This window comes from Lagenorhynchus albirostris, chromosome 10 (genome assembly GCF_949774975.1).
Source record: "Lagenorhynchus albirostris chromosome 10, mLagAlb1.1, whole genome shotgun sequence".
NCBI lineage: Eukaryota > Metazoa > Chordata > Mammalia > Artiodactyla > Delphinidae > Lagenorhynchus > Lagenorhynchus albirostris.
The window spans coordinates 75315250-75459428 of NC_083104.1; the positions used below are offsets into that span (position 1 = coordinate 75315250).

Below are 144179 nucleotides of genomic sequence, written 5' to 3' on the forward strand. Positions count from 1 at the left end.
ATACATGTCAGATTTGAGTGATTTTGCTAATGGCCACCCATTCAACTGTGCCTGGATAATTAGGAGATGCCAGAATGACTTATTTCTTCTCCCATCACACACACACACACACACACACACACACACACACTCAACACATTACACACACACACACACACACACGGCAAAACTATCCAAAGGAAGCTGCCAATAATTTCTAGTTGGGGAACAAAGCACCCAGGACCAGGGGAAAGGAAGAAGAGGGAAGTAAAATATGGTCGTGAAGGGCTGGATGAGGCACTACAACATCTCAAGGTGCTGACAAGGCAGGCTTAGAACAAGAGATGAAGAACTGACATCGTAGAAAGCCAGACAATACCTTAGCCTGAGAGTAGGACATACCTTTGGCTTGGGACACTGGAAAGAAAAACCAAATGAGTTAAGACATTTCTCCAAAGGAAGGCTGGGATCATCCTGCATTTTTATGTTTCCAAATGATATATAATGGATTCCTTTATAGAGTCCTTACTGTCTGTAGCAAAGTGGTTGCTGCTACACTCAAGCTATGTGGTCTGAATGTATTTCAGTGTTTCCAGTAGTAACAGCTAACAATTACTGAACGTTTTCTATGGAGCAGACACTCTGCTAAGCCCTTAATGTGCGTTCAGAGGACGGAAGGTAGATAGTGACTACAGAACAGATACCCTTGTCTTCTTACCATTTCACAGATAAGCATGATTTGAGAGTGGGTGGTTTGCTAAGGCACACGTGGTTAGGCTAGTGATGGGAACACAACACGGTCTGGTCCTCTGATTCCAAAGCTAAGGCTCTTAGGATCTGTGCTCATACCTGCTGATGTGACAGTCCCTTTACTAATCCACAAGCATTTACCAAGCAACTTCTTTGAGGAAGAAACACTGGGGGATGCAAGTGTGACAAGCTTGCTATCGTCACAACTTGTACCTTTCAGTGAAGGATCCAGAAGAGTGCACAGCTATCTGTTAAAAAGTTAAAACACACACACGCACATGCACACACACAATACAGGGTGCTCAGTTAAATTTTAATTTCAGATAACCGACAGAAAAATTTTAGCGTAAGTATTCCCCCTATTATATCTAGGCCATAATTATACTAAACCAATGTACTCATTGTTCATCTGAAATTCAAACTTCACTGAGTGTCTTGTATATTATCTGGCAACGCTGCTGTGTGATAGGTTGCATGGCAGAGATTCAAAGTAGAAATTCAGAAGAGAGAGAGCTCTGGGAACAATTAAAGCCAAGATATAAAAAATGGTGAAGAGATAGAACACTGATATAACTCCAAAGAAAGATCACACCTAGTTGTGCAGTTAAGGAAGAATTGGGAATTCCCTGGCGGTCCAGCGGTTAGGACTCCATATTCTCGCTGCCGTGGGCCCGGGTTCAATCCCTGGTCAGGGAACTAAGATCCCACAAGCCGAGTGGAATGGCCAAAAAAAAAAAAAAAAGGAAGGGCTCACAGGAGGTATTTGCACTTGACCTTAGAGGTGAATAGAGTTTGCCTTTATGTGAAGGAGCAGAGATGGCATTTCAGGCCAAGGTAATGGTGTGAGCAAGGGCACGGAAGTGGGGAAAGTTATAGCTCCATCTAGTTAAGAACAGTGAATCGAGCTGGATTAGGAACCAAGTTTTTCTGTTTCCAGAGCCCATGCCTATAACATTCTACCACTGAGAGGAGACCCAGGTCACACAAGGTAGAAGCCAGGGAAAACGGTTGGCTGGGAACAGACTGCCCAGGGACTAGAACACCAGGCTGAATCCTGTGGGCTTAATTAAGAATAACTCAGTATGAGGAAAGATGCAACCATCCAAGACCACTAACGTGCCCAAGCCATAGCTAACAGAGGGATTCCAGGACCTTTGGAACTGAGGGTCAGGAGAGAGGCAGGGTCACAAAGCTGTCTGTCCCCACCACCCCAAGCTCATACACTGCATGGACATCCTCAGGACCTGTAACTTGGTGTGACTGGAGACCAAGCAGTCCCATGGCATTTTATTGGCCAAAGATGCATTTGGCTTCAACTAAATATCGGTATTCCAGGCACCGCCTCCATTTTGCACTTATTTTTACCAGAAAAGCTACCACAGTGGGCTCTCCGTTGTAAGTCAGAGAAAAAGAAAAAAGCAGGTTAACAAGCTCGTCCGTGATTGTGCTGACTCTGAAAATGCTTTTCTGATGAGTAGCTGGGTCATGACAACAGTCATTCTAACCTCATCTTGGCTACAAAACATGCATCTTTTCACCCAATTGTTCTAGGGATTCAGATGCAGACATTATCCTGCTTCCCATACCCCTTTTAGAGATGAGGAAGTCAACTCTGAAAGATAATAGTTCTGTTCAAGTTCATGAAGCTGTCTTTGGGAGGAAAAACGTGAGCCAAGGCCAGGGCTCTGTCCGCTGTGCTGCCTCTCGTTATAAATGTTTGTCCAACAGCTGGCCCAGGAGAGGGCACACTCGGGAACTTAGGTACAGCACGTCTAAGGACAGAGCTCTGGGGACTGAATTTAGGGTTATTTAGAGCCCTCCCAGGCCCAATCTTCTGCAAACCAAACATTCTTAATTCTCCTTCCCAGCATCCCTGGGAGACTCGAGAGGTTGAGGTACCGTGACCTAAAGTCCCTGAGAGCTGGATTTTCTAAGTGTGGGTTGAGATATTACAGAGGACTTGTCAAGACACATGGAGACGTTTCTTCCACCCACTCTTTAGCCATTCATCAGTCTGATTAACCCCTTTCCTTCCTGGGATTTAGCCTCCAGCCTCATGACTCATCCGTCAACCCCAACTCTCTCCTATATGGAAACCACCACCTCCCTTAGTTATGAAATAGTGAGTAAATAAGGAAAACAACTAAGATATCAGAACACCATAGGGACATCTGTAGCACTCAAACTGATTAGAAGGTGATGGCCTGGGAAATCTAAATTGAAAGAAAGCGCGGAGCCCTTGTCCGTTCCTAGCGCTCTATGGCAAAAGAAGGCAGATGCAGAATTAGGAAGCCTGTGTCCTCATTCACACTCCTCTTCCAATTCATTGTGTGACCTTGGGTGAGTCACTTCCTGTGAGCATTCGTCTCCTCCTCTGGACCAATGTACGAGGCAGCTCACTCTGTGTAGTTCTATGACATCATGTGAGAGTGCCGGATGTGCCACTACACAGCCTGAATGCATAACGCTGGTTCCACCAATTGTTAGAGAGATGAATCTGGGCAAAATACTTAGCTTCTCTGGGTCTCATTTTTCTTATAAATAAAATAAGGATGCTAATAATGCCACCATCCTTAGACTTACTGTAAGGATTAAATGACATAATATGAATTATGCCCTTAGCACAGTGCCTGTCACATAATTAGCACTTAAGAAATGTTCGTTATTGTTGTTACAGGTTAGTGATCCTCAAAGTGTGGTCCCGGGACCAGCAACGTCAGCCTCAGCTGGGAACTTGTTAGAAATGCCAATGCTCAAACCCATCCTAGACATTGTGTACCAGAAACTCTAGGGGCTGGAACACAGCAGTCTGTGTTTTCACAAACCTTCCAGAGGATTCTGATACCACACGTTAACATGGTTTGAAGAACCATGGGCATAGATGGTTCTAAGATCCCTTCCAGTTCTAGAATTCTATTATTTCCTTCAAGTGTATACATCTATCCAAGGCCCAAGGAAATCATTATTATTCACCCATGTTGTTCCACAAACATTTATTAAATCTCTCTTTATACTGGGACCTGGGGATAAAAAGAAAAACAAGACATAGCCTGAGGCCCGAAGTAGTTTCCTGTTCATCTCGTGACAATTTATACGTTGAAAATCGTTATTCGTACAGTTTTCTGTATTTGTTCATGGACCCTTGAGGTTCACTATAAGAAAACAATATCTTTTAAAAAGTATTTTCTTGTAGTTACAATTTGAGGAAGATGTTAGCTAAGTGACCTTGAATCTCAGTTTCTTCAATTCTAGAATAGGATTAATAATATCTCACTAATTTGTTGTGAAGATTAATATGATAAAATGTGATGACATGTATGAAATGACATAGTTGGTTACAGATGCCCAGTAACAATCAGTAGATCTCAATGTGAATGTAGTTTATAACTAAGTATAGTTGATGAGCATTGATTTGCCTTTATGGTGTATATTACTGATATACAAAGTAGAGGAAAAATAGATCAATTCATGATATGTTGAAATCTAGCTCCTGAAAGTTCTAAAAAGTGTCATCATTTTCACTTTCTTTTTTATAGAATTCAGGCAATTAAGACCCTCAGAAGAAACTCTGTACTTCAGAGATGTCAGAGAACTAGCTGGTGTTTATCCAAAAGGACTTCTGATTAACCAGACAGATGAGTTTCACCCCTTTTGTTTAAAATCCAGAACCTACCCAGAGCTTGAACTGGAAATGAGGTTCCTTGCAGTTTCCAAAATTCAATTCGACAGATATCAGAGACCGTGATGGACTGCCTTTGAAGTCCGCAGCTTCTTCAATGGAGAGGGCTCACTGAGAGCCTGAAAGCTTTCTACACGTGGGGAGAAAGAGAGCAACAATCAATCTGTTGATATGAAGCATTGTGTCTGCTTTTTGTTTATCCACCAGAGCTACTAAAGAGTGTTTCTCTGGAAACTCTTCAGGTAGAGATTTGAAATGTGAACCAAGATTTCACTGTGTCAATAAGTACCAGGCAGGGAGGAAATGTCTGCTAAAGGTTATCTACAGATGGGGACATTCCTGCTATTTACTGAATCATCACTTCTCTGGGCACTAGAACTTCTGCCCTGTTCCTCACCCTTCCCCAGCCCAAATCTAAGTGGCTTCTCACTTGTCTCTGAATCAGGTAAGCCTTGGAGTTCTAACAAGGCAGTATAGTCCCAGGTCCTATGAAGTGAGATAGCAAATCAAAATAAGAATGTCATGAGCACTTCGATGTTGAAAACTTCAGCTAAAGAAAAACGCACAACCTGAAAGTTGTGAGTTAAGTTTAATTCGGTGACCTTACTGAGCACTCAGTCCAGACTTCAACCTCTCAGTGACTGGCATAGAGTAAGTGCTCAGTAATTTTCCTGGAATGAAAAAGAGTGAGAGTAGTATGTGACAAGTGACAAGTAGGTTGTACAGAAAACAAGATAAGAAGAGTGACTGAAGAGTTTGAGAGAAGGAGGAGATCATAGTGGGCCGGAGCATCCAACAACATCCTCATTTTACGTAAGAGAAAACTGAGGCACAGGGAGGTTAAGTATGTTGCCCAAGGTCACACAGCTAGTAAGTAGTAGAGGTAAGATTTGAATCAAGTTGTCAGACCCCAGGCTCTACCTGTATAAACCTTTTGATTTTAACTGTTATGTATTTAATTTACAGAATACAAAAATACAAATATGAACCAGTGATTTCATGGATATTCTTGTTTAAAATGAGGATAAGAAAGCAATGAGTCCATTTAAAGAAAATAACAGAAGGAGAGTGGTTGTCTGAAAGGACTAAAATCAGGAAGGTGGAATGCTAATGACTAATTAATGATTATTTTTATAAAACACATAATTAACTATGATAAAATGTAACAGACCTGTAGTTTACATACCTGCACAGATAGCTGATGAGGTGTGTGCTGTATCTTCAGGTTGACTTGACTCAGTGAAAATGTATGGACTGGTTAAATTTTGTTACTGTAACCTTAGGACCTCTCATTCCACTGTCAGTAAATTTCTTTACACTTTGGACCTTGGCCTTAAACACTTTAGCCTTTTCCTCCCCTTTCATTTCTCTGCACTACTGAACACCTACCTTTCTCTTTAACCTAGCTTTCCACCCTCTCAAGTAAAGCTTGCTTCCTAATTTCTCCTATATCTCAGCCAAGAAAGGGCACATTCTCATTACCCTCCACTCCACTGTTGCTTCTGGATCATCTCTGCATAACTTTCTACCTTTTAAACTCAACAGTCTCTCCTCTCTTGAAACGCATGTCAGACTATAACTTTCTCTCCATCTTTGCCCTGCTGTCCACCAACTTTCAAGTTACTTTTCCACACTCTGAAGACTCTGACCCCAGCAATATTTGAGTGTGACTACCCTTCTTGAAAAACGTCTTCATCTTTTCTTTGCTGACTTTGTGTTTCTCCACTGAAAAGGAGAGATTTCTTCAAGGTCCCCCTCTTTGTCCTTTCTCCTCTCTCCCTGGTGACCTTCATGTCTTCAACCATTACTTCTTGTCAAATGTCTCTCAAATCCACATCTCTTGCTCAAACCTCCTCTGAGCTACAGGCTGGAATTTCCAAATGTCTCTTTGCAGTATCTCCAAAATATCCTGTCAGCTCAAACTGTATATGAAAAAAAAAAAAAAAAAGAATGCGCTCACTCTCTTCCTTCTGATCCTGGCTTTCCCTCTGTGCCCCTTGTCCCAGTGAATGGTAGTGGTATAGAAGAGAATAAATCCTCTCTCTCATCATCCCCCAACGTACCTTTGGTCACTATGCCTCTTCAGTGGATCATCGTCTTTCTGTTCTTACAGTCGCTCAACCAGACTAGCCTATGTGCCTTACTTCTCAGGTCATACTGCACCAGTTAACACAACAGACTACTAGACTAACGCTAGAACACGGCATACTCTCTCTCAGGTCTCTTCCAAGTGTCAATTTTGTCTATAGCACGCAGTTAAAATGTTTTGATTTGAAAGCCAACAATCTCTCCCAACCTATTTGTCCCCTCCTCTCTTTCTGTATACACCCTATTGTAACCAACCCAGAGTTCCTGATGTCACCTGAAGGAACCATTCATTCTTCAAGAAGTACAAGAAGTATTTATTAAGTGCTTGGTATTAGCCCACCGCTGTCCTAAGTGTTGGCAATATAATGGTGAACATGACCTCTGCGTTTAGATTTAGATGATACAAGCAATGAAAATACAGTGTTGTAAACACCAATCTAAGAAGATAGCTGGGTGCTATGGGCATTCATCTAGAGGCTCCTAACTACACCGGGGCAAGATCCGGGGAGTAGGAAGATACGGAAGACTTCCTGAGCTGAGACCTGAGAGGTAAATAAGAATTATTCAGATATAAAAAGGGAAGGGAGTGTCTACTACGGGAGAAGAAAATGTATGCATAAAGAATTGGGGCAAGCAGGGATGGCCAGAGAAAGGGAACTGAGAATAGAGATTAGAGAAGAAGAAGGAAACACAAGGTGTTGTAGAAACCAAAGGAGGAGCGAGAAGACAAGAGCAGACCACAGCGTCCATGTTGCCATGAGGTCAAATAAGATGAGGATTAAAGAGTGTCCGTTGGATCTGGAATGGAGAAATCATTGATGACCTGGCCAGAAGCCCTCTGAGCAAGTGATGTAGACAAAGGCTAGAACACAGTGGAGAGAGAAATGAATTAAAAGCGAGGCATTGGAATTACAGACAAATCTGAGGAAATTCAAAAACCACTACATCTTTATGCTGCATCCTCATTGACACCACTTTCCTCCTCTCCTGCTTCTTTCCCTATTTTACCTAGACTGTCATCCCCAATTCTCTTCCTGTTGAAAGCCTAGCCATTTTTTTAAAGATCAAATCAAATAAAATCTTCTTTGAAAATTTTTTCCTTCTATTGTATTATTTTATTTTATTTATTTATTTTTTAAATAACAGAACATACGTTTAAAAAAAATTTATTTATTTTTGGCTGCTTTGGGTTTTCGTTGCTGCACGCGAGCTTTCTCTAGTTGCAACGAGCAGGGGCTACTCTCTGCTGTGGTGCATGGGCTTCTCATTGCGGTGGCTTTTCTTGTTGTGGAGCACAGGCTCTAGGTGCGCGGGCTTCAGTAGTTGCAGCACGTGGGCTCAGTAGTTGTGGTGCACGGGCTTAGTTGCTCCGCAGCATGTGGGATCTTCCCAGACCAGGGCTCAAACCTGTGTCCCCTGCATTGGCAGGCAGATTCTTAACTGTGCCACCAGGGAAGTCCCCAGATACAATTTTTTTTAACATCTTTATTGGAGTATAATTGCTTTACAATGGTGTGTTAGTTTCTGCTTTATAACAAAGTGAATCGGTTATACATATACATATGTTCCCATATCTATTCCCTCTTGCGTCTCCCTCCCTCCCACCCTCCCTATCCCACCCCTCTAGGTGGTCACAGACCTACTAGAGAATGGACTTGAGGATATGGGAAGGGGGAAGGGTAAGCTGTGACAAAGTGAGAGTGGCATGGACATATATACACTACCAAACGTAAAATAGCTAGCTAGTGGGAAGCAGCGGCGTAGCACAGGGAGATCAGCTCGGTGCTTTGTGACCAAATACAATCTTATTTTGAGCTTCCCTGCACTCCTGCCAGTTAAAATGGATTACTCAGTACTGGCTACATAAATCTTTGCTGAATTAGCAAACTGTTCCCATCGCACTGATCATATGGAATTTCGTTTGTATGTCTGTTATAGCACTGACTTCTTATTACCTCGTAATCTATTTAGTCATACACACCTGTCTCCCTGACTATACAACTTGATGATGAACTAGCTATGTATTAGTCACCTTTAAACCTCTCATAGTTTCTAAGTGCGTTGGGCAGTAGCATCATCCAAATTGAACTCTACTGACTGTTCTCTAGCTTGCATTGATGTAAGCACATGTTACGTACGCCATGATGTTTATCCTCGGAGACAGTGGTTTTTCATGGTATCTATAATCCTAGGATTTGCTAGTCATCTTTAGCCTCTCAAAACCTTTCCACTATTATTCATATGCTTTACATATTCTAAATTCTATACGATGTTATCAGATTGGATCTCTGTATGAATGCTCTACGAGCCAGCTTTGTGATTCAAGGGAAACAACCCACTCAACTTTCAAGCTCAGAAGACTCAAATAGCAACTCATTAATGAAATTAAGTTAATATTCACACATCTCTCTTTTTCCAAAGAACAACTTAGGAAATGTTAAACCAAACCAAAATAGAAAAATGACATTGAGCTTTTGGGTTTCTAAGGACTAAAACCAAAAGAATAAGTCATATTCTTAAATTCTAAGTACCTGATGATTATGTGGATTTGATTGATTTGAAAAGGGCAAGGACCATACAGTGTTCGATGGATTTATTATGTTGTAAACTGAAAGACTTCCAAAACCTTTCAAAAATTTAGTAGTTGGGGAAATTAAGAGCAACTTAAAGGCTGTTAAATTCATACAATTGATAAACTCCAGTTGTAAAATATTTTAGAATTTCTATTAACATGTTACATAATTCTTCTGCAATGGAATCTGGAACTCTTGTCACCTCCTCCCTTTCAAAGCCCCACCTTTCACCGCATTTTAAAGAAAAAGCACAGAAATAGCCAACTCATCTCTGGGTCACTCAATAGAATTGGGATTAAAGTCCAAAGCTCCATTTCATTAGAAAACAAAATTAGGAAGCAACTGTGGTTAAATGTTAATATCTGACAAAACTGGGTAGTGGGGATCCAGGCAATTGTGATATTACTCTCTGTTCTTTTCTCTTGGTGTGAAATGTTTCATACCTTTAAAATGAGAGGGAAAATATCCATGTCATCCAAAATTACTGGAGAACTCAATAACAAAGAATTTCTTGTACTGATTCTTAGTTACCCAATTTCTGTACTTGCCCCATGAGCACTTAGGGCAGAGCTATTTCTTCAGTTTCCAGAGGAAGAGACAAAAGTAGTTAAGAGAAACCAAATGATTTTGGAGTAAGGGTAGGTGCAAGTTCAAGTCAGACTTAAAATTCCTGGAGTATCAAAGGACAAGAGGCTACCTCCAAATACTGAAAGCATAATAGACATTCAATTAGCACTGATTTGATTAATTGGTTGCTTGTTTAACAGGAACGAGAGCTCAGCTCCTTGAGAAAGATGGCAGATGTCACCTTTCATTCATCACTGACCACGGCAGTGCTGGACCAGACTCAGACAACCTTTGTGTAACTTCAGGAGTGGTGAGAGTTTAATGTGGAAGCAATCACACTCTCAAGGGGCCATGCATTTATAAGGTGACTTACCTGGGGTTATGGGTACTGTTAATAGCCTCCTTGTGGAGCAAAGTTAATAAATCCAATGGTAGGGGCTTCCCTGGTGGCGCAGTGGTTGAGAGTCCGCCTGCCGATGCAGGGGACACGGGTTCGTGCCCTGGTCTGGGAAGATTCCACATGCCGCGGAGCGGCTGGGCCCGTGAGCCATGGCCACTGAGCCTGTGCATCCGGAGCCTGTGCTCCACAACGGGAGAGGCCACAACAGTGAGAGGCCCGCGTACCACAAAAGAAATAAATAAATAAAAAATAAAAATAAATCCAACGATAGGAAGAACTACAGAACCTAAGGACAAGAAAGAGCAAAAATATCCCCAAGGAAATTAACATCCAGTCTCCCTCATTTTGCAGCATTTCTGTTGCCGAAGAGGTGACTAGATGGTGCTGATTTGGTTGGTGGAAGAGTCCACCAAACAAGAGAGAGAATGCATGGTGGTCCCAGTCCAGCTCTGCAAATCTTCTCTGTCCTTCAGTTTAATACAGCAGCATTTATTCAGCACGAGGTTTTACTGAGCACCAACAGTAAGATACACTGTCTTTTCTCCCTTACCTTCTCAATGTGTTATCTCTCTATCAGTCCTCAATCAATCCCAAGCTCTCTCTCTCTCTCTCTCTCTGTCACACACACACACACACACACACACACACACACACACATTCCCAATATTGCTAGCAATTTGTTCTGCCTACAGGTAACCCATGTTCAAAGTCTATGAGGCATCACTTTAAGCAGCTGTAGGGAGTTGAATGAGCCAAGGAAGGCCAACCTCAACTCTAAGGAAAGATATTGGCTGAAAAAACAAACTGAGCTCTAGTCAGTGCTCACTTCCTCGAGGCTGTCTTCTTAGGATTCCTTCGCCGTGCTAACTCATAACTAAGTCGCTACAATCAGCTGACCTTCCTCAGCGGCGACGCGCACAACCTGGGCCCACCTTTCTAGGCGCCAGCCGTTCAGCTCATCCCCAGCGTCCTTGATGGATGCCTCCTTCTTCTCTCCAACATCATCTCCCACTGCCCAGGAAACCCTGCCTCAAACAGGCAAGGCCAGGCTCATCTTGGACGTCTTCTTTCTCACATGCCTCTCGGTTCATGTTCTCCTGGGAAATCTCCCTGTATCCGCCCCACACAACAAATCCTCCCAGTCCTTACATCTCCACTGCGGGCACAACCTCTAGAAACTTCCCTGGACCTATCAGCTCCTCGGCTGAAAGGAGGACCCTTGTGGCATTGACAGCCTCTCCCCTCTCTGGGTAGTTACTTCATAAGCCTCTCTGCAGGACTGGTCACCTGTCTCCCTTAACCAGACTGAAATCTTCCTTCAAGCTGAAACCCTGGCTTGCCCCAGTCTGGAACAGCACGGTGGGCCATGCCAGAGTCGCCAGTACTCGACTTACCCATCCCCTGTTGGCTATTGCTGCTGTGGGATGAGAATAGCAGAGAAGAGGGTCTGACAATTCAAGGATATGGGGCAGATCTGAGGATCCAGAGATGCTATGACTTAGGGACCACATGAGTCCATGATACATATAGAATTTCCCTTAGCTTTGTCTTAACCAAGGGCCATTACACGTTGCAGGAGGATTCTAGTGACAAGGGCACAGGTTCACTGAAGCTTCTTGGGAGAAGTGTAGTTCAAATGCATCCTCTTAGAGAGAGAGCGGTCAGAGTCACGAGAAGCAAAGATGTGTGTGTGTCTATGTGCGTGAGCACGTGTGTGATTGCTGTTTGCGGGAGTGGTTCTTACGTGGAGGTGGCATTCATGTGCCTCTCTGGGCAGCCACAGCCCTGGTCGGAGCCAGGATTCCACCCCGGCCAGGGCTGAGGATGGGAAGGTCCTCAGGGAATCCTGAAGGCTGCAGCTGGAAAGGACTTAGCAAGAAACCCAGGCCCTGCCATTGCACAATGGAGAGGTAGGACCTGGAGATGATGGTGAGCTTGGACCAGACTCTGGGTGAGCGAGAATGTCAGCTCGGACTCTGTTCCTGACCTGAGTGGGGCGGCACACAAATGCTCGCCGGGAGCCTACTTTGTCACCTATAAAACACCGCCAATGCCCGAGAGGAGGAATCATGAGGCTCGTGCTCTCATTAAGTCACCCTCCCAGGCTGGGCCGTATACTGTGTCTTTCCAAACCTTGCCCCTGGGACTGGCAGTGGAATTTCTCCTCCACAGCTCCATGAGAAGGAGCCAGAGAAAGTTAGAGAAGGTTTCAAGAAGGGCAATGAATGAACAGGTGGGAGAAAGGGCTGCACAGAGGATAGGGGGTATAAGATGAGCCAAAGGGAAGCCAAGGTCAGCCCTGGACACATGACGGCAAAGACCAAGTTGAGCAATGCTTTTGTCCTCTCTGCAGGGGAAGAGAGCCAGACCAGGCAAGTTCTGGGAGTTGCCTCTGAACGCCCCGGCCTGCTGAGTCCTTTGGTTTCCGTGACCTGGAAATGGTGGGTGAGGGGATGGCATGGAGGCAAAGCTGGTGGTGGGATGGGTCCCAGACACACACAGTCAGGGCCCCTGAGTGAGTCCACCCTTCCTAAGCAGGCTGCCGTCACTGTGTCTGGGGGACCAACGCTGGGCCAGACCTCAGAATAGGATACCTCCTTCAGGACTTCTCGTCAACCTTTGGTCTGAACTTGCCTAAGACCAAGACGTCCTATGCCTCCGCCAGCCTAATCCTCCTAAAAAATGCTTTCATCTCACTGCTCCCGGGATCAGATCACTCTCCTGGCTCCAGAGTGCCTCCTGCTTCAAGTCTCAACTTCTCTGCCCCCTTCCAGGCGCCCCTAGTTCAGCCCTGCCTCCTTCCGCATCCTCAGATCCCTCCCCTCGCTGCACACTCACTCTGTCCGCTCATTCCTAACTCCCTTGCCTTTCTCTCACCTCTCTTATGCAGGAAATCCTGTCTTCTCCCTCTGCCTAAAAATAATCTGCTTATCCATTCAAGCGTGGCTTGGGCTGACTTCTCCCATGAATACTGCTTCTTTACGAATTCACATGGATCTCTCCCTTCTCAAAATGTCATTGTAACGATCCGGAGCACACCCGGGAATGTAGACTCTGAGCTCTGGGGAAAGACAGCTCCCAGGCAGCAAGAGGAAGAGTCAATGGTCTGACTCCCAGGTCTGCTGGGCAGGTTCACACAGGGCCTCTGATAGTCCGTATGACATCTTTGTGCCCATTAGAAAGAGGTGACCCCACCTGCACGGCAGCCCTGGTGCCAATCCCTCGCCTGCTGCCCTGAGGTAAGTCCTTAATTTCTATTAGCCTCAGTTCCTCATCTGTAAACTGGAGGTAATAGTGCCTACCCCACTGGGTTATTCTAAGAGTTAAGTAGGAAAGTTGATATAAAGTGCTCAGCCTTTGAACCCATGGAGCAGTCACTAAATGTTAGCTACTACTGTCGTGAGCCTTCACTACCTCTTTGATGAGCTGTCTCTAGAAAAAGGAAAGGCCTTCAGTAATTTTTTAAGACAGCAACTGATGCCTCTGCCTCTTTCTCTTCTTTTTTCTTTGCCATCATATCACCACATCCCATAATTGGCAATTTCAAAGACCCTGGAACCAAAAATAATATAGCTGTGGGGAAAAATTACATCTGAGGAGTAAGAGGAATCAGATTTAACCTAAGACAATCCAGGCATCAGGAATACAAGAGAGAGAAAAAAATTAACCTCTAAAATGGGAGAAAGGCAGTGAGCACATTGTCCCTAAAGCCAGTATTCGAGAGTGGGGAGGTATGAGCACAAATGAAATGGATGTGAAAGCCAAAGCATTATAAGGCTGACTTGGGCAGTTCTTAACGAGTAAATGAATTGACTTTGGAGTTTGACACCATAGGGTTCACATCTTCAATTTGCTCCTTACTAGCAGTGTGATATCGGACAAGTTGCTTAACCCCTCTGTGCCTTAAATTTCCTTTCTAGGGATAGTAGATGAGTAGAACCAATTAAGAGAGATAGCATGGTAAGTGTCCCCATATCTGATAGCTATTGAATATGTAAGAGGCCCTCTGTGACATCCACTGAGAGGAGAAATCTCTGCCCATTTTTCGGCCATGGGATCATTAATAACCCTTACCATCTCCTCCAGAATAAATCATCCCTGAACTGAGTCAGGGTTCAGGACAACCAGGATTCACGTTGAGGAGGAAGCAGGAAACACAGGGACAGTTGCATTTACCACAGTAAATATGCGATGTCTTGTCAAGTATCGGACACATTAACTTTTGTTGAAGGCGTGCATAAACAAGCAGTTAGTATATAATTCAGCCTGGAATATTACTTAACCAGAGCAGAATTCATAATCCTGATGAGGATTTCTTTTGTATTTTTTATTATGAATAATTTATACAAAAGTAGAAAAGTTTCATAAACCTCAGCGTATTCATCACCCAGATGCAACAACAGTCAACTCATGGCCAGGCTTGTTTCACAGACATCCCACTCTCTCCCTGCCCAAAGCCAAATTATTTTGAGGCACATCCAAAATACCATAGCATTTCATGATGAGGATATATTTTTTGTAAAGGAAAGGGAGAAGGGACACATACCTTTTACCTAAGTTTTGGGCTCAGAACCTGTGTCACCTGCATTGGCAGGCAGATTCTTAGCCACTGCGCCACCAGGGAAGTCCCAGACCTTATTATTTTTATCTATTTCTTTTACTTAGTGCAGCAAAACAAATGCTAATTAGGATGGAAAGGTGGTGATGTGGACAAATCATTTTTATGGTGGCTGTTTTTATTAGGTTGACTGTATCTGTAATGCACCTGTGGAAATATATTTGGAAATGTTCACTTCGTAGCCCTTGAGCTGTTTAATGGTGTAGCTGAGGCTTTGAGTTAGATTTGTGAAACTCAAAATGAAATCAATTGACCACTGAATTGGAGTGTGTAGATAATCATTGCCATGGAATTATCTATTCTTTCGTCACTTCCCCAATTTTCTTGGCAGTTGAAAATTCCACACTTTACACTTGAGTTGTTGCACTTGACTACTTTTAGAGCTCAGGGGCTGGAGGGTTGTTTTTAAGTTTCATGGGTCATGAATTTAAATTGCAGTGAAGTATGCAATAGAGCACTTTGGAGTGAGAAGTGTGATTAAATGACCTCTAAGGTTCCTTCTATTTACATGATATCTAGTTCCTGGACCATAGAGATCTGGAGCTACTAAATTTAACTATCTATAACTAGATCTACATCTATATCTATATATTAGTATTATCACTTTTAATGTTCTATAAAAAGGGAAAGGCTATTTGCTACCTAAGCCCTAGTGTGATCAAGAAGAGACCGTGTACCATGGGACAAGCTGCTTTCTGATGGAGCCCTCCCCTCCAGGGTTCGGGGGCAGAGCCAGAAGTGGGCTGGAGTTAGAATTAAACTAAATTTCAGGAAGATGACTCAACGACAAGTTTGGATGGTAGAGGTAAGAGTTTGACCACGTTGAGATCTAGTTTCATATTTTATGATATTTACATTCAGGGACCACAAAGAATCTTGTTCCAGGACAATCCCAGGTCCCCTGCATCCAGAAGTGACTTCATTTCCACTCACTTGCTCCCCCTTGGAATCAGGGGCTCACTCACCTGTCTTCCTCAATTCCCATGGTTTTTTATGCCCTGCTTGTCTTGTCTTGCTTGAGTGCCGTCCACTCACCCCTCATCCTCATCTATAAAGGCAATTGTGTCCCCAACTCCAGAGATAGATCTGATCTTAGGGGAGGAAGGGCTCTTTGGGGGAGAACTTGGAGCCTAAAATCCCTGTCTTTAAATCCTCCACTCTCAAACCATCATGAGTGGGTTTCCACCCCTATTTCCATCTTTGAGGGGCTGCTTGCCGAACCCATGCTGCTGGCCTTCTAAGTATTAACATCCTACTCTCTGGGCTTTGGCTCATCTCCCACCCTACTCCTGCTTCGGGCCACCACTGATTTTAAATTGGGAGGCCTTGAAAGTTGTCCTTGTGACCTACGAGTTCTAGATCCCTGGGACACACACCCTCTGGAACCCTCCTCCATCTGTCTCCCAGCTGGGCTCCCATGTGGACCTTCAGGTTCTGTCTTGACTCAAGCTAAGCTCATAATCCATAATTCCCTAGTCTGTCCCCACCCCTGCCAGGCCTATGACCCTGGACTTGGTTTCAGGCCAAGGAGAAAGTGAAGGTGAAATCTCTGGCTCTGCCAAAGCCTTGCCTCGGTTATCAGCTCCACATTCTCACTTTCTAATTGCTTTTCCCTGTATCAATTTTCTTTCTTATATGTCCTGGTCTCTGGTCTCTGGTCTCTGACCCAGAGCCTGACCTGACGATCAGGGTAACAGTGTCTGTCTTATGCTTCTTGCTTCCTTAGAACTCTCAGGGCCTCTTTAGCCACTGGGATATTCCCTTACTCTGATAGATGGCTCAGATGTGCTCAAACCTCCAGCAGCTGTGGGCTAAGGACTTCTGACCCCAAATCCGGTGTTCTTTCTAGGACGCCACAATGTTATGATTTATACCAGTGCCCTAACTTCCCACCTGAAAAACCACAGTCTCCCTGGATGATGTCCAATGTTCCCTACAAAGGTAAGGGCTACAATTCTGCTAAACAAAAGATCACATTGACTTTTCTCAAGTCAAAGGTCAAGATAGGACCTTGCTGCATCTACAGGACTGTACAATGAGATGGAAGCCCCAGTGGCCCAGGTGTTGTAAAAGTCTGAGATTCTATGATATAGTCAGTGCAGGTTTATGACTCATGATACCTTATTTCATTTCTTTGAAATTGGCGAACCTTCAATCAAATATACAGATAGAAACATAAATCAGGATAACATCACTTCCCAAGTGTTCTTGTTTAATCATATATTCCTAACATCACTTCCCAAATATTCTTGATTAATCATACCTTATATATTATGCTCAAAGCCATGAAGAACTGGTTAGTTGCAGGTGGGTTCTTCAGTGTAATTAAGCCATAAGATGTTGCCCCAACTGTGCTTGGTAGTGTATCAATTCCTAGCAGTTACATAGCATTTTTAAAATTTAATTAATTAATTAATTAATTAATTTGTCTGCACTGGGTCTTTGTTGCTGCACTGGGTTTTTCTCTAGTTGAGGCGAGCGGGGGCTACTTTTTGCTGCGGTGAACGGGCTTCTCATTGCGGTGGCTTCTCTTGTTGCGGAGCACGGGCTCTAGACGCGTGGGCTCCAGAGCGCAGGCTCAGTAGGTGTGGCGCACGGACTTAGTTGTTCCGCGGCATGTGGTATCTTCCCGGACCAGGGCTCGAACCCGTGTCCCCTGCGTTGGCAGGCGGATTCTGAACCACTGCACCACCAAGGAAGCCTGCTAACAGTTACATAACATTTTACAGCAGGGTTATGTGTCCTAAAGCAAGTCTGCAGGGTTGAGTGGGACTGGCTATAGCAAAATCACAGTTGCAGATCCCCAGGTCACCTCCCTGTAGGATTTATCCATCAGCTCTGGGGTGAGGCTCCAGGAGCACTCTCTTCACGAGCTCTTAAATCAGCAGTTGTGCGAGCTGTCTACACACCGGCATCTCCTGGGGAGCTTTAAAAAATGCTCATGTCGGGGTCCCATCCCTGAGAGGCTGGCATCATTGGTCTGGAGTTGAGCTTGGGCACTGGATTTCTCAAAGCTCCTCTGGCTGATTCCGGTAGATTCTGACCAGGATTGGATTGCCTGATGGTGGAAATCTCTTTAGATCATCCGAGATTTTTTTCTTCTCTCCTGTGGAATTGGTGCAAGCTTCTCCCATATCAGTGATACTCTTTGTAAGTCCCTTTGAAACCGAAGCTTCATCTCAGGCTCCTCAGTGTGATCTGGGGGCCAGCAGCATCCGTGCCACCCAGGCACCCCCTCTCCCCGGCCAATAACTGAAAAAGAATCTGTGCTGTAACAAGATCCCCAAGTGCTTCATGACTTATTAAAGTTTAAGAAGCACAGCAAAGTGGCCTCAAACTATGCATTTCTAAAAGCTCCCAGATGTCGTTCGGCTGGTCCCCAGTCCACAGTGGCAAGGATCTAAAGCACTTTTCTCAATGTGACCCAATGAGGGTTTCCAGAAGAATCGTGTGGGAAGCTCGATCTCCACGTCACCACAAATCTCCTGAATTAAACTTTCCGGGAATCTGTCTACTTAGCAGCCTGCTGATTCCCAGACGACGCTTACTTACGTGAAAGGTTCAGAAGCACGGAAGCAGGTCCAAGTTCTCCTCAGAGGAGGAATCATTCTCTCTGAAAACCAGCCTCACCTAGCTGTGTCAAAGCTCCTCTGCATTTAGCCTAAGTTGGCCTAGAGAAGACAGTATGACTCTCTAAAGAAAAAGAGTCTCTTGCTTAGCCTTTCAAATCACTGAAGGTAGCCTTTCCCCTGCCTCCATGGGTCTTCCTCATCAAGTGTAGATTTCCCAGCCATTGCTCCCAATTCTGTTTCTTACTCTTCCCCCCCAACCCCACAGTGGAGACCTTCCAGTTCAGCAGATCCCTCAAGGCAGGGCAGCTCCAATCGGAGAAAACCTCCAAAGTGATCAAGATAGTATACAAATGGGATTATCATCAGCTCCAATCAGAACATTCTATTTTTTTTTATTTATTTATTTTTTTTGAGGTACGTGGGCCTCTCACCGCTGTGGCCTCTCGCGCTGTGGAGCACAGGCTCCGGACGCGCAGGCTCAGCGGCCATGGCTCACGGGCCCAGCCGCTCCGTGGCATGTGGGATCTTCCTGGACTGGGGCACGAACCCGTGTCCCCTGCATTGGCAGGCGGACTCCCAACCACTGCGCCACCAGGGAAGCCCAGAACATTCTATTAATACTGCAGTTAAAGGTTGCCTTTTTTTTTTTTTTTAAGAAAAGCTATATATCATGTTAATTCAATATTCAGCTTCTGTTTAACCACAACTCCTATGTCCCTTTCCCCTGGATCATCAAGAGATGCCACCCCTTCCCTATATTTCCACAATTATTTATTGAACTTAGGTATAGGGCTTTCCTTATAACCCAGATAAATTTTATCACCATGATCTCTGTGTCCACTGTTTCAGCCTGACAAAAGAGTTCTGGATAAACAGTCCTGAATAAACAGTCTTGGGTTCAGATTCAAGTCTGATCTCTACAACTCTGCTGTTGGCCCTTAAGCAAGTTCCTTAGCCTTTAAAATAAGCCTATTTTTCATCTATAAAATGGGCACAAATTATAGTCCCTGTCTTATAGGATAGTTGTGAGGATTCAATAACATAATATGAAAAGTACCTTGTAAAGTATAAAGCTGGTAAAAGATTAATAAAAGCATCTCCAAGCTATGAATAATTTACAAATTACCGTTAACGCTGATTCATCATTTATGATGTTCTCAACCCCACATAAAATAAGTGGCAGTCCTGAAATCCTCTGAGAAACAAAAAAATCTGTCTCCTCCACACCATCCAGGACCCATTCCGGTTTGTTTTCCTTTTGTGAAGAGTTTCTATCTTCTGGTGACAAAGAGGAAAGGAAACTTGGCCCGAGAACCATGAAACCAAATCCCAGGATGGCACTCTAGAAACCAGTCACATGGAAGCGGACAAAACCAGAAAACCCCTTTCATGTCACTGACATGGGTGTCAAAGTGTTCAGACAGGGTATCTACTTCCCATTTCTCCCTGAAAGAGGAACTCAAAGTTGCTGAACCCTCAAAGGGTTCTGGCTGTGGGAATTCTGTGGAGCCAGGGTTCCCAAACTAAGGGAGATAAGCAATGAAATATAAAATAGAATAGATAAAATATGATGTAATATAGCCCACCAACATAAGATGCTACCCTGCCATACTGCCAAGAAAGCCCCCTGAAGTTAATCAGGGGCAATAAGGTTTCATATAGAAGCCTATGAACTTGTGTAGACAGGCCCATGAACTTATATAGACCCACCCATGAGTATTAATTTCCAAGATGGAACTGAGTTAAGAAGAATATAATCCAAAGCCTAGCCAGCATTTATCCCTCTCCACCTCCAAATCCTCATTTCTTAAAGCAGAGACAATCTCAAAAGCAGGAGCCTCGGATTTACCCCCAATGAACTAGGAAATGCTTGTTCATCCTCAATGCTTGCAAGCCCTTCTCTATGAATCTCTAGGTACTTTTCCAAACACAAACCTTCGCTACTGTGCATGGTTCACAGATTAGAAACGCTCAGGTTTTAGAATACACTTTTCCAAGAGACTAATCAAAGAATTATAACATGAGCACACGAACAAGGCAAGGATTAAATACACTCAACTACTCAAGTAACAAACACCTAATATTTATTAATAAATTAGTACACTTGAAGGCAGTTTTCTGATATCAGTCCCTCACCACTACCCACAAACCCCACCCACACAAAGGGAGTCCACACCACCTTTGCATTAGAATTCAGCAACTAAGCATCAAAGAGCACGTGTATAAATGGGAGCAGAGTTGCAAATAGATCAGACAAGAGTTCTTAAAGCTGCAGCCATTTTTAACTAAAGTGATTGAATGAAGGAAACCCCCCAAGACCGAGGCCCTGAGGGCAGACCAGACCTATCGACTATGTGTGTATAAAAAACAAGACATCTTGTAAAGCAAAGCTGGACAAATTCCCTTTGGAAAAGGTGTCATTTGTCACCAGCACTTCAATTGTGACTTTCCAAAGTGCAGCAATATGTTCCAGAACAGCTCAATCTCTAAAAGTTGAAGTTCAAGTTCCTTGGTGGCCCAGTTGTCAAGCCACTCAAATAGCAAGTCATGATGGCTTGTGAGGATCTCATGTCTCCAGCCCAGAGCAGAATAGCGTAAGGGGAGCACACGTAATCAAGCATTCAACACGGTGTCCAGGTGAAGACCATACAATCAGCAACAGTGTGGTCAAGTTTCAGCCATAAATATGAACTACCCAACGAGGCATGTTAAAAAGGTACTTCAAGATCTAATTGCGTTACAGTAACTCAATGGGGTCTTACGTTTCTTGAACCCTTAAGAAAATTCATAAATGGCAAATAATAAAATAGTAATAATAATAATAATAATAAAGCAGATGTGAATGTTGAGACATGAAGACGGCTTATAGCATTCACAAGATGCTATGACACTTTTAAGAAGTTAAGAGCCTCATAATCCAGTGTGTGGGAAAAGCCACACTGTATTTGTGATACATTAAGTGAATTTAAAGTGCACAGAACAATTTTGAGAATACATACGAAGGCAAGACAGAGAAAATATGGAACCTAAAAAAACTTCAGTGGTGGATATTCTGAAACAGTTGAAAAGGCTTATATGCTAACTTCCCAGGAGGGTTTTTAAAAAGAAAGAATGAACTCAAAACACTGGCCATATACTCTGTTAAACACACACACGCGCACGCGCACACACACACACGCACACCAAAAAACAAAAATTAAAAAAAAAAAGAATAAAAACGCCACCCTGCCACTAAATTGAGTAATTTCCAGAGTGCAGTATTCCTCGTGTTCTACAACAGGTCGGGAAGATGGCTATAAACAGAGTCCAGGAGGGTCTGGCTGGCTTCCTGGCTCTTGACTCCAATGATCTCAAACAGCCGGTCCAGCTTGTCCTCGGCCTGAGGAATCTCTTCAATCACCCGCAGCTCCTCGGGATTCAGGATGTGGAGCATGTCATCAAAAATAGGCTGCAAGTCGCAGGGGTCCAGGCGCACCTGTCGCAGCACTGTGTCCTTCTTTTCTGCAGGGAGGAGAGGAGAGGGGACAGCTGTAACGGGACTGTATTGGGGGACGGAGGAGAGCTACGGTGACAGCGACCCTCTCCCCAGGCTGTCCCCATCCCCCCCCTGCAAGGTGAGGCAGTGAAGCTCAGGCACATTTTTAAACACCACCGTGGTTTTTACCGACGTGGCACGTAAGATAACAAACAAGATGTGCGTAACAGAGATCAGACAAGGATCTGCTCATCTGCTGGAATGCGTTGTTGATGGAACATGGCATTTGCCTAGACTCAAAGGACATCTCCGAAACTCTCCTAAAACTCAGGAGAATGCTGAAATACTTAAAGAAACTTTAAAAAAAACAAAAACAAAAACAAAACATCACTACTTTCCCCATCTGTAACATGTTAGTAAGCAAAGATATGAGCCCAGCCTTTCCCCTCAAACATTCCAAGTCAATAATCGGCTTATCTGACTTCCTAATTACATTGTCATATTTTAAAATTAAACTGCTTAGAGCAAAAGCACATAAATAAGAAAATATTGCTTCTTGGGTCATATCTTACAATGGAGTGAGGAACTATAACTTCTACTACCATTTATAAGATGTATTCTCTAAAATATAATATGTAACATAAATTAGAAACTAAAATAGAAATCTTTATATAAGTAAAGAGATATATGAATATATAAAGTATAAAATATAAATATGTGAAATAGAATTATTTTATAAATATATAAAAAACAACATAAAATATACCCCTTTCGGTAAAATATAACCGGTGTTACCCAAACTAGGAAATTCCTAACAAAAACCTGTCATCAGTATAGTGTACATGCTAATTCCCTACCCTGCTATTCAAAACTGCAAGTGGCAAATTATTTACCGAAAGTACCAACCCATGATGTTTAAAACATTGTTATTTGCAACCAAGCTTAACAGAGCGAAATTTAATTTCAGTCACTAAAACCTCTACCCCAGACTCTCAAGATAAGTTATACTTTAAATCCCTGGATTCTGCAAGCCTAGTAAATAATTTGCACACACACAAAAAAAACCTGCCAGACTACACGTTATCGGACCTTCCCCGAAGCACACACTCGATAGCATCATGAGGATCAAGGGTGACCGACACTCCTGGACACAGGCTCCCGGCCAGACAGTCGGGGCTGTAAAGATTTTCTAGGCAGGTCCCGACTGGCTAATGACGTCGTTTCGCGCAGGCCAGCCTCACCTCGGAGTCCAGGGCAGGTCATTTAGATGACCCAGCCCCTACTGGAATGGGGAACTGATGGAGGGAGAGATGCCACGGGCTCTTTGAGGGGAGGCTGAAGAATGAATGTGGGTCTGAACCATCCGTACCTTTGGTTATAAAGGATCCGGTCCTGCTCAGCGCCGAGGAGCCGCTGGACGTGGAGTCGCAGCGAAGGAGGGGCTCGGACTCGTCCACGAAGAAGCCCTTGTTCTTATCCAGCGGGGAGGGCTCCACCGTCAGAAGCGTGGAATTCTCAAGTTTCGGGTTGGGGCTGGCGACCGGGCTCGTGCTAAGCGGGCTGGGGCTCCTCGGGAGAGCCAGCTTGTCAGTTTCCAGCTGTGGAAAGAAACCATTTTGAATTATATACTTCAAAGATTATAGAAACTGGGACTTCCCTGGTGGCGCAGTGGTTAAGAATCCGCCTGCCATTGCAGGGGACACGGGCTCGAGCCCTGGTCCGGGCAGATCCCACATGCCGCGGATCAACTAAGCCCGTGTGCCACAACTACTGAGCCTGCGCTCTAGAGCCCACGAGCCACAACTACTGAGCCCACGTGCCTAGAGCCCATGCTCCGCAACAAGAGAAGCCACCGCAATGAGAAGCCCGTGCACCGCAACAGAGAGTAGCCCCGGCTCATTGCAACTAGAGAAAGCCCGCGCGCAGCGACAAAGACCCAATGCAGCCAAAAAAAAAAATTATAGAAACCAAATGGAAAGCATCTGAAAAAGAATATACACATATGTGAATAACTGCATCACTCTGGTGTACATCAGAAACTAACACAAGATTCTAAATCAACTATACTTCAATTTTTAAAATAAAAAAGAAATAATTTTTAAATTAAAAAATTATAGAAAAAAATGAAATTAAAAGCCCTTCTTGGATGCTTTTTTTGGGTTCCATTTAGTATTTTGTGGATAACTTCTCCCATTTTGACAGTCCATCACTTACATTATTGCTAGATACACACACACACACACACACACACACACACACACACACACACACACACACCCTTCAAAATGCACGAGAGGTTATGTATGAACATTAAAAATTAGGAAGCGTACGCACCAAGCTGTTACCTCATAGGAGTGAAACTGGGCAAGAAAGTGAGGAGGAAGATGTCCAACAAAAAGATAATTTCGTACCTGCTGGAAACGGTCTTAGATACCATCCAGCATATTCCCCTCTGTTTCGGGATGAATTATGTGCACCCAAAATTCGTATGTTGAACTCATAACTCTTTGTACCTCAGAGCATGACCATATTTGGAGATAGGGCCTTTAAAGATGTAACTAAGGTACACCTGGGCCCTCATCCAATATGACTAATGTCCTTATAAGAATAGATTAGGACACAGACACACAGAGGGGAAGCCATGTTGAAGACACAGGGAGAAGATGGCCATCTTCGACACGCCCAGGAGAATCAACCCTGCTGACACCTTTACCTCAAACTTCTAGTCTCCAGAATTGTGAGAAAATACACTTCTGATGTTTAAGCTTCCCAGTCTGTGGTAGTTTATTATAGCAGCCCTTGCAAACAAATACACCCTCTCTTTACAAGTAAGGAGACGGGCCCAGAGAAGGTAAGTGACTGTCTTTAGGGCACCCAGCCAGGAAGTGGCAGAACTAAAACTAAACCCTCCGTTTCCTGATTCCCATTTCAAGCTAGCTCAGGAAGTAAATAAAACTGCTTGAAAAAAATGAGAACAGGAGAACACCAGAGCAAAAGCGGCTGGAAGGAGAGAGGGAGAACCACCCCGCTGGAGCCAATGGATAGGCTCTTCAGGATGTAGGGGAGACCGTGAAGCTTGCATTCCAGGGCAGGGATCAGAGAGAAGATAACAAGAAAGCAAGCAAACAAGATGGTTTCAGATGGAGACGGTGAGCATCATGACCGCTCTGGCTGGTGCATGGAGGCTGGATTTTAGGGAGGTAAGAATCAACACAGGAAGACTAGTTAGGATGCTGCTACAGTGAGCGGGCAGGTGACGTGTAATCATGGCTTGTACCAGGGTGCACAGTGGAGATGAGCGTAAGTGATGAGTGGTATCACCCCGTTTTGCAGGTGAAATGACTATGGCCCAGAGACGGCACACAAACCCGGGGAGAAAGTCAGTGCTCAACTCAGGCCAGCTGGACATCTCTAGTTGCCCCTGTCATTTGACACCATACCCTAGAAATCTGGCAGACACTGGTGGCATCTCCTAGTCGGTTGACTTATATTTTTATTGGTTCTTCTGGCATGGAGGGAAATCTGGGAGTCAGGTGGCCAGATGACACGGGGCAGGGTGCAGACAGTGATGTGCACTCTTCCCGGAGCTGTTAATCACCGCTCATTCGAAACCTCATGACTAGACTCCCACTTGTCAAGAGAAACATTTTCAAGCTCCTCAATCAGGAAGACATTGCCCCTTGTTTCAAAGGATGACGTTCACCAGTTGTAAAACGCACAAAGCAAAGCACAACTGCCTCTTTTACAAGCTTTACAGCCTGAGAAATTCTTGCAACTGTGCAGATTCTGAAGGCCTCTGACACGGCACATCTAATGTTCCAACAGCATTTTTCCCTTGTACAACCACCCACATCCTGCTTCTGTTTCCAGTGCAATCTTAAGGCTTGGATATCACGCATTCCTACCAGCCCCCTTCTGATCCATAGACAAGTTTTATGGATACGTTTTTAAGATTTGAATTCATTAGGCCCTGGCATGCATGTGCCCCTCCTCCCTGAAAATGCACATGGCCATTCATGCCAAAACATGTTTTTTATTCACTCGATTAGACAAAGAACACTTGTCTACGCTCTGGTTCTCAGGGACAGTACATTGGATGACCCGGCCAGTCAATATAGCGCACTGTTCTTGCTTAAAAAAAGAAATTCCTGTCCACAAATCACATGCCAACAGCCTAAGAAATCCACCCACCTATTTCCTGAACTCAGTTCAAAACTTTCAATATTTAATATTCCCCCCAATTTTGCCAAAGGATATTATCAGTGGAAATTAAGTACATGACTTCTAACATAATTTGGAAGGCAGAATGCTGAATTGATGCTGTCCGATCATTAACAGTGAGTCAAGTGAATGGGAAAATGCCGCTAGGAATGGTTTTAGAAGCTCCACAATGGAGCTCACAACCACAGCTAAAGCCAGAGACCATTTGACAAGCATCTTTCTAGAAAATCTATTCCTCTACCAAGTATAGATATCTGTCACTATGTACAGGATACACAGTAGCTGGTTGCATTGCAGATTTCTCTAAAGTTACTTGCATTTTTTTCCTAGCAGGAAAAAAAAATTTGCCCCTAGAAACTTACTTCTTTCCTCCCTTTACCTTACTATTGACAATATCCATCAAAATTGTTTTGCAGGGCTTCCCTGGTGGCGCAGTGGTTGAGAGTCCGCCTGCCGATGCAGGGGACACGGGTTCGTGCCCTGGTCCAGAAAGATCCCACATGCCGCGGAGCGGCTGGGCCCGTGAGCCATGGCCGCTGAGCCTGCATGTCCGGGGCCTGTGCTCCGCAACGGGAGAGGCCACAACAGTGAGAGCCCACGTACCACGAAAAAAAAAAAAAATTGTTTTGCAGCACTGCAACTCAAGCATTGTTACCTGTGACTTCTCTAATAAGAAATTGAAGCCTCAGGATGTGTGGAATAAATTAATTCTTTATTTCCTTAGTTCAGAAAGTTCATGGTTCAGTATTGAGTTTAGAGCAAATAAAGAGCACTTATAATAAGATTCAGATACTAAAAGAGAAGACAAACGCTCTAAACAAGAAAGCTAGATGTCCACAGAAGCAGGTTGTATCCTCTTGGAAAAGATTTGAACATAAACTTATCAAAATAGTCACAAAAGAGATCCTGAGTGGATGAATTTATTCCTTTTTCTCCTTTAAGCTTCCCCAATTCTCTACAGGGCCATATTAACTTTTATAATTAGAAAAACAATAAATGTTATTTTTAAAAGCAGTCACCACTGATAAGTATATTTTCCCTCTGTTAATTGGAAAATGTGGCCGCAACAGCTCTTATTTATATTGGTAGCCAAGGAACAGGACAGTTGGAAAATCATCTACTTGGCTGAGCTCCACTCTTTACTTTTTTTAAGCATTCACGGCACAAAAGGACAACACTCCTCCCAACTTACTGTGGTGAAGCAAATAGTAAGACTTAAACGAAAGGCCTCTGGGAAAACTTGGCCAGTGAAGGCAATGGATCCACCAGATATCTGAAGTCCCTTTGGAGAAACTTGAAAAGTAGAGTTCTTTTTGCTCTATAGCCATGTTGTAACCGTGCTAACTTAGAAGACTCATTTGAGAAATCAGGGTGAGACAGTAAGACAGACCAAAAAGGGGGAGAAGGCAGGGATCCTGAGGGGAGAGCTCCCTAAGTAACCCAAATCAGTACGAGTCTATTGTATGAACTTCAAGACCATGAAATTTTGAAATTTATTTTGGCCAAATGAGCCCCAAATGTCCTCCTGATTAGTTTCCATACAAATACACTCTGTCCTTCCAGGTACTGTATTTATTGGTCTAAACTGATAAGAAAAGAGAGATAAGTGGTTCACCTTACAGGACGGCTGAGTCATACCTAAAACTCCATTGCTGACCTGACTATTTTCCTTTCCAGATTCCCAGAACCACTGAGTATGAGGAACCATGCAAAGGGATTAGGTAAACAAGCTATTGATTAAAATTCGTGGGCTTGAATGCCTCTGGGCTACAGAGGTTTGAGCAGTATTGGTGAGAACAATGATATAACTTGTCCTGGGTTGCACTGGAAAGAGCCATTTCCAGCTGTGTCCTTGCAACTGTCCACTCCTCCCTCAACCAGCTCCCCACACTGACATGCCCGCTTTGGGTGCACAATCAAATCACAACCTGAAACTGAACCTCAAAAATAACTCTCCTCTTAACAAATATACACTACTATAGATAAAACAGATAATCAACAAGGACCTACCATATAGCACAGGAAACTCTACTCAATATTCTGTAATAACCTATATGGGAAAAGAATCTGAAAAACAATGGATGGATGTATATGTATAACTGAATGACTTTGCTGTATACCTGAAACTAACACAACATCATACATCAACTATACTCCAATATAAAATTAAAATAAAATAAAATAACTCTCCTCTTTTAACATCAAACAAAATGCACTTCCCTGTTGACTGGCCTTTCCGAGGATGACACACTGTGGAAGGCTGAAATGTTTCTCCAGCCCTGGGGATGGTGGAGCCGTGGAAGCTGAAGCAATTGCCATGTCGAGGGTGGCATATAAGTGAAACAAGAGTGTGAGACGACTTTGCTTCTCTCCTATGATGGAGCAGCATTTCTGAGGATACTCTGCAAACAGTCAGGGGTGGAAGACTCCAGCCCCAGAAGCCTTCTTTTCAGCGTGTTTCATGATCTTCATAGTCAACTCCTAAAACTCAAAGTCATGACAATCCTGGAACATCATGGCAAAGGAAGAAAGGAAATCTACCACTAACTAGCTGTGTGGTCTTAGAAAAACCACACCCCTTTTCAGATCTGTTTCCCCATTTCTAAAAGAAAAAGGTTACTCTAGGTCATCTCTTTTCAAATTGTCTTATTGTTTGTCTCACTATGGCTCTTTCATTCTCCCCACTCCCCACCTACAGACCCCAACTCCCTTTCTCCTTCCAAGTTACTTCCGCTGGTTCCTCAACTAAGGTTTACCACTGAGTTATTTTCAATTACTACCTAATTACAATCTCCCTGTGGTTGCACCATTTGTTTTCATAAAACTAACTAACAACTTTGATGCATCAGTGATCCCCTGAAATGAAGCCTTAATTACCCAGCCCTGATGCCCCTTGCCAATCTGCTAAAATGGTTCAACTTAACCCCTTGGTTCCTGGCATCACTCAATCAGATTCCGCAAGATCCTTTTTTTCTCTCCCCTCTGTAGCCAGATATGTCTGATAGACTCAAGAAGAAAGCAGCTTACAATTAAAAATCACCTTCCTACTGAACTTTCCCTCCAGACCTCATCCAACACTTAGAAAGAAGGAAGAATTCTTATGTTACATTTGTGAAAACTTCTGTCACTTTAATGATGGTTTTCGAAAACCCATTTGCTAAATTCAACGGAAACTAATTGCTATTCCATCTGAGTTGACCAGCTTGTTACTCAGATCCAGTAAACAAAAAGGGGCTTTAAAACATAAGCCATCATCAGTACTCTGCTAAACAACTCAGCATGAAATATATGGAATCCATTTGATGTTAAGGTAGCTCTTATTAGCTCCATTTTACAGATGAGAAAACTGTGGCTTTAAGAGGTTTAAGTAACCTGCCCAAGATCACAGAAGCCAGGACTCAAGATCAGACGTGGTCTAGTTTCCAAGTAATCCTCTTTGCTGAGTCATGTCACTTCCCTGTCTGGACCCACTGCAGTTACAGAAATTGACAAACCCTGTAAACTCAATACAAAGACATCACATGACCACAAGGGGCTGCCCTGGCCCATACAGTCTGCAAGGACCTGTAACTCAGTGGCAGATCTTGAACCTCAGCTGGATGACTGCCCTGAGATAAAGATGAGAGATTATGTAATGAAACTTAAAAGCTTTTGCACAGCAAAGGAAACCATAAACCAGACGAAAGGACAACCCTCAGAATGGGCGAAGTCATTTGCAAACGAAGCAACTGACAAAGGATTAGTCACCAAAATATACAAGCAGCTCATGCAACTCAATATCAAAAAAACAAACAACCCAATCCAAAAATGGGTGGAAGACCTAAACAGACATTTCTAAGACATACAGATTGCCAACAAACACATGAAAAGATGCTCAACATCACTAATCATTAGAGGAATGCAAATCAAAACCACAATGAGGTATCACCTCACACCGGTCAGAATGGCCATCATCAATTAATCTACAAACAATAGATGCTGGAAAGGGTGTGGAGAAGAGGGAACCCTCCTGCACTGTTGGTGGGAATGTAAATTGATACAGCCACTATGGAGAACAGTATGGAGGTTCCTTAAAAAACTGAAAATAGAGCTACCATATGACCCAGCAATCCCACTACTGGGCATATACCCTGAGAAAACCATAATTCAGAAAGACTCATGTACCACAGTGTTCACTGCAGCTCTATTTACAAGAGCCAGGACATGGAAGCAACCTAAATGTCCATCGACAGACGAACGGATAAAGAATATGGGGCACATATATACAATGGAATATTATTCAACCATAAAAAGCAACATAATTGAGATATTTGTAATGAGGTAGATGGACCTAGAGTCTGTCATACAGAGTGAAGTAAGTCAGAAGGAGAAAAACAAATACCGTATGCTAATGCACATGCATGGAATCTAAAAAACGGTACTGATGAACCTAGTGTCAGGGCAGGAATAAAGACGCAGATGTAGAGAATGGACTTGAGGACACAGGTGGGGGGAAAAGGAAGCTGGGACGAAGTGAGAAGGTAGCATTGGCATATATACACTGCCAAATATAAAATGGGTGGCTAGTGGGAAGCTGCTGCATAGCACAGGGAGATCAGCTCGATGCTTTGTGACCACCTAGGTGGTGGGATAGGGGGGTGGGAGGGAAGCTCCAGAGGGAGGGGATATGGGGTTATATGTACACGTAGAGATGATTCACTTTGTTGTACAGCAGAAACTAACACAACACTGTAAAGCAATTATACTCCAATAAAGATATTAAAAAAACAGATAAAGATGAGAGACTATGTAAATAACCAGACACTTCAACTGTGGCCAATAACTGTTTTCTATTAGAAAATATTTCCGATCCCAACAGACCAGTGACTATTTAAAAAAACACAAATTAAATTTCCACTAAAGGTTTATCTCAAAGGAATTACAGTCACAAATAAAGACATGACTACAGCTATTTAAGGATGATGATATTATCTGAAGCTTGTTTCCCCCATTCTCCCAGCTGCCCGTGTAATCAAGATCAAATTAGATTTCATGACCTCCCATAGGTCCATGTAGGTATGTAAGATTGGGCTCTGATAAAAACGAGCACTTTCCTCCTTGCTATACAAACATCTCTTGATATCTGGATCTATGTAGTTCCTACCTTGAGAGAACAGGATTTCGGATGATAAGAAACGCTTTGTCATCCAAAGCTATGTGGTTCCAGGACTTCAGATCTACATGAGGGTTCAGATAATGATGGTTACCAGCCCTATCACAAAACATGTACCTGAATCTATTCAATTCCTAAGTTCAGATACTAAAGAATACCTGTATACGAGGATTTCTCCCTAAAAAAAATAAAACAAATACACCGCCTCCAACAGAAAAGGGGGAAAATAGGTGGGTTTCTTTAAAGTTCCAGCTGATAGGGGACAGACTTTAATTATTCTTCTGAGTGTGAATTCTTGTTCAATCCAACCCGGAGAAAGGGGTCTTAAGAAGAACAACCCAAATTTACTCAGCAAAATTTTTTGCAAACGAAAAGAAAAAACTTAAGAGGAAATTGAGAAGACGCTGATTCCTAAACCTTTAAAAGAAGGGTTATCATTTATAAGAAATTTGGAGGGAAGTCTTAGAAAGAGGAATATGGACTGGAAATATATACACACATATATAGATAAAGCAAAGATGTCAAAATATAATCGTTGAATCTAGGTGGTAGGTTCTGGGTGTTTGTTGTACTGTGTTTTAACTTTTCTTTGTTTCCTAAGTCTTATTTTTGCAAGTTAGGACAATAAATAAATTAAAAAGAAGGCTAAGGGCCAAATAACCTGAAGACAGAAATTCCCCAAACTTTTCCTAGGCTTCTGATTATTTAGTCTTTTGTTGACCTTCCTTCTTTCTTCTCCGGCCCAGCCCAGAACACAGGAAAGGGAAGCACAGAGCGGCTTCCATTGCGTAAGTAGGGAACAGTGCTAACACTTAAACGTAAATCATCAACTGGCAAGCGGACACTGCAGCGTTATGCTGTCTAGATCTCCCTGGGTTCACTGGAGGTCACGGGATGGAAGCAGGAACAGGAGTACAATGCCAAGATGCCCTGTTCAGCTTCCCTGGGAACCCCTGAGCTAGACCACAGAGGCAACAGAGCTGAGTGAACACTGAGCTATATGCGCTGCCCAGGTTAAGCTGCAAGCCAACAGCAGCACCTGCAGAACCAAGTCACCCACCCTCAGGAAGCTCACAGGATTCACGTGACCAAAAACTGCCCAAACCACTGGGGAATTATTTTAAAAGACACCCTGCACACCCCCTACATCTGTCCAAGCACGGGATAATTCAAGAATTTTGCTTCAACTGCAACCTTACTTAAGATTCCATTTAAACATTAGCCCAGGCGAGCTGGCCATGGCTGGGTTCTCCTTTAAGTATCTCAAGCCCCAATCAAGGCAGTTGTCAGAGTCTTGTGTATATATGTCATCTGCTAATTCTGATCATGTCTAAGAGTTCATTTCAAATCCACCCACGTTTAAGCCAAGGTGTGGTTGGTGGCCAATCCTTGCCTAGCAAGAGAACTTAAGAGGACTAGGTGCACGGTGGGGCGAGGGGGCAGCCACAGGAAGCCACAAGCAGTGCTGTGCAAAGCTGCCAAAACTGGTAAGAACCAGCTGGCTCTGGAGGGAGGAGAGGAGGGCGTGGCCACCAGCTGCTAGCACATGTGTCTGCCAAGCAGTCCAGGCTGCTGACATCAACCGTAATGTTGCAGCCCTGAGCTGACTCACCGGCTAGCTTTCTCAAAAAAGGAAGTGAGGAGAGAGAAGTCAGGGGGCCCCACCATTATAGAAGATTGTGCTGTTGGAAATGCCTCGGGTTTTCGTAAACTTCACTCAATGAGACCTATTAGGAAGCCTTTCCCACAAAAAAGCCTTTGGACAATTCTAATCATGAAAAAAGGTTGCAAGAATCATAAGCTTGCCTTAAGACAAGATAGAAGCATGCAACTATATAAAAGGAGGTCTTGTGCATTTCAAGTTTGCAAGGCACCTGTGTACTTAAGCTATGTACAGACACTAACTGTACAGTAGCTTTGACCCTTTATTTGGGGTACATTAATCTTACAGTATTTATCCACCCAACCCCAGACTGAGATACTGGTCCAAGGGGCCTTCAGTAGCTGCCAGTAAGTTATTTTAATGGCTGTCTTGAAGTTAACAACTGTTATAATGAAATAGCCTACCTGGTGCTAAATAAAGCTTTTAGAATGTTTTTTTAAAAAGTATGGAGAATAGAAAATAATTTCATAGGAAATGCATGACCTTGAAATAAGAAGGCTCAAGCCGACCTTTGTGACTCAAGTTTTCTGAACGTCCCAAATTTGATTAAATTAGTGTTGTTTAGTAAATCATTAATTGGATTCATGACACTAGAATTAGACTATACATGGTACACAATGCCACAGGTACAAAAGGGGACCCTGAAACTACTTCCCCCTCACTAAACCCTGACTTTAGCTTCTCCGTACCTACCCCCCCCAGTGTTAACTGTTACCAATTCCCCGTGTATTCTTCCAGACATTGTCTAAACTTACACCAGTTGGTAGGTACACATATTCTCCACCCCACTCCAGACCTTCTCTTTCATGTTTTACAATTTTTTTTTACAATATGGGGTTAAGGTGTACATATACACTGTCCTGTACTTCGCCCGTTTTTGTTTAAAAACGCTCCTTGAGGTTAGCACATAAAGAGCTGACTCACTGTTTTTGATAAGTGTATACTGTTACACTGTATAGATGTTCCACAGCTTACATAACCAGTTTTCTATTGAAGGGCATTTGTGTTGCTTCCACTCTTTTGTTACTAATGAGGGATCACTCTGCACACATGTGGGATGTATATAAGGATATATGTAGGATGGGGTCAGGAAGGGAAGGATTGGGAGTTCGGGATTAGCAGATGCAAGCTATTATACAGAGAATGGATAAACAACAAGGCTCTACTGTATAGCACAGAGAACTGTATTCAGTATCCTGTGATAAACCATAATGGAAAAGAATATGAAAAATAATGTGTGTGTATATATATATGTATAATTGAATTACTTTGCTGTACAGTAGAAATTAACACAACATTGTAAACCAGCTATACTTCAATAAAATAATTTTTTTAAAAAAAGAATATATGTAGGGCTTCCCTGGTGGCGCAGTGGTTAAGAATCCGCCTGCCAATGCAGGGGACACGGGTTCGAGCCCTGGTCCGGGAAGATCCCACATGCCGTGCAGCAACTAAGCCCCTGCGCCACAACTACTGAGCCTGGGCTCTAGAGCCCGCAAGCCACAACTACTGAGCCCGCATGACTAGAGCCCGTGCTCCACAACAAGAGAAGCCACCGCAATGAGAAGCCCAAGCACCGCAACGAAGAATAGCCCCCGCTCGCTGCAACTAGAGAAAGCCTGCGTGCAGCAACGAAGACCCAATGCAGTCAAAAATAAAAATAAGTTAAATAAATTTAAAAAAAGAATATATGTAGGACGTACTCCTAAGAGTGGAATGTCCGTGGTCAATGGACACGTCCTCAGGTAGAAGATGCCAGATGGCCCTCTGAAGGGGCAGGGCTGATGTACACACCCATTGGTGTACACACCCTTATTCCCTTCACAGTACAAGAATGGTGTCATACCTTTCCCTCTTTGCCAGTCTAAAAGGTTAAAGTTGTATCTCAGTGTAGGTTTCAATTTGAATTTTTCTTATTTGAGCAAGGTAAAAAATAAATAAATAAATAAAAAATCTGTATACCTTTAAGAACCTTCAGTGTTTCTTTTCTGTGCACTGTCTTGTTGACAGACTGCCCATTTTGCTTTTGGATGGTTGGTTTCTTAATTAATTTGCAAAAGCTCTTCATTATTAAAGGAAATTAACCCTATATTGCAAACAACTTTCCCAGTTATTATTTTGTCTTTGATTTACATATGGTGTTTTCTGGCTTGTGTATATATTGTTAAGTAGTTGAATCTTTCTTGTATGCCTTCTGTGTTTTATATCATTCTCAGAAGAGCCTTACTTATTGTTGTGATTATAAAAATAAACTTTCCTCCATCTTTTTCCCTAGTACTTTTTTCCCTAAGCCAATTTAATGGTTGGTCATTCCAGCCTGCCCCCTGACTCAGCCCAACTGTGGATAAATCAAAGTTCCTTCTGTAAAAAAACAAAAAATTAATGAGGAATTCAGTAGTGACAGCTGTCTCTCCTAAGGAACTGGTGAGGAATAAGCGATTAAAATGTTGAAATTAACTAGTGTACAATAAAACCTACTGCCGACTGAGATACAATTCCTTATCAGTAAGTGTACGTACTTTTGGAACTTGGGTTATAACAGACGAACAGACAGTCTCACAAACACAGGGTGGAGAAGCTAGGCCAAAACTGAAAGGTATTAAGCTTCGTCTGAATATAAGTTTTGGCTTTAAAATAAAAAGAAAATATGATATCCAGCACTGGTAATTGATTGAGAAAATAAGCTTCTTTTCACAATATTGATTCTGATTTCCCTCCAATGCACATTTTGAGAAAGCCAATAAGGGTGTGGATTAAAGGGGTAGAAAATGTCATCAACTGATAGACGCAGACTTTTCTGAATGTTGAGACACTGTGTCTCAGGAAAAAAAGAAAAGCCCACTGCAAGTCCTCTATGAGGCAGTCTCACGAATGTATTCTAAAGTTTGACTCACATACACATCCCTCCTATAAAACGGCCAGCATCCTGAGGGATGATTCCTGTTGTGTTTTCCAGTGTGTGTGTGTGTGTGTGTTTTCTTTTCTTTTTTTTCTTTTTTATACTATTTTCAAAGGTTACTTTCCATTTACTGTTATTACAAAATATTGGATATATTCCCCATATTGTACAATGCAACCTTGAGCCTATCTTATACCCAATAGTTTGTACCTCCCATTTCCCACCCTTATATTGCCCCCACATTGGTAACGACTAGTTGTTGTTGTTGTTTTTGCGGCATGCGGGCCTCTCACTGTTGTGGCCTCTCCCGTTGTGGAGCACAGGTTCTGGACGCGCAGGCTCAGCGGCCATGGCTCACGGGCCCAGCCGCTCCGCGGCATGTGGGATCTTCCCGGACCGGGGCACGAACCCGTGTCCCCTGCATTGGCAGGCGGACTCTCAACCACTGCGCCACCAGGGAAGCCCTGTTGTTTTTTTTTTTAACATCTTTATTGGAGTATAATTGCTTTACAATACTGTGTTAGCTTCTACTGTATAACAAAGTGAATCAGCTATCATATACGTATATCACCATATCCCCTCCCTCTTGCGTCTCCCTCCCACCCTCCCTATCCCACCCCTCCAGGTGGTCACAAAGCACCGAGCTGACCTCCCTGTACTATGCGGCTGCTTCCCACTAGCTATCTATTTTACATTTGGTAGTATATATAAGTCCATACCACTCTCTCACTTTGTCCCAGCTTACCCTTCCCCCTCCCCATATCCTCAAGTCCATTCTCTACATCTGTGTCTTTATTCCTGTCCTGCCCCTAGGTTCTTCAGAACCGTTTGTTTTTTTTTTTAGATTTCATATATGTTAGCATACGATATTTGTTTTTCTCTTTCTGACTTACTTCACTCTGTATGACAGTCTCTAGGTCCATCCACCTCACTACAAATAACTCAATTTCATTTCTTTTTATGGCTGAGTAACATTCCATTGTATATATGTGCCACATCTTCTTTTCCATTCATCTGTTGATGGACACTTAGGTTTCTTCCATGTCTTGGCTATTGTAAATAGAGCTGCAATGAACATTGTGGTACATGACTATTTTTGAATTATGGTTTTCTCAGGGTACATGCCCAGTAGTGGGATTGCTGGGTCATATGGTTGTTATATTTTTGGTTTTTTAAGGAACCTCCATACTGTTTTCCCTGGTGGCTGTATCACTTTACATTCCCACCAGCAGTGCAAAAGGGTTCCCTTTTCTCCACACCCTTTCCAGTATTTACTGTTTGTAGATTTTTTGATGATGGCCATTCTGACTGGGGTGAGGTGATACCTCATTGTGGTTTTGATTTGCATTTCTCTAATGATTAGTGATGTTAAGCATCCTTTCATGTGGGTAACGACTAGTTTGTTCTCTATATCTGTGAGTCTGCTTCTTTTTTGTTATATTCACTAGTTTGTTGTATTTTTTAGATTCCACATATAAGTGATATCATACAGTATTTGTCTTTCTCTGTTTAACTTATTTCACTAAGCATAATACTCTCCAAGTCTATCCATGTTGCTGCAAATGGCAAAAATTTGTTCTTTTTTATGGCTGAGTAGTATTCCAATGTATATAGTGTGTGTTTTCATTTAGTATATCCGGTGCCTGGTACAGGGCTTGAAACAAAATGGGTGTTCCATTAACGAATGATAAATAAATTGCTTGTGTTAAACTGTCTCATCTTTAAAGGCTACTAAAAAACACAAAAAGCATGTGTAAGTCTGTTTGTGTTGGGGAGGGAGGGTATATCAATCCCAAGATCCCAAGAATCTGTTTCCCAGACTTTTTCCCCAATAACCTGTACTCTTCAAGCTCAACTACCATATTTCATTAATTCTACGGTGGATATTTCTTTTCACATTTTAACATCTCTGAAATAGGGATGTATCTAACAACTATAATTAGCAATGTTTTTATTGCTTTCTTAGTGGTACCTATAACAATGGTACATACATGGTTGCCATGGCATTCAACGAAATACAGAAATATATCTTAATTCTAATACTGACCTATATCTCACAGGGCCATGAAGCTTGCTAGATAAAAGCAGATGCAAAGCACCCAATGTGTTTGGGACACAATAGATACTCAGCAAACACTGGTCCCCTTTCTCCTTAATCTCCTTTCACAGAAAGTAGAGTGGTATTGCTCTTGAGTCAAAAGAGGAGAGTGTAGAGTTCAAATTCCAACATGGAAAACAGTAGCTAAGATTCACTGAGCCCCCCTAGTAGATGTCAAGGGCAGGACTGAACATCTACAATCATTACCTCTACTATGTACACTCTATCTCACCAGATGCTTACAAGACGGCTACGATTTCAAGAAGTAGGGAATTCCCTGGAGGTCCAGCGGTTAGGACTTGGTGCTTTCACTGCTGTGGGCCCAGGTTCGATCCCTGGTCAGGGAACTAAGATCTTGCATGCCGCATATTGTGTCCCAAAAAAAAAAAAGGGAATGTATATGTATCTGTTCTTATTTTCTAGGTATATTTGGGTGGGTCGCATACCCCTGCCTTCTGACGCTATCTTACAATTCCTCGCGCACACTTCTATTATACATTTGCTTATCCCACTGGATTGTCATTATTTGCACGTGTCTCCATCTCAGTGAGTGAGCTATTGAAAGGCACACACCTTTCTTCTTTACATAGTACCAGGAACACAGCTGGTGCTCGACAAAAGATTGTTGACTAACTGAATGAAACCTTGGAATATGATAACAAGCAGAATGGCCTGAAATGTCATTAAAAGTCTAAAGGCTTATTCATAGACATGGCTCCTTTGTACACAATAACCACCTAAAACACAAGCATCACTCAATGTACTCGGGCCTACTGTGTGTCAGCAACGCCTTTACAATGTCCCCTTCTCACCACCTCACAAGTTCCCCAGAGCCCACAGTCACACCCTGCAAATTAAGTAACTTGACCTGAAATGACCTTCCACACAGTGGTCACACAGAAGTCAGGGGCTCGACACACGTGAGTTTAGCTAACATCTTAAGGCCTTAGGACAATAATCCCTGTTTTCTAAGAGATGATCAACTGGCAAGTTAAAGACAGATTTGAAAAGCCAAAAAGTCAACAGCTAAAGGTACAGCGGGTATTTGCCTCCACTCACCCTCGCTATATTAAATTTCTGAAAAGAGCTGGTCTCAGTCACACTGTAGATAAAGACAGCTGCATCCTGCAGCTGGTAAGAAAAAAAAAAAAAAATCACGTAGTTCCCTTTGCAGCAAAAGCAGTGGTACCGTCCTCGCAAATAGAATGCCCACTGCTCGCCTCACTGGTAGATTCTCCCTGTTGATTATACAGAGCAAAACCACTCAATCTCCAACACAGAGTCCACTATAGTTGAGAGAGAGAGAGAGAAAACTCTGTCCCTGGGATGTAGGTTTCCTATGTGGTTTCTGGAAAGGATTAAGAATCTCTAACAAAGAATCATTCTACTACCATAGAAGTTAACCACAACAATACTGGCTTCAGAGCCACTGGTTGGTACATTACAGTGTAGTTTTAATCTAGCTAATCGAAGGAGGGCAGGGGGGAAGAGCTACCCAAACCCCCTGCCTGATCAACACCAACTCTTTTCATTTATGAATCTCTGGTCAAAGCAGGAAGCTAAAGTAACACTTTATATTATTTTAAATGACTGTGGTTGTTTTTAATATGATCATTTCTTTTTATGGAAGTGTAGTTGATTTACAATGTTGTGTTAGTCTCTAGTGTACAGCAAAGTGATTCAGTTATACGTAGATATATTCTTTCTCATATTCTTTTCCATTATGGCTTATTACAGGATATTGAATATAGTTCCCTGTGCTATACAGTAGGACCTTGTTGTTTATCATTTTTAAATGTACCTAAAATTCCTTTTGCCTCCCTTTCTCAAAATGAAACTATAAAGGAATGCTGGAAAATTCAAATCACCACGACTTCCGAACCTAGCCAGTAAGCATCACTTTCATTACCTCATTTTTTTTATATCCCACAGTTCAACAAGCCGTTATCTGATTTCATTCTGAAAAGCACTTGAATTCCCATTTTAAATAGAAAACTCTGAGTCAGAGAAATCATTTGCCCAAGGTTTCCTAGAGAGAAAAAAACAAGTCCAAGGTGAGGGGGAAAAGAAAAGAAAATGACAGCACTGGGTAAGCCTATTTGAATATACAAAGTCCGCCGCCCCAAAAAAAAGAAAAGAAAGTAAGGAAACCTAGAAATCCAGTTGCTCAATTTCATGTCCTTTTTCTGACAGCCCTTGAGAGCAGACCTGTCTACACACACACCATCACCTTTGTTTCTTCACTAGAGAAAACATCCCTGCCAGCCTAGGAACGCTCACTCAGCCAGTAAGGAATAAATATCTACAACTACTAGAATTTCCAGTTCTTGGGCACTGAACGCAGATGGCAACTCTCATGCTCAACCATCTACCTGTCAAGCAGTCTTGGACTTGGCTGTCCCTTCCCATCCGACACTGAGCAACCCTTGGTGTTCAGGATTTAAAGGATCCACCATGTGAGTTGGAGCTGGTCAGGAACATTCTTCCACCTCTCTTGCCTCTAGAGCCTGGGAATAACTGCAATGATTCATGGTAAACATTCACCAAGAGCTTTCTGTGGGTCACACTGACCTAATTTCACAACAACTCAAAGGACAGGCACTAAGGGTGCTTCCATTTTCTCAGGAAAAAACTGAGGCAGAGAGGTCAAGTAATTGACCATTGAGTCCCCAGTGTGATATGCTGCCTGGCCAGGAATTTAACCCGGCACACATCTCCACACTGACATCCCGATTTGCAGCCTTCATGTCGATAAACTGTACATCCACCAATTCCCTCCTCCCTCCCTCCTGGGTTTACTCCCTTTGATTAAACATTGATATGTATACGTTTCTTCCCTTCGATGGTAAGCTTCCCTGACAGCAATGACTCTGTCCTCCTTGTCTTTGCATTGCCCAAAGTCCTTGGTATAATATTGCACACGTAATTCGTTATGTAATATAGATTTAAAAATAAAATCACATTCCCCTCCTTTGCTATTTATTTAGCAGGGGAAACTTAAACCCACGCAAGAAAGTACTGAAAGAAAAATAACTATCAAGCTTAAGTTCTACCTTCCAGCTCACCTTCAAAAACAAAGGGCAGATAATGCAATTTATTTTAGTCAGCGGGCATTTTCCAGATGAAGAAAAACAGCTTACTGCCGGAAACCTACACTGCGTATTATTTAGGCCAAAGAAAAATGATCTCAGGCAGAGATGGGGAATGAAGAACAACAGAAAATATCAGTGAGCAGGTGGGTCATGTGGACCTTGACTGTGTAAAACCGTAATGATTGTGCCTTTGGGAGGTTTAAGAAATGTGTAGTGTTAAAACGTATGACAACAAAAACACAATACCAGAGAAGGAGAAATAGGATTAAAGTCTTTTAAGGCTGCTGTGTGGTCTGAAAAGTAGTCGAAAATACACACTTATAAAATGGCTCATAATTTAAGTAGGCGTGTTGTAACCTCTGGGGTATCCATTGAAAGTAAAGAAAAAATGTGCAACTAAGAAGTTAAGAGGAAAAGTAGAATAATAAAGAAATGCTTTATGAACAAGAAAGGAAAGGGGGAAGAGAACAGATAGGACAAATACAAAACAAATAATAAGATGGCCAAATACACGGGTAATGACGTTAACAATGTAACCACACTGAAATTCTCTAGTTAAATGACAAAAACTGTCAGAATAGATTTTTTAAAAGCTTGAATATATGCTCCTTACAAAAGACTTTCTTGAAATAAAGCCACAGAAAAGAATCAAAGTAAAAGGACGGAAAAAAAGAGAGAACATAAAATTGGGAAGGCTGTGTTAGGTTTTTGTTTTGTTTTGTTTTTTAAAGAGTTTCGGCAAAGTCCCAGTAACTTCTAAACTATTGTCCCACTGCTTTACTGCTTCTCCCAAAAGCTCATGACCAGGAAGGAAAGAATTCAGACGATTCTGGAAGGCTGGGTTCAGTTTTGATGTTGAACTTGAAAGAAGAGCAAACTGAAAAACCCAGCTCATACCTCAGAGAAGGAAAGAGTCGGGGAGGTCAATGAATACATAAAACTGATATATCCAGACAACTGAATATTATTTGGTGCTTAAAACAAATGAGCATTCAAGTCATAAACAGACACAGAGGAAGCTTAAATGCATATGACTGAGTGAAAAAAGCCAACCTGAAAAGGCTACACACTCTATGATTCCAACTATATGACATTCTGAAAAAGGCAAAACTGTAAGAGACAAGGAAAAGGTTAGTGGTTGATGTGGGAGAGAGGTGGGTAATGGGGAAGAGAGAAATAGGGAAAGCATAGAGGATTTTTTAAGCAGTAAAAGTATTCTGTATGATAGTATAGTGATGGACATATGTCATTATACATTTGTCCAAATCCATAGCACATGTATGACACCAAGAGTGAACCCTATGGTAAACTATGGACTTTGGGTAATTATGATGTGTCAATGCAGGTTCACTCTTGGTAAAACTGTACTATGCTGGTGAGTGAGATTGATAACGGGTGAGCCTGTGCATGTGTGAGGGGAGGGGTTGAGCCTGTGCATGTGTGAGGGGAGGGAGTATACAGGAAACTCTGTAACATCCCTCTCAATTTTGTTTTAAACCTAAACCTGCTCTAAAAACTTGTTTAAAAAAAAACGCAAAGAACAGTACACCAAAAAGTAAATTTTACTGTATAATTTGTTATGCATAAATTTTTTTTTAAAGTAAGACTCTGGATGTGTTTAACTCAAAAATGGCTAATAGGCCACCATGGTTAATAATGGACCAGCTGTCCCTGAGAGAGGTAACTAAAGGGAACACCAGGGCTAATCCTTCGAGTGGAACATAACATAGGTGTTCTCAGGCTCATGAATAGGAAAAAACATTAACCATTTTAAACACACACACGGAGTCATTTTTGCATATTATGAGCCCATTAACTCCTGAGGCAAAGTCTCAAATTGTCAGCAGTACCACCGTACACGCAGAATACAGGTCCACTAGAAAATGGAAACTAGGTCTCAATTATGCCCCCTGCGTTTTGATTCTCTTGTTTGACTCCACAAATCTCAGAGATAAACTATAAGCAAACTGTGCAATCAATAATAGCTGGCAGCCAGAAATCCATGCTCGTTGGCTGCTAAAATTAGGGCAAGAGCTGGGTCCACAACACTGCCAAACAATGATGGACATGATTAAAACATGGAACAAGAAGCTTAATACTGCCTTCTCAGCCTCCATCCTAACATGCAGGCTACACTAGAACCAAGAAGAAGGCTACAAGATATCTTGATGTCACTGTTTCTTACAAAATAAACAACAAAAAATAGATACTAGAAGCTTTTGTATATGGAGGAGATAAGAGGAAGGAAAAAACTAAAAGGAACAAGAGCTTGGCACTTGGGGACTAAGGGTTTTGGTCTCTTATTCATTGACGCAGTGATTTTTGCTATAATCACTCTCCCTGACGTGTAGTCTCCTCCATGGAGTCTGCACCTTTGGCCCACTTTTCCCAGCACCTAGGACAGTGCCTGGAATAAAGCAGGTGCTCCGTAAACATTGATGAAACTCAATGGTACTATAAGAGAAGCATACCAACGTCATTTGGTATAGGCAATATTCTACCACCATCATTACCACCATTAAGAAGTACCTTAAAGACTAGGCCCAAATTCTAAGTGATTGCTAAGTGTACACAGAGAGAGGAGACAGATCTGCAGAACCCGAAAGTAAAGTATGTTTTAGGCAAATATGACCCAACATAGCAAACCTCAGCCAGTCCTCAAGGAAGAATGGATGGCGCGTAAACCACTGTCTGCTTCTCCTCAATTAAAATGAGGATGGTTCCGTCTTTTAATTCAGCACAGTAAAAAAAAGCCCTACCTATCTTTCCTCGTGGGCCTTTTCAGCTGTCATTTAAAAAAATGTTTTAAACCACAAAAGTAACGTTTTCATTATAGAAAATAATTTTTAAAAAATCACTTCTAATTCAACCACCTAGATTTAATAATATTAACATGTATGCATTTTCCTATGTTTATATTTGTTTTTTCTAATGAGAAACCTTTGAACCTTTAACAATACATCACGAACCCTTAACAATACATCATGATCATCCTTCCACCTTATTAAATATTCCATTGAACCGACATCAATTACATTTTCTCTTTTTGGAGGAACATCGCATCAATTACATTTTCTCTTTTTTGGAGGCATTATCAAGGCGATCCAGTGGCTTATTCGCAAGCATCTAAATCCTTCTTCAAATCTACTGCTCGCCCTAGCAGTTCTTTCCTTAAAGCCAGCACTCCAAGGAAGCACGATAATGTTTTTGTTTGTTTGTTTTTCTTTTTTTTTTTTTGCGGTACGCGGGCCTCTCACTGCTGTGGCCTCTCCCGTTGCGGAGCACAGGCTCCGGACGCGCAGGCTCAGCGGCCAGGGCTCACGGGCCCAGCCGCTCCGCGGCATGTGGGATCTTCCCAGCCCGGGGCACGAACCCGTGTCCCCTGCATCGGCAGGCGGACTCTCAACCACTGCGCCACCAGGGAAGCCCCACAATAATGTTTTGCCTCTTGAGATCCTTTGTTTGAACTGCAGCCATTTTACTCAATTGGGGGCCAAGCATCTCTCCTTTCCCCAAATCCAGCTACTCAAAGCCTCGTTTTAGTTGTGAACCATACTTAATTGAGATCATTTCGCAGAAAGTCACAAGACACTGGTGTGTGCCTTTGAATAATTACCCCCGACTCTATTAGTAAATCTCTTTTCTGAAATTCCACATTTCAAAAAAGTTAAAAATACACCAGGGGCTTTAAAGACTACCTTTAAAGTCAATTAGCACCGATGAACTTTTATCTAGTCACTTAGATAAAAGATCCACCTGATGAATGTTTATTTCAATAATAAAGAAACACTACACTGTTAGTATAGAAAGATAAAGGCACTTGGACTTCTTAAATGTATAAAACTGAGTCCCTTGATATACAACTGTGGTACAGAATGATAGTAGATGAGAGTGGACAGGGGGAACATCTCTCCCTTGCACTTTTAGGTAATGAGTTTGGACCACTGGAAAAGAACACAGGCTGAATTGCCTTTTAAATTTTAAGTGGGTTTTATCAAGGCCCAAGGGCAGCGTTTTTCCTTTGGGAACACGTTACAAAACTTCAATCGAAGTCTAAGAAATATGATTCAATAGCCAAATTTGTATTTAATTCACGGCCTTTCAGGGAAGCACCTTATGATTAAGGAAAGGCTAAGTAAAATGAGTTACATCATGACCATAACTACGATTTACAGAACACCTTCAATGTGTCCGGCATTTTATATACTTTATTTCCAGTCTTAATTAACCCTATAAACCTGGCTTACAACGGAGAGAACAGAGGCAGAGAAAGTTGAAGTAATGTACCCTTGGTCACCCAGCTAGTAAGTGTCAGAGCCAGGATGCCTATGCAGTGCTGTCTGATTCCAAAGCCAGGGCTCATGGACCAACGATTATAAATAAATCACACTCCGGGGTCCCCTCAGTTTCATCTGAGGCACTGATTGGACAAGCCCAAGAAGAAATATCAATCCTATTACTAAATACTGCCAGTACCACCTGCATCCTTGGGGGTTCTCAGGAGTAAGACAGAGCGTTCTTAAACCACATCACAGAAAATATCGTCCGGAAGGGAAAGGGAATAGAAAAAAGTCTTCCTTCTTGCTTTTGTTCAAAATGCGTTATGCAAAATGAAACTGTAAATTGGGTAACAAGGAATAGATCTAGCCATACAGTCTGATGCCAGAATCCACTCCAAAGGCAAAGATTCTCAAGTTTGCACGTTACAATCACTTGGAGAGCTTTTAAAAATACTGATTCCTAAAAATACTGGTTCCTAGTCCTGTCCCTAGAGATTCTACAGTGACTGGTCTACAGTGGGGTCCAAATACCAAAATTTTTAAAAAGTTCTCTAGATGATTAATGGAAAACCATTGAGAAGTACTGCCCTAGAAGAGGGGTGTGTGTGTGTGAGTGAGACAGAGAGACAGAACCTAGACACCGACTCTCAGTTCTTTCTCCTTATTACATATACCTGGTAAAGCACAGGGGCCTAAAGGTTAGTGGGAAAGACAGACAATCCGGGCTGCATTACCTGGGCTGTATCTTCCATCAGGCCACGGATCTTCTCCACGACATCGTTGCGCCGGTGCTGGCGCAGGGCGCTAATTAACTGGGCCAGGCTGGCCTCGGGGCCCCGGATGGTCCAGTGCTGCAGTGCTGCGTAGGCCCGCTCGTGGTCCGCCGTGTACCCGTTGGAGAAAGCGGCCACCTCCCTCTCGCTGGCATTGCACAGAAGCTGATAGATATCCTTCCACTGGCTTCCCACTTGGGCTGCTACAAGCTTCAGGATGTCAATACCTATACCAGACACAAAATAAAATAAAACACAAATACAGATATGTGAGGTCTTTACAGAAGGCCAGTCTGTTTTAATGAACTTAAAGAAGCACGCTTTCCCATGGCTCTCGTCCGTCAAAGGGATGCAGGGCCTCCTACTGCACATGCAGGCCATCCTGGAGACTAGTTAGGTACCCTCCTGCAAATGTCACTTCCAGAACGTGGAACCAGAGGAGCAACCTGGAAGAAAAATAAATCGCCCCTAAACAATATTTTGAAAGTCAAACCCAAACAAAGTACTCAGAGTGATTCCTTTATCGCTGCTAAAAACTGGAACCAAATAAACTAGAGACTCTCAGATGAAAAAAGTGGCGACTTTATAAAATCTAGAAAAGGTAAGCCACAGGTTCAAACTGCAGTGGAGTTTATCCAGCAGGGTCTGGGTAATGGGTGGTGAGGGTCTGGCTATGGTGTCTTGTATATCAACTGATGAAATTCCCAACTGATCCAGCCCAATGGGGGCATTCCTTCAGAACTTCTAACTTCCCATGCTCTAAAATCCTATGCTCAAGAGGCAACTTTCTGATCTATTAGTCAGTCTCCTAAAGTTGACTTGCACAGTTATAATGAAGACAACAGCAAAATGACAATATACTAACACTAGCTATTATCTTCCAGGTATTATGTGAAGGCATTCGCTCATTAACATTCCAACTGCCCAGGTAAGAAAAAAAAAAACAAAACCAGAAAAGTCAGGCAACTTGCCCAATATCACAAAGGTAGGTGCGTTGGGTTTTGAACCCAACTCACTGGATAACGTTATAAATGGAGTCATTCTGGCTCATCAGTTACTTATAAACTCAATCAGCATGGGTCTGCAGTCCCCAGATCTGATGAACAGAGGGTGAAAATGCCAAAATCAAATCCTGGGATTTGACAACTCAGGATAAGCGCCTGGCACCGACACTCTGTGAGGTGGGGTTTTCCCTGAGTGGCACACTTTGGTGTCTTCCTCTTTAAGGTACCGTCTCTCTGCAATTACGTATTGGCTTTTCCCAAATTTATCCATGGAGTGTATATATAACCCCACAGTAAGGGCTCTAGTAGTATCACAACGGGTGAATGAGTCTTCTGAATCAATACCACCGTATCTTTGAATGAGGCCATACTCACAAACCCAGATACCAGAGTTATTATAGTTAACAATGTCTTGGCTAACTACAGCTAACAAAGAGGATACACAATGGAATACTATTCAGCCATAAAAAAGAATGAAATAGGGACTTCCCTGGTGGTGCAGTGGATAAGACTCCGAGCTCCCAGTGGAGGGGGTCTGGGTTTGATCCCTGGTTAAGGAACTAGATCCCCCATGCATGCCGCAACTAAGAGTTCACAAGCCACAATTAAAGAGCTGGTGGGCCGTGACTAAGGAGCCCGTCCGCCGCAACTAAGGAGCCCGTCCGCCGCAACTAAGACCCGGTGCAGCCGAATAAAAAAAAAAAAAAAGAATGAAATAGTGTTATTTGAGCAACATGGGTGGGCCTAGAGATTATCATACTAAGTGAAGTGAGACAGAGAAGACAAATACCATGTGATACCACTTATATGTGGAATCTAAAATATGACACAAATGAACTTATTTACAAAACAGAAACAGACTCACAGATGTGGAAAACAAACTTATGGTTACCAAAGGGGAAAGGGAGTGAGGGAGGAATAAATTAGGAGTTTTGGATTAGCAGACACAAACTACTATATATAAAATAGATAAACAACAACGTCCTACTGTATAGCACAGGGAACTATACTCAATATCTTATAATAAACTATAATGGAAAAGAATCTGAAAAAGGATATATATGTGTATAACTGAATCACTTTGCTATACACCAGAAACTAACACAACACCGTAAATCAACTACACTTCAATTTAAAAGGAAAGTTGAAAAAAAGTCTTTAAAACATTTACTACTCAAAAAAAAAAAAAAAAACAGGGGGGTATTCCCTGGCGGTCCAATGGTTAGGACTCTGTGCTTCCACTGCAAGGAGTACAGGTTCGATCCCTGGTCGGGGAACTAAGATCCCACAGGCCACGGGGCGAGGCCAAAAAAAAAAAAAAAAATGAAGTCAAGTTCCCAAGTGAAACTTGGGGAAGAAAGCAAAAGAAGAGAAGAGGAGCTTACTGTGATGGTTAATTGAATTTTTCAATTAACTAGAGGTTAGTTGGGCGGGAAAGAAAAAAACCTTTTCTGCTCCAATCAGTTGTTGGGGAAAATATTTATAAAATGAGCTATCAACTTTTGCCTGAGAAAAGCAATAACAATTCCCGAAGTTTCCTTGTAAATGGAGGAATTTGTGGTTCCTCCATGGAAACCCTTCCTCTGCCACGCAATCCCATTGAAGCAGATGACTTGGAAGACTTGCGTGGACATCCTGAACCAACCCCCTGAAAATGGTTTCGGAAAGTAAGTTCCTGGTAGCAGGCTGCTTTTTTGTCAACTGTAAAAGTAGAATGCCACAGACTGAGACCCGACTCTACTTCCCACACTATTTTCCCCGGCAGTGTGAAATACACTTGAACCCGCTGCTTTTCAGTTTTCATAGCAATGTTTAGCCAGATACAGAGTTTCTGATTTCAAGCAAACAGACACCTCAAAAAACAACGTATCTTATTTAAAACCCCACAGGTAACTTTCAGAAGCAAGCCAGCTCTTGGTGGTTGGTGTGGTCGATTCTTCCAAACACCAAAAGGCTTCTTAGCCCCCGAATCTTAATTTAGGTCAAGTTAACGAAGGCCCACAGTGTCTTACATGGAAACATGACTGTTTTCTTGTATGTGGGCCCTTTGCTCAAATCTTCGTAGTGCCAGTGACAGTGCGGCTTTGGGCAAACCACTAACTGTCATGCTCATTTCCTCATTTGTACAATGCAGATACTCAGTGTGGTCCCTGGGGATGAGCTGATTAACATTTTCTATAGAGTGGATTTATTTTTGGAAGTACCCCATCATTATAAATGTTCCATACACTGGGCACTACAACTTAAGACTAAATGCATTTCTGATGGAAACACACAGGCTTTATAGAGTAATTACAGAGTTTAAAAGGCTTACGCTTAACAATAGCTCCTTCTTCCAAAAGCCAGTATTTATACTTTTTTTCTGCCACAAAATTAAAAAAAAAAAAGGAAAACATGAAGAATGGGTGCGATGAGATTTTCCTTCAACTAAAATTGACTGGAGGCTAAATTTTAGGTCCACGAATCAGGTTTCACCTTATTCTTTTACTATGTAAACATGGAGCCAACTTTTGTGAACCAGCCTGGATCAACAAGGTTCCTCACCACGGGCCCCTCCCACTTCGGAGCTGATAAATACAGACAACCACTACCTCCGGAGACCCCAGCCTCTCGGCCTAGCACAGGATCACAAACAGCAGGAGGAGGGAAGACCAGTCCGAACTAGCCCACGACTTTGGTGTCCCCTGCCCCCGACCCCTCTATCGCCACCAAAGGGAAAAGAAACACCTGCGGAATATTTCCAGAGTGTTTGTTGGGCAGCCACTGTGTGTGTTAACTTTGTTTGCTGGACTGAAAGCCCTTGGGAGATTTTCAGACAAAGAGTTTAGCACCAAGAAAATGAAGTCACACTGATGAAGTACAAAATCTGATGGGATCTGAAAGTGCTCTTCGTTTAGAAAACAAGTTTCAGGCAACACTAAACAATACAACTGTAGGGCAAAGCAGTAGAATGATTAAACTAAATTGAGATAGCTACCGTTGGGGAGCGGGGGGGGCGGGGTACGGTAGCTGTCCCCTACTGGATAGGTGCACAGAGGGGACTTCAAAGGTATTCCTGAGGTTCAATTTCCTAAGCTGGATGGTGGGGAAATGGGTCTTCTTTTTATTTTATTATTGTATTTGATATTTATGTTATTATTCCTTTTAAAGCTACATACATATATATAACACACATATATAGATATATCTGCATATACTTCATACCTATGCATACTATGATGTGGGATACATAATTTTTTTAATGTTTAATTTTATTGGTGAGGAATCTCATGTAGAAAGGTTAGTGACTAGTTCAAGTTTGCCCAGCTAGTTAGTGGTACCTCTGTTGGGGTTAATAGGGAATATGGTATCGCAGAGGAACATTGCTATTCGCTGGAATGATGCTCCTAGGGCACAGTCCACATATGAATGCACTCGGCATAGACCATGGTGTGTGTACTTCTTCCTGGCCTGTTATTACTGACCAAGCAGATGCCTGGAAAGTTTTTCTTTAGGGCTAGCAAGTGTAGCTCTTTCCTTTAAAACTATGGTACCCTTTTTTTTTTTTTTTAAAAAAAAAAAGGAAGTTTCAGCAAGCTTTTCCTGTACAGGGCAAGAATAAGTGTTTTAGGCTTTAAGAACCATACAGTCTCTGTTGCAAGTTCTCAACTCTGTTGTTAGGTGACAGCGGCCATAAGCAGTACAAATGAGCCCACGTGCCAAAGTTCTCCAACCCCTGAAACTGTAGCAATTTAAAGAGACCACAGCTAGACTGTCAAACGGCAGAAAGATTTAGAAAAGCATTGTTAAAGAAACACAAACACACACAAAGCCCCCAAAATGAAAGTTCCTACCCCAATGATCAATCTCAATGTGAAATGCTAGTAAAATAGAGACCAAATCTCTGCGTGGCCCGGTGCCCTGGTCACCTGTCCATCAGCGTTCCGACAATTTTCATCTAGAATGGAGACAGTCACCATGTGTTGAATTAATCTAACTTGTTTAGCGTGATGCCAAAAATCTCTTTTTTCTTAGGTTGAAAAGAGGCTGACAACCGTCAACCCACAGAAGTGCTGATTGATAGGCAACGAGCTTAACTTCGCTTTTCTTGTGATGGCAGGTCCTGGAGCTCTGGAGAATGGCTGAAGTTTCCAAAGGAGTCATGACGCAGCCCAGCCCTATAAACCAGGGGCTGTACTTGCCAGGGGCTGTGTATGAGAAGGTGGTTCTGGCACCAGGGAAATGGCTTGTGACTTTTAAGGTGCAGGTAGTAGAAAGATCATAAACTTGCTAATCCCAAGATACAGTTTCAAACTCCATGACTTGTTAGTTGTGTGACACGGGGCAAATGACCTCTAAGATTTCCGTGTCCTCATCAGTAAAACGAAAATACCACCTCTTATCTCATAGGCTGGGTAAGGAGATGTACGGGGTCAAGTGTTAAACCTGTAAAGCACTTTGGTTCTCCTTCCTCTGTCCCCTCCATTTCTGGACAAGAGTCACTGGGGCAACGAAGCTGACAGGTGGAAGGAGTTCTGCATAGACATCGGTTTTAGCACCAGGACCACAGGCGCTGAACAATGAGGCCGGGCACCAGCATCCTCGCCTCTTGGGTTTTTCAGAACCTCACCAGTATGTGTCCGAAGGGGCACCTCTGCACAAGAGGGGCACCACCCACAGAAAGGCACATGTGAGAGGTCAACGCTGCCCCCCGCCACACACAGGGCATCATAACAGGACTCATTCTTCCGAATGAGCGGACTCTGCCCAGCTCTGCTGTGAGGGAGCTCAAGGAAAAGGCACGAGGTGAGCAGTTGGGTTATCGTGGAAGACATGGCATTTTCCCATGCGTTATAAAACCCTGAATCAGATATAATCTGGGTGACAACCCTCATCGGAGGCTCAATGTCAACGTCAGTATGCAAAGAAAGTTCCTCCTCTTTTAATACGAACCTGAATTGACCTTTTCAAGAGAAGGTATTAACGCTCCTTCCTTTTGGAGATAAATATCTGAAATGAGTGCCATCATTAAGAACCCATGGTGGGGCTTCCCTGGTGGTTGAAAGTCCACCTGCCGATGCAGGGGACACGGGTTCGTGCCCCGGTCCGGGAGGATCCCACATGCCGCGGAGCGGCTGGGCCCGCGAGCCATGGCCGCTGAGCCTGCACGTCCGGAGCCTGTGCTCCCCGCTCCCCAACGGGAGAGGCCACAACAGTGAGAGGCCCGCATACCGCAAAAAAAAAAAAAAAAAAGTCTGGCTTTAGCATGCCATGATGGCCTTCCCTGTACAATGGTCATGTCCTCAGAGATGCCTTTTCTGGCCACCTTCTGCCCGAGCCCCATGTCTGCTTCGATCACCATTATCCCCAGCTACACCTGGAGCCTAGCACATAACAAAAGTACAATGAATATCTCTGAATGAATGAATGAGAGCCTTTTTACATCCCTCCCCTCTTGCCTCAACCTCCTCCCCACCATTTGTTATCCCATTAGCCCCTGTAACTTAAGGCCCTGAAAGGGACCAAATGCGCATCCTTGCTGGGTAGCCCTGCCAGATCTACAGTCTCTATGATGACAAGAAGAAAGGCCCACGTGTGGCTGCCAATGGGGGAAACGTGGGCTTCCTGGCACAGGAACCCAGCCGTTGCGCAATAACCTCTCCCTCTGCTGGCGCCCTCTTCCCATTGAGGACGGTCCACTGAATCCATGTGAGGGCCCAGAGCTCACGAGGCAAAGAGGTCCCACCATGGCGGAAACCTCCTCCAGAGATAAGCTATCCAGGCCACGGTCTGGCTGGCCTGATAACACAGTAAATGCTCTTAAAAGCAACAACCCCACATGTGCATGGGTTTTTGCAGTAACCAGCATGTCATAGGATGGTTAAAACATGCTCTATCAGGACTTCCCTGGCGGTCCAGAGTTTAAGACTCTACGATTCCATTGTAGGGGGCATGGGTTCGATCCCTGGTCAAGGAACTAAGATCCTGCGTGGCCAAAAGCAAAAGACAAAAAACATACTATATCTAAAGCGATCACTCCCAAAGCATCACACAGGAAACTGCTTCAGCCAGGAACTTGGTTGGCCCCAAGTTAAAAATACTCCTTCCCTATTGAGGTAAAAAGTTGGAGGAACTGTTTAGATTTCATCTGAAACCCCAAAAGTGATTTCCAAAGCTGAATTCATCAGTATCTTGTTGAAGGTTCAATGGGCAATCATTACAAGCTCAGATGAATCTCGGGAGCCGCTTAAAAGCCACCGTGCAAAGGTCTCGCGGTTAATGGAAGAACTGTTTACCAAGGGCAAACTCTATCAAAGCAGTAGGAATGGAAGATATAAATTTCACTGAGGCTGTGAGGACAAAACTAATAACCTTTTCTTTCATTCCAGGAGGAAAACAAAACAACACAAAATGCCCTCTTCCTCCCTGTCTCAGCCTCTGTGTGAAGCTGTTCATTTATTCATATAATGAAAATGTACTGAGCCCTTACTGAGCACCAGACATGATTCTGGGCATTGCGGACGTGGCAGCGAATGAGGCAAAACAAGATCCTTTTTCCTGGTGAAGTCTGCATTCTGTTGGGGAACGCGAGAAGTAATAAAATATTCCATACGTTGCACAGCCAGGAGTGCTAAGGAGTAAAAGACAGCAGGGGAAGGGGACCGAGGGGGCAGGGCTGCAATTTTAAATATGGGGCCTTCTCCCTGATATCTCAAAGAAGGCTCCACTGAGCTAACGTTGGAATCAAGCCCTAATGGAGGTGAGGGAGCAAGTCCTGCGGAGGGAACCGCAGGTAGAAAGGGAGGATGGGTGCTGGCATGTACAAAGAGGGCAGGAAGACCAGTGTGGCTGCAACAGTGAGTGATGGGGAGTGTGGTGGGCGTCAGAGGCTAGATACGAATGGCCAGGAGGGGAGTACAGATTGCACTGGGCTTTCAGGCTGCCGCTCCCCGTGCAGTGAAAAGTCACTGGGGATTTTGACGTTTCAAGGACAGGACTGCCGCGATGTGACTTACATGGAACAGGATCACTCTGGCCGTTGTGAAAAGAATAAACTAAAAGGGGCACAGGCAGAAGTGGAGCAACCAGTTCAGAGGCCATGGCAATGATCCAGGAGGGAGGTGACAGTGCCTTGGGGCCAGGGTGGTGGCTGTGGAAATGAGGGCAAATGGTGGCTTTCTGCATCTATTTTGAAGGTAGTGCTGATTGGATTGGCTAATGGCTTGAATATGGGGTGAGAAAGCAGGAAAGGAGTTAAGGATGATGCTAAGGTTTTGCTCGGAGCAGCAGGAAGACCAGAGGGGCCATTTTCTGCGCTGGGCAATTGATGTGAACAGCACAGTTCGGGATTCAGGGTTTCACATCTTAAGTGGGAGGTGCCTCTTGGACATCTGGGTCCATCAGGCAGGTGGGAGGCTATCTGTATGTTGAGTTCGGGTACAAGATCCAGGCTGGGTAGATGCACTTGGGAATTAGCAGAAGATAGATGGCATTTAAAGCCATGGGTCACCCAGGGAAGGGGTGTGTGAGGGTAGAAAAGAGGGTTGAGTCCTGAGCCCCGGGGCTCTCCATTATTCAGAGGTGGGGTCCAAGAGGAGGAAATAGCCAAGGAGCTGGAGAAGGAACAGCCAGAGAGGTGGGAGGAGAGCAAGAGAGGGTGGAGTCCAGGAAGCCAAAGGAAGGAAGTGTTTCAGGAAGAAGGGAACCAAGGGACCCAGTAGGCCGTAGAGGAAAACTCAGAACCGAACAATGCAGTGAGAATCGTGCTGTCAGACTACGTGGAAAAGAGGCCAGATTGGGGCTAAAACATTGCTACCATAGTTTAGAGGTGCTAAAACATCTCAATGCACTTTTTAAAAACTGAAATATAGTTGATTTACAGTGTTCCAGGTATACAGCAAAGTGATTCAGATATAGATAGATTGATAGATAGATAGATATTCTTTTTCAGATTCTTTTCCCTTATAGGTTATTACAAGATATTGAATATAGTTCCCTGTGCTATACAGTAGTAGGTCCTTGTTGGTTATCTATTTTATATACAGTAGTATGTACCTGTTAATCCCAAATTCCCAGTTTATCCCTCCCCCACTCCTTCCCCCTTTGGTAACCACAAATTTGTTCTCCAAATCTGTGAGTCTAATTCTGTTTTGTAGATAAGTTCATTTGTATCAGCGTTTTAGATTCCACGTATAAGTGATATATATGTTTTTAACCAATGCCTTTCCGTAGCTTGGTTGCAGTGTGCTTTTTTCCTTAGTGGTGTATAAAATAATGGTGCGTCTTAGATTTGACGAAATATAGTGATAACTATTATTTTTTTAATTTATAAACTTGAACTCGCCTAATTTTTACAATCTGACATACCACCAACAACCTAATACATCAAATTCTGTTCATACGCTGCAAGGGTAACGACCAATTACTCGTGAAGAACAATCAACAGAATTAGAGAAATTCCTCCTTCTCTGCAAAATCTGCTTACATAATACCTGGCCAGGTTGATTCAAGGACACTCATTTGTAAGGATTTTCTTTTCTACTTGTATTTTAGCCCTACGTGGGGAAAATGCTTATGTGTTTTTCAGTATTCCAAACAACTTAAATTCAAAAGCTGTTCGATAAATTAGAGAAAAAAATATACATTTAAAACATAAACACCTATCCTCTAAAGCCTAGAGGAAGAAGCCATTGGTGGGTGGGCCTGGGGAGGACAACAGCCTTCCAAGGGCAAAGGCCACACCTTTCTTTTTTTTTTTTTTTTAGTGCTTTATTTTTATTTTTTTACATCTTCATTGGAGTGTAATTGCTTTACAATGGTGTGTTAGTTTCTGCTTTATAACAAAGTGAATCAGTTATACATATACATATGTTCCCATATCTCTTCCCTCTTGCATCTCCCTCCCACCATCCCTATCCCACCCCTCCAGGGGGTCACAAAGCACCGAGCTGATCTCCCTGTGCTATGCGGCTGCTTCCCACTAGCTATCTACCTTAAGTTTGGTAGTGTATATATGTCCATGCCTCTCTCTCACTTTCTCACAGCTTACCCTTCCCCCTCCCCATATCCTCAAGTCCATTCTCTAGTAGGTCTGTGTCTTTATTCCTGTCTTACCCCTAGGTTCTTCATGACTTTTTTTTCCCTTAAATTCCATATATATGTGTTAGCATACGGTATTTGTCTTTCTCTTTCTGACTTACTTCACTCTGTATGACAGACTCTAGACCCTGTGCACGAGATAATGCTTTTGAGGCTGTCGCAATAAGAGGCTTTTCTACTGCAGTGGTTGTGTGTGCTTTATAATTCTCAAACATCTTAGAGGTTCAACCGAAAGGTGCCGTCGGCTGAAGTAGCATTACCGGAAACAAAGGTGGCAAAGACCGGGGTTGGGGAGCGCGGGATGGAGAACAGCCCGCCTGTTCCTGCCTGCTCCCAGAAAATGACTGCGGCCCTGGGGGCAGAGCAAGGGCACAGCAACCTCTTAACTGGAATAATCTGCTCCCTTCAGCCCGGCTTCCCAGTGTTTACACTTCAAGTCTACTTCCCGTAGGAAATTTGGGCTGACAGACAGGATGACTGTCTAGAATTTGGAGTCCAGGAGCCTTTTGGCAAAGGGAGGAGGGTTTCTTCGGTTGCAGCGGCTGCTGTCTGGGGCTGAGAAAACTACCACCAAGTTCAACAGATGTGAGTTCCAATTAGCACGACTCCATCACCTCTGACTTATCTGAAACAGCCTTTATGTTTTCAAACAGCCCTCAGAGCCTTCAGCCATTGGGTATCTGGCTTTAGAATTTTTCCATTTCAAGCAATCCAAGAAAACAGTGAAAAGTAGGAAATCGGGGTGACTTCTATGGAGGAAAACTCATTATGGGTGACAATTTTTCAGTTGTTTTATTTCAGAACAAGCTGGATTTTGCTAAGGGAAATAAATTTTTCTTGATTGAGCACAATTTTAAAAAATCAACCATAGAAACTAGAAATTTCTAACATTGGAAAAATTAAAATCCAGATTCCAAGAACCAGAAAAATAAATCCAGATTCTAAGAATCAAGGGGCAGTGTCCAGAGTCAGATCAGTGCCTGGGTTTAAAGCCTAGCACTGCCTTTTTGTAGCTGTGCGACCTCGGGCAAGTGATTCTCTGTACCTGAGTTTTCCCACCTGTAAAATGGCAATGATAGTGGCCTACCTCATATGGTTAAGAAAATTAAGTTAATATTTATAAAAAATGCTTAGAACAGGATATGGCATTCAGTAAGCACAATACAAGTCTTTGTTAAAGAAAAGTAGACAATGAAAGCTTAATGGTAGCAGAAACCTTTCTTATAAGGTTAGAAAATTATATTAGTAAGTCACGGTTTATTCCATCTTTTGCACCCCAAAATCACCTCAAGATCTTGCCTAGGTGGGTGGTAGCAAACACTCCCTAATCTCACTTTAGAAAAATGTAAAGTGGAAAGTACTTATTATTGAATTCCTAATGCACTTCATTCGTTCTTCATTTCTCAACACTGCTTATAGTGGTTTTAATAATTCAGGCAAAATGTTATGTCATTCCTGAAACCTGACTGAAGAGTATATTGATGTTGTTCCAATGCATCCAAGGCACAGAGGTCAGTTACTCAGCATCTGTCCCTAACCAACCCCTGCAACTTCGGGGAAATATTTATGAGACACACGATCACAATTCCGCTCTTACAATTTGATGGCATCTTCCTGCTTCCCCTCGAAAGAGGATGAAGTCTGCAGAGCTGCAAAACTGAGGGATGGTTTTCCTTCATAAGCCCCAATAATAACCGCTTCTCCCACACGGGGCCAATCCTAAAGAAGGAAGCAGTTTTTCTCAGCCTATTGCTGGGGTTTGTAAGGAACCAGAATTCTGGGAGGAAAGGAAGCATTTATTCTCAGCCTATTGTTGGGATTTGTAGGGACCCAGAACTGAGAACATGGTCGTTACTGAGTAAAACCTAAAGACCACAGAGATGGGAGGGGATGTGTATCAGCTTGTTTGCTGGGTAAGGCAGGATGATGTCCTGTTTTGCTTTGCTTGAGCAGTGAGTTGTGGATGGGGGAAAGGATGGAAGAAATAAAAAATATATTACCAGAAACTCAAGATCTAAAATAGAGCTCAGTGCCAGGACAATATCTGAACCTTTTAAGTAAGTGCACTAAGCCAGTTCTGCCTGTTCCTTAAGCAGCATTGTTTTCCCTAAGAACAGTCTTTAGGTACAGATTGGGACGTCAAAGTTATGCAAAAACATGGATGGACCTAGAGGTGCTCATACTAAGTGAAGCAAGTCACACAGAGAAAGACAAATACCGTCTAATATCACTTATATGTGAAATCTAAAAAATTATACAAATGAACTAATGAACTTATTTATGAAACAGAAACAGACTCACAGACATAGAAAACAAAGTTATGGTTACCGAAGGGGAAAGGGTGAGGGAGGGATAAATTAGGAGTTTGGGTTTAACAGATACAGACTACTATAGGACCTAATGTATAGCACAGGGAACTATATTCAATACCTTATAATAACCTATAATGGAAAAGAATCTAAGAAAGAATATAGATAGGTAGGTAGATAGATAGATAGATAGATATAACCGAATCACTTTGCTGTACCAGAAACTAACCCAACATTGTAAATCAACTATACTCCAATTTAAAATTTTTTTTAATTTAAAAATTTTAAAAAAAGAAATAGCATCTTAGTATCTCGTTCTACAGAATGAGCCCTTTGCCTTTTTTGCTGCTGCTGCAGGTACAAAACAGTCTGCTTGAGAAAACATCCACCAGCTACCTTCACAATCCCTCTTGCAGTCCACTGAAAGGAGACGCTGTCTTTATATAACACGTGCTTTAAGAAACTACACAGGGAAGGATTACTGTCCCCGTCAAATGCTTCCGATCTCCCTAAGATCCAGGACTATGAATGTGCCCATCAGGAACTAAGTGCAGTTTAAACAAGGTAAGTCCAATTCCTTTGTCTCTCACCCTTCTTTCCCCTCATTTTTCTTCATGGCCTGAAGTCTGAAAGAAAAAGGGAATGTGACTGAAGAGAGACGTTGTCCGTTTTTTGCTCCCTTTCTCACTATCCAGAACCTCCTCCACAAGTATTTCAGGGCAATTTCCACGCCTCACCTGCTTTCCAAACTTCCCCTCAAAATCCCAAGGGCAACGGGGCTGCTGGGAACCCAACTTCATACTCATCACAAATAGTTACAGGTCACAAATAGGAAGAGAGAGAAGTGGGGAAGGCAGAAGGGAGGAGAGGAACAAAGGAAGGAAAGTCAATAGCAAGGACCCATATTAGAAACGGCACCGAGAGAACAGCACTGGCTCCCGTTCTCAAGCCATCTCTGTCCTTAACTGGGACAGGACCACACTGTTCTGTATGATCCATAATCCTAACGAAGTGAATGAGGTGACTGTTTTAAGATCACTTGAGACTTTCTCAGTGCAATGGACGGCCAGTGCGTACACAAGGAGTGTCACTCTCCTTACTTTGGTGCTTTTTGTTTCCAAAGCGATCAGACAAAAAAAATATTGTTTTTCGTGTAACTTCCCAGATAACATGAACCCACATTAATCTTTAAGTTGAACAATTTGGACCCCCACTTGCCCCATTATGCTTGGGTTATGTTATCAAAAGAACTAAAATTTTTTAAAAAAGGGACTTCCCTGGTGGCACAATGGTTAGGAGCCTTCCTGCCAATGCAGGGGACATGGGTTCGAGCCCTGGTCCGGGAAGATCTCACATGCCTCAGAGCAACTAAGCCTGTGTGTCACAACTACTGAGCCTGCGCTCTAGAGCCTGCAAGCCACAACTACAGAGCCCGTGGGTCACAACTACTGAAGCTCACACGCCTACAGCCCGTGCTTCCAACAAGAGAAGCCACCGCAATAAGAAGCCCGCGCACTGCAACAAAGAGTAGCCCCTGCTCGCCGCAACTAGAGAAAGCCCGCGCGCAGCAACAAAGACCCAACGTAGCCAAAAAGAAAAAGACAAAAACATGGCACATTAAGCATTAACAATAGACTTACATCTTGATGATACTTGGACCTAGTAATAAACTCTTAAATAAATTCTGAATGGACATTCAATTCCTGCTGCTGAAAAGGACATATTACAGGAAACCACAGTACAGTCCCAATTTACCAACAGAAAATTGCTATGACTCCAGAAAGGAAAGAAACATACAAAATGCCACAGCCCCTCAGTCTCCCATCCTCCTGGCCACGTAAGGTCTCGTCATGTGTTTCCAACACTAGGATTCCATGGAAGTAGGGAGGCAGTTTTGTGGAGTTCAACTTTAAAACCGTAAACCCACGGAAGGTAGAGAGGGATGAGTGGAACCAAACGAGGCTCTTGTTGGTGAGAAAGATGGGAACCACTGGGCTGGCTTCACAGTGCTGGGGGTCTACAAGGCATTCCGGAGCACGGCACCATCTGCTTAAGGTGGGTAAGGGTTAAGTGAGGTCCTACACGACCTCTCATACAGAATACACAGGACTAGGCAATTTTATCCCCACCCTCATCCTCTTGAACAATTCAGTGTGAAATGGACAAGGACCAGAAAACGATCTTATTATACAGGATTATCTGCTGCCCAGAACTCACTGCAATCAGATCAACACGGTATTGTTTCCAGAGGCCTCTCTGAGCACCTGGAATGGTTTTTCTGAAACAGAACCTCTCTTTGTTATGGGATTTTACCTGGGTGTACCTTTGAGAATAGCAATTTGGAAACAGACCTTCCTTAAAAAAACACCTTAAACATAAACTTCCCAATGCAAAATTCCGGGGAAAAAGGTTCAACTACTGGAAGAGATAATAACATCTGAGCGAGACGACTGTGATTTAGCTGGAAAAGTGTATTGCTGAAATACTGCTTTCTCGGAAGGTAGGCTCAGGTTTTGTTTAATTTAGCACTTCCATTCTTTCTACAAAATAGGATTGCTTCAAGGACACAGACATAGTAGTTTACAAGGTTACAGTGGCCATAAGAATGCCTAAGATCATGGTATTAAATTGCTTTCTGCTGCTGGACCAGATTTACTTCTACAACTCCCTGTGTTCTCAAGAATTCTGAAAACTGCACTGCAAGAGAGTTTAGAACTATAGCTGACCATAATCTAATCTATAAATCCAGCTACTAAAGCAATGGAGTCGTTTCTTTAATAAAGTGAGGGCTTCCCTGGTGGCGCAGTGGTTAAGAATCCGCCTGCCAATGCAGGGGACACGGGTTCGATCCCTGGTCCGGGAAGATCCCACATGCCCTGAGGCACCTAAGCCCGTGTGCGCGCCACAGCTACTGAGCCTGTGGTCTAGAGCCCTCAAGCCACAACTATTGAGCCCGCGTGCTGCAAATACTAAAGCCTGTGTGCCTAGAGCCCGTGCTCTGCAACAGGAGAAGACACCACAGTGAGAAGCCCGCACACCGCAACGAAGAGTAGCCCTGGCTCGCCACAACTAGAGAAAGCCCGCGTGCAGCAACGAAGACTCACGCAGCCAAAAATAAAATAAATAAATAAATAAATTTATTAAAAAATAAAATGAATAATGAGAGGAGAGTTCCAAATATTTACATAATTAAGCACAATGTGAACATTGTTTTCTGCTAATTAGATATATTAGAACAAGTGTTCTGCCTGGCCACCTTAAAGGACAATTTAATGAAATATAGGATCCTAGGCAGGATCCTATACCAGAGGAAAAAGTATGCTGTTTATCAAGGGCCTTACTGGGTCAACTGACAACTATGGAATATGGACTGCAAATTAAAATACTGCATCCATGTTACATTTACTGAAGTTGAAAACTGTGCTGGTTTTTTAAGAGAATATCTTTACTGTTAGGAAATACATACTGAAGAATCTAGGCATAAATGGTCATAAAATGGTTCAGAAAAATTATTTTATGTCTGTATATATGTGCATATACGTGCTATATATTGTGTACTATGGAACATTATATAACATTATATATAACATAGATTATTCTACATGGCACATTTTATAATATAAAATTTATATTTTTATAAAAAGAGAGCAAATGATAATGCAAAAGGGCAAAATGTTAACAATAGGTCAATCTGGGCACAGGTATATAGATATTCTTTGTACTATTTTGGTAATTTTTCCATACGTTTGAGATTATATCCAAATAAAAATTTTTTATTAAAAAGGAGGAAGAATTGGAGCCTCCCTTGCCCAGATGGTTGCCTGCAAAGGGTTGTTTTATTCAAGTCTGTATAGGCTCATCCCAAGTCGGCGGTTCACCCCAGTCTGACTTTCACTTGGTTTGATCGTTCATATAAATTAGCAAAAAGAAGCAAAATGAGTTGTTCTTTTAAACTTTCTCTACATTTCTGATTACAAAAGTAGCATGTACTTATCACAGAAAATTTGGGGAAAAGACAGAAAACTAATAAAGAAGGAAAAAAATCCACATAAATCTCACCAAATCCCACCAAACTGGAAGAAACATCGTCATTTTGGCATATTTCCTTCAGTCTTTATTCCCAAATTTTAAGAGAACTAGGATAATATTCTATAAAGTGTGTAGTGTGGAGCTTTTTTTTTTTCCCATTCTTTAACCTAGTATAAACATTTTCCTATGTCATGGGTAAAAAGTAAAAAACTTCATAATAAAATCTTCAGTGTCAACATAATATTCTACTATATAGATATGCCATAATTTACATAGCCATTTCCCTAAAACCAGCCCTTTGAGTATTTCCAGTTTTTATTTATTATAAATAATGCTGAATTAAAAGTTCAAGATCTTTGTGCTTAAATTTTTTTTTAATATTTCTGGTTTATATCTTTATGATAGATTCACAAAAATAGAATTGCTGGGCCAAAGAGTATAAACATTTTTAAGACTCAATACAAAAGGCCTTTAAACCACCTTTTAGGAAGTTAAGCTTACCCCTTTACCTTTTTTTTGGTTTGTTTTTTGTTTGTTTGTTTTGCGGTACGTGGGCTTCTCACTGCTGTGGCCTCTCCCGTTGCGGAGCACAAGCTCCGGACGCGCAGGCTCAGCGGCCATGGCTCACGGGCCCAGCCGCTCCGCGGCATGTGGGATCTTCCCCGACCGGGGCACGAACCCGCGTCCCCTGCATCGGCAGGCGGACTCTCAACCACTGTGCAACCAGGGAAGCCCACCCCTTTATCTTTAAGGAAAACGATCCCAAATGGGATTATCAAAACTTTGAGCTGAAATATCATTTAATATTAAAGAAATGGAAGTTACTGCCACAGTCTGAAAACTGTAGTCTTCATATCACACTTAGCTGCTAGGACAAGTTCTATAAGCTACTTTTTGCCCTCAAAAGAGGAAGAAATGAAATATTCCAGCCTATATCCGCACACACTGACAACTAGGAAAAAGATACAGGGCCCAGCCTCAGATGATAACCGATATACTAAGCTTTGAGTGTCTAAAACCCAAAAAACCTTTCGATCTTCCTGATAGAAATGCGATCCTAAAAATATAAGGGGGAAAAAGTACATGTGAGAAAAGTGATAGGAACCTAAAAGCAAGGCTCAAATTCAACAAGGCAAATTTAAGACAAGTTGTTTTTTTCCTCCCTCAATTTTCTGAGCAGTCCCCTGTGAAGACGCAAGGGCTCCAAAGTCAGGAGACATGGATTCAGTCCCATCTGTCCCGAACAAAAGACTCCCCTGGGTCAACGCAGCCAAAGCTCTCTGAACTTGATTCCCTCCCTTGTTAAATGATGAGGTTGAACAAAGTCCCTAAAGGTCACTCTCACGTCTCTGATGCCAAAACACTGTCCTCTAAATGTGCCATGGGGACAGGTGACAGAGGAGTTCTTCTCTCTGAACGTTATTATGTCGAAGGCTGACCACCTCCTTTTTCGGAACACGACTGAGATCAAACAGCACTTGGTATTCAAAGGAGATTCCAGAAACTTTGCATTTCCCATTCCTTCCGCCCACAGGGACGAGGGAGGGAGAGGCGGGGGATCTGGAAGCAAGGGGAAAGGTGGGAGGCTTACCATGGCCATTGCAGTAGTAGACCCACTTCTCCCGGTTCTGGGTGGGGGTCATGGATTTCTTGAGCCCCGCCTTTTCCACAATGGTGCTGGGATCCTGCCGGGGCCCCTTCTTCAGCGTCCTCGAGCTTTTCCGGATACTGCACACCACTATCACCACAAGCACCAGCAGCAGGAAAAGCACGATCATCCAAGGCAGATGCTCATTGATGTCAAAGTGCTTGTGTGGGTTCTGCCTGGGATGGCCCCTCTTGAGGCCTTTGATGGGCGTGCTGGACTTCTCGCCCCCAGTGGCCTCCATGGACGGCAGCAGCTTCAGGATGTGTCTGTGGTGGGGGCCTTGCTGGTGGTTGACTACCTGGAGGTTTGGGAGGGTCTTGTTCATACCTTCCTCCCCCTTCGCTGAGCTTGTGTTCTCAGGGACTGTCCCTTCCTGGATGCCACTCGGCACCTTTGGTCTAACAGAGGCAGAAGAGTTGGATTCTGTTGAGTTCACGCCTAGAAAAAAGAGTAAGGAGGGGGGAAGAGCTTTTCTATATGTGGGGCTCTATACATTCCCTCCTCTTCCTAGACATCTCCAAACCAGGCCAGATAATCCAAGAAAAGACGACCTTTGGAGCTTAAGAATAAATGGCATTGTACATTTTCATAAAGACCCTGACAGCACCTTTATGGAGAAGGTAAAAACTCAGCTTAACAGCTAAACTCACTTCCTCATGTCAAAACCAAGGGCATCCTCAGGGATCCAGTGTCTGAGCTTCACAGCAGCTTCTCCTGTGCTGCACATACTGAGTCAACCCTTAATTGTTTTGATTATTCAGAAAACTAGTTCCAATTGAATTCCTTTGTCCTTTAGTTTCGTTATTGCTACTCTCCCACCAGTTGGCTATTTCACGGTGCAGTGGTAAAGTGGAGACTATGACTAAAATAAAGAAAAGAGCTCGAACTCCAATCTAAGTCTGACTAGTGAAAGGTTCGGTGAGACAGGTCAGTGAGTAAAATCAGGCGGGACTTGCTTAGTATGTGCTGGTGATAAGAGGAACAAGATTTGGGCAGGCAGCTCCGTGGACTGCTTTCGGAGAAGCTTCCACAAGCATTCTCTATTAAGGAGTGAAAGCCTGGGAATTTGAGTCCCAAGTGACAGGACCTGGCCTGAATCAACCCCTGAGGAAACCTGGGCAGGTCATGGGATCTCTCTGAGGTTGTTTCTTCATTTCAACTGGCGGTTGTGAGAAGGCCCTCCTCATGGAGTCATCAGGAAGGTCAAACGTAACCACACGTGAGAGGCTGCTGGAAAGCACAGCTCACACTGGCTGTCATCTCATGAAAATTAAATTTAATCAAAAAGGACATGAAAATAAAAACAATGTTATTCTTGCCTGCGGTTCAAAATGAGTTCTGAGGAAAACTGGGATACACTTAATGGAGGACATAAAGTCCTTTGAAAAAAAGAAATTCTTTTCTAGATGTGAACGCTAGTTACCTTCAATGTGACACGGATGTGCTTGTTTCCTGAAGCTTCTGCCTTACTGTCCTTTTTCTGGCCCACCTCAGATCCAACATTCATCCCTCCCTTCCAGATGTCATGGTATTTTTCTCCCCTTCTCCTTCTGACCTTCAGGCTGTGTCTCCCCAGGATTGACTGGGTGTTGGAAAACTTTTCATCTAGAAGGGACCTTAAAACAGCTAAATCACTCATTTATGGTGTCATACGATTGACAAGTTTGCAACCAAGGCCTGGAGAAGTTCAGTGACTTCCATAAGGCCACACGCTGACCTCGTTTCTCTCAGTTTTGATTTTCTAGCTTGATGTCACCTAGTTCTCAGATACTTGCTCCCCCCAATAGATAACTTCTGAGTCTCAATGTCTCTAACAGGTCCAAAGAAGCTAGACTTTAAATAGCCACAAAACGCAAGCCCTTTCTTCAAGGGGTGACTTTGGAATAGACCAGATGGAGAAAATATCCTGGGTCCAAGCCCATTCTCGGTACCTCCACGGGGCACAAAGCCTTCCTCACATACATAACTCATGAGGTTAAGTTACCTTTGGGAACATAAGTGGAGGAAGGGACTTCGTGGGGTTCCACGTGCTCAGGGCGGGAAAGGCTGATGGTGCCAGGGGAAGGAGGGGTGGTGCTGGAGAGGGGCGGGAGCGTGCCACAGACGTTGTCTGCCTCCTTGGTCCCCAGCCTGATCACCACCAGGTTCTGACTCAGACAGTCTGTGTACGCTCTGCATCTCATCACACTGGAAGGCACATCAGAGAAGGTCCCCCGAGCACACTGCTTACACCGCACGTCCTCCGTCTCCGTCCCCTTCTTCCGCACCCCCCAACCCACAGGGCACACCGTGTGGGGGGCGCAGGTAGCATTTGACTGGAACATGCCAGGTGGGCAAGTGCATTCTCGGTCAGTCAAGGCAGCACAAGGTAATTTCTCAATCATCGGCCGGGGGCACGGCTGACTACACTCGTGGCATTTCTCAATGCCGTTCTCGTGTCTGGTAAAGGTCCCCGTGGGGCAGCTGCTACAGACACGCAGGCTTGTGTTGGTACAGTGCTCAGACACATAGGTTCCTGCCGGACACTTGTCGCAGGTAAGCACCTGGCCGGTGACACGGTCGACATGGTGGTATTTGCCAATGAGACTTGGGGCCTTCTGTTCCGGCTGAGCCCTGGTGGTACTGAGGAATCCAAGCTGAAAGAAGGAAAAAGCAGGTGGGGGGACAAAAACCAAGAAGGTGTTACACGGGAAGAGGAGGAGAAAGGATGGAAGAATCCCAACCCCACCATCATCATCATCATTCCCATGAAAGGTCTGATCCGTTCTGTACCCTTTTAACACTGCGGCTGCAACATAACAGAGAGAGAAACAGACTCCAGTTCCGTATGGGGGCCTGATCTCCTGGCTGTGAAGCTTTGGTTTTGGTGCCTGACCTTTGCCTCAGCTTCCTTTTCTTCCATCTGTAAAATGAAGTTGACAGTACCTCTCGAACTGATTGTAAAATCAATGGAGAATATGAATGTGAAAGCACTTTGGGATTTGCATTAAAAACGCTACACAGAAGTCAAAATCTTAATGCAAGAGGAAAATAACTTGCTGAATAGTGTCCTCCTTCTATGACCCAAAGGTTGCGTGGCCATTTCTTGATACCAGGACAAGTCAGCTGAGAAGCAGCGTGGAAAATATTTGAGCTGCTACTTCCCTAACAGGTGACCCGGTTGGAGTTGGCCAATAGACAAAGGTAAATGTTTTTTGTTTGTATTTTGTAAAACAGAGGCAGGCCCTTGGCATTCTTAACGAGCTTTAAATAACAGAATTAATGTTTTTAGATGCACATCCTGTTTGTTGAGCCTCCGAAGGCCACAGTCAACCTGCAGCCGCCTAGGAGCCCAAGCACAAAGCTTGGGGAGGAGGGCAGTCAAGTTCAAAAACAGTATTTAAGGGACTTCCCTGGTGGCACAGTGGTTAAGAATCTGCCTGCCAGTGCAGGGGACACAGGTTTGAGCCCTGGTCTGGGAAGATCCCACACGGCGCGGAGCAACTAAGCCCATGTGCCACAACTACTGAGCCTGCGTGCCACAACTACTGAGCTCACGTGCTGCAACTACTGAAGCCCACGCGCCTAGAGCCCGTGCTCTGCGACAAGAAAAGCCACTGCAATGAGAAGCCCATGTACCGCAACAAAGTGCAGCCCGCTTGCCACAACTAGGGAAAGCCCACACGTAGCAACGAAGACCCCATGCAGCCAAAAATAAATAAATTATTTAAAAAAAACAAAACAAAACAGTATTTAAGAATGTTCCCTATAAAATGTAAAGACAAATTTAGATGATACCGAAAATCTGATGTTAGGGAAAACACCTGAATCGAGAGACACAGTCACTGAGAAAAGTTCAGGAGAACAGGAGCCAGAAAACGCGAAGCTGGCTCTCCCTGATCAAGATCCTTACTTCTCTCCTTGATACGGAGGCAGGGAAACTAAATCAGAGCTTCAGACAAAGACTCGGGCCTCAAACGCAGCATCAAAATTACCTGAGAAGTTTTTTAGAAGTCCACATCCCCAGCCCATCACCTGGTATCATGTGCATGTGCAGTGTGGCCAGGAATCTGTTTTGCTTTGGTTTGGTTTGCTTGTTAAGCTTTCCAAGTGAGTCTCATCCCCAACTAAGTTTTAGACCCCCCTGAACCACGACGGGCCTCCTGGGGCTCTAATCACCTATGATTCTGAGACAGCTCAGTCCCACGGTCAGAGCCCTTCCCTCTGCCTCTCACCCAACCTGGCACTTTTTACTGTTTTAATATTACTCTTTTTTGATGATTATTTTTATAACAAAAATAAACATTCTTGTCACAATTTTAATAATTATGAAATAGAGTGAAATGTTTAAGTCTTTGCTCAAATCCACCCATTCCCCAGAGAAATGCACTGTTCATTCTGGTGTGCACCATTCCTGAGCATTTACACATAAAACACACATACATGCTTTCAGCTGGCCAGTTCAGCTACTTTGGGTTTGGGTTTGGTTTACGTATAGAAAGGGGACAGGCCATACCCACTATTCTGTGACTTGCTTTTGTTCACCTTCTAATACTGCATCACCGAAATCTTTCCATGTCTGAACACATAGGTACTTCCTTCTCTATAACGGTCAAGCTCTCTTCAACCGTATGGATATACCTTTGAACATGCGCGTGGTAAAGAATTTAGAGATACTTCCTACTAAGGACACGTAGACTGCTTCTCTGTCCATGTGTCAGTGTATGCATGTTTCTTTCTATAATCCGTATTCGCCTCCTTCCCTTCCCACACAACACCCCAGTTTCCCTCTTCTTTCCTTCTCATCCCAAACGACAGCTACAACTATGCTGCCCTCAGTCTTTTGAGAACCCCTTTTTTCAAGGACCAAAGAAGTAGGAACCTCTCACTCCTTCCCCTCTTTATTACTATGAATTTACTAGATACGTATTTTCAGCCTACGAGAGCACCAGACCTGAAATACAAAGAATACCTGGGCAAAGATTGAGAGAACGGAGGACTTGTGTTCTTGTCCAGACTCTGCCTTAAGATCAATTGGACCCGGTTTTACATGCTTGTAAAATTATCAGGTCGGACTAGGTTGTATTCAACTCTAACCTCTTCAAGGTGTCTGTGATTGTTTATCAAGTTCCACCTTCTCTATGAGGCCTTTACAACCATTCCTAGACACCCAGATGCCAAGCCAATGAGCAAATTCTTCAACACATTTCCTGTTTCCTCTGTTCATCATGTTGGTGCCTAACGACATATTGCTTTGTAATGTTAGTTGACGGCTTCCTCAGTGTATATACTTATCTTCCCATAATGATTATAAGCAGCTCGAGGCCAGGGTCAACCACGTAGATTGCATTTCCTTCCTTGCTCAACCATCTGTGACGAAGATCATGGAAATGATAAACAAAGGATCCTCTGAGCCGAGGGTCAGCAAGCTACATGCCCCCTGTTCCTGTAAATGAGTGTTATGGGAACCTCGGCATTCATTCAGGTATTGTCTATGGCTGCTTTCATGTTATTCACGGCAGAGTTGGAGAGTTGCAATAGAGACCATATGGCCGCAAACTTCAAGTATTTACTATCTGGCTTTTTACAGGAAAGAAAAAAAAAAAAAGAAGCCTGCCAATACCTGTGCTCAGCCGTCAAAAGAAATGTCAAAAAATTCAGGGACCAGGAGCTCACTCACAGACACACTCATACCTCCTCGGAGAGTCCAGCAGAGTATGGAGTTCGTGGCTTCCTTTCTTGACACCCATTCCAACTGACACGCCAAATCTGATCCTTCCATCCCCTGCTTAAAACTCTCAATGGCTCCCCACATGACTTACGATGGAATGCAAAACCTTTACCAGAGTTAGTTAGGGCTTACTTGGAAATGCCATCCCTGCCCTCCCCTCCCCAACTTAAAACTGGTCTCATATTCTCCCCTCATATACATTTTTTTAGGCTAATAAATGCTTTATTTTTTTAAATTTATTTTATTGAAATATAGTTGACTTACTATATTGTGTTGTGTTAATTTCTGCTGTCCAGCAAAGTGACTCAGTTATACATATATATACATCCTTTTCCATATTCTTTTCCAGTATGGTTTATCACAGGATATTGAATACAGTTCCCTGTGCTATGCAGTAAGACCTTGTTGTTTATCCATCCCCTCATTCCTGTTTTTCCTATACGACTACCTTTATTTTGTAGTTACACATTCATCTGCTTAGTGTTGTCTTCCCCTCTGGACCACAAGCTCCACGAGGATAAGATTAGACTCTGTTACATTGTGATGCTCTCCAAGTCCTTGAGGACAGTACCCAATGTGTGGTATAACTGGCGAGGGTTTGTTGGCTAAATGAATGAATGGCTTTGCAGACCGTAAGTAATTAGAAGCAGCAAAGTAGAAGGTGGGGATGGAAGAGGTTGCTGGGCATGAGCACGGATATAAAGGCAAGTGAGAGAAAACCAAAATGCCTCCACCACGTAGCCATCATCACTCAAGAGATAAAGCAGGTTGGCACCTTTCGGTGGAAAGGCAAATAGTTTCGCCTCCAAAGCCCCTGAGGATATCACTCTGTTTTAACAGAACCAAAACTGGCTTATAAGAATTATGCTTTGTGTGGTGCTTAAGATGACAAGCAAATGTAATGAAGAATTTAAAATACCTCCCCTTCATTTCATAAAAAGATTACACTAACTTGGTGCTTGGAATTATAAGCAGTGTAATGAGATTATTCTCCGCAAGTCACCTATGTCCCATCTTAGCTTCAACTTTAGTTATTTGAAAAATTTCATGTACATAGGACACTTATTTCACCACCAATCATGGTTAAATGAGCAAATATCAGTGTACCACCCCAAACTGTACAGGATATGGGAGCACTGTAAATACTTATGAAGTGATTAAAAGGGAAAACCCAAGACAAAGCAAATTTCAAAGGAGGGAAGAGGTAGCTCTAAAACGACCAGCTATAAAGGCCTCCACACTCACCTTGGTGATACACATCACACCTGTCCTGTTATATCGCTTCTACTCTAGGGCACAGAGATGGACCCAAGAAGCACCAGCTGTGCTGACACATGTCAGATTACTGGTGCCTATTTCTCTTCAACAATTCTTATCCCGTGACGTCGTCCTTCAAACAAATGGGGAAAAAATTCCACGCAGTTTATAAGTACAACGTGTTTATGTCATTCTTGTTCCCTATCAAATTCTAATCACTTTTCATGGAAAATAAGCAAACTCAAGACAGTGATAAACTTTTGTCTATTCGTAAGGGATCAGCAGGAAGACCACTTGTGAGTTTGCTATAGAAAATGGTTCAATGCTGCCTAAAACTAGTACATCAAAAGGAATCTCTGCTACTGTGGTTACGATAACAAAGAAAAGGGAACCAAGTTATTCCTGAGATGGTGACTATAAGACATACTAATAGATGCTCAAACAGCAAAAACCAGGCAGGGTAGAAACACCCCCAGAAGTTCTGACCATTTTATTTTCAGCATCACATTAAATTTGTAATCGCAAGACACTGACTGCTGGGAATTCTCTAGACTTGAAGAAAGAAAAAGAATGTACAAAGAGAAAGGCACCAGGGATAAAGCTTCTACAAAGCACGGACAGACCTGTTCTCAGTTGTGTTATATAAATGTGGTTGGCTCTGGCACTGTCTACTATCCTCTCTGATATAAAAAAGCCTTCTGTTGCTAGGGTAAAAGCAGGGACTGCTGTTAAAGCTGGCAGATCTAGAGAATGCTGAGGCTAGAATGTGCTGACAACAGGACCGGAAGGAGGCAAGCTCGGGGGACACAGGGGAAAAGGGAAAAAAATGGGCAAGACTGAACTAACCCGGATGCTGTCTTCCCTGGAACCTACAAGGCAGAAGAGTGTGTACTCAGCCTTCAGGCCTTGGACCACAGAAACGCATCTCCCTCCATCCATCACGATGGCTAATTCTATAGGCTAAGACCCCACCTACGTGGAGAAGCCAACTTATAAATAAGACAGGTAAAGGTGTAGGGGAAACATGCCTCTGGGCTCACTAAGAATTTATAGAATCCTCATATAAACCAAGGCAAAACTAACACCACCAGCCGGGCCAGCAACTCCAGCCTGAAAGTATAAACAAAACCTAATTTAGCCTGAAGCATCTGAGCAAGCCCAGCTCTACCAGATCCTGATTTGGAGCTGGGGGGCGGGGGGGAGGGAGGAGGGGGGAGGGTATGGAAGTGGTTTGACCTGTGTCTCCATTTCCTCATTAATATAATGGAGATAATAATAATACAATTAAATAATTTTAATAATAATGCAGTAAAAATAATACATAGGATAACAATCCTAGGGTTGTTTTCACAATTAATTGTTACTACACATAAAGCAGGTAGAACACGCAAGACCCAAGGAAGTTCTCCATGAATGTTAGTTATTTTAATCATCACTCCTTCTACTGTCATTTTACTCTAGTTTAGCTTCACTCCCTTGGGATTAGACAACTTTTTAAAACACCTCAATTAAAACACAAATATCCAATAGAGAACAAACTAGTGATTACCAGTGGAAAGAGGCAAGGGGGAGGAGCAATACGGGGATGGGGGAAAAAGGGTTCCTATGGGATTATATGAATATAATATAAAAATATGAAACTTTTGAAAATTGTAAAGCACTACAGAATTTAAAGAAACTTTCATTCAATAAAAAAATAAAAAATAAATAATACCTGTTTTTTTACAACACTAACTAAAGAATAAATGTGTAGCCTCCTTTTTATTAAAAAACAAAACAAAACACGGGAGTTCCGTGGAGGTCCAGTGGTTAGGACTACGTGCTTTCATTGCAGAGGGCACGGGTTCCATCATCCCTAGGTGGGGAACTAAGATCCCACAAGCCGTGAGGTGCAGCCAAAAAAAAAAAAAAAAAAAAAAACACGAAAATATCCGATTCTTGATAAGTGTGTCAAAGACTCTAGATTAAAAAAAAAACAAAAAACACTGTAATCCTAAAACACACGCTACTAGGCTAGGAGCCCACACAGAACAAAACATACAGACCACATGGCAAAGAGGTAAAAGACAAGCAAGGACCAACTGGCGTTTCCAAACAGATTTAGAAGATAAACTTACTATACAGCAAATGAGAAAACACAGAGGAGAAAGGATGTGTTACTAGTAGGTACACTGGAGACAAAGGGAGAAGAAGTTAAGTCAGAGGTTCCCGATTCTAGGGTCTACAACACCGGTGAACAAACTCCGGCTTTTACATTTTTAATAGTTGGGGAAAAATATCAACAGAAGAATAAAATTTTGTGACACATGAAAAAAATCATTTGAAATTCAAATTTCGGTGTCCACAAATCAAGTTTTACTTGGAAGCCAGCCACACTCATTCCTCTGGGCATTGCCTAGGTCCGGCTTTCAAAGTACAGAGGCAGAGTTGAGTAGTTTCCACAGAGATCACAGGGTCTACATGGCCGAAAATACTATCTAGCTCTTTATAGATAAAGTTCACCAACCCCTGGTCTAAAAGTTTAGGAAATGCTCCTGACTGGAGCCCTGTCTTGCAGAGGCACAATTAATGGCAGCCTGATGATGGCCCCAGGAGGCCCAGAGGGAGGGCTGCAGAAAATGGTGAAACTTATTTGACCATGAAATCCTTTACTCACACTACGAGTATGAACATTCTGCAGAACACACTGACGTAGGTCTCACCACCAACATGATGCTGAATTCCAGAAAGGTTAATAAACCCAACATTAAAAAGATCAAATATAAAATTTAAAGTAATAGCAATAGTTGATTTAGCCCATCTGTAAGGAGATCGATGTCTAGGAATAAAGACGCAGACGTAGAGAATGGACTTGAAGACACGGGGAGGGGAAAGGGTAAGCTGGGACGAAGTGAGAGAGTGGCATGGACATATATACACTACCAAATGTAAATAGATAGCTAGTGGGAAGCAGCCGCATAGCACAGGGAGATCAGCTCGGTGCTTTGTGACCACCTAGAGGGGTGGGATAGGGAGGGTGGGAGGGAGACGCAAGAGGGAGGAGATATGGGGATATATGTCTATGTGATTCACTTTGTTATAAAGCAGAAACTAACACACCATTGTAAAGCAATTATATTCCAATACAGATGTTTAAAAAAAAAGAGATCAATGTCTGACTATGAAAACAAAAATCAACAACAAAAAAGAAGATACTCTCAGACACAAAAGAAGATACACTCATTTTCTGATACTCTCAGAAAATAGGTTTAAGAAATTAACCGAGGGAAATCCCTGGCAGTCCAGTGGTTAGGACTCCACACTTTAAATGCCGTGGCCCGGGTTCAATCCCTGGTCAGGGAACTAAGATCCTGCAAGCCACACGGCACGGCTGAAAAAAAGAAAAAGAAAGAAAAAGAAAAAAAAACATTAACAGAAATGTTTGCATTACGAAATATAAAAACATTAAAAGTAGACTGGAAAAATATATGCCACATATAGCTAATAAAAGCTTACAACTAAAAATGTAAAGAATTAATGCAAAGGAGGTTAACACAAATTCCACTCAATAGTTGAGACAGAAGCATTACAAGGGAAATTATCCCATGGATAAATTGATGATATCCCTAGCAACTACTGAAATGTAAATCTGCACAACCAAGGACCTTTACATGCCTATATTAAAGCAGCATAAATAAATTAAAATGAGAAACTTCAACGTTGGCAGGCTTGTGGGGTAGAAGGTACATTTATAGGTTGCTGGTGATGTTCTTAATGAATGTAGTCTTTCTAAAGACAATCTGGCAACATGCAGCACGAGCCATAAAATGGTTCATTCATTTCCTGCGACCCCGCAATTCCACTTTGGGGAATACACTTCAAATGCACCTCACTTTTGGGAACAACCCAAAAGGGAAAAGAGCAGCTCGTCTGTACAGAGACAACTCTATTACTGCTGCTCGCTTGCAGTAGGAAAACAATGATAATAACCTAAGTGTCCAACAACAGGGGGATGACTCAACACACGGCCAACCAGAGAAGAGGTGGACTTAAAAACTGGCGGGCATGAAGACTGCACTGACACAAATCACAGCACCTCAAACTCACATCCAAACTTTGGGTGCCCCAATCCCACCCACTCCTTCACCAGCCTCCCCTTCAAAGGAATCAGACCATCAAAGACTAAATTCAAGAAGCGGAGAGTCATGGGATTTCCCTGGCGGTCCAGGGGTTAGGATTCCGAGCTTCCACTGCAGGGGGCATAGTTTCGACACCTGTGCCCCCCAGGGAACTAAGATCCCACAAGCCACACGGTGCCAGGGAGCCAGCCTTGATGACTGCTTTCTTTTCACCGCACCTGCCCGCTCGTATTTCACCATCAGGAACCTCTCTTCAAACTCTTGCAGATCTAACTGGTAGCCCCCCATGTTCACTGCCACCGCCCCAGAACCATCATCTTTCCCCTGAACTATGGCAAAAGGTTCCAACTGGCCTCCTGCATCTACATTTCTCCTTTCCAACCCATTTTCCACAGAACTGCCACGGTGATCTATTAAAAAAAAAAATCTAATTAAAGCCATATTATAACCCTGCTTCCCACTGTACTCTGAGTGATATCCTGACATATTCGTATCTTTAAAGATCTTGTACAGTCTGGCCTCTGCCCACCTCTTCAACCTCAGTCCATGCTCCCTCTGCCTCTATTCGCTGAGCACCAACCACAATGGCCTTCTTTCCAGTCTCTGAACATGTGGGCCCTTTCCTACCTCTGGGCCCTTCCACGTGCTGTTCCCTCTTACTGGAATATTCACCCTTCTGCTCTTTCAGAAGATTAGTCTTTAAATATCAACCCTTCTGTCTTCCCTGATAAACTATAAACTTCAAGAGGGAGGACCCATTAATAGCCTTTTACCATCACATACCCAGAGTCTAGCAATGCCTGATGTTTAACAGATGCACCATAAATATTTATTAAATGAGTGAAAAATATGTCCCTGTAAGATCACAGAAAAATAGCTACAGAAAGAAACGCAGAGCACAAGCACGTACATATTAGTTTTAACCGTACAGGAATGGTTGTGTAACATCCAAGAATAAGAATGAATTGGGAAGGGGCTTCCCTGGCGGTCCAGTGGTTAGGACTCCGTACTTTCACTGCCAAGGGACCAGGTTCAATCCCGGGCCCAGGTTCAATCCCTGGTCACAGAACTTAGATCCCACAAGCGGTGCAATGTGGCTAAAAAAATAATAATAATAAATAAATAAAATGTTCCTTGTTAGTAACTCAAATACCCTTGAGATGTAGCTCAAAGTATTGAGAGACAGATCAAGCTCTCACTACCCTCTAACTTGTCTAGAATGAATGAACAGTTAGTTTACAGCAAAATCCTTCTGGAATTCATTCAACAATCATTTATTGCTTAACTACTATGTGTCAGGGCATTGAGCCAGAAACACAAAGATGAATAGCACATTGTCTGTCGTCAGTAAGAAGCTGAAATGGAGTAACGCTGGCCCTGAGCATCCCCCATGGGGAGGGAAGCATACCCAGATCTTGTCCGATTTCGTATTTCTCCTGGACCAGGTACACAAGATTTCAACCAAAGAGAGAAGAGCCATGGACGTCCAGAAGTAAAGGAAGAGCAAGGAGTGACTAACGCCCAGTTAGATTATTCTGGGAACCTGTCACCATTTGCCTTTGAGTACTTTTCCCCCTTCCCATCCTCTTGCCTCTATTAACCCTGGTTATGCTGAAGTGGCCATACCTAAGTTGATATCAGATTATGGTCTTGTCTCTAAAGGATTCTTTGGGAAACCAGAATGCCAACCTCTTTCCTGGAACCAGTGATAACATTTCTTCTCCCCTTATGCCTTTCTTTAGTCTACTCAGCACCTACAATCTATGAAAACCTTGCTTAGGAGAGCGCTACAAGCGTGATAAGCCAAACACAAACACATCACCTACAAGACCACGCAAATCATGGAGCCCAACCAGTTTCTAAGAGACCTGAAATGAAAAGTTAACAAAGAAAATACTAATAACAGATGAGGCAAACCCATGCACTGATCCTATACAAATACTCAGGCTGGCAGCAAAGAAAAAAGCCCAAGAGGTCCTCAAGTTCTCAGGATGAGTTGAAACTGCCATGCTAAGCAGAACCCGTGTCATACTGTTACTCACTAAGCAAATATTTTTCAAAATGACCCAAGGAGCAGGAAAGCAAAGCGTCTATTCCCTATTTATAACATTTCAATGTGCAGGAGTATCTTTCCATCTTAACCATAGCACCATTCCTTGTCAGAATCACACCATAGGAAAATGCTTGCCAATGGCTCCATGCCCTCCCCTTTCAATACACACACACACAGGTTGCTTTTACTTTATAATCAGCCCTTTGGGCTAAACGTCCAAATGCCATCGTGGAGCAGAAATGCTCACCCAGTGGAAAGAGAATGTTAGACTCTCAGGTAAAAGCATTCCTTTAACGGGAAACAAAATTCCAGTCAATTAAGGTTACCTGTGCCCTACCCACATCTTGGCAGAAAGAGCAGTGTGTAGGAAGCCAGGTCGGCCTAGATCTGAACTCGCTCTCTGGCAGCTGACAACTGCTTGACCATAACTTCTCCTAAGCCTCATTTCCTACAAAATGGGACTAATGCTACTACCTCATGGACTTGAAGGTTTTATCGAGATCATTTGTAGAAGGTATTCAACACAATGTCAATGGTACATGCTCGATAAATAGAAGCTTAACGATACCAACATCGATGATTCATATTAAGAGCCATTAATATTCCTTCCCTCTGGGCTGTCAGGGCCAAAGGCCTCTTAAAGCCATCACTGCTCATTGGATTCCAGAACCCATGAACTCACTCCTTTCCTTTCTCCTAAATCCATTCAACTCAGGCTCCTTCTCCCAAAACAGACTCGCAAATGGCTCCAAGAACTAGAGCCACCAAGCAGTCCTGGTGGCCAAAGAGCAAATGGAAAATTATATCGGGACTTCCCTGGTGGTGCAGCGGCTAAGAATCCGCCTGTCAATGCAGGGGACACAGGTTTGAGCCCTGGTCCGGGAAAATCCCACATGCCTCGGAGCAACTAAGCCCGTGCGCCACAACTACTGAGCCTACGCTCCAGAGTCCATGAGCCACAACTACTGAGCCACGTGCCACAACTACTGAAGCCCATGTGCCTAGAGCCTGTGCTTCGCAAGAAGAGAAGCCACCGCAATGAGAAGCCCGCGTGCTGCAACAAAAAGTAGCCCCCACTCGCCACAACTAGAGAAAGCCCACACACAGCAACGAAGACCCAACGCAGCCAAAAATAAATAAATAAAATTAAAAAAAATTATATCAAGATAAGCTCACGAGCCTTGCTGTGACTTCGTTTATGAAGCCTCCTCTTTTTTATTTTTATTTTTTTAACTTTTTGGCCACGCCATGTGGCATGCAGGATCTCAGTTCCCTGACCAGGGATCAAACCCCTGCCCCCTGCAATGCAAGTGCAGAGTCTTAACCACTGGACCACCAAGGGAAGTTCCAGAAGCCCTATCTTTTTCAAATTTGGTTTTGTTTTTTTTTTGTTTAGAATGAAGCCTTGGGGCTTTCCTGGTGGCGCAGTGGTTGAGAATCTGCCTGCCAATGCAGGGGACACGGGTTCGAGCCCTAGTCTGGGAGGATCCCACATGCTGCGAAGCAACTGGGCCCGTGAGCCACAACTACTGAGCCTGCGCGTCTGGAGCCTGTGCTCCACAACAAGAGATGCCGCGATAGTGAGAGGCCCGCGCACTGCGATGAAGAGTGGCCCCCGCTCGCCGTGAGAAGATGGGGCTATAGCACGCTGCCCCGACTCCCCACCCATGCCCCGCCCAGTCCCAACCCTGCTTGAGGGCCCCCTGAGCGCAACTTTCCCACCACTGCAAGCATCCATCATCTCCAAGGCCAGGGTGCTAACATGTGGAAAAACTCCAGAGAGCCAGAAGCCAGGAGAACGGACCGTTCCTGGAGGCCTTCAGCAGCTCTTACGAAGCGTGAGGTCACCACTGCTTTCAAGCAACGGCCTAAACGTCCGTGAGCGCCAGGTTTATACAGCTCTCGTGAGCGTTCAGCAGACACTTAAACATCTGCCAGGTTCCTCCCTACTTATAATCTCTGCCTGGCTCCTCTCCTCTTGGACTCAGGCTGGAAATGGGAGGTGGTAGAGTAGCCAGGTGGCAGCACACAAGCCGATTTAGGATGCCTGTTTACTTTTTGGTATTTGACAAATACAAACACTGGGGCTGGGCCAGTATTTATTCACGACCTCACCCCGCCCCTAAAGAATCGAGGCTCAGCAGCTGCTACCCCAGCAACAGTCATGCCCAGGGTCCCGCTACCGCTAAATGGGGATTCAATTTGGGGACCAGGTTAACTCCTATCACGGCTTCCGTTTGCATTCTGTCAAACAGACATAGCTGCGCCTAATGCTCTAGACTGCATCCACTCCAAATGGTCGTCGGGCACACGCCCAAGGGCGATGAGAGGCTCTTGTCACCGAAGAGAAGCACCTGAGTTTTCCAGGAAGTTGCCGGGTGACCTGGCATCACCAGAGTCTGCCAGGCCTGCTTGGGGGAAGAGGGCCAGCAGAGCGAGTGCTTACCGGAAAAAAAGGCATGGCAGTTGACAGAAAGAAAAGTCACTCAATTCACACTGGCCCCTGAATGATCTGATGATGCATCTGGCCATTTCCCATCACTCACACACACACACATGCACACACACACACTTAATAAAGTCTACGTGAGCCAATTATAGTTTGAATGCTTTATAAAGGGCCGGCTGAGTACAAAACCCATTTGCAACTTCTCTATGGAATCTCCGAAGAGACGTTACCTCTCATCCTCACAGATGGAGTCAAGTGTAAGGTGAAATGTGATGTCTTCTGATCTACAAGCAGACTGAGCCCACGCACACTCACCCCATCCACCTGGAGAAAGGGGCCTTCTGCAAACAGTGCTGGAAAAGACAGCATTAACTGTGCTAACCTCATCCAGCTTGAAAGACTCTGTTCAAATTTAGCCACACGAAAATATGTTATCTAGCCGGTTGGTGGACCTATGCCGATTTAGTCCCGGGTACTTCCTCAACTTAAGGTAGCATGCATTCCATGACAAGGAATCGTTTTCTTGCCGATTTGGTGCGCCTGTGTGTCTTCTTTACACGGTAGGTTTGTTTATTTGTTTCGGACTGGGCCTGAGACAGATTCAGCCATATGCCTTTAGAAACAGTTGAGATGACAATTCAGATGAGAAAGCTCGATCCCATTCTATACATTTTGACAACAGGGATGGGAGATTCCCGGGGTACATGAGAAACCCTGCCTTCCGGGACAGGTCTGCATTCCCTACTCTTCTGAGTCATAAGTCACTTTCCCTACCAAGGCTAGTAGATACCATTCTGAGAGTAGGAAGACGTTTCTTCTTCTGACTTTCAGACTAAAAGCCAAAATTATTTCAAGTAGTTTAAAGATGTTAACATCTATCACATTTTGTGTATTACTTTGAGTATAGTACATTCATCCACTGATTCTTTCTGAACGCGTGAAACCCAACCAGCACTATTGATAGCCACGTACATTTATACACCAAACGTACTATCAAATTATCAAATTAACTTTGATAAGCAAAGGTCAGGAGATGGCATTAAGCTAGACATCTAGTCTCAAAGACACTGACAAACACCATACTTGGGACTTTCTAGACTAGCACAGCTGAAGGATCTTACAGCAACTGTCCTATCTGGAATTCATAATCTGTGCAGATGAGTGGTTTCTAAAATTTCAGACCTCATTTCCTTATCAATTACGGCTCCCTTCTTCTGACTGTCCCACTGCCAATATTCTATCTGTCCAGTCAAAGCAACTCGCTGAGGGCAAGAGACACCTTTGAGTGTGTTGTGTCATGCTGGGCAAGCCCTTCTAGGGCATTCCTTAACTCCGGCACAAACCTTAAGGTCTCATTTATCTGCTCTTCAGACTTTTGGCCTGAAACACGCAATATTGTTTTTTGGGGTTTTTAAAAATATATTTTAGTTATTTATTTTTGGCTGCATTGGGTCTTCGTTGCTGTGCGCGGCTCTCTCCAGCTGCGGCGAGCAGGGGCCACTCTTCGCTGAGGTGCGGGGGCCCCTCATTGCGGTGGCCTCTCCTATTGCGGAGCATGGGCTCCAGGCGTGTGGGCTTCAGCAGGGAAGCCCTGAAACACGCAATATTTTGCCTTTCAGTGTGTGGTTCACTTTCCAATATCACACAGACATCTCAACGCATCAGAAACAGGGGCTTTCGGACTTCCCTGGTGGCGCAGTGGTTAAGAATCCGCCTGCCAATGCCGGGGACACGGGTTTGAGCCCTGCTCCAGGAAGATCTCACATGCCACGGAGCAACTAAACCCGTGCGCCACAACTACTGAGCCTGTGCTCTAGAGCCCACAAGCCACAACTACTGAAGCCCGCGAGGCTAGACCCTGTGCTCCACAACAAGAAAAGCCTGAACACTGCAACAAAGAGTAGCCCCCACTCGCCGCAACTAGAGAAAGCCCACGCACACCAACAAAGACCCCACGCAGCCAAAAATAAACACATTAATTAATTAATTAAAAACAAAAAAGAAACAGGGACTTCCCTGGCGGTCCAGTGGTTAAGACTCCGTGCTTCCACTGCACAGGGCGTGGGTTCAATCCCTGGCCAGGGAACTAAGATCCCACAAGCCACGTCCCACAAGCCACGTGGTGTGGCCAAAAAAAAAAACAACAACAAAAATAAACGCATCAGAGACAGAAGTGCAAGCAGCGAAAACACTTTCCTCCAAAGGCACTGGTGTAATTCTCATCAACGTCCTGCAACAGACCAAACCACCAGCCTCAACTCTCCCCCAGTGAGCCTTCTCTCCTGTTACATTTCATCATCGGGCAATTTGGAGTTGTGAAACCTGCAGAGTGGCACAGGAGGGAGGCATGAAGTGGGAGAGGGAGTCAGGCTGTCCTCGGTCCCAGCTCCAGTGCCATCAACCCTTGGGAGCTGGGTGGCCCAGGACAATCAATGAAGTTTTTGCAGCCTCCATTTTCCCAACTGTAAAATGGAAATCATCCCACCTGCTTCAGAGATGTTGGGAGTAAGAGAGATACTCTCTATAAAGCACCTGACACATACAATAATAATAGTCATATTATATGTTATATGTATATATATTATATATTATATAAAGATTTTTTAAAGCTTATAGTAAGTTCTCTTTCAGTTAGCCTGTCATCACACGAAAGAAATTGTCAAAAATCATGACAACAACAAACACTGTCACCCAAAAAAGGAGATATTTGAAAGAAGAAGAGTGATGGAAAGCCATAATAAAAAAACATTTTATTGGGTTTATTATTTTTGAAGCTAACGGCAACGAATGGGTAGGGCATTATCTCCCCACTGGCCCCGGCAGTGTTCTGAGCGTGCTTCCGTGTCTACCTGAGCTCCAGTACCTGGAGTCTGTCATTTTCACATGGCCAAGAATCCCAGTGGGATAAAGAATCCTTATAACGATGTCATGGGGTCATCTTTTTTTTTTTTTTTGGCCGTGACTTGCAGCATGCAAGATCTTAGTTCCCTGACCAGGGATTGAACCCGTGCCCCCTGTACTGGGAGCGTGGAGTCTTAACCACTGGACAGCCAGGGAAGTCCCATGAGATCATCATTTTATACAGTAACAATGCCTGGGCTGAGGACTGGAGCTTGCAGAGCGGGAATGGGAAAAATAAAAGACATTGCCTCCCCACCCTGGTGACCCCTGGTCCACCCTCTCAATTTCCCTTCAGGACAAAGGGGTCAACTCTAGGCCATTCCGTGAACTGAAGTGGAACCTTTCTTATCATAATTAGCAGAAGAATAAGGACTCATTTTAGTTAATATCTTGAGATTGCTTCTAAACATGACTATAAATTTCTTTTTTTTTTTTTAAAGACAGCCAAACTTACATTCTCAAGTCTTCAGTTGCAAATTCAGTGCACAATTTTTAGGTCAACTGGACTTAATGATTTCGGAAAAGGAGCTGGGCTCTTTCTCCGGAGGTTAAAGCAAGCTGCACTTGGATTACGTTCTGACCTTACTTTAAGCATCTCATGCAGAAATGGAAAGTCAATGAAATACTGCACTGACTTAAGACTTAACCCAGAGATGGGCTCTATGGGGAGCTTAATGATCAGATGTGTTGGAGGGATCGGACAGGCATGTAGTGGGGTGGCACACAGTGGGGCACAGTAGTAGATCTAAGGCTGACAAGGAGGCAGCTGAAGGACCTACTTCATCTTAGGATCAATGTTCCCTGGGCCTTAGATGGGCTTTTCTCCACACCAAGACTGTCCAATCCAGGTTCCCTGCTTTAAGAGACCTTCCCCCTCTACCGCTCATCACCCACCACCCTTGAGTCAACGATAAAAATCTTGACTTTGCCATTTCTATAAAATGGGCAGAAAAGGGTCTTTGAAGGAAGACTGGGACTTGCCTCATTATAAATGCTAACAGCACCGAACTTTTCTTTAGTCTCTCTCTTCCCCTTTAAAACACACCCTCACACAGGGAACCAGAGTGTCTGTAGGATGAATTCCCAGGCCATAGCAACTGCAATGCCCTGGGATCTAAGAGATCTTGGCTGGCCAGGCATTAAGCCCTTTGCGAGGAGACAGCAAGCCTGCCTTTCCCTGACACAGCCCTGCCATGAAAATAGCCTCTTGTTTTTTGTTTTTGTTCGGCCTTTAGCTAAGAATCTCCATCCTCCTTGAGGAGACAAAAACATATGCACGGGAAGCTTATGGTGGCTTGGGTTTGACCTTAAGTCAACTTTCTTCCCCCAACTCATCCCATTCCCCCCAACATTTGCAAAGAAGGGGAAGGGTTCTGGGGAAGTTGGGGATAAGTTTTGGGTCAAAGGTGCTTTCAGGCTCTGACCAGATAAGTGACAGAAGGACTACCTACAGAGCACGCCCTGGAGCTGAATGCAGACCGAGTGCCCAAGGAGGAAGCTGCCTCACCCTGCAGGCTCACCTGCCCGGCCACAGGTAAGCGAGCGATAGGAAAGACTGGAGAAAATTCAGCTTCCTTTATGGAGAGCTCTCTCCCCCTCCCCCCACTCAAGTGCCAACGCGCTGTCTGCCTGGCTGCGAGCCGGCGCTTTGGAGGCGCCTCAGAGCGGGTCTCAGGGTTCTTCTTTGGGCGTGCAGAAACCGAGACCCACCCAGCCAAAGCGGAGAGATGGGGGGAGGGGGCGAGGCGCCCGCGCCGAACGCTAGGCGCGGATGCACGCGGCGGTCTTGGGAGCCGGCGCGCACAGGTCCCGCGCTCTCCCACTGCGGTAGCATCCCGACATGACACTGCAGCTGCAACAAAGCGGCGGCCGCCGCCAGCCTCGGCGCCCACCCCGCGGCCCCAGCCCCACTCCACGCGGCGGGGGCAGCGGCCGGTGGCCGTGGGGGTGCGTGGAGGGGGTGGAGGCCCCCGGAGGGGCCGAGGAGGGGGAGAAGCCCTGAAATGCGCAGGAAGCCCGGTGGACACCTCCCGCACCTCGCCCGGCGCAGCCAGACTGCAAGGAAAACAATTCGCCTTCATTCCGGAGTCCCGGCTGAGCCCTACGGCTCCCCCAAATGACCCGGTCCGAGCCCTCCGCTGTGTTGCCTTCCCTCGGTCGCAAACCTCCCGACCCAGCCGGCCGGATCCCAGCCCCCCGCAGCCCCGGCCCGAGGACCCGCCCGGCTCCCGGAGCGCGGTGCCTTCTGCTCCCACGCGGCCGCCGCCCCCGGCTCCCCCCCCCTCCCCCAGCAACCCCGAGCTCTCACCAGGAAAAGGCAGCCCGCGATCATCGTGGCTCCGGCGATGCGGCTGCAGGAGGCCGGGGCGGTGCTGCTGCTCGCGGAGATCCCCATGGCTGAGCCCGGGGCTCGCAGGGCGCCCGGGGCGCGTGGCCCCTCGGCAGCTGGAATCAGCGGCTGCTTCTGCCCAGCGCCGCATCCACCGCCGCCTCCCGAGCCGGGAGCCCATCTACCTCCAACACCCCATGTGCACTGCGGCAGCCGGACAGCCCGACAGAGGAGGGAGGCGGCGAGGGAGGCTCCGGGGGCGCTCAGCACCTGCCCAGCTGCGCGGCTGCCCGGGAGGGGAGAAGCAGCCGCGGCTGCAACCCGCGCCTCCCCGTGCTCTCCTCCGACAGCGGCTGCGGAGAACCAGGGAGGAGGGCTGGGCGCGAGAGAGCGAAGGAACAACTTCCCATAGCGAAGCCTCCAGCCGCTGCCAACCACCCTCCTCCGCTGCCCAGACCGGCCGGCGAGGGAATGAGTCGGGTGGCCGCCGGGCGCGGGGACACACGTGGTGGTGCTGAAGGGGCGGGGAATCGGCCCTTTGTGATGTCACCGCGAAGGAGGCCGGCTCTTTGTGCGATCAGAAGTGGGAAGGCGGTCCAGGAGGAGCGCGGAGGGAGAAGTTGCCGCCTGGCGTTCGCCGAAGAAATTGCAGCTGCTTATTGAACCAGGGAAAACTTTGCGAAGGTATGCACACCCTTGACCCCAATTTATTTCCTCTTTCTAAGATGATTCTCAGTAAATTATTTCCTGTGACAGACGCCTTTCTATTGCTTCTGGCTCAATGATTAAGGACAGCAAACGACCATAAAGCATTAGATCAACTGTATGCCATAAAGAGACCAACAACTTGGTTCTCAAACGTAGCTGCGCTTTAGAATCAGCTGGAGAGTTTAAAACATACGCGTTGATGCCTGGTCCTACCCCAGAGATTCTGCTTTACTTGGAACAGGATGTGGCCTGGGCATTGGGAATTTTTTCAGTTCTCCAGGTGATTTGAGGAGATTATGGGGCAAAGTTTGAAATCCTCTGGGCTAATGAATGCAGTTAAGGAAATCCAGACTAAAGAATTCCAAACCCGGAGTCCGCGGAAGCTGGGTCTGTGGATGGTCTTCCAGAGGTCTTGGAAATCCTTGAAATACGTGGGCCGGTGCATTTTCCTAAATAAAGGATCCAAAGTTTTGAATCAGATTATAACAGAGATAAGAAACACCCTTCCCCTCAAAAAAAGTGTTAAAAAATTTTGAGTTGAGTTCCAAATGCCTTTGTGGGATGTGAGTGGGTAGAGAGGGAGGTAATATTCTGCCTCAGAAGTAAGAGCAACCAGAGCATTCCCTTGGTTGGCTGGCATCTCCTGCATTTCTCAATGTGAGAGAGGACCTGGCCTTCCTTTCTTTGTCTCTCCTGGTGGGAGGCAGAGTCTCCTGAGAGCTGCCACCATTTCTGGTACAGTGTCCATCCTCTAGGTTCTGCCAGCACAGGGCACACTGTATTGAAATTACCTCTTTGACCATCTGGCTCATACCACTCATTTGTGAACCCTATGGTGCTGGGCTTCTTCTAGCTTTCCTTGACCCCTTCTACTTCAAGATAACACAGTTTTTCAATTATCTGCTTCAAGACTCAATACAGTACTCCTGAAGGTAACTTAGCAAGGCAGTTGCGAGAATAGTGGAAGAAAAGTGGTTACCAAATGGAAAAAGATGAACTGCTAAGTTAAATAAAGAAGACCTAAAATTGATGAGAGCTGGCTACTAAAAAGCAGAAGGTTTTTGCCAGTCATAGCATCTTTGTGTGCTACGGGCAAATAGCAGTTTTGGACCTTGAGAAAACAATTTTGAAAAGTATATTTCTATTAAAGCCCTGCTAAGAGGAAGTGTGACAAACCCTCAGTATATTAACAGAGGCTATGTTGCAAGAAAGCGAGCCTCAGAAACGACTGCACACAGGTCAGTAATTAAATGTATTATAAAATAATCCACTGAAATATTTAAGTACTATTAAGATATATATTTGGACCCAACACTGTAGAATTCCTACTATGCTATATAGGAAGTTTGCAGATTTAGCTATTTGAGGTCTGGTTTTGTCATGTATAAAAAGACTTTAAAATAGAAAAAAAAAAAGAATGTAAGTACCCACTTTTTACAATGAAAATAACAGTTCACATTCTTAGTGGTGCCTGCTTTATGGTCAACATCCTGAGCTGATCCATGAAGGAATGAATGACAGGAATTTGATGGGAAGAGGTGTGAGCATACAAAAGCTACAAGAATCAGCTTAAAGCCACACTCAAAGGGGAAAAAAAGCATGAAATTCATCTAAGCAACAGCAAGATTGTTTCATTTCAACACTTACTGAGTATCTCCTATGTGTTCGGCACTGTTGGGTACAGCAGAAACAATATTAAGAACTGATCCTGTCTTTGAGGAATTCACAGTCTCAGGGAGGAGAAAGGTTAAAAGATGACTAAAATAGTACAGCAGGTCTGGGTGTTAGAGATGGCTTTTGTGCTCAATTATAGGTGCATACTTATTTCAACCAATCATGTGGCTGCCCAGAATAAAAGACTACTTTTCTCAGCCTCCAGTGCTCCTAGGTATGGCCATGTGACTAAAATTCTGGCCAAGTAGAATCACCATGTGTGTCTTCTGGGAAGCATTCCCATTGGCTAGACCTTAGTTATTCATCATCCCTCCCATCCAAGGTCATGAAGACCTGCTAATTCTATCTCAATTAATTCTAATCTAATTCTATCTCTGTCATTTTTTCCCCTTTGCTCCTCCTCTAGATCCCTTCTGCTCTGGTCAAAGCCTCTTGTCTAGACGATTACACAAACCTCATGATTGGCATCCCTGCCTCTCAGTCCTGCAATAAATCTCTTCTTCACACCCTAAGGATAATGAACATTTTAGAACCTAAATCTGGTCATGTTCTTTCCTCGTCAAATCCCCAACAAAGTTTCCTTGTTATTCTCAATTTGAAGTTCAAAATCCTAACAAAACAATTCATTCTGATCTCTGTTTATGGTTCAACACTCCCCACTGCTACAAGGTTGAGTAAACATGTACAGATATGGCACATAGAGCCTTTACTTCCTACATCCGGCTTAGTTTCATCCCCAGTACCTGCCAGTCCCTACAAACCCCAGGTTCTACACACTAATCCCATTAGATCATTGTGTTTCTTAACTACCTTGTCCTTGTCATACTTCTGAGCCTTTGTTAGGTGTTGTTTTCTTTTCAATTCCCCTCCTCTGCTTATTGAATCCTTATGAATCTACCCTTTAAGACCAACCTCAAGTGGTACCTCATCTCAGAAGCCTTTCCTAATGTCCTCTCCTCACCTTCTCTACCCTCATATGGAAAGACAGTTGTTCCTCTAGTTTTATCCTACATGTCTCTGTTACAGCATGTATGACATTATACTATAGTTAGTTTACCTCTCTGTGTCGCTGGCCAGATCTTGAGCTCTTTGGGTCCAAAGTTTATGTCTTAATCATCTTCTATCTCCGTAGTGAAGATTCAAGATATTGACCTGGCTCAATAAATATTTGTTGAGTGAAACAAACTTGGAAAGTTTAACAAACCATGGAACAGTTAACACACCTGACGTGCCTTTTCCTTTTCCAAGCCTTAAATCAAACATCCTGAGTTGTGTTATACAAATAATAACAGGTTTAATCTTGTGTTTTGCTAAAGTGCCGTGTCCTGGACTTGGGTTAAGTGTTTTGTCCAGAGCTTTGTTTCCTTAAACTAGTTCATTTAAGAACTTGCCGTTCTCTGGCCCAAGAAGGAGTATCAGCCATTCTGCAACAGATTGCAAGATTAAGTGCATGGGCATGGTTTGATCAAGTCTCCACGATGACATTCTACAAAGAAGGCATTCTTGGAGAAGATCAAATGGGAATAGGATTGCAAGGCAGGCACGGTTCTGGAAGCTTCCTTTTACCCTTCTTTATCCTTTATCCTTTATCCTTTACCCTTCTTTATCTTTACCTTCCTTTATCCCTCTTTTACCATCCAAGAGAGATGATTTGAAAAAATAAAATAGCCGATCATTTGAAGGTATGACATCTTTGTCTCACTCCCAGGAACAGTGAGGTGATTAAATTAGTTCCTTTTTCTTTTTCACCTGCAGCACTGTGAAAAGTGGCCCTGACCTTGAATTGCCCATCATATGTGTGCCTTAGGAGTTCACACCTGTAATGTTCTCATTATACCATAAGCTCTTCCATGCAGCGGAATGGACAGAGAAACAACTTCATTAGCAAGAGAAAATTGGACCCAGAATCATTTAAGCAATGGAAATTTAGGCAGCATAATCACATACCCCCCAATTCACCATCCCACACACACCCTGCCTCACCCCGTCAAGGGCCTTTAGGGTTTTTTTGGATGATTGGTCTTTGGTGCCCTGCCTACATCAACTGATCTAAGGAAAAAGGGATTTTTTTTCTTTAGAGGGAATTTTCCCTTCTGATTCGATCTTTTTCACTTTTATTCTCCACAGCACTTACTATGTATAGTATTTTACAAAAGATGTCCCAAACGTCTTAGTGCAATTTTAAGTGTTCATCCTTTCAGAAGTATATACATTACAAACTTTAGAAACCATTTGAAAGTTCAGTTTTTTTACTTCTTCATGCAATTACTACATTTTTAACGTTTTAGAGTAATTCATATTTAATTTTAATTTTTGTCCCTCTAATGGAAGTTAGCAAACATTGACCAAAACAAACAAACAAACAAAAATGAAAACATTAGTCATTCAAGGGAATTCCCTGGCTGTCCAGTGGTTAGGACTTGGTGCTTTCACTCCCATGGCCCAGGTTCAACCCCTGGTCCGGGAACTAAGATCCCACAAGCCGCCTACAAGCCACGTGGTACAGCCAAAAACACAAAAAACAAACAAAAAACAAAGTCATTCAAAATGCACCAAAATGCATAAAGGTAAAGAAATTGAAATACTAACACTTTCAAATGATTTTTTTGTTGTTTGTAACATTTATACTCTTGAAGTAATGAAAGCTTGAAACCACTTTAAGGTTTTGGGGACATTCTGCTCACACTATGCCTTAGGCTCAATTGAAGTAGCTTGCTTGTATCTGAAGTCACTTTTAAAGCAGCATGAACTTTGCTCGGAAAATAATCATTTTATGGAATTATCTGAACTATTCAAAAGCCTTAGAGTAATCAAGAATGTGGTTGTCACTTTGTGAGATTTTCAGCCGTCTCTCTTCACAGCACTAAAACTAATATTAAATAAAAGATTCATAATGATGAACACAATGGATATTTGTATCCTAATGTAGTCTTTTCTAGAACTGATTTATGAACGGGGTTGTTTGAAAACCCATCCTCCTCTTATGTCTTTTCCCAAATCAGTTAGACCCTGTTTTTCATATAGAAACTTTACTGCTTTTAAAATTAAGGATTGTAAATGAGTTGATTGGCTGCTAAAATGGTATTTTATGCAATTTTTCTCTTAGAAGTAAGTGTAAAAATGAGTTTCATTTTAACACATTAAATTCCTGTTTCCCTAATAAAATAAGTATATCTGTTTACAAGCAATTAAAAAAAATAACTGCACCCTAATTCCTATTGCTTTTTTTTTTGGCCGTGCCACATGGCTTGTGGAATCTTAGTTCCCCAACCAGGAATTGAATCCGAGCCCTTGGCAGTGAAAGCACCAAGTCCTAACCACTAGACCACTAGGGAATTCCCTATTGCTTCTTTTTCCAAATTCTCCTGTCAGTTGGGCTGAAGACAGAGGGATTTGCAAGGCAGAGAACAAAATTTAAGGATGGGGAAGCCAGGGGTAGAAGGTTGAGTGTTATCTCTGTGGAACTCAGAGAAAGGTATAACTTGAAATTTCACAGGTCATAAGCTCTTAGTTTGAGTGATTACTATATGCCAGACGTTTTCACAAATATCATCCTACATTAATCTTATGAGTCAGGAATCCTTAATCATATTTTACAGATGAAGAGACAAATTTTCAGAGGCAAGCGACTGGTCCAAGCTCACACGGCCAAGTAGTAAAGCTAGAATCCTACCCAGCTGCTTGGCAATGACTCCTGCTGGTGGCAGAAACTAAGACCCAGTTTGAGAAATGCAACTTTATTCAGCTCAGATCAGGAAAGAACCTGAGATCCATCCTCCCTTTACCTCCGACCCTCGCTGAAGACAGATCTCTGAATTCACTATGTACACTGCCCCCAGCCATTATATCTCCACACTATTGAAAGTTTTTCAAATTTGTTTGTTTGGCTTTTTCTACCTTTTGACCCCATTCACCCATTTCTCCCACCCCTACCCTCCACCTCTGGCAATCACCAATCTATCCTCTGTATCTATGTGCTTGTCTTTTGGGAGTTTTGTTTTGCTTTTTAATTTATTTTTGGCTGCGTTGGGTCTTTGTTGCTGCGTGCAGTCTTTCTCTAGTTGCAGCGAGCAGGGGCTACTCTCCGTTGCAGTGCGCGGGCTTCTCATTGCAGTGGCTTCTCTTATTGCAGAGCACGGGCTCTAGGCATGCAGGCTTCAGTAGTTGTGGCGTGCGGGCTCAGTAGTTGTGGCCCACGGAGCTCAGTTGCTCTGCGGCATGTGGGATCTTCCCGGACCAGGGCTTGAACCCGTGTCCCTTGCATTGGCAGACGGATTTTTAACCACTGCGCCACCAGGGAAGTCCCTGTTTTGTTTTTTTAGATTCCACATATAAGAGAGTCATACGGTATTTGTCTTTATCTGTCTGACTTACTTCACTTAGCATAATGCCTTCGAGTTCCCTCCATGTTGTTATATTGCCAATGGCAAGATTTCCTTCTTTTTTATGGTCCACCCATGTTGCTGCAAATGGCAAGCTTTACTTCGTTTTTACACACATACTAGAATTTCCTTATCCATTCATCCATTGATGGACACTTAGGCTGTTTCCATACCTTGGCTATTGCAAATAGTACTGCAGTGAACATGGGGCTGCAGATATCTTTTTGGATTAGTGTTTTCATTTTCTTTGGATAAATACCCAGAAGTGGGATTGCTGGTAGTTCTTATTTCTTATTTGTGTTTGTATTACCTCACAGCACTTGGAACAATACTCTTCAAACAGGGGCTTGAGAAACATTTGCCTGCTTAATTCAAGATTAGTAGTAAATCCAAACTTTTTTCTGGGATACTTTGACTTGAGCTGATATAAAAACAAGAATATGTTTGGGAAACTTACCCCCCAGGAATTTATATTCCAAGAGAGAAAGGAAGGGGAGAAAGAGAATTATGTAGTCTTTTCCTTCCTTCCTTTTTTCCTTCCTTCTTACTTTCCTTCTCTTCTTTTTCTCCGTCTCTCTCTCCTTATTGTTTTTGGTTTGGTATGACACCTGTTATACACACTGAAACTTTTCCTTAGAAACATGTCAACATGTTTATTAAAATCTTTTTGGTATATCTGTACTTTCTAAATATCTTTAGACTGTCATAGCACTCTTTAAAAAATCAGAAGGAAGGGGTGAAGGGAGGGACCAAGGGAGGGAAAGCTAGAAAGGAAAGAGAAAGAGCGCTAACTACAGGCTAGGCAACTTGCTAGGTAGATCTCATTTGTTAATTTGTGCATTTGTGAGCTGGATAATTTTATCCACATTTACATGCAAGAAAAACTCAAGTGTGAAGAAATATAACTTCTTACATTCTAAGAAGTAAATCTTCTTTCGTCATATAGGTCATTACTCCAACTCCTCTTTCTAAAATAGCAATCCGTGTTATTTTCCGTACTCTGCCCTCTTTTATTTTTAATCAGCATTTTTCTTTACCTGGCACTGTATTTTATCTTTATGTATTTACATTATCGTGTTCTGTCTCCCTGATAAGAATTTAAGCTTTGTACTTACATCTTACAATGTACTTAGATACCTAAGTTACACAGGTGTGAAGTTTCAGAATCAAGACTTGAACCCAGGCTTGCCTAGCTGGCCTACTCTTTGGATTATTTTGTACAATAAACCAGAGTGGTGAGATTTGTCTCAAAAGTTACATTCGGGGAGTTCCCTGGCGGTCCAGTAGTTAGGTCTCCGTGCTTTCACCACCAGTGCCCAGGTTCAGTCTCTGGTTGGGGAACTAAGATCCCACAAGCTGCGCAGCACGGCAAAAAAAAAAAAAAAAAAAAAAAAAATTACATTTGGTTTTTGTAATTATGTTGTTGTTAATATTGGGCTTTGCCTTTTCAGTCCTCAATTTTGACCAGTGTAATGACCAGATTTAAAACCTGTGGCCCATTTTCAGCCTCAAAGATGAGCTCCCCAACCCTCTGGCATTTCAGCTGCAAGAGCAGGCAGGGCTGGGCCACCTGGTAAGGACAGTCAAGGATGTCCCCTCTGGCCCCTGGACCAGGCAGAAGGTGCGAGCAGCGGTGGTGTGGAAGCTGATTCCCAGGGGTGTCAGACTCTCCTTCTTTGCTCTGTTTTGTTTCTTTACCCTTCCTTGAATCACATGTTCTCAGCTTCACCTTCCAAGCTTTCTCCCACCTCCCCCTGACCTCACTTACACTTTGGAGTCCTTCTTCATCCCCTATGTCCAAGATGCTAATCATGGAACAAAAGCAACAATAGGAAAAGTGAACCAAACCAGACAATGGAGAAGAAAGCCAAATATCTTTCCAAATATAAGAGGAAGAAGCAAATCCTCTGAAAGAAGCTGTCACGGGTTGATGACTTGGGTATCAGAACTTGGGAAGGGATGGTTCCTTTCGACTCCCGCAGGAAGACTGAGCTGGTCCGATGCAGAGGCTGGGATCTTGAGAAATAAAGACTTGCCCGAGGTGGGGACTCTCAGGATCATGGAAGGATGCAAGCGGCCATGATCAGTTACACCTTCAGGGGATACAGGAGGGCTTCTCAGCAGAGATGAGACACGAGGATGGCTTTCCTGAAGCCAGCTTAGCTGTGCCGTTGGGACGAGGAGAGGGGCATCTGTCTCCCCCACCAGAGGAACAGCCAAGCAAAGACAGAAGATCCTCTAAGACTCTCTGGGGTACAACCCCTGGAAACCTGCCCACTTTCACCTACCAGTCCTTTCCAGGCTCACTCCTCTCCAGCCAGACCCACTTCCCCGGCAGGTTCTCAAACTCACTACCCAGATCCTGCCCCAGGGCTTTTGCACTTCCTCCCCTCCTCCCCTGCCTCTCTTTCCTCCTCCCTCACTGCTCACATGCCACTCCTCAGAGAAGCCCTCTCCAACTCCTCTTTCTTTTTTTTTTTAATTTTTATTGGAGTATAGGTGATTTACAATGTTGTGTAGTTTCTGCTGTACAGCAAAGTGAATCAGTTACATGTATACATCTATCCCCTCTTTTTTTAGCTTCTTTCCCCATATAGGTCATTACTGCAACTCCTCGTTCTAAAATAACAATCCTTGTTATTTTCCGTACTCTTCCCTGTTTTATTTTTATCAGCATTTTTCTTTACCTGGCATTGTATTTTATCTTTATGTGTTTACCTTATCATGTTCTGTCTCCCTGATAAGAATTTAAGCCCTGTACTTACACAACCTTTTCCTCTAGCTTCTTAGCAGACCTGGAAAGATTCCCCTTTTCTGCATTGGCCACGTAACTTTCCCTCTGCTTTAGAATTCCATCACCCAGAGGGCTTTGCATAAAAACTCTTCCCACTCAGGGCAAATGGTCCTCACAATTCATTTGTGAATCCAAAGGAGATTGCCTTATCCCCATTTAACCTTTGCTATCTGTTTTTCCTTGGACTTTATTATCTCAAAATGAATCATTCTACCTCTCCCTTACCTGTCTGTGCCCTGGTCTGTGGCAAGCTGTCTGCTCTAATGCTGAGGGCCTGCCTCAGATCTGGGGCAAAAAACATAAGGTGGGACCCACTGGCACGGTTGTGTTTTTCTCCAGACTGGTCGAGCTGCTTGGATGCAAGCACATGGAGGACTGGGTGAAGTTGTAGCCTACAACAGAAGGGAGAAGCAGGGTGTGGAGGGTGCCTGCAATGGGGGCCTCACAGAGGTGGGTCCCGGAATCTACGCTGAGGAAGTGAGGGCATGGGGACAGGTGGCAGGTGATTGGGGTAGGTGGAGGAGCCTCTCCGCCCCACCCAAAGCCACATCCTAATTCCCAGAACCTGTGATGGTTACCTCATAAGGCAAAAGAAACTCTGCAGATGTGATGACGTTAAGGATCTTGAGATGAGGGGGAGATTACTCGGGGTTGTCTGGTGGGTCATAAATGTGGTCACAAGGGTTTTTAGAAGAGGGAGGTAAGAAGGTCAAAGGATCGAGGAGGAAGTGTGATGGCAGAAGCAGAGGTTAGAGTGATGCGCTTTGAGGATGGACGAAGGCCACGAGTGCAGGAGTGTAGGTGGCTTCTAGATGCTAAAAAACACAGGGAAATGGATTCTCCCCTAGAGCTTCTAGGAGGAACCAGCCGTGCTGACACCTTGACTTTAGCTCAGTGAGACTGATTTCAAAATTCTGACTGCACCATTGTAAGAGAAGAAATTTGTGTCGTTTTAAGCATCCTCCCTCCAAAAAGAGTTCTGCCCTAAGGCTGTGTGAGAACTGCTAAGTCCCAGGGTGTCCCCTGAATTTAATCAAGAAGCCACTTTCATTGCATCATCATCCTCAACCTCGTTCTTCTCACCATTAGCATCTTCAGGCTTACCTTCACTGCCCCCAACCTCAGCAACAGTTAGTATTTACTGAGCTCTTGCCATATACCGGGTTCCTTGATAAGTGTTTTATATGCATTATTTAAATTTCCTATCTATAATAACCCTCCATGGAAGATACTATTATTACCCTTATTTGAGAGATGAAGAAAATGAGATTGAAAGTTAACTTACTGGACAGAGGTTTCATAGGCTGTCTACCAGGTAGAGAAATGCACATATTTCCTGTTTCATGGTTTGTCAAATTGTGCTAAACAGGGTTCGAGATCGGAAGTAGGGGAGCCAGTGGGGTAAAGGATCTGATCCCTTAGTATATCCCTTTCTTATGTCTGCCTCCCTTTTGAGGATTTGGGGTGGGGGAACAAACACCCCATCCATTAGAACCAAGCTAAGATAGAGCCCTAGTCCCTGATCCATGACTCTGGCAATGGGTCCCTGGAAGACACTCCAGTAATAATAATAATCACCATTTGCAAACCTACTATGTCCTGGGCACGCCATAAATGGAATTTCTAATCTTCATAACTATCCTGTATAGTAGGTGTTTTGACTGACATTTTATCGATGAGAAAACTAAATCTCAGCTAGGTTAAAGGACTGCCCAAGTTTACTTGGCTATTATACTTAGGAAGTGCCTAAGTCAAGATTCCAACCAAAGTGTAATATCACAGTCCATGTTGTTTCAGTTACATACTTTCTGTACTCAACTCCCACAAACAGGGTATATCTTGAGGTCCATTCAGGCTTACACTCACCTTTGGCTTCAGTATCTGGTCTTGTCTTGGTTTAACTGGGGCCTCAGTGGGTGCTGGGACTACTGTAGTTCAGATTTCTGCTGAACTGGACTCTTCATAGGTGGTGTTCTAGCTTTTGAACCCAGATCGTAACTACCCCAACCTTGGGGTTGGTTGCTTGGCTGGCTTCTTGGCCAAGCAAACCTCAGTATTTCATTCTGAGATAGTCACAGGTTCCAGGAATGCGGACATGGACGTCTTTTATTAATTATTCAGTTACCACCAAGGTGGGGAAGGTGGGAGGGGGTGATGAATTGGGAGACTGGGATTGACATATATACACTAATATGCATAAAATGGATAACTAATAAGAACCTGCTGTATAGCACAGGGAACTCCACTTCGCTGTACAGTAGAAACTAACACAACATTGTAACACAACTCTACCCCCATTTAAAAAGAAAAAGGAAAAAAGAAAAGGAAAATTATTCAGCTACCACGGCAGGTAACGCAGATCAACTCAACCTTGGACCTGGCGCCCAGGTCCCTGCTGTCCAAATGTGGCTCTGGAGTCCACATCTCATCTTACTGTACACTTTGTCCCCCTGTCACAACCGGCCAAACTGTCCAGAAATTCAACAGTAAATAGTTACAGAATGCCTACTACGTGCCAGTCACTGCGAGAGGCTCCAGGGATTCCAGAGAACCCACTCTTCCATCACGGGTGGGAAGCAAAGGGTAAAAAACAAGTAAAAAGAGAATTAAGTAAAATAATTAGACGTTTTAATAAGTTCTACAAAGTAGCAACATTCTGAGTGCCATGGGCAAGAACTCTCCGAGGAGGTATGCTTAAAACTGAGTCCCAGGGGCTTCCCTGGTGGCGCAGTGGTTGAGAGTCCGCCTGCCGATGCAGGGGACACGGGTTCGTGCCCCGGGCCGGGAAGATCCCACATGCTGCGGAGCGGCTGGGCCCGTGAGCCACGGCCGCTGAGCCTGCGCGTCCAGAGCCTGTGCTCCGCAACGGGAGAGGCCACAGCAGTGAGAGGCCCGCGTACCGCAAAAAAAAAACAAAAACAAAAAACTGCGTCCCAAAGGAAGAAAAAGAGCAAGAGCACATAAAGAGTGTGGGGAAGAATATTCCAGACAGAGAGAAAAGGATGGACTAAAGCCTTTAAAGAACGTGGCCCCTTCAAGGCACTGAAGGAAGGGCAGAATGCCGAAGATGGCCAACGGGGTGGTGGGGGGCCAGATGCTGTGAACCCCGACAGTCCTCTGGATGTTATTCTCAGCAAAGTCCATTGAAAGGAGAGTACGGTTTAAGCCGAGAGAGGTTGTCAACGATATGAAAGGACTTACTTGCCCTCCAAACTCGGGCTGTACAATTCTCCAACAGCAAAATGGAGGACAAAATGCAAGCCACGCCTCAATGCAGGCGCCCTTCCCTTGATGGAGGAAACGGAATGTTCACTCAAAGATGTTTCTCCGTACTTGGAAAGGGGTTCCTGGCCTTGTTCCTATGTCTGACACTGCAGCTTCTTTACAACTCAGCCTCAAAGATAGCTTTTTTTGCCTTAAACATCATCATGCTCTTTCACTATTTCCCAATCTGGGAATCTATCCTAAGGAATAATCATCAATGCAAACGAGAATTTATGTAGGAGGCTTATAGCATCATTGCAACAGTGAAAATTTCACAACCTAGATATCCACCAGGAGGGAAATATTTAAATTATGTTATATATTGAAATAATGGAATATTATATAGTTATTACAATAATATGTTTTGAGAATAATGTCTTTCCATATGTTTAGTTATGTAAAAATCTTTGTAATATAACATGAAATTAATGTAAATATTAGTTAAGAATATTGTACATATATGCATATACATACACACGTTCTCAATTTTATTTGAGGTATTGAAACCAGGCAAGACGCTGTGGAGCCCTCCTGGGTACAAAAGCCTTTCCATGTCCCCCAGTTCTTGTTTCTGGAAAAAGACTTTATTCCCCTAGGCCTTCCCTGGGTTCCAAAGAGCAAATTCAAGCAATTGCTAATTATAGAAGTGAGTGAATGCAGAAACTGAGGAAAAGCAGTCAAGAAACAATAGTGTAACATAAAACCGATAAAACCTGAGTCCTAGTTCCTCCTCAAGGGATGTCCATAACAATCTGATACTGTATCTTTGAGTTGTTCTGCAGGAACTAAGGCCCCCACCCAGGTGAAGGACGCTAACTACCTGCAAAGATCCCAGACGTTTGGAACCAGAAGGTTGATGATTGAGATTCCTGGTAACCACCGTTACCTCCCAACAACCAATCAGAAGAAAGTCATGCCCCCTGCAGCCTTCACCCCAAATGTTTCCTTTAAAAACTATTCCCAGGGCTTCCTTGGTGGTACAGTGGTTAAGAATCCACCTGCCAATGCAGGGGACATGGGCTTGAGCCCTGGTCCGGAAAGATCCCACAGGCTGCGGAGCAACTAAGCCCATGCACCACAACTACTGAGCCTGTGCTCTAGACCCTGAGAGCCACAACTACTGAGCCCATGTGCCACAACTAATGAAGCCTGTGCACCTAGAGCCCGTGCTCCGCAACAAGAGAAGCCACCCCAATGAGAAGCCCGCGCACCGCAACAAAGAGTAGCCCCTGCTCGCTGCTACTAGAGAAAGCCCATGCACAGCAACGAAAACCCAATGCAGCCAAAAATAAATAAATTTTTAAAAAAAATTATTCCCTAAAAGACATTGGGGAGTTTGCGTCTTTTGAATATGAGCCACCTGTTCCCCTGCTTGGCCCGACAGAAAACCTTTCTCTGCCCCAAAACTCCATTTTTGTTTGTTCGGCCTTACAGTGTATCAGGCACATGGACTTGGGTTTGATAACAATAAGGTAAAATGAATGTAAAAATAAAAATATTTACAGTGGATATGTAACTGGCATTTTAAAAGTATCACCCAGTCCCTAATAGGCACTATAATAATATTTGTTGATTAAAAAATAATGTTACCGAACAAAGTTCATGTCCCTGACACACAGTGAGGCCAAACCAACCAAAAAGTCAGAGTCTGGAGCAGAGAACGGTTTAGTGCAGGGCCAAGCAAGGAGAAGGGGTGGCTCATGCTCAAAACCCCCAAACTCCCTGCTGGTCTGGGGGAAGAGGTTTTTTAGGCAACATTTGGGGTGAGGGCTGCAGGGTGTGTGACTTTCTTCTGATGGGTTGGTGGGGAGGTAGTGGGGAGGTGCTCCAGGAATCTTGTGCTCAGCCTGAAGTCGCCATCCTCCACCTGGGTGGGGGCCTTGGTTCTTCAGAAGGGCTCAAAGATATTGTTACGTCTATTACTTGAGGAGGAACCAGGACCCTGCCCCAAGGCTGCACTGTTGTTTCTTGACTACTCCTCCCTTGTTTCTGCATCCCCTCTCTTCTCTGATCAGCAACTGTTCGAATCTGCCCTTTGGAACTCAGGGAAGGTCACGGTGGCTGAATGAAGCCTATTTCCTACAAATAAGAAACGAGAGACGCAGAAAGGATTTGTACCCAGGAGCTGCACAGGGTCCTCCTCCGTTTCAATAACTCTACAGGAATACAAGAGAATTAACTTCAGGTCCGTGAATGACAACTTACCTCTCCCTTGCAGGAGAGTGCAATGGGTAATGGAAAGTTTGAGAATTCTTAAATTAGAACCTTTTTCCCTTATAAAAGGACCTTCCCATCCTTCACCTTGTGACTTCTGAGCCTTTTTTAGAGCATAAAATGTGCTTATTTGTGCCCATCTCAACATCCTTAATCTGGCTTATGCCCAGAAAAGTTATTCATGTCTTAATCTTCATCAGTGAAATAAAAGTGGTGACCGGGGAGATAATATATGTAAAAGAGGCTGGAAGCTATATTTATTGGCACGCAGAATAAGTTGTTGTTTGTATGGTAATTGGAGTAGCCCTGGGAAATTTGCTCCCTCCCAAATCTTTCTTTCCTTCTAGCACAGTATGAAATGCTGCATTAGAGGGTAATTTGTTCGGCTTAAGGCATCATTAAAATGTAAATACCCAGGATATAGACTAAGCCATTCTCAGTTATAATTAGTTTATCACGTCCTTTTCTATAATTCCAGGATCTGACCCTGGGTCCTGCTCTATGGGAGAGTGGATGCCATGAGGAGTGGGAGCTGGTGAGGAAGAAACACACAGGACCAGTGAGAACCAGGTGAGTTTGGCATGATGAGAAGGGCACAGAGCAAGGAGTCTGAACACCTGGATTTGAGCCCTACCTCAGCCACTAAAAGTTGTGGGAGAGGCTGCTTGGAGAGGGGGTTCAACCCTGCCACCAGCACAGTCCTGTCTAACAAAAGCAAATTACTGCCACCCTGGGCACAGGCAATGAGTCCCAGCACAGCTGTTGCCCAGGCCAGGTGGCAGTCTTCGAGATCTGACACAAGAATATTGTCCACGAAGAATAACTATGAAACTAAAGAGGGACTTCCGTGGTGGTGCAGTGGTTAAGAATCTGCCTGCCAATGCAGGGGACACAGGTTCCATCCCTGGTCCAGGAAGATCCCACAGGCTGCGGAGCAACTAAGCCCATGCACCACAACTACTGAGCCTGTGCTCTAGAGCCCGCGAGCCACAACTACTGAGCCCTCATGCCACAACTACGGAAGCCCGCATGCCTAGAGCCCGTGCTCCGCAACAAGAGAAGCCACCACAATGAGAAGCCTGCGCACCGCAAAAGAGAGTAGCCCCCACTCGCTGCAACTAGAGAAAGCCCGTGTGCAGCAACGAAGACCCAAAGCAGCCAAAAATAAAGGAAGGGAGGGAGGAAGGAAGGCAGGAAGGAAGGAGAGAAGGGAGGAGGAAACTAAATGAACCAATCAGCCTCTCTCTCGGGAACTTTTTTTTTTTTTTTTTTGACAGCGCCATGCAGCTTACAGGATCTCAGTTCCTGACCAGGGACTGAGCCCAGGCCACAGTAGTGAAAGCCCGGAGTCCTAACCACTTGGCCACCAGGGAACTCCCTCTTGGGAACTTTAAAGGCCAGACTGAGAGAAGGACTTAGCCATGGGCAACAGCCGATGATCCACAGAGGTGCAGGAAGCAGAAACCGCAATCAGGGGAGGCCAAGAGCCAGCATGAGCCGTAAAGAAGACAGACGAGTTGGTTTTTATCTTCTCAAGTTATTAACCTGTGGCAGCAGAAGTAGCAGGAATAGCAGAGGCAGAGATAAGAGGAGTGAGGCTGTCACCAGGTGTAACGCTTGGGTGGGACTAAGAATTCCCTAATTCTGGGTATGTGGCCCGATGCCTGGTTTCTGTGCTGTATTGACCTCTGCAGAACCTTAGAATGTTCCAACATCCATAAAGCCTGGGTGTACGGCTGCTGGGATTGCGTCTTACATTTTCCACTTGCCTGCATGGACCAGGGTCTCCTACCACACACTCTTCTCCAACACGCACACACATGTACGTACACACACACGCACACACACATGCATATCCCCCATCAGAGTAGGGAACCAAGATGTGCCTCTGTTGCTTTCAGCTCCAGAGTCTTGTTAGCTTGAGATAAATTCCCCTGATCTGTTTTTTTCTAAAATGAAGGAGCTAGATTTCACTAGACGGTCTCTAAGGTCCCATCCAGATCTTGCCTTTAGAATTGCATGAATCCAACAAAGATGTGAAGAGATTAGGATTGAAACATGTTTTTATTATAGTACCTTCGCCCACATTAAGGGAGATGGTGTCTAAGAATTTACCCCTTCCTTGCTGTGGAAATCCAGTGACTATCATGGCTTGCCATGACAAGAGTCAAGACAATAGGGGAGAGCCTGAGATGACTGAAGTGTGTGTGTGCGTGCATCTGTGTGTGTGTGTGTGTGTGTGTGTGTGTGTGTGTGTGTGTGTGTGTGTGTGTGTGTGTTGGGGAAAAGGAGCTGACGAGTGGAGAGATGGAGAAGTAGAAATTAGTTCAGAAGACAGGCTGAGAAGCAGAGTGGGCTGAAACAGTCAGGACTGAATTAAGAAAGCTTGAGGTTTGCTGCTTTCAAACTAGTCCTAATTACATTATTTGAGTGTATATAATGGGTCTGGTGCCTTTTCTCCAAATGATGTTGACACATGTCTGCTCAAATAAATCAGTGCTCCTATCTCTATGGACTCATTTGGTGGGAATGACAAGCACACACGCTGACTGGAATAGAGATGAAGAGAGGGCACAGCAGCAGGAAAAAGAAAGACAGGGACGTTGTAGAATTGATCAAACCTACCCTTTGCCACAGGATAATATCCAAACTCCCAGCTATATGCGTGCCTGGCCCTGCCTCCATCTTTGCCTTCCCACTGCATATCCTATGAGCCAAGCATATTACGTTTCCTAGTGCTTTAATTGTATTTCATTTTCTTTCTTGCCTTTATGGCTTTCTGTATCCTGTTCTCTCTGCTGGAAAAGTCTTGACTCCCTTACCTCTGCAGTGAATGCTTCTTCTTCCTGCAAAACATGAATCAAAATTCATAGCCCCCAACTGGAATATAAACCCTGATAGGGCAGAGCCCTTGCTGTCTTGTTCATGACTATATCTCCAATGGCTAGAGCGGTACCTGGCGCTTAAGCTGGTACTCAGTCATTGTTGGCTGGCTGGCTGGCTGGCTGGCTGGCTGGCTGGCTGGCTGGATGGATGGGTGGGAGGATGGATGGGAGGATGGATGCAGGCACGCATGGACTGTTCATAACGCTTTCCCTTAATCCCCACAGGCCCCTTTGCATGCAAGTCTTCCCTTTCCTGATGTCCCTTCAGCACTTTGTACATATCTTTATTAGGTGTTATTCCCAAGAGACTAAAATCTCCTAAAGGGAAGATAACATGCAGTAGTAGAGGCAGAGAGTAATGAGAGTTGGGGGAGGAGGAAACCTGCTACTTACAACCACAAATTTCCATTTACCAAGGCTGGATTCTGTTAAATAGAGATCCCCTACTGTGCTGTTGAGCTCTCAAATACCCCATTAGCCTGGGACCTGGGACCTGGGTACCTTCTCAGAAAGCAAAGAGAAGAATTTTAAGAGGCATGAGGAAGAGAGCAGGAAGGTGGCGTCACTGGGTGTCTGTGCTGGGACTGTGGAAAGTCACTGTTAGTGATAAGGTTGGATGACAGTAGATTTGAAGATATTGCCTTACTGCATTGTAAACCCTCCCTCTGTCCCCTTAAGTCTTCAGGAAGTCCTGTATCACATGCTTGGAGTGAAAGTTTCCGCAGGAAGAAGGGGCAGCACCTAGAATTTTGCCAGGTGATTCATCAACCTGTGAACTCAGGAAAAAACAGGAGCTCAGATCAGAACAAACTCCAAGCTTCCTGGGAATTGGTTATCTCAGGATGGGCTTTGCACTCCCATGGGGCATAGAATGGGGTTCAAGACAATCATGTCTAGATATTTGGGACCAGGGAAGGTCCAGCTGATGGCTAACTCCTAGAAGGCTCTGAACAAATTTGTTGGGGAAAAAAAAAAAGCAGAGATGAGAGGAAATGAGTATAGAGGAAAGGGAAAGATGTGAATATGTATGCCTTGTTTTAAGAACGGAATCCCTTTTTTAGAGTCAGACCTTTATTTTAAAATCTGATCTAACAAATAATAATTAATTGATTTTAAAAATCTGATGTGGCAATTTGACATTTTCCACCAACTCAGGGAGCAGAAACCTTCACGGGCTTCACAATATTTTTCTTAGGTGCTGCCTTCGAGGGAGGCTTAGCAGCAGCCTTTGCTGTATTTTTAGGTGCTTTCTTAGCCCTCTTTTGCTTCCTTGGCAGCCCTGTTAGGTTGTTCTAGTTGAGCCTTTCTGATTCCTCTTAGCCCTTATATCAGCAAGGGCTATACCAGTGATGGCCTCTGGAATTTGACTATACCGTGGGCTCCTTTTAAAATTTCTTCAGCTCTCCCTTTTTGTGCTTTCTTCTGGAGAGAACAGTCTAGTTTACCTGCCAAGGATTCCTCTTGGAAAGGAACGCCAACTTGCAATTTGCATTATGAAGTTGGAAAACCTTCCAGTAGGTCCTGGTGTAGAGCCTCTGGTGTCCAGGGTAGATTGTATACCCACCAAAACTGCAGAGCTCGACCCTCTTGTCTGCGGCTGCTAGGGAAGAGGAAAGATGGCAAAGAGAAGAGCTGGGTCTTGATTATTTAGTGCAAATATGGAAATGAAGATAGTACCCTTGTAATAATAAGAGCTACACAAAATTAGAATTTTCTCTCACAAACTGTCAGCAGAGTCTTTAGCAAAATTAAAAATGGGAAAACATTTGTCTTAACCTCTCATCCATTTCGTCTCAGATGTCAGGTGCTCTCCCAAAAGCATTTGCACTGCCAGAGGACAACTTTCTAACCCCAAAAGACCTCTAAAGGAAGGAATTGTGTGTGTGGGAAAAGGGAGGGAAGGTTTTATGCATGAGAACTTTAGGATTCTCTTCCTTTTCTCTGGGTCAACAAAGTTCCCCACTGAATCAAGGAGTAATTAGAGGTTCCACCTTGAGCCCTCTTGCCCTTTCCCTCTATAAGTCCTCCTGCCCAGTGTTGAACACATTGGTGGACTTAATAACTAACTGATCACTGATCATCTCTTTGGGCTTCCCCTCCAAAGGACCTTTTTCTGCACTGGAAGCCTCCGCACCTACAGATCTTTGTGCCCCATGGGAATTTTTTTTTTTTAAGAAAAATCTGTAGGTGAAAAATTACTAGTGAAACTGTGTGCGTATATGTGCATGCAACATGAAAGTATAGCAGCACCTGAGGAGCTCAAATCTTGGTTCCTGTAAAACTGCAAATGGATGTGGTATTAATAAAAAAAAACCACAGTGGAAAAAACATAACTGTGTGTTTGCTGTGCCATCTGTCCCCACCTTCCCTTCTCTGCGTTCACGGCTATAACTTAGGATCCCTGGTATCTCGCATCTTGTTCCTGATTGACCTAACAATTTATCTCCTCTCCATCAATTTCCATCCTCCATCAACTAGTCTTAAAATGCTATTCTGATTCTGCTCTCAGCTGTGCCCTATTAAGAAGAATTAAGACTAGACTCTGTCGGGCTTCCCTGGTGGCGCAGTGGTTGAGAGTCCGCCTGCCAGTGCAGGGGACACTGGTTCGTGTCCTGGTCCAGGAAGATCCCACATGCTGCGGAGCGGCTGGGCCCGTGAGCCATGGACGCTGAGCCTGTGCGCCGCAACAGTAAGAGGCCCGCGTACCGCAAAAAAAAAAAAAAAAAAAGAATAGACTCTGTCATCAGCAATGTCTCCTGGGCTGCTGCTTCAAGTTTCTGCTTTCCTGGGTGGAATTTAGTCCTTCCTATTCTCCAAACAGAGTACTTTTTACAGGTTCCTACTGTTAGAATTCATTGTTTTCGTGTCTGTTTCCACACGAGATTGTGATCCCCCAGGATCCAGCCATGCCTTAGTTCTCTGTAGCTCTGTGGCTCTGGCCCAATTCACTCACTACATGGCTGTTTGTTGAATGAGTAATGGGTACGAAAGAAACATTTTTAAAGTAATTGGGAAGCTACAGTATTCAAAGCTCCCCACAGTTTGCAGTGAGACCAATGTAATGTAGTAAAAAAGTAAAGATTTGGGAATAGACAAACTCAAAGTTTCAATTTAATCACTGTGACTGAGTAGCTGTGTTGGACAAGTTCTATAGCTCCCTGAGCCTCAGGTACTTCCATCTGGTTGTTACGAGGATAGGATGCAGGCTGTCATGTTTCACATCCTGACTTGACCTCTTGCCAGCTACGAGATATTAGGCAAGTTACTTCACCTCTTTGTGTTGTACTTCACTTTTATGGGTATGCAAAGTAAACCTCAACAAAGCTGTTTTTATTTATTTTTTAAAATTAATTAATTAATTTATTTTTTGGCTGCATTGGGTCTTCATTGCTGTGCATGGGCTTTCTCTAGTAGCAGGGGCTACTCTTCGTTGCAGTGTGCGGGCTTCTCATAGCGGTGGCTTCTCTTGTTGCAGAGCATGGGCTCTAGGTGCATGGGCTTCAGTAGTTGTGGCCCGCTGGATCTAGAGCGCAGGCTCAGTAGCTGTGGCGCACAGGCCCAGCTGCTCCGCAGCATGTGGGATCTTCCCGGACCAGGGCTCGAACCCATGTCCCCTGCATTGGCAGGCAGATTCCCAATGACTGCGCCACCAGGGAAGCCCAAAAAAGCTGTTTTTAAAAAAAGGAAGGGAAAGCTACCCAGGTCTTGTCTTCCCTCCACGGGTGAGGATTGCTCTGCTTAAGCATTCAGGTAGTGCTTTGTTCATCGTGACCGCTTGGCACGATGTGTGCATCAAAATGTAACTGGATTGATTTCAATGTATGGAACAAATGGCCTCTATGTTAAAGCCAGGTTATAATTACTTTAACTTCCTTTGAAGGCTATAGCCCTTCATAGAAACTTGTATTACATTAAAAGGCGTAGAGTCCTTTGGCCCAGGTGCCTTGGCAGTCACCCTGGAGTGATTGGCTTCCTGGGGACGACCATGACATGGAAACTAGAAGGGCACTCCCTGTGCACTCCCACCATGCAGGGCACACAGCTCCCTGCACCCCCAAAATAGGAAGCACCCCTTTTCCCAGTGAATCTTGGGGAAATGGGCTGGTAACGTAGCCATGAAATTGTCCATTTGGCTTAAGGAGTTGAGATGGACTTCTGCTTTCAGTACCCTCCCTTACCAGCTAACCTGTATTTTCTCTGCATGGGAGCAGTAGGATGAAACTGAACTATTTGTGTGGTTTGGTGTATCATTACGGGCCTATGTGAAATTATGAGTTTAAATGAACTAGAAAGAGAGAATCCCTCTTTGACTGTGGGTGTTGCCTGGTTATCTAGAGAAAAGAGTGATTACCTACTTTAGATTTGTCATAGGAAAAATAAAGTGTCCAGCTCCCTTTGTGACAGCAGGATAAGGAGCGATTGGGTCACTGATGTATTAGTGGAGAGTGAAACAAAGGATCTGGTTTCCCCCTGCTGACACCCCGTTTAAAAACATAGAGATAAATGAGTGTAGCTTCTCGGGCTTCCTTGGTGGCGCAGGGGTTGAAAGTCCGCCTGCTGATGCAGGGGACACGGGTTCGTGCCCTGGTCCGGGAAGATTCCACATGCTGCGGAGCAACTAAGCCCGTGCTACTCAACTACTGAGCCTGCGCTCTAGAGCCTGCGAGCCACAACTACTGAGCCTGCGCGCCACAACTACTGAAGCCCGCACGCCTAGAGCCCGAGCTCTGCCACAAGAGAAGCCACCGCAATGAGAAGCTCGTGCACCGCAACGCAAGAGTAGTCCACACTCGCCACACCTAGAGAAATGCCGCGCAGAGCAACCAAGACCCAACGCAGCCAAAAATAAAAATAAATAGATAAATAAATAAATGTATTAAAAAGAAAAAGAAACTCATTGGTATGGAAAGGACAGATATTGAATGCCATGAAAGGAGTCGCTTTGTGGAGTCCCAAGGGATATAAATGCATAAACATAAGGCTTCTGATATGTTTGGGAACCACAACAGCCAATATAAACAAATCATCTTTAAAACTGTAACTTGAAAAAAAAATACAAAAGGAGATAGGAAAATGAAGAAATTACTTTTGCCAAAATGCCTCTCAAACAATAAGAGGGAGGACGAGGGGATAAATAATAGATTGGATGGTTTTAAGAGGCCTTAGTAACCATTTAAGTACATTATTTGAAATTTCTGAATATTTACCACAGAAAGCCTGTGGTAAACACAATCCATGTTGATTATTTGCCTGCCATTAAAATTCACACACACACACACACACACACACACACACACACACACACACAATGTTTTCAGACCAGGTCTTTTTAAAATACCCTCTTGAGAAGACTTACTCAATGGAAAACAACATTAATTATTGGATTACTTCATCCAAGCAACAGAAACCGTGCAAAACGCTCAACTTTTGGGTGCAGACATATTTCTGGAGTCATGCCCTCAACTTGGAATGCAATGGCATTCATTGATGCAGTTCTGTACACAAAATCTGAAACGCAGCCTAGGTGATAGTATTTAACGAGCTGACTGCCTTTAACAGAAGCCACAGAAATGGAGTAACATGGATATCATATCTATGATTTAAAAGTGAGATCATTCCCGTGTTTTCCAATTTGGGAGAGAAATAGAAAAGTAGGAACCTGAATGCAGGAGAGGAGTATCCACAGAAGCTAAGAGGACCATATTAACTTTTGGTTCTAAAGGGGTACAGGTCAAATGACGTTTTCTTCCTTCTTTCCTTCCTTCCTGTCTTCCCTCCTCCTTCCTCCCCTTCTCCTTCTTTCCATCTCACAAATTCCCTGTTTGTAAAGTTCAGGCAAGCTTTTAATTTTTTTCATGTAAAGTACCAGGAAGTTGCCTGTCTTTGAAACCTAGAGCAATTAACCAATTTGAGGGAAGAATGGAATTCAACTTATTCCAAAGCCATCTGGAAAATCAGCAGTGTCCTTACACTGCTGTCCATACTGCTTTATGAGAAAATGAGACATGGTAACCAAATGGCCTTTTATTAAGCAGTCTATCCGTTTCCAAAATATTATCCTAATAGCTCAAGAAACCACTGAGAGTAAGAAATAAGTCTTGCTTGAATCAAATGTAAGGAATATGAAAGCCGTGTGCATCCTTCTCCTCTGGGATTGGTCCATGTGGCACATTAGAAGGGTATATTTTTTCTTGCCCTTTTAACTCATGTAGAGCTGTGGTGTCAGAACTGGTTGTAGGGGGTGTAATCGTGAAGAATCTTATGCAGAAGAACAAGATGCTGAAGGGTCCGAAGGGTCAGACATTGTCTGGGATGCTCCAGAGATGCTTTTCTTTCCCTGTGATTCCCTTAGCTCTCAAAGTCAGTTTCTTTTAACCAGTTTTAATCCAATTCCTTCTTTCCTTGTTCAAATTTACTCTTTTTTTTTTTTTTTTGACTATTGGGTCTTCATTGCTGAGCATGGGCTTTCTCTAATTGAGGCGAGCGGGGGCTACTCTTCATTGTGGTGCACGGGTTTCTCGTCGCGGTGGCTTCTCTTGCTGTGGAGCACGGGCTCTAGGCGCGCGGGCTTCAGTAGTTGTGGCGTGTGGGCTCAGTAGTTATGGCGCATGGGCTTAGTTGCTTCGCGGCATGTGGGATCTTAGTTCCCTGACCAGGAATCGAACCCGTGTCCCCTGCATTGGCAGGTGGATTCTTAACCACTGCGCCACCAGGGATGTCCCCAAATTTACTCTTGACTAGGGTAGCCAGGAGCTTTAATTTCTTACTAAAATTACCTCATGCTTTAAGAGTGTCTTTAAAATCTCAATGTCTTTAAAAGATCTGCATGAACATCGAAATGTCTCTATTTCTATTTTGCAAATCTAGCAACAATGAGTCTCGATCAATGGCTCTGATCTTACAATGATCAATGTGGTCAGCAGAAGCAAAACCCAAATGCTTGACTGTGTTCCTAATAACATGAAATGTCACAGGACAGTGAGTCGGCGTGTAAAATCGCTCGTACTTTGCACTTGGAAAGTATACTTAGTATCCCTGGTGCCTGCTTTTATTAACTAGATTTTTAATTACAAATGTGCTCTCATTTTAACAAGTAAAAGCATAGTGAAAGTATGCTATAAAAGTACAGGAAACGTTAATAATCTCTCCCCTCATTACCTCATCCCCACTCCCCAAACGACACTCCCCACTTTCAAATGAACACTTTGAATTCCCGTCAAGTCAAGGGCTCATGAGTACCTGCGAGCATCCTTTAGTGCAGGCTGCAACTCAGGGAAGAAAGGAAGCAACCACAGGGGTCCCTTCTCTTCTGTGGATAGAAAGACTGGGCTATAGATGCTACCAGACATACCATGGGGCTGTGTTCCAGAGGAAGGATCCCACCTCTCTGTGACTCTTCCTTTTTATGGGGCACATATTGGGATGTGCTTGCAAGTAGGGAAAAAGAGCTTTGCGCTTGAGTACCAAAAGGGTGAGCGTGGGTGCTAGCTGTCCCCAGGCTTCTAGGACCATCATCTGCTAGCACCTGATAGCCTTGAGAAACTGAGTTGGAGTCTCACCTCCCCAACCCCAGGGAGGAGCAGTCCCTGACCCAGCCCACTTACTGCTACGGACACTAAATGAGACTCAGGGGCCAAATATCCAAGCATTCTGCTTGTCTCTTTAGAATAACTTATGTTCAAAGCTTTCTTTGTGTTTATCCGTGTGTGCGTATCTATATCTCTATGTAGAAGTAGACATATGTATTGCAAATGTATGTGTATGTATGCATCCTCCATATATATCTATACAGTATATGTATGTTATGTGTGTGACACATAACACATATATAAAGTGGGGAGTTTCTGGTTGGGCTTTTTTTTGTTTGTTTGTTTTTTGGCCGCGTCGTGCAGCTTGTGGGATCTTAGTTCCCTGACCAGGGATTGAACCCGGGCCACTGCAGTGAAATCACTGATTCCTAACTACTGGACCACCAGGGAATTCCCGTAAAGGGTTTTTTAGTATCAAAACAAAAAAGGAAATGAAATCTTACTAGACACGCTATTCTGCAACTTGTTTTTTGTTTTCATTCCGTGATTAAAGTTGAGGAAATTGAGGGCCAGAAAGGTGAAATGATTACAGTCCAGGACTAGGACCCATTTAGTGACTGAACAGAATTGAAATCTTTATGTCTTCATCCCCTACACTGCCTGGTCTCGATGCTACCCTCAAAGCAACACAGACCTTGCCTGAGATGGGATTGGTAGATGCAAGACCCTTTGCTGCACCATTTCTGCTCCTCTACAGAAGTGCAATTCATTCCAGATCCTGCAGAGCTGAAGCATCTGACTAGGCGAGTCTTCCTTTTTGTTCCTGTCTAATGAAGAGACAACAAGTCCCAGGGAGGGTCCTCTGGGCCTGAAAGTGGCAGATGCCCTAGAGGCAGAGTAAATAAGTGACCCAGAGAGATCAACTCTAAAAAGTCTGTCCTCTCTAATCCTTATCACAAAGTCTGTTTGTATCTAATATATATTTACCTTGGTGGAAGATGGCGGCTTTGTTTCATTATGAGGACAATAAATCTGTCTCTTCTTGGCACAATGCCGTTTCTCAGTTTAGGGGAGTGTTTTCTAAGTGCCTTTGTCTGTTTTTCTGTGTTATTTAGATGAAAAATTCCGGGGACAATTGTCAGATATTACATTGTATTTTTCGGGATTGTTTAAGAATAGAGAATGTGTGTACCCGTAACAAACTCCAGGTACATAACAGTAAATGGATAAATGATACTAATGTGTATACAAGCTCTTCTAAATGAACTGTCAAGTATTATACTGTAACAACTGAGACGGTATTCATGGCACTACACCATTCGATATAAGGGACTTGAGCATCCTTGGATTTTGGTACCCACAGGGTCTCCAATCCCCCAGGGGATACTGAGGCCATCTGTATAGTGCTGGTAACGTTAAGTACTTTGAAGAAAAACAAAACTAGGATGGGGACAAGAGAGCAGTGGGGGGTGGCATTTCAGGTAGAATCGTCAAAGAAGGCCTCGCTGGTAGATGACATTGGAAATAAGCCTGAATCAAGTGAGGGAGTGAGATGGTGGATATATTAGGGGGCAGAAGGAAAGGCAAGATTTGAATACATAGCAGATAAGTGTCACTACCTCAGTGACCTACTTATAGAAATGTCCTTCTATGAAAATGAGCACAAAGTATTTTCATTTCCTACACATTTAGCTATACCACTGTACCCTTCCCATCTGCTCATCAAATTTTTTATTAAATAAAAATGTCTATATAACAGATGCCATTGACCCTCCATCTCCTTCAGAGTTAAGTGTCAAAGTATCATCAGTGGCCCCAAAGTTCCACCTACTCTGCCCTGCCTGTAACCTTCTCCCTCCCCTCTGCAATTCCCTTTCTGACCCCATTTCCTACTACTGTGCCTCTCCCTCACTCAATTCAGCCACTCTGGCCTCCTTCATGGCCTTGGAACTTTCCAGTCATACTTCAGCTTCGGGACCTTGGTACTTGCTTTTTCATTTGGCCAGGATGCTCTCCACCCACAGGGCTTTTATGAGTCACTCCCTCACCGCTCCCTGGTCCTGACCCACATGCTGCCTCCTCGAGCATCCTTTCTTGACTAGCCTTTCTACAATTGCAGCCTCACCCCACAAACAAACTCCTTATCCCTCTTCCCTGCCTGATTTTCTCCTTAGGGTTTAACATCAGCTAACGCACTATAGTCTAAGGTCTTACCTAATTTTCTTGTGTGTCCATGAGGTCAAGGATTTGCGGGGGGTTGATTTTGGGGGAGGGGTTTTTGGGGGGTGTTGCTCACTGTTGTATTGCCAGCACCCAGGACAGAGCCAAGCAACCTGGTAGGCACTCAGTAAATACTTGTTGAATGAATGAATGATGGACAACTTACTTGACAAAATGATCAGCTTTTTCACACTGTTTAGCATTTCAACAGGTCACATCAGAACCATAAAGACATAGTTAAACCTGGGCTTCATCTAGGACAGGTCAAACTCACTGTGCATTTCCTGTATCAGGGATAGTCAGGGTCCAGGATTGAGATATGAAGCAAGCCAAATACTACCAGGGGAGCCAAGGTCAGAATAGACAAAGCCCTTGCACTGGGAGCTGTCTAGATGAAGGGCTGTTGTGATGCTGTGATTTATAAGAAGAAATATATATAATAAGAATATGTATATATATTCAAACTTCTTTCTGGCAGAGAGCTCCTAAAACCCTTGGAATTTCCCAAGTGAAGAGAGCAACAAAGGTGTCTTGTTATGTTGATGGGTGACTTTTGGAAGGAACCTAAGGAGGCTAACTTGCCAGGAGAACCAACCATTTAATTAGAGGGTTGGCACATTCAGTCCCAATTCGCACCCCGCTCCAACCTCTGGAAAGGGGAGAGGGGCTGGAAGTTTAATCAATGGCCAATGGCCAATGATTTAATCAGTCATGTCTGCGTAATGAAGCCTCCATAAAACCCTAAAAAGACAGGGTTTGGAGAACTTCCAGGCTGGTGAACATGGAGGTTCAGGGAAAATGGTGTACTTGGGAACCATTGGTGCACATGGAAGCCCTGTGCCCTTTCCTCATATCTTGCCCTATGCATCCTTCCACCTGGTTGTTCTTGAGTGATATCATTTTTTTTTCAAAAATTGGTAATCTAGTAAGTAAAACGTTCTGAGTTCAGTGTGCTGGCAAATTAATCAACCCCCCAAGTAAGAGGTTGTGGGAATCTCTGATCTATAGCCTGTTGGTCAGAAGCCCAAGTGACTGCCTGGACTTGTAATTGGCATCTGAAGTAGGAGGGGAGACAGTCTTGTAGGACTGAGCCCTTAGCCTGTGGGATCTGATGCTATCTCCAAGTCATCCCTCTGTATCTGCAGGGGGATTGTTTCCAGGACCCCCTCGTATACCAAAATCTGAGGATATTCAAGTCCCCTGTATAAAATGGCATAGTATAGCAGGCCCTCCACATGCACGGATGCAGAAACCGAAGACAGAAAGGACCAACTGCAGCGTTAGAATTGGGTTGAATTGTAGGACACGCAGCTGGAGTCAGAGAATTACTTGGATGTACGGGATCCCCCTGCCCCCATGAACACACACATATATGTTGGAAATTCACTCTAGAACTTTAAGCTGTGTGACTCTCAGGACGGAGAAGCTGCCTCCAGCTACTCAATGGAGACTTGTTGGAGGAAGGACTGGACACTGTTTATGGGTTAGCTCCCCATACATAGCTGGTCTTTAAGCCGCCCATCCAAGAACTCCTATACCTACTCTTTTCCCTTCTCCTCCACACCTGGCAACCAGCATCCTCTCAACTCAGGGAACGTGCTGCTGTCCCTCCAGTGGAAGGGTAGATGAGACCTATTTGTCTTCACTGAAATGTGAGCTAATCCTTATGGCTTCATCACTACTGGATGGGAAATTGACCCCACCAAGCCGCTGGGGGAATCCCTTGAGAAGTTTCACCACTTAGTTACCATCATGTGGCATATCTAACACTCAGTCATGTTCAATGTGCTCAATAAATGCTGGCTCATGAATTAATTATCTATTATTTCTGTCTCTGGTCAATATAGAGCATTTACTCTAGAGTTCTCTACAAGACTGTGGGCATTGTTGGTAATTAGATTATGCCCTAGGGATTGGTAGATGAAAGTAAGCCTGTCCCAAATGTCATAGTTCAGAGTCCTAAGTACAAAAATCCATAATCGGCTGCCTCTTTAAGAACAAAGAGAATGATGGCTTGTCTTCCCCGAGAAGGATATGCAAGATGGACACAAACAAAAAGTCATTGCTGTAGGGACATGAGATTTTTAAATGACCTGGGAAAACCCAGTGGTATGGTGCCCTGGAGTTAACCCTGTGACTATAAAAACCAAGCTGGGAACAAGGCTCTCATCAACACTTACGCAAAGGCTCTCAGGAGAGAATGCTACGACTGATGTTGGGTCCCCCAGGATGCTGCGGAAGTTTGAAGATAATCACCTGTGACACTCAGGCTTTCCTTGGGACACAGTTTTAAACAACTGACCTTATTTCTGAGCTGAGTGGATGCCAAAATTGAATTTCTGCTCAGTTGGAACCACATTCATTCCTAGCCATCTCTCAAGTGAGTTGGCAATACTTGCTTTGCATTCTTTGTCCTACTTATGCAGAATTAATTTGGGGTCATTTTGAAGTCTTTCTCCTTTGGGCTGGGAAGGGGGGAGGGAAGCAGAACGCGGCATTCCGGGCCCACGTGGCATTCCGGACTCACGTTAACCTCTGGGTGTGTGTGTCTGCTTTGTTCTCCACTTCCTGCAGTCTTGTTCAAGTAATATGGTGAGCAAATCTACAATTAGAGTTCACATCAATTTCACAAATATTTGTTGAGTAATCAGCATAAGGTTGGGTACCCTGTTAAATGCTGGGGTGGCTGGCCTGGAGGAGGAGTACGGTTTACAGAGAAATTGATGGAGGAAAGAATACAGCTCTGGAGTCAGACTCTGGCTTCTAACCCTGGCTCCGCTACAGACCAGCAGGGAGAACTTGGGCAAGTCGTACACATACCACATCCCCTCCACTGCAAAATGGGGTCATAATCCCAAATTTGAGGAAATTGTATTTGCAAACAAATTCAAATCATATATATCTCTAAAATAGCATAATAAACACACACATACATACAACACGTAATAATAAAATCACTTATTATATTCTTTTCAGTGTATCATTAATCCCTAATCTCTAGAAGTGGGCAACTGAGAAAGGGAAATAGGCCTCACACACTCAAAACAAGTACAGAGAATCACAGACGGCAAGAGACCAGATTCACATCGCTGTTACAGGGAACAGCCAAAGTAGGCACATGTTTCAAAATGTACATTGGAGGAAATAAGTGCTGTGAGCAATAAGAAAGCACTGCTTTCCTGCTTAGGGATTTGTTTCCCCCATCGTCTATCATCCAAGCCTCAGTGCTTATGTAATTAGAAAATGCAGGGTGTTTTGCTCTCACTGTGGTGAGTGTGCCTAATTTAAATTCCATTGCATTCCAGTCCGGATCAACATATAAATTAAAAGCTGTTGGACTCTCTGAGATGAGATACAACTTTTGACTTTTCTGCTTGAAGGAACAGTACCATTGCCACTCTACTAAATAACCGAAAAAAGAAAAGCTTTTTTATCTACCCTCACCCTCATGGACTATAAAATCAAAAAGACAGGGAAGGGGCTTCCCTGGTGGCGCAGCGGTTGAGAGTCCGCCTGCCGATGCAGGGGACACGGGTTCGTGCCCCGGTCCGGAAAGATCCCACATGCTGCGGAGCGGCTGGGCCCGTGAGCCATGGCCGCTGAGCCTGCGCGTCTGGAGCCTGTGCTCCGCAATGGGAGAGGCCACAACAGTGAGAGGCTCGCGTACCGCAAAAAAAAAAAAAAAAAAGACAGGGAAAATCATGCCCAAAGTTTGACCGAGGAAGAGTCTGATTTATTAATAAAATTGCTTCCAATAGTTATAATAATGTGCATGTAATAATAAAACATATTGTAATAATGTGTATGCATGTATATGTAATAGTGATGTGTATATGTAATAATGTGTACGTTCACGTGGGTATATGTATCAGTATAATTCATATATATGTATGTGATATTATAATAACATAACAACTATCATCAATGGCCAATCTATAACCTCTACAGAGGCTCTAACTTTTTGCACATGTGAGATCTTTTAAGGTCAGTGACCCTCTAAGTATAAAAACAGAACGTGTGAAACCCCACGTATGGGTGTTCAGAGCTTTAGGAAACAGGTGACATGTGAGTGAAACAGATATTTAAGGCATCCTCTATCCTCCAGAAGTGAGCATTTCTGGTTTTCTGACTTGAAGATGTAGATATTTTCAACCTCTTAATTCTAGGCTGCCTTATTCTTGTCTCCTATGGTGGGGCACACACCCTATGAATAAGGCCTGTTTCATCCAAGAAAAACAGCCTTTGACAGGACACTTCCTCATCTCTCACCTGATGCAAAGCAGTTGGCCTATCTTTGCGTGACATCAACACCTTGAAGTGTGTACAAATGGTCACTTTACCAAAACGTCTAAAAGGTCCACTAAAAACTAATTCTATCTTAATTTAATAATGACAGTCTCTCTTTGAAAACCAGTTTCTGGTCATTCAGTCAAACGATTATGTGATCAGATTCTTCCCATATCCTGCTAACATAGCTTGATGATTTTAATTCATGATCATTTTTAACTATTTCATGCAGACAGGGTTTTTTTTTTTTTTAACCCCTAAAGCGTTCACGATGCCAAGATTTTAAATAGAAATGTATCCTTCCAGGCAGCTTTGGCAGACTATTCATTTTTTTTTCCCTTCCAAGGTGAGCCTGTGTGGGCTGGATTTCAGAGTATTACTGATACAGTGTTCCCTTTTTAAGGAGGTTCCCTAATTGAAGGTGGGGAAAAGTTGGTTGTGTAAAAGGAAAATATTCTCTTTTTATCCAGTTATTGAGTAATTTGGAAGACATTGTAGAAATCATCTAAGTCTCCTCTGTAAAATGCGGGGGCTGAATCGAATTTCCTGCGTATCTCCTCCCGGTTTTAGCATTCTGTGAGTCTGTCACTCACTCAGCTTTGAACTGGGGAACAATCATCTCAGGATGTCCAAAGCCCCTCACAGGGCCTGGCCCACAGTAGGCCCCCATTACTGGTTTGTTAATAAATGAATTAATCATCTTGCTTTTTTTATGCTTCGTTCTGTCGACTGAAAAAATGCACAACGTAAAATTTGAGAATTATGTTTTATTCAGTGGACTTGCGAGGACTTAAGGCCAGGAGACAGCCTCTCAGATGGCTCTGGGGGACTGCTCCAAAGAGGTAGGGGGGGAGCCAGGATATAGAGGAGTTTTCCCAGGTAGTCAGAACCTCAAAAGATTACTGCTAATTAAAGAAAATCATACATCTCAAGTGAATGAATAATTTAGTGCTTTTCTCTATTTGGGAAGATGCAAGAGTCTGGGTTCATTGAAATCATTCCTTTGATATGCACCATAACTATCTAAGGCCAGTATCCTGTTTGTTGTTGTTGTTGTTGTTGTTTTTTCCCATCCTGAATACCCTCAGGGTGAACAGTCAGGAGGTGGCGTGGTGGCTGATGGCTTGATGGCCACAACATCCTGATATGGCAGGTGACATTTTTCATCCACAATTCCAATACCTTCTGAATATAGCAAGAATCATACTTTGCCAGTAATGGCTCACAATTCTGTTGTTTAGGACCACAGAATCTTAAATTTTCCCATTTTATGTTTTATTCTGTTGCTGTAGGGCACATACACATTCACTAACTACTTCTCAGTGCTGATGATTTTTGCTTGAGGTCCTTCATTCATTCAGTAAATATTTGCAGAGTGCCTCCTAGGCACTGGTAGGTATTACAGTGCTGAACTAGACACACTTCCCTCTAGCAAGGAACTTACAGTACATGAAGGAGACAGACAAGTTAATATAAAATAACATAGCTACTATGAAGGGTAAACACAAGGGGCTGTGAAAATGGAGGAGTAGCTGACCTGGTCTGAAGAATTTAGGGAAGGTTTCCCAAAGGAAATAATTTTTTTTTTTTTCGGTACGCGGGCCTCTCACTGCTGTAGCCTCTCCCGTTGAGGAGCACAGGCTCCGGACACGCAGGCTCAGCGGCCATGGCTCACGGGCCCAGCCGCTCCACGGCATGTGGGATCTTCCCGGACCGGGGCTCGAACCCGTGTCCCCTGCATCGGCAGGCGGACTGTCAACCACTGCGCCACCAGGGAAGCCCCAAAGGAAATAATTTAAAAATTCAACCCTTAGAATTAGATAGGAGTTAGCCAAGTGAAAGTGAGGAGGTAAACAGCATTGAAGGCAATGAGAACTAAGATTGCTGCATTGGTGTTTATTTAAAGGGCAAAAGAAGATTCTAGAAAGAGTTTAAGCAGGGGAGTGATAACGATCTAAATTGTGTTTTAGAAAGATCTTTCTAGTTGCAGTTGGAAAATTGGAAAAGGACAAGATCAGAGGCCGGAAGTGTAGGCAGGCTTTTAGAGGGGCAGCGAGGATGAAGAAAGATAGTAGCCGCAGACGTGAACAGAATTAGATGGATTCTGGATACACGGAGGAAGAGAGACAATGGGTGTATATGTGTGCATGTTGGAGATGCTGGAGGAAAGAAGTGAAGTGTGATATTTGCTTGGAGAAATTGGATGGGTGGTGTGTCACTCACCGAGATAAGAATCACCCTCCAAAGCAGCAACATTTTGGGAGGGGAGGGAAGTGATGACGAATTCCGTAGGGTAGCCAAGAGACATCCAAGATGAGATGTCCGATAGCCAGATGATTCTATGGGTCTGGATCTCAGGAGAGAGTTTGGGGTTCAAATGATAGAATTGATAGTCATCAACATATAAATAGAAACTGAAGCTATTAGAATGCATATCCTGGGGAGGAGAAGAGGACTGAGGAAACCTAGGAAATACCAGTCCTTAAAGGTCATTCAAGGGAACCCCCTGGCAGTCCAGTGGTTCTGACTCTGCACTTTCACTGCTAAGCGTCCAGGTTCGATCCCTGGTCAGGGAGCTAAGATCCCACAAGCTGCGCAGTGCGGCAAAACAAACAAACAAACAAAAACCCACTCAAAATACTCAGCTTCCTGAGTGGGAGGTTGGTGTTAGCAGATGTAAGCTATTATATATGGAATGGATTAACAACAAGGTCCTACTGTACAGCACAGGGAACTATATTCAGTGTCCTGTGATAAAGGATAATGGAAAAGAATATATAAAAAAGAATGTATATGTATGTATAACTGAATCACTTTGCTCTACTGCAGGAATTAACACAACATTGTAAATCAACTATACTTCAATAAAAGAAAAAAACTTAGCTTCCTGAGTGATGTCACCGGCTCAGTCTCCATTGCTAAGGACCAAATTCACTCTAGGTGGTAAAGAATCTGACGAGGTACTTTCTCGTCCCAACCGGGAACTCCCTGGAGGACAGAGCCAGGCCCGAGGCACTTAAGGATGTCTCGCATAAATGATTACTCACTCAAAAGGATTGGCAAATATTCCTTGGTCACATGGGTGTGGAGTAGAGGAAAATTATTGTGAAGTATGTGGGTGCAAAGGTGTGCTCCTGAGATGAACGCAAGCATGTTTTCATAGATTGCAGTGAGCACTACGGACATAAGATACAATACCATAAAAATCCATCTAGGAGGGGTGTGTCTTGTGTTTGTCTCTAAGCCGTTACTGGGGCCAGGGCAGGGGCAGCACAGTTCTCTGCTTTCGCCATCTTCCCAAATCACAGACACAACCTGGAGAAGATGGCAGCCGTGAAGGTATCAGCAGAATGAAGTCTGTAAAGAGCTAAAGAGCTACAACTACAAAGAACACTTTTACCCCTGGTAACAAACTGAAAGCAAGAGCTTTGGACCCAAGACTTGAGTCACAGACATATGATATCTGGGCGATCACAGAGGCTGGTCTCAGAAGTATTTCTGCAAACAGGGTTAGGCAGAAATCCGTAACTAAGCAAATCATAGTTTCTTTTATAATTTTATAAAGCCCTGGGAAGATTGTAGTGATTTTTTATTTTGTTTTGTTTTGTTTCACATAATCCAGAGCTATTTGAGATCCCATCTGTTGAAAGCTTCCAAGCTTGTTGTCAATCTTAGAACAAATGTTTTGATTTACTAAGGAGCTTAAATCAGATAAGAGATTCTGGAGGATGTGGAACCATCCAAAAATTGTTATCTTAAGAGATTTAGTTACTTCTTAATCATGCATCTGCTACAAACTTCATGTTTTAAAAAGCTAACTTTCTGCCGGCGCTCCAGTTCTAAGAATATAATGAATCCCTGAGATTAGACCTCTTGGTAAAAATAGACTTGTGGATTAGTGGCAGATAACAGGGTACCCAAAATGGAATCATATATACTGCTTAAAAGCCTCTCAAAGTTTTAAGCTATTTGAACATTAATAGGAATCTGAATATACGTTGGCCCAAGATGATTTTGTAAATAAAAAGCCATCACTTTTAATTTCCTTTGTAGTGGAATATTCTAATTAAAATGAAGGTCTGTGTTTTCATTGAGTACTTTTTAATTGAGATATAATTGACATATAACATTATACTAACTTCAAGCGTACAACATAATGATTCATTATTTGTGTATATTGTAAATGATCACCACAGTTAACATCCATCACCACGCATAGTTTCAAAACATTTTAACAAGAACTTGTAAGACCTACACTCTTAGCAACTTTCAAATATGCAATACAATATTATTAACTATAGTCACCATGCTGTACATTACATTCCCATGACTTATTTATTTTATAACTGAGATTTTGTGCCTTTTGACCCCCTTCACACCCATTTTGCCCACCTCCAATCCCCGCCTCTGGCAACCAACAATCTGTTCTCTGTATTTATGAGGACTCAGTGTTTATTACATTTAAGGCACTTTGGTGGGATTTGCTGAGCTGTTAGTGAATATCGGAAAGAAAGCCTGGTTTAAGTTCACCCTGCCGAAGTCTTGCTTTTGACAGTTTCTCATATTGGCCACGAGGTGGCAGCATCCACCCAAGACAATGCTGCTCTTCTAAGAAAGGAGAAAGGAAAGCAGGGGCATAGGTAGGTGTACATACACAATAGCTGAACATACAGTTCATTTTTTAAAATAGACTTTATTATTTTTTTACAGCAGTTTTAGGTTCACGGCGATTTTGAGCAGAAGGTACAGAGATTTCCCATATACTCTGTGGCTCCACACATGCGTCCCTCCTCTATCCTCAACATCTCCCACCAGCATGGTACATTTGTTGCAACTGATGAACCTACATGGCCACAACATTATCACCCAAAGTCCTAATTTTACATTAGGGTTCACTCTTGGTGTTGTACATTCTATGGGTTTAGACAAATGTATAATGACAAGTACCCACCATTAGAGTACCAAACAGGGTAATTTTGCTGCCCTCAAAATTCTCTGTCCCTGGCAACCGGTAATATTTTTACCATCGCCATAATTTTTCCTTTTCCAGAATGTCATATAGTTGGAATCATGCAAAAAGCCTTTTCAGATTGGCTTTTTTTTACTTAGTAATATGCATTTAAGTTTTCTCCATGTCTGTTCGTGGCTTGATAGCTCATATAGTATACACTTTTTTACATTTAATTTTTATTTTATATTGGGGTATAGTTGATTTACAATGCTGCATTAGTTTCAGGTGTACAGCAAAGTGATACAGTTATACATATATCCATTCTATATCAGATTCTTTTCCCATATAGGTTATTACAGAATACTGAGTAGAGTTCCTTGTGCTATACAATAGGTCTTTGTCATATAGGACACTTTTAACTCAAATATCCCTACCTCAGAAAGGGCATGTGTAAACCTATACGTGTATAAATCTAAAAATACAAGCCAGGCAGGTAAGTGAAAGCAAAATCTCCTCAATGGTTAACATTAACTTTTCTTCTTACTAAATCTTCCAGTTGAGGAATTTCCTGACGTGAAAATGGGTTTGGTCCCCAAAGTGAGAAATGGTAAGTCATTATTGTCTTAAAACCACAAAACTTATTTAAGCTGTAATTTTGCTGTCAGCACTTCAGAACCTAACCATCACATCTAAAAATGTTTCCATGGGGAGTGTTTTGATTCAACTTAGTATGCCAAAAGACTGTCTTCTAGTTTTCCCACTCCCCCAGGTAGTGGGGATTTCTTCAGCTCCAAGCCAGAGTGTCAAGTTGTAGCTGGAGGTCAAAGATAAAAAGTTTGGTGGGCTCTTTTTCTCTTCCCATCTCGTCAGGGTGGGATCATCAGCTTCATTTTCAATGGTGTTTCCATGGGGACTTTAGCCCTCCCAGTGCACCATGCATCAAAAAATTCGATGTGATCCCATGACTGCCTTGAAACCACAGAAACTTTTTAAGATTTTCCAAGGACTTTTTGTTTGGTTAGATTTTGTTTTACTGTTTAATTATAACAGGAAACCCCAAAGGGGTCAAAACACCAAAGAGAAAGCTACAAAGTTTCAAACAATTCCACGATAAATTGTCTCCCAATGAGAGTTGTCCCTGGTATTCATTGAAACGTAAGTGAAATTAAGCTTTGATGGTTCTCACTACTCTAGAGTTTAGCTTAGTTTAGCTTAGTTCTTTTTTTCTTTTTTAAATTTATTTATTTATATTTTATTTTGGCTGTCTTGGGTCTTCGTTGTTGCGCACGGGCTTTCTCTAGTTGCAGCGAGTGGGGGCTACTCTTCGTTGCGGTGCGCCTGCTTCTCATTGCGGTGGCTTCTCTTGTTGCGGAGCGTGGGCTCTAGGCACACGGGCTTCAGTAGTTGCAGCACGCGGGCTCAGTAGTCGTGGTACACGGGCTTAGTGGGTTTAGTTGCTCCGCAGCATGTGGGATCTTCCCAGACCAGGCCTTGTGCCTTGCATAGTGATTCAGTGTTATTACACTCAACCACTGCATCACCAGGGAATTCCTTAGCTTCGTTCTTGAGAGTCTTGCCCAGCTCTTGTCCTCCAAGACATTTCTCTGTCATCTTTGCCTCCCCTTCCTCCTTCATTTACTCAATACTTACAGGAAAAGCTGTAGATATATATAGCAGTTTGGGAATACAAAAATAACAAGATTTAATTACATTCAGAAGAAAACGTTTTTCTTTCTTTTTTCTAAATGAAGTATAGTTGATTTACAACATTGTGTTAGTTTCAGGTATACAGCATAGTGATTCAGTGTTATTGCAGATTATATCCCATTATAGATTATTATAAGATATTGGGTATATTTGAAGAAAACAGACATTTTTGTCCAAGTTTTCCTTCTTTGGAAAAAGAAGGTCGTTGTGTGTCTTTTCTTACTAGAGCAGGGGTTCAGGAGCAGATTGGGAAGCGAAGACTTGGACCCAAGCTGAGGATGCTGCAGGGCACACAGTTCAAAGACAGACAGTCACAAGAAAGGGGTGATGTGATGCCTAATGTATACTTCACATCCAGTAGGTCCTACAGTGCTTTATTCAGGATCTAATCAAGAAATCTCTTTCAATTTTAAATAATGTCATCCAGTTTGCTGCCAGCATTAGGGTCCCTTTGCCCAATGACTTTCTCTGGACACTGGAGTCCACTCTGCTGCACCTGGCTTAAAGGACTTAGACATCTGGGTAGTAGCCCTTAAAAAAATGACTGATGGAGAATTCCAAATAACATATGAGGATACTCTCCTCTCTAGGATGTGGAGCTTAATTCCCTCTCCTTTGCTGTAGACTGGTCTTGGTGACCCAACTTCCAAAGAACATAGAAAGAACTTCCAAAGAGTATAGAAAGGGCAAAAAAGGAAGTTTACAGTGTTCGAGAAGCCTGGCAGATACCACATGAACCAGGTCACTAAGGACAACATCACCAGCATTGCCATGTTGCTATCATGCGCCCTGTGATGTGATGATGTGATGTGATGTGATATGAAGAGCACTTCACCTCTTCTCCAAAACCCATAACCCCAGTCTAACCAGAGGAGACACCAGACAAATGCAAACTGAGGGACATTCTACAAAAATAACTTACCAGTACTGTTCAAATCTTTCAAGGTTATGAAAAAACAAGGCAAGACTAAGGAACTGTCACAGATTAGAAGAGATTAAGGAGACCTGATGACTAAACGCAATGTGGGATCTTGGATTGAATTCTGGAACAGAAGAAGGACGTAAGTGGAAAAAACTGGTGACATTTGAATAAAGTTTATAGTTTGAATAAAAAAAAAAGACAGATGGGAGCTAGTGGAGCAATATCCCATTTCCTTCATCCGCAGGGAGTTAGCTCTGAGGTCTGTGCTGCACTGGATCCCAGAGCTCCCAGCTGGATTAAGTCTCAGTTGTTCATAGTGGTAACTGGCTTGATGACACACATCTTGGTTACTTTCTCTTCCTTGCCCCTTTTCCCCACTCACCGATATTACTTGGGATCCCACAGAAACCACTTCCTCTTAAATCCTGTCCCACGAGGTCTGTTTTTTGGGGAAATCCAAATGAAGAGTATATAAACAAATGGATTTTTTAATTGTGGTAAAATATACGTAACACAAAATTTACCACTTCAACCATTTTAACGTGTGCAGTTCCATGGCATTACATCGTTGTGCAACCATCACAAACCATCCATCATCAGAACTTTTTCATCCTCCCAAACTGAAACTCTGTACCCATTAACAATTCCCCATCGCCTGCCCCTGCCACCGTCCCCGGACTTTCCAGCCCCTGGTAACCACTATTCTACTTTCTCTTCTATAAATTTGACTATTCGAGGTACCTTATATAAGTAGAATCATACACTATGTGTTATTTTATATCTGGCTTATTTCACTTAACAAAATGTCTCCAAGGTTCATCCATGTTGTAGCGTGTATTAGAATTTCATCCCTTTTTAAAGCTGAATGATATTTCATTGTATGTATAGACCATGTTTTATTTACGCATTCGTCCATTGATGGACATTCATTTCCATCTTTTGGCTATTGTGAAAAATGCTCTTATGAACACTGGTGTACAGGCCCCTCTTCCAGTGTCTGCTGTCAATTCTTTGGGGTATATACTCAGAAGTGAACTTGCTGGATCACATGGTAATTCCATGTTTAATTTTTTGAGGAACCACCATACTGGTTTCCACAGTGATCGCACCATTTTACATTCCCACCAGCTATACACAAGGGTCCAAGTTTTCCACCTCCTTGTCAACACTTGTTATTTTCTATTGTTATTGTTGTTGTTTATAATAGCCATCCTAATGGACATGGGGTGGGATCTCGTTGTGGGTTTAATTTGCATTTCTCTAATGATTAGTGATTTTGAGCATTTTTTCATGTGCTTACTGGCCATTTTTATATCATTTTTGAAGAAATGTCACTTCAAATCCTTTACCCATTTTTGTAGTCAGGTAATCTGTATTTTTGTTATTAGTGGTTAGGAGTAAATTCTTTATATATTCTGGACATTAACCCCTTATCAGATATATGATTTGAAAATATTCTCTTCCATTCTCTCGGTTGCCATTTCACTCTCTTGATAATTTTAAATTTTTACAAAGTCTAACTTATCTATTTTTCTTTTGTTCCCTGTGCTTTGGGTGTCATATTCAAGAAATCAGCATCAAACCTAATGCCAGAAAGTTTTTCCTCTATGTTTTCTTCTACGAGTTTTATAGTTTTAAGTCTTATGTTTAGGTCTTTGATCCATTTTGTGTTATTTTTTGTTTACGGTGTAAGGTAAGTGTCCAACTTCATTCTTTTGGTAAATAATGTGGTAAATTAATTTTTAAAATAAAGCCTCGGTTATTATGAATTAATATGAGTTGTTTTGCTAAAGGCAAGGGGGAATAGTTTATTGTCTTTAATAGTCCTCTCAAATTCTTATGTACATTGTGGAGTTCTGGTCAATTATCCATGCCTTTATAAGAGAGTTAATTTAATGGCAGGTAAAGAATGATAATTCTGAAATCTGTGGGATCTGAAAAATGAGGTCTGACTGGTACACAAATGAATGGTTTTAACTCAAGTATCTCTTTCCTTACTTTGGAGGGGCAAACTGACTTGTAATATTTAAGAGATAAGGATATCCCTCATAAAGAATATGAAGAAGCCACAAATTAGATGACATTCATTCCTAGTCCAAACATACATAACAGTAGCTTGAGATCACTTAAAACATAATCATCCATGGGCAGAACCTGTTTCACCCCATTACACACAAAAATTTATCCAACTTTACTCCCAATACAACTATTGCTGGCTACCAACAAAATCATTTTCAAATACCTAAATGTCTTTACTATGTCGAAAAGCAAAATATTGTTTAAAAATGTAATCAGAATAGGGGTAAAATGTTTTTTTAAATCATGCTGGTCAAAGTCTTGCACTGAGGTCTGATTAGCAATAAAACTCAAGGCATTTTATATTTTTTGATTTATTTTATTTTTTATTGAAATGTAGTTAATTCACAATGTTGTGTTAGTTTCAAGGGCACACAAAGTGATTCAGTTATATATATATATATATGTATGTGTGTATATATATATTCTTTTTCAGATTCTTTCCCATTATATTTTATTACAAAATATTGAGTATAGTTCCCTGTGCTCAAGATATTTTATTTTTTAACCTCAAATCATTCTTAGGTTTTGTGAAAAACCTATAAAATGCATTTAATTGTTTAGAACTTTGGAGCTGGAGCTATAGAAAAACAGTTTGGTTTTTAAAACTCCTAAAGAAGGAAATGAAAAGAAAACTCTGCCTTTCAGCTTTAATAGGAAACACTGAAATGCGTTTTCTAAGCCTGAAGTTACCTTACGAAAAATTAGTATTGCAGTGAGTCGATAGGAGAGAGATAACGTTAAAAAAAAAAGAATAGGAGTAAACATTCCAGAACCACACATTTCTAGTTTAACTAAAGCCATCCCCACACTGGCTTTTCTCTCCTCTCTAAAGTTTAAAAACAGTAATGTTTCCTGAAAAGGAAATAAGCAAAGGGACAGGTACACAGAGGCAATTCACTTTTTAAATGTCTTTCCTACATTAAGTACTAGTATGCCTTGCATCCAATTAAAGAAGAGGAATTTCCCCCAATTATCAGGCTCCTTGGCTCTATTACTCCTTCTTGTCGAGAAATACTTTGGGTCTGAATAAGACTGGCAAACTCTCCTTGCCCATGGATAATCATTATCCAGCATGTCAAATCCCCATCATTTACAATTAGATCACATTGACTCTCCATTCCCAGAACTACAGCAAGACAAAAGAAGGGTGGAGCAATTAAAAAGCAAATTTAATTTCTTACAGTTTTCTGTAACTGGATAACTTGGGCTTTCTTTCCTCATTTTTCCCAAGAAATAGCCCAAACGATTGTACAATTAGTTATCATATTGTTTTTAAACAACAATAAGCTTCCCTTAGAGATCCTAAGTCCCCAATTAATAACAAATTGATGAAAGGCAGGAAAATGAAACAAAAAGTCAACAATAAACCAACACACATTTATTAGATGCAGTACTTATTATATATTTAGCAATGATGCCAAAATTTTATATTTTGTTAGCTGAATTTGGCTCTAAGCTTCCTGCCGTGGAGTTCAACTTCAATATCTCCTGCTTTTGATCTTGGCAAATATTTTATCAACATGCTGAGAAAACAAACAGCATCCTCTGCCTCCAGCCCCCCTCTTTCTCCTTTGTGTTTTGTTTGTTATTCTCAGTCCTGTTAAAAAGCAAGCAGCCCAGGGCTTCCCTGGTGGCGCAGTGGTTGAGAGTCCGCCTGCCGATGCAGGGGACACGGGTTCGTTACCCGGTCTGGGAAGATCCCACATGCCGCGGAGCGGCTGGACCCGTGAGCCATGGCCACTGAGCCTGCGCGTCCGGAGCCTGTGCTCCGCAACGGGAGAGGCCACAACAGTGAGAGGCCCGTGTACCGCAAAAAAAAAAAAAACTATGAAAAACTTCAACCACTTTTGTTTCTGTACTCATATGATTTTGGTTCACACAATGTTTAATTAGAATCTATAGAGGTTCAAGTTCCAAATAAGAATAAGCACACTTCTCCCTGTCTCTTTCATTGATAGCAGCTATAAAATCTGGACAGAACGCATGGAGAAGCTATTTGTCTGAAAAGTAAATAATGGCAAACTGAAGGGAAGTTTTGGAATAATGGAAAATTGAAGGGAAAAGCCCAGAATTTGAAGTACCTCTGACTGAAGCAGCACTGAATTTACTGCATTTTTTCCTCTGGTCCTCCTGAAGCTTAGCCCCACAAGTGGGCCAAGTTGTACAAGTTGGCAGAAGAATGGTTAAAAAGAGCCCCACCTTTCAGACGTGAGAACCAAAATGGGAGTTCAGGAAACTGGAAAGTACCTGGATGTCTGGGAGAGAGTACAGCTCAGGAAAGTGACCCCATAAAGTTATTTATGAATCCTGAGCTCACTCCAAAGTAGCACATACATGGATCTGACTCAAGTCAGCATTTAAATTTAACAGACAGACTACCTGCTCACGTCTCAGGTTGGCCAGTGGGAAGTGCACACATGGGACAGGTCCAGACAGCACTGCAAAGGCACGAAAACTAAACTGGCATTAAAAACATAGCCCACTGGAGGTGGGTTAGAGATTGTGACCTGAACCCAACCAGACTGATTGCCTACTGAAACAAAAATAGCAACATTCATTCTCCATAGAATTTAAACAAGACCCAGAATCTTATAACATAATATTCAAAAAGTCCAGGATACAATTCAAAATAATTTGCTATCAAAGAACCAGGAAAATCTCAATCTGAATAGGAAAAGACAATTAATAGATGCCAAAGATGAGTGACTTGGATGTTAGAATTACAAAGATGAGTGACATGGATGTTAGAATTACAAAGATGAGTGACATGGATGTTAGAATTACCCAGTAAAGACTTTAAAGAAGCTATTATAAAATGCTCCAAAAGCAATCACAAACACACTTGGATCAAATAGAAAACTAGAAAGTCTCTGCAAGCACAGAGAAGATACAAAGAAGAACCAAAAGGGAATTTTAGAACTGAAAAATACAATAACCAAAATAAACTCACGTGCTGGGCTCAAGAGCAGAATGGAGATAATAGAGCAGGAGCCAATGGACTCAAAGATAAATCAATAGAAATATCCAATTTGAACAACAGAGAAAAAGAATTGAAAAAAAATGGACTTAGCCTCGGGAAACTGTGGGATATTAACAAAAGGTTTAACCTTTGATTCACTGGAGTCCAAGAAAGAAACAAGTATAAGTGTGGTGCTAAAAATATTTTTGAATGAATAATGGTTGACACTTAACCAAAAGAGTTATGTAGATGGCAGATGAGCACATGAAAAGATATTCAATATCTTTAGCCATTAGTGAGATGAAAATTAAACCATGATGGGATAACACCTCAAATCTATTAAAATGGCTTAAAAAAATACTGACTGTACCAAGTGTTGATAAGAACACAGTGCAATTAGAACTCTCATACATTGCTGATGGGAATACAAAATGGGACAGCCATTCTGGAAAGCAATTTGGCAGTTATATAAAGTTAAACATACCCTTACAACATGACACAGCAATCCACTTCTGCTGTATTTACCCTACGAAAATGGAAGCTTATCTTCACGCAAAAATATGTACCTGAATGTTTTTAGTAGCTCTGTACATGGTAACCACAAACTGGAAACAATCCAAATGTCCTTCAGTGGGTGAATGGCTAAACAAGCTGTGGTACATCTATACAATAAAATCCTATATAGAGAGAGGAATAAACTATTGATATGAGCAGCAATTTGGATGAATCTCAAAAGCATTATGCTGAATGAAAGGAGCCAGTCTCAAAAGCTTATGGTACTATATAAATTAATTTATATCATTCCCAAGAGGACAAAACTGTAGGGTTGAAGAACAGATCAGTGATTGCCAGTGTAAGGATGGAGAGACACTGTGGTCATGAAAGAATAGCGTGAGGGACTTTTGCGAGGGGGCCATGGAATTTTTTTGTATCCTGATTGTAGTATACTAATCTATACAGTAGGTCATACATACAATATAATATGTCAAAATTCATACAACTGTACCCCAAAAAAGTAAATTTTAATATATGATCATTTGAAAAGGAAAAAATGTATAATTAAAATAACAAGTGCTCTTGGGACTTCCCTGGTGGTCTAGTCGTTAAGACTCTGTGTTCCCAATGCAGGGGGCCCAGGTTCGATCCCTGGTCAGGGAACTAGATCCCACATGCATACCACAACTAAGAGTTCGCATGCCACAACTGAGGAACCCTCCTGCTGCAACTAAGACCCGGCATAACCAAATAAATAAATAAATATTCAAGATGATCAAACCACAAAAACCCAAAAAAACAAACCAAGTGCTCTTAGCACAAGCAATTCAACAGATGGGAGTAGAAGAGAGCTAGAAAATAGTGAACTAGCTATGAGCAGTTTTCATGACAGCATGCCGTGGGCATCTGCCAGAATGTTACAGAGAGGAGGGAGAGGACTGGATAATCTGGACATTCGCTTAAATGGAGGTCTGTTAAGAGAGCTTCTACTGTACTTTCAAAATTTTACTCTTTTTCAAAAAATTCATTCTGATTGTTTGCATTCTCTAGATTAAAAAATATATATCTGTATAAATGTCTTTCATCTTTGAGTACTGAAGATCAGTAACACTTTTTCAGGGCACATGAACTCACAGATACACTTCCCACATGGGCTGTTTCCAACTCTCACCCAACTCAAAGTTCCCGATTCCTCCTCACTGCCCTCACTTAACGGTGATGACCTCTGTTACCCTCTTGTGGGGGGAATGGGGTGGAGGACAGCTTACGGAGTGCTAGGGTGGCTAAGCTCTCCATTGCCTGGAAGCAAGCTGCCAGCTCTGACCTTCACTGTCTCAGGAGCTCACTGATTTCACAAAACGCACGACAGATGATGGAATGGGTTAGGAGCCTCATGGGGCTGTTTACTTGCACTGGGAAAATCATTTTGAATATGGGCTCTACTGAGGCCAGATCTTGAGAAAGTTCCTTTTGAGAGCAAGAGACACCCACCATGGAAACTCTGGCTAACATTCCACCTTTCTATTTCCCTGTTTCCATCATCTTTTCTTTCTCCAAAAGTCTCAGAGAAGAGTGGACTCTTCTCAAAGGCCAACAATCCTCCCGTGTTCTAAATTCTACCAACTTCTCAGAGTCGAAATCTCCTCTTGTCCGACGGAACCCATTTTCCTATGCTCCAATTTTCCTTTATCCTTGCGTAATCATTTCTGTGAACCTTTAGATCATTTTCACATGGACAAAGAACTATGGGGACATATTTTTACACCTCATCTGTGTTGTAAAACATTCTTCAGTTACCTCTTTCAGAAGAAACAAATAATTTTATCTTTTCCAAAGAGATTTATTTCCTATCTCTTACTATTATTGCCTTACTCAGGAGTTTTCTAATCAATATGTAGAAATTCCATCTAGGTATGATATGTTGTAAAGAGTATTTCTGTCTAGTTAAGTCAACGTACAGAATCTCATGCCATTTGAGGTATACAGAAGCAACACTTAAGAATGGAGTGTCCTTGAAGATCCTTGTATCGAAAGTTTCCCGGTATGACCACGGGCATTTATTTTTTTAATTTTATTTTATTTTTTAAATTAATTAATTTATTTGTTTTTATTTGGGGCGGTGTTGGGTCTTCGTTGCTGTGCGCGGGCTTTCTCTAGTTGCGGCGAACGGGGCTACTCTTCGTTGCAGTGCGCGGGCTTCTCATTGTCGTGGCTTCTCTTGTTGTGGAGCACGGGCTCTAGGCGCAGGGGCTTCAGTAGTTGTGGCATGCCGGCTCAAGAGCGCAGCCTCAGTATTTGTGGCGCACGGGCTTAGTTGCTCCATGGCATGTGGGATCTTCCTGGACCAGGGATCGAACCTGTGTCCCCTGCATTGGCAGGCAGATTCTTAACCACTGCACCACCAGGGAAGCCCATCATGGGCCTTTAAAGCATAGAGCTGCGGAGAAATCATTTAGCACCAGATCATGACTGGCATTTCTTCTGTTTCTGCAGAACCCTTTAAGATTGTGATTCTTACTTCTTGAGAGGAAGCTGTAGGAGGAAGTCTTGGACTGGGGAATTAGAAAGAGACCGCAAGAAATGCCCCACTGTCTCAATTATCTTAAGCTGTCCCAACCCTGATCTAAAAGGAGCCCAATATTAGTCTGTTAGGAGGCAGAGCATGAGAATGACAGCAAAGTTCTGATTGAAACACTGTGTGCCCGTTTTTAAATTAAGCATTTTGCATGGAGATATCTAAAAGTCCATACTAGCTAATGGTGACAAAGTAGCTTTCTGAAAGAAATGGAGAAGTAACTTCACGTCTGAGTTGACACCTTGATAATTTATACATGTACTCTGCCTAGCTTCCTTCAAGGGAAAAAAAAATTCTCTACATAATTCCCTTCTCCCCACTCTCCTTCTCCCTCCTTTAAAGGAATGGTTCCATGTGGGACATGGTCTGTCGTTAGCAAGGCAAATGAAGGGTTGATGCCTCAGAATATTTACTACACCCTTACTCTGTGCAAGACATTTCTAAACTTTGGGGCTATAATCTACAAGGATTCTGCAGCTCCTGCCCTTCTGAAGCTCATCCCCTAGAATAGTCTTTCTCTACCCTTTTCCATGCTTGCCCCCACCAAAGGAAATTTATTAGAAATGTTTTTTTCTGACTGGCTCCACTATGAAATTTTAATACTACAGATATACTGTATATCTGTTTATGTATTGTGTTTAATACTATAGATATATTATATAGCTGTTTATGTATTGTGTATATCTGTGCTTTAAACATAGAAAGATTAAGATTTTTTTGTCCCGCAAAGAACCAAATTTTACCCTTTGGGGTGATATTATCCCTGTGAAAAATGCATACTGTAGGGGAAAGACAGAAGTCAGAAAATAAATAAGATAAATAATTGTGATGAATAAAATGAAAGAAACAAAAGGGACCGAAAATTGGAGTGTGTGACTTTGCATAGAGATAACCAGTTGCTTGCACTGACTAAAAGAGGGAAAGGAAGCAAGATGCAGCCTCTGCGTATCTTTCTTTCTTCTCTACCTCAGTTGTACTGGGAATATAGGACTGTTTCATTAGCCCTGTGTAAGCAGTGGGTAGGGATGCTCGTAACTTCCCGGTCCCATTTTCCCTGAAGCCCGGTGTTTAAATCCCCCATCAGAAACTTAAAAGGAAAAGAAAGACTGAATGTAATCCACGATGTACAAATAATTTCTCTCTTCCTGTTTTTCAAACAGACTCACGTTAAGTCGTGCTGCCTCTCTTAAACAACCTATACACCCCCAACAGCAAGGCTGCCAAAAGCCACTCATTCGGGGAACCCAGTCTACCTGGTCATTGGTTCCTGTGCAGCTCTGAATGGGCCACTGTTCCTTAGTATGGGTGTGAGACTATCAGAGATACATTTAACTTGATATGTCTGTGGTGGAACAAAGCATGTATATTTGCATAATGCTCTCCACATATTCCAGCAAAATAATGAAGGCAAGGTAGCTGAATGCTGCAGAACAATATAGTGCCCTGGTTATACACTCAGGTACAGGTTTTAGAGTCCAGACCACTGTTTGCAAATTGGCAGGTAATTTAACCACTCTAAAACTCAGTTTATCCATGTGTAAAATGAGAATAATGACACTACCATAATGGGTTGTTATAAGAAATAATGTAAGTTATGTAAGTTATATATATATATTTATATATATTTATATATTTATTTATGTTATTTAGTATAATACATGGAGCATAGAAAGCCCTCTATACATACCCGCTGCTATTACAACTATTTCTGCAAGACAACCATGTTTTGTTTTGGGTTTCCTACCTAGTTTTGCTATTTTTTTAGCATAACAAGATTAAAATTTGTTTAACATCAAAGCAGGATCTCTAGTATTTAATCATGAGTAACATTTTGCCTGATCTGCCTTTTAGTTACCCTTGCCCTTCAGTTATGTTTGTTGGTATTTTTCTAAACTAACCTGTTACTTTATTTTCTTTTGGCTGCCAAGTTACAGTTTATAACTGTAATTGTTACTACCCTTCATTCAGGGCTATGAATGAGTGAGTTAATACTAGAAGATCTACTAACTTTAGTCTTTATGAAGGCTTACACAATCTGAGTCCTAGAATATTCAAAAACAAGCTCTGTCTTCCCAATTCTTCCCTGAATCTGAATCAGCTCTGAGATCTCTATCCCGGCTATTAGCATCACCATCCTGATCACTGTCTATGCTAATCCTCAGGGTCCTCTGGTGTCATGCACAATCTAATGTCTCATCATGTCTATGTAATATTTCTGTTATGAGTTCCTGACTCTCCATTCCTTTTCTAAAACCTATTTCCTCAAAAGAGGTGCTCTTCCCACATTCCATACACATGCTCAAGCACAATGGAAAGGACATTCATCATGTTTAGGGCCACCTGGCATGTTTAAATATGCTTCCTGTGTCTGGGGAATTCCCCATAGTTTTCTTAACCTGCTTAGTTAAGGTTCAGGGATTCACCCAGGGGCAGATCTTGGTTTCGTAGGGCTTGAAGCTAATGCAATTTAGGGGAAATTTCTTTCATAATAAAAAGCAGCCAAATTTTGAACTTAAAATTAGGTTTAAAAATTAAGTACTTATTTAGAATGAGAAAAAAATTAAAAATTAAAAAAACTGACCACTACCATAAACATCACAAATCCCAAAAAAGAATGTAATTTCAATTGCCTAATGCACCTCTTTAATATTTTTCCTTATTATTCTTTATTATATATTTATTATTATTTTAGCTGCATAGTCTTTGATTGCCTCTTCACATGCAGTGGCTTTATAATATATTTTTAATAAAGAATAGAAAGACACTCGAGACTGTCCTTTAGTAAGGTTGGTCAAAGTTTTTTTTATTATTGTCAATAGTTTAGAGAAGTTTCTTTACGCTTCACAACACATAGCTGGTCATGTTGTGTAAATTTAGTAAGTGGGACCGGGAAGGCAGGGCTGCAGTTACAGTATCTTTCTTGTGTAAATTTTCCCAAACCTATGACCATCCTAAGACTCTCCCAGGGCCTTGGAAGGGGTCTGTGCAGATGAGAGGTCCCACGGCTGAAGCTTCATTAGCTCCGTGGGGCATCCATCTCTGGAGACGGTTAGGTTTCACCCATCAGACATAATTATAAAGATTTCACTCCGGAAGTGAACAACCTTAGGAAGCAGGAGTCCTTGCAATCTACCATTTCACAGAAATGACAATAGAGGCATCAGCTCTTCCAGAACGTCCTTGGTGAAACTTGTGCTGAGTTCCCAGAATCACTGGCTCCGTGGTCCCTGTGCCCAGCAGCAGCGAAGCCCTCTCCCCTTCAGCAGCCCCCCCAGCATACAGCATGATGTGGCCTGTGCCTATGGATCCTGGCTGCATGGCCTATGGGCCAGCGCTCAGAAATTCCATGAGGTACCAAACATCCTTTATTAAATTAAAAAAAAACTTTTGTCCTAAACTCACTAAAGTAGTTTCCGTTTGCAGTCTTGAATCCTGACTCGTGTGCAAGGGAGGGCTAAGGCCGAGGCTGAGGCAGCGTGAACCTGCCTGAGGTGATGGCGCGACCCGAGGATGGAAAAGTGAATCAAAGCATAGCGCATGGGTGAAAACTAGTGTCCAAATACCAGGAAAGTAAGGATGAAGATCAAACACATGGGGCCCAGAGTTGAAGGCAGGAGTCAGGGGGCCAAAATTCTTGATTAGTGGAAGGAGGTGAAGGCAAAGGAGATTGAGAAAAGGCAAAGAAGTGTAGGTCAAGAGTCCATCTGATGGGACAGCAGTTGGGTGGTATGAATGAGGGTTGGGTGGGCTTAAAAAGAAATGGAAGCAGACTCACAGATATAGAGAACAAACTAGTAGTTACCAGTGGGGAGAGAGGGGGATGGGGCAATATAGGGGGCGGGGGAAAGGGAGATACAAACTGTTGGGTATAAGATAAGTCAAGGATGAATTGTACAACAGGGGGAATATAGCCAATATTTTGTAATCACTGTAAATGGAAAGGAGCCTTTAAAAATTGTATAAAAATTTACTGCATAGCACAGGGAACTCTACTCGATACTCTGTAATGACCTATATGGGAAAAGAAATCTAAAACAGAGCGGATATATGTATATGGATAACTGATTCACTTTGCTGTACAGCAGAAACTAACACAACATTGTAAATCAACTGTATGTCAATAAAAAATAATTAAAAATAAAATTTTAAAACTTGCATAAAATTTAAAAATTTCTGATTAAAAATTAAATATCATAACTAAGAGAAAAAAATAAAATTTTGTCTTCAAGATATCATTAAAAAAAAAGAAATGGAAGAAGCCTGCACAGTACAATCACTCAGGCTCTCATTAGCTTGCACTGGGAAATAAAAGCCTTCCAACCTCTTCCCACCTTCTTTTCTGCCCTGCAGTATGTTCTCTATGCAAAAAAACTGTTGAGGCCATTGTAATTGCCTTAATTAAAAAAAAAAAATCAATTGTGGCTCCCCATTGCCTACAGAACATTACAGAACTCATTAGCCTGGCATTTCTTACCCTCTCTCATCTAGGTCAATCCATTCCTCCAACTCATTCCTCGTTTATCTTCTCATACCTAATATTAGAGGCACACGAAACTATTTAATGTTTCCTAGACATGCATTGCATTTTCCCACAGTCTTGTTGTTCTTTCTGCCTGGGGTGCCCTCCCCGCCTTATCTCAGCACATCCAAATCCCTCTGTCTTCCAAAGCCCAGTTCAAATGCCACATCTCTTCTTTAGCAGCAGTATTTCTTCCCCTGAAGCACACTGACTGCATTGCTCATGTTACTTTTCCCACCTTCCATTACTGTTATTGAGGCAAGTATTTTCTTTCCTCTAAGAAGCCAGAAGCTCACTTTGGGCAGAATTCTTGGCACGATGCCTCATATACTCAGGGGCCCAAATAGTGTTGAACAAAGGGTTTGAATGAAGTAACTCTTGACCTGTAATTTTCTCCAGAATCTAAAGCCTAAGTGACGGTGATGGTGGCCTAAGACGTGAAAGGAAAAATGCAGGTTTTGATATCAGAAAAGCAGCAGATGGAGTCACAACTTTGTCACTGAATAATGAAGAATCTTGGGACAAGTTGCCTAATCACAAGAAGCCAGTGGGAAGATGGAGATAGTACACCCTATGGCATAGGATTATTCTGAGAATTGAGCAAGGTGCTGGAAGGCACCTAATACAATTCCTGGCACAAAAGAGATGCTATTTGGATGTTAGTTGTTTTCTACCCCTTAGTCTTCTCTTTTTCAGCCTCAGCATCTCTCATTCCATACACTGTTCCTCACACAACTCAGTTTTCTGGTCTGCTCATCCACTTCATTTCATCAGTATTGCTCTTAAAAATTTGACTATTAAGATGTCCCAACTGTTGGGACTTCCCTGGTGGCACAGTGGTTAAGAATGCGCCTGCCAATGCAAGGGACACGGGTTTGATCCCTGGTCTAGGAAGATCCCACATGCCGCGAAGCAGCTAAGCCTGAGCGCCCCAACTACTGAGCCTGTGCTCTAGAGCCTGTGAGCCACAGCTACTGAGCCCGCGTGCCACAACTACTGAAGCCCGTGTGCCTAGAGCCCATGCTCCATAACGAGAGAAGCCACCGCAATGAGAAGCCCCCTCACTGCAATGAGAAGCCCCTGCTCACCACAACTAGAGAAAACCTACCCGCAGCAACGATGACCTAACACAACCCAAAATTAATTAATTAATTAATTAAAATTTATTAAAAAAAAAAAAAGGATGCCCCAAGTGCGACCTGATTCATTCATAGAACAGTGGGGATGTTACTTGTCATGATCTAACATTCTATTTTTGCAATACAAGATAGTCATATCATACTTTGATTAATTTTAAGCTTTTTTTTTCTCTTTTTTTTTTCATATTTATTTGGCTGTGCCGGATCTTTAGTTGTGGCATGCAGGCTCTTAGTTGCGGCATGCGGGATCTAGTTCCCTGACCAGGGATTGAACCCTGGCTCCCTGCATTGAGAGCTTGGAGTCTTAACCACTGGACCACTAGGGAAGTCCCTAATCTTAAGCTTTAGATTAATTAAAATCTACAGATTTTTTTGGAACAACCTACCTCCAGGTCACATGTTCATTTCATACTTGAACCTAAATGCAAACGCTTACCCTTATTTCTGGTAAGTTTCAACTAATTTATATAAGCCCAGAATTTTACTTTACCAAAATCACATTCAGCCTTGATTTTAATCATCTTTAAAAAGGTGTGGGGGGATGTTGGTGGGAGAGGCACTAAGCAATAACTTCAGAACATTCTTCTTACTCTCATTTAGTCGCAGAATAAATACCTCCCACGGTGAGCTGTAATGCAGGCCAGCATTTGTGTCTGTGTGGAGGAAAAAGATGACTTTTGCACTTTGGCTCTGACAATAAGAGCCACATAAGCAATTAAACTTCAACAAACTTAGTAACTGAATAACGGAAATGCATTTTTTAGAGATCACCTTAAGGAAAATGAAGAAGAAAAAGGTGGCATTCTTTAATTTCTCAAATAGAAAGGATTCTCCTGTGTTTTAATTAAACACTGTGTTGTTCTACCAACAGCATGGGCCAAAACTTTGATTAGCAATGCTCTATTGCAAAAAATCTCAGAAATTTTCTTCTCAAATAAAATTATGTTTTTCTTTGAGAACATGTAAAATAAACAGAGCAATCTAAATGTAAAACCTTTTACTGAGATTCTTCTGAATAACTTCTTCATAGAGAAGCCATAAGTGATGTTTTGTTTTGTTTTTGTTTTGTTTTGTTTTTGCTGTACGCGGGCCTCTCACTGTTGTAGCCTCTCCCGTTGCAGAGCACAGGCTCCGGACGCGCAGGCTCAGCGGCCATGGCTCACGGGCCCAGCCGCTCCGCGGCATGTGGGATATTCCCGGACCGGGGCACGAACCCGTGTCCCCTGCATCGGCAGGCGGACTCTCAACCACTGCGCCACCAGGGAAGCCCAGTGATGTTTTTTTATTATTGGAAATTTATAGGAAATGTTTTGGGGAGCTTTCCAATTTTTCCTTACCAATGTAAGTCCTAAACATATCAAACATCATTTTAAAGAGAGGCATATTAAATAATGAGAAACTTCTTCAGCCTAAAATTTCTATAAAAGTAAAAGAACTTTAGTAAAGAGGAAATATTCTTTCTAAAAAAATGTCTAAATATCTGCCCACACTTGGGGAAAGAGAATAAGAAATAAGGTCTAAACCAAAAAATAATATTATAATAAGTTAGTGGGATTTACCTAGTCTGGGACCAATCTTTCTTTTCCATTAAGGACTGTCTGAGATCCAAACAAAACAAACGAGCCATCAAATAGTTGAGATTTCAGTGCCAATAACGTTAGAAGAGAGGGAAGGTGGAAGGTAAGGTTAGGGGCCGGAATCATTTTTCTACTATTTATATAGAACTCAGAAAACCATATTTTCCCAGTTATAGCTGGGGATTCAGTTACTTAATATAAATAAGGAAAGATATCTAAGATAACCAAGACTAAAAAATGCTACAATTTTTGTTAGTTGTTCAGATGCTTTTAGATGTATTCTATATTCCCTAGATATAGGAAACAGACCATGTGAAATATACTTATGCTTTTTCTCTCTCAGTTAAGATTGTCATTATCAACATTTTATATTGTTTGGTAAATGGAGTCTATTGGAGGGGGAGCTATCACACTGAAAGGGAATTCATGTTCTGAAATATCTTTTCTTTCACAAATCCTTTATATTTGTTGATTTTTTTAGAAAACATATCTTTAAGGCCTACAGGAACCATGAAAGTTGAACCATGAAATTGTTGATATGTAATTATTGTTAACCTATGAAACATCAGTTTCTCTTGCTTTAACCTAACATAATCAAAGATTGAGTCTAAAGCTGTAGAACTTTTCTGTCAACTGCCTTTATCAGCATCCTTTGATATTTACAGAACTCTTACCATATCCAATATGATGAAATATAGGCTATGCTGGGCCATCTCTTCCCCTCCCCCCATACAACCCCTGGAGTCGTGGTCTTGTTCTCCATTGCCACTATCCACAGACAAGAGAGCTACATCTCTAAGAGAATGTCATCTTGCCCTGCTGGCTTCTCTGGCAAAATAACTTTTGACCCCGTAGTTCTGGTCTGCTGTCATCAAATCTCCACCTATTGCTTTGTATTAGCTTTTAGTACATTGTGATGAAAAGTACTTGGAATTTTCAGTCATTGAGTTTTAGAGCTAGAAGAGATCTCAGCAATCACTTAGCCTAACCCTCCTCTAGTTAACACTGCTGATTGCCAATTCCCTTTGTCAGCCCAATTTTCACCTAGTTTTTCACCCTCCCTGATGCTGCCAATGTGTTTTGGCCACGGGCTTGACTTCCCACTGGGGATGATCTCACTGGTTTGGAATCTCGGCCTAAGGCAATCTGCTCACCCAAGTCCCCGCTATTAGGATGGGTGTTATGGGCTGAACTGTGTCCTCCCAAAATTTATACATTGACGTCCTAACCCCCTGTAACTCAAAACGTGACTGTATTTGGAGATAGGGCCTTTAATGAGGTCATTACGTTCAAATCAGGTCATTAGAGTTGGCCTTAATTCAGTATGACTGGTGTCTTTATTTAATATATAAATTTATTTATTTTATTTTTGGCTGCATTTGGTCTTCGTTGCTGTGTGTGGGCTTTCTCTGGTTGCTGTGAGCAGGGGCTACTCTTTGTTGTGGTGCGCGGGCTTCTCACTGCGGTGGCTTCTCTTGTTGCGGAGCGCGGGCTCTAGGCTCGCGGGCTTCAGTAGTTGCAGCATGCAGGCTCAGTAGTTGTGGCTTACAGGCTCTAGAGCGCAGGCTCAGTAGTTGTGGCACATGGGCTAAGTTGCTGCGTGGCATGTGGGATCTTCCCGGACCAGGAATCGAACCCTTGTCCCCTGCATTGGCAGGCAGATTCTTAACCACTGCGCCACCACAGAAGTCCATGACTGGTGTCTTAATAAGAGAAAATTTGGACACAGACATGTACACAGGGAAGACAGTGTGAAGACACAGGGAGAAGATGACCATTTGCAAGCCGAGGAGAGAGCTTAGAAGAAACCAACCCTGCTGACACCTTGATCTCAGACTTCCAGTCTCCACAACTGTGAGAAAATAATTTCTATTGTTTAAGCCACCCAGTCTGTGGTATTTTGTTATGGCAGCCCTAGCAAAATAATACAACGGGACTGGGCTTTGGAATGGAACCAAATTTGAGCCAAAAACGAGAGACCCTTTTTGGAAACCACTAGGAAACCACTCCCTTGTTTAAAAGAGAGTACCAGAAGAGATACTCTTTTTTCTTCTCAACGTTGTGTGATAGGGATGTGAAGCTTGTAAATTCTGCCATTGTTTTGTCATCAAAAGGGATGCTACCCTGAGAATGAGCCAATACTCAGAGATGATCATAGCCAGGGGAAGTGAGGAAACAGGAGCTGGAGTTACTTAATTAAAGCAACCTCAAACCCTGATCAATCTCTGGACTTCCAGTTAAGAGAGCCAATAAACCTCAGTTGTTTAAGCCAGCTAAGGCCAAGTTTTCTGTTACTTACAGTCTCTATTGTATTTGGTTATGTTACCTATTCCTTCACTTCACACAGAGATGCTCAGTCCTCTTCAAATTTAAGTGGCTTGTCTGATGTATCAGAACATAGATTAAATAACTCAAACCAATGCTTCTTCCTTAACACATCTAGGTTCAAGACTGAGGGTACACATAAGCCATGGGAATGTAATATACAGCACAAGAAATATGGTCAATAATATTGTGATAACTGTATGGGGACAGATGGTTACTAGATGTATCATGGTGATCATTTTATAATGTATGCAAATGTCAAATCTCTATGCAGTACACCTGAAACTAACATAATGTTATATCCAACTATGTTTCAATTTTTTTTAAAAAAATAGCAAAAACTTAAAAAAAAAAAGAATATTAGTGGTATACCTAAGAAACAGAATCCATCCCTCTCCTTTGTTGGTGATAGAGTTGCCCACTGTACTCAATCAGCAATATTTTTAAATGTGAATAAATAAAAAAGAATTAGAACTATAAAAAAAAAGATTGAGAGTGCATACATAATTGGTAGGAATATTAAGAAAAGTACAAGTAAAGGGATTTATGAACACAATGAAGAAAATATTCACTTTTCTCTGAAAAATCCAGGAAGGCTAAAGAGATAATTGGATGTATTAGAAAAGAAGAAAAAGGAGGAACTTCCCTGGTGGTCCAGTGGTTAAGACGCTGCACTCCCAGTGCAGGGGACGTGGTTTCCATCCCTGGCAGGGGAAATAAGATCCCACATGCTGTGCCATGCGGCCACAAAAAAGGAGAAGAAGGATCCAAACCTAGCTTTTTATGTCAATAAGTCAATTTTTTTTTGTCCTTCCCTGTAGCCTCATCTTTAGTCTCTTTAGAAGGGACTCTCCCCTCCAGAACATTCTTCCCCTTTATTTCTTTCATTGCCTTCCTGCTTATGTGCTGCTCCAAACATCCTTCCACCTGGGAGTAACCCGCTTGCACCTCTGCAGTTTTGAATACCTGAGCTCTGTTAGGTATGCTCTCTCCCATGATCTGCAAAGCATGATTACATTTTCAAAACAGAGTCCATATTTGTTAAGTGGTTAAGACACGTGTTTTATGAGAATGTTGTTGATCCCCTACGTAGAAAAATCATATTAACCATTTGGGGAAGTGGGAATTTTACCACATTTGGCCAATTTAAAACTTCTTGACAGCTTCAAACCACTCTATCACATTTACATTAACATTTTTGTTCCAGAAAGCGGAAAATGTCACACTGAGTTATTCTCATTTTATACATTCTAGGCCATGCTTTTGTAATGAATTCCTTCTTTTAAATCTTGGCGAGCTCAGCTATGACTAGAGATTATCAATCAAATTTAAATTTCGTTTATTAAAAAATGCTATAACTATAACGAAAGCAGGAAAATCTCCTCAGAGCTTAGTACTATATGCCTGGCATATAGTACATGATAAATAAATATTCGTTAAATAAATACTTTAATGAATAATTCTGGTTTTTTTTTTTTTGCCCTTTTCCCACAAATGAATGCTTTCTGACACAACTCTGTGATATATTTGTGCATTGCAAGTTGTTGAATTATTTTATTTTTTAAAGAATGACCTCTCGGGTCAGTTTAATATCAAATCTTCAAAATTTCAAAATAATATATATGATAGAAAATAATAAGCTGTGCTATCAAGTTGATGGGGCTGTACATGGGGTACTATTATTTGAACCTACCAATTATTGACAGAGTTGGACAAATATAAGGCAAAGCCTTAACTTTTGGGGGATACCATTAGGCAAGGAATCCATAGAAGGTATCCTTTTCTTCCTGGGAGTAGGAGAAGCAATTAGAGTTACAATTGACCTAAATTGCCACACTGTCCTCTTTTCACATGGGCACATCACTTTTCTGGTCTCCCTTTTCTATGCTGTGGCTCAAATCAATAAAACCAATCTGGGTTTTTATAGGATAGAGTACCACACCTATGTCTTCTGAATGTCTCCAGGTTTGCTGGGAGAGCCACACTAAGGAGTTAAGCGAAACAGAAGTTGAAAAACCTGTACAGTCTGTGCTACAAAATTCTAAGCAAGTTTGTTTTTTAATAAATTAGGCATAGTCAAAATACTGCTGCTGTTTTTGTTTTGATAGCTCATAATCTTCTCACAGCGCTCTTTTATGTCATTGTCCTTGTTTTCATGATTTCAAACTTTGAATTGTTTGGGGGTTTAAGTTGCTTATTACCTGAAAGTA

General features: G+C 43.0%; 1 protein-coding gene and 1 pseudogene across 1 annotated transcript; both read right to left on the bottom strand.

The window, feature by feature from the left end:
- Window positions 1-20304: 20304 nt before the first annotated feature.
- On the bottom strand, window positions 20305-85220 carry TNFRSF21 (TNF receptor superfamily member 21). Its single transcript, XM_060163060.1, has 6 exons — window positions 84744-85220; window positions 65932-66583; window positions 63891-64385; window positions 45841-46106; window positions 23071-23299; window positions 20305-21727 (listed from the first exon to the last, which is right to left on the bottom strand). Exons 1-6 carry the CDS (start codon window positions 84828-84830, stop codon window positions 21498-21500), a joined length of 1959 nt encoding a protein of 652 aa, XP_060019043.1. The 5' UTR covers window positions 84831-85220; the 3' UTR covers window positions 20305-21497.
- Window positions 85221-103797: 18577 nt separating this feature from the next.
- On the bottom strand, window positions 103798-120014 carry LOC132527411 (large ribosomal subunit protein eL24-like; annotated as a pseudogene).
- Between the last annotated feature and the right edge of the window lie 24165 nt (window positions 120015-144179).

Coding starts and splice junctions, on each gene's coding strand:
- TNFRSF21 (XM_060163060.1), bottom strand. CDS start 84,830: ATGGGGATCTCCGCGAGCAGCAGCACCGCCCCGGCCTCCTGCAGCCGC. Junction 66,584..84,743: donor TCGCGGGCTGCCTTTTCCTG/GTGAGAGCTCGG, acceptor TCCTTCTTTCAG/CTTGGATTCCTCAGTACCAC. Junction 46,107..63,890: donor CTACTACTGCAATGGCCATG/GTAAGCCTCCCA, acceptor TGTCTGGTATAG/GTATTGACATCCTGAAGCTT.